At 39.7% G+C, this 143,195-nt stretch overlaps 9 protein-coding genes and 1 long non-coding RNA gene across 13 annotated transcripts in view; 5 read left to right on the top strand and 5 right to left on the bottom strand.

The window, feature by feature from the left end:
* gnaz (guanine nucleotide binding protein (G protein), alpha z polypeptide) overlaps positions 1-25,860 on the top strand; it is a 27,704-nt gene extending 1,844 nt beyond the window's left edge. The window contains exons 1-3 of one of the 2 annotated variants that reach the window (XM_051072882.1): positions 11,971-12,079; positions 12,398-13,739; positions 23,509-25,860. In XM_051072882.1, the coding sequence (XP_050928839.1) occupies positions 13,017-13,739; positions 23,509-23,853 (1,068 nt within the window). In that variant the 5' untranslated portion in view covers positions 11,971-12,079; positions 12,398-13,016 and the 3' untranslated portion in view covers positions 23,854-25,860. Of the gene's footprint in view, positions 1-11,970; positions 12,080-12,397; positions 13,740-23,508 lie in introns of those variants that run through there. The other variant, XM_018670513.2, reaches the window with a different exon arrangement.
* The window catches only part of LOC108879283 (uncharacterized), a 39,459-nt gene extending 5,548 nt beyond the window's left edge, over positions 1-33,911 (bottom strand). The window contains exons 1-2 of the long non-coding RNA XR_001960318.2: positions 33,728-33,911; positions 21,348-21,454 (exon numbers count right to left, since the gene is read on the bottom strand). This is a non-coding gene — a long non-coding RNA (uncharacterized LOC108879283). The remainder of the gene's footprint in view (positions 1-21,347; positions 21,455-33,727) is intronic.
* Positions 33,912-40,231: 6,320 nt separating this feature from the next.
* On the top strand, positions 40,232-47,817 carry slc5a1 (solute carrier family 5 member 1). Its single transcript, XM_018670532.2, has 15 exons — positions 40,232-40,431; positions 41,056-41,127; positions 41,503-41,607; positions 41,881-41,940; positions 42,115-42,219; positions 42,333-42,438; positions 42,886-42,966; positions 43,058-43,266; positions 43,851-43,986; positions 44,133-44,240; positions 44,327-44,477; positions 44,578-44,746; positions 45,882-46,097; positions 46,198-46,303; positions 46,409-47,817. Exons 1-15 carry the CDS (start codon positions 40,297-40,299, stop codon positions 46,621-46,623), a joined length of 1,974 nt encoding a protein of 657 aa, XP_018526048.1. The 5' UTR covers positions 40,232-40,296; the 3' UTR covers positions 46,624-47,817.
* A 1,978-nt stretch (positions 47,818-49,795) lies between these two features.
* rnf208 (ring finger protein 208) lies at positions 49,796-60,005 on the top strand. Its single transcript, XM_018670509.2, is given in 4 exon segments — positions 49,796-49,943; positions 51,205-52,408; positions 58,024-59,748; positions 59,750-60,005. Coding segments are annotated over 2 exon segments (777 nt in total). The 5' UTR covers positions 49,796-49,943; positions 51,205-52,408; positions 58,024-59,091; the 3' UTR covers positions 59,870-60,005.
* Positions 60,006-60,987: 982 nt separating this feature from the next.
* Positions 60,988-65,493, bottom strand: si:dkey-106l3.7 (uncharacterized). 2 transcript variants are annotated; one of them, XM_018670508.2, is made up of 6 exons: positions 64,595-65,493; positions 62,677-62,829; positions 62,289-62,475; positions 62,049-62,131; positions 61,781-61,875; positions 60,988-61,467 (listed from the first exon to the last, which is right to left on the bottom strand). In XM_018670508.2, exons 1-6 carry the CDS (start codon positions 65,225-65,227, stop codon positions 61,380-61,382), a joined length of 1,239 nt encoding a protein of 412 aa, XP_018526024.1. In that variant the 5' UTR covers positions 65,228-65,493; the 3' UTR covers positions 60,988-61,379. The 2 variants fall into 2 exon arrangements, with proteins under 2 accessions (XP_018526024.1, XP_018526023.1); XM_018670507.2 differs by having other exon boundaries at positions 62,668-62,829; positions 64,595-65,492.
* A 1,488-nt stretch (positions 65,494-66,981) lies between these two features.
* On the top strand, positions 66,982-70,301 carry fam166b (family with sequence similarity 166 member B). Its single transcript, XM_018670535.2, has 6 exons — positions 66,982-67,144; positions 67,651-67,865; positions 68,583-68,737; positions 69,258-69,384; positions 69,813-70,025; positions 70,162-70,301. The coding sequence occupies exons 1-6, from the start codon at positions 67,080-67,082 to the stop codon at positions 70,254-70,256; spliced, it is 870 nt and encodes a 289-aa protein (XP_018526051.1). The 5' UTR covers positions 66,982-67,079; the 3' UTR covers positions 70,257-70,301.
* An 81-nt stretch (positions 70,302-70,382) lies between these two features.
* On the bottom strand, positions 70,383-82,077 carry LOC108879295 (AP-4 complex accessory subunit RUSC2). The gene is made up of 10 exons (XM_018670534.2): positions 81,670-82,077; positions 76,823-78,221; positions 76,037-76,331; positions 74,869-75,900; positions 73,855-73,931; positions 73,534-73,708; positions 73,294-73,399; positions 73,167-73,213; positions 72,239-72,923; positions 70,383-72,112 (listed from the first exon to the last, which is right to left on the bottom strand). The coding sequence occupies exons 2-10, from the start codon at positions 78,164-78,166 to the stop codon at positions 72,001-72,003; spliced, it is 3,873 nt and encodes a 1,290-aa protein (XP_018526050.1). The 5' UTR covers positions 78,167-78,221; positions 81,670-82,077; the 3' UTR covers positions 70,383-72,000.
* Positions 82,078-82,911: 834 nt separating this feature from the next.
* LOC108879202 (liver-expressed antimicrobial peptide 2) lies at positions 82,912-84,417 on the bottom strand. The gene is made up of 3 exons (XM_018670396.2): positions 84,165-84,417; positions 83,861-84,000; positions 82,912-83,489 (listed from the first exon to the last, which is right to left on the bottom strand). Exons 1-3 carry the CDS (start codon positions 84,228-84,230, stop codon positions 83,456-83,458), a joined length of 240 nt encoding a protein of 79 aa, XP_018525912.1. The 5' UTR covers positions 84,231-84,417; the 3' UTR covers positions 82,912-83,455.
* A 721-nt stretch (positions 84,418-85,138) lies between these two features.
* scarb2c (scavenger receptor class B, member 2c) lies at positions 85,139-94,931 on the bottom strand. The gene is made up of 12 exons (XM_018670531.2): positions 94,667-94,931; positions 93,611-93,768; positions 92,196-92,340; positions 91,787-91,978; positions 91,551-91,642; positions 90,674-90,793; positions 89,845-90,023; positions 89,524-89,642; positions 87,757-87,830; positions 87,239-87,290; positions 86,642-86,794; positions 85,139-86,516 (listed from the first exon to the last, which is right to left on the bottom strand). Exons 1-12 carry the CDS (start codon positions 94,787-94,789, stop codon positions 86,478-86,480), a joined length of 1,446 nt encoding a protein of 481 aa, XP_018526047.1. The 5' UTR covers positions 94,790-94,931; the 3' UTR covers positions 85,139-86,477.
* Positions 94,932-97,703: 2,772 nt separating this feature from the next.
* Positions 97,704-134,326, top strand: rai14 (retinoic acid induced 14). Of its 2 annotated transcripts, XM_018670505.2 has the most exons (21): positions 97,704-97,991; positions 99,380-99,461; positions 117,355-117,485; positions 119,167-119,255; positions 119,558-119,622; positions 120,513-120,570; positions 121,084-121,154; positions 124,790-124,896; positions 125,035-125,219; positions 125,629-125,654; positions 126,065-126,151; positions 126,561-126,650; positions 127,176-127,310; positions 127,864-127,965; positions 128,863-129,594; positions 129,837-130,324; positions 130,926-131,094; positions 131,224-131,391; positions 131,481-131,639; positions 131,734-131,799; positions 132,275-134,326. In XM_018670505.2, the coding sequence occupies exons 2-21, from the start codon at positions 99,426-99,428 to the stop codon at positions 132,359-132,361; spliced, it is 3,051 nt and encodes a 1,016-aa protein (XP_018526021.1). In that variant the 5' UTR covers positions 97,704-97,991; positions 99,380-99,425; the 3' UTR covers positions 132,362-134,326. The 2 variants fall into 2 exon arrangements, with proteins under 2 accessions (XP_018526021.1, XP_018526022.1); XM_018670506.2 differs by lacking the exon at positions 126,065-126,151.
* The last annotated feature ends 8,869 nt before the right edge of the window (positions 134,327-143,195 follow it).

Here is a 143,195-nt window from a genome sequence, read left to right as displayed (position 1 = left end):
TCTTATTCAAGAAATGTATTTACATCTTGGAAGCATGTAAATATTAGCAAAGATACATCCATATATATCATGTTTAATTTCTTTCTGATCACTTTCATATCCTAAATGACCACTGTCAAAAAGAAAAAAACTAATTAATTAATATCAATGTATTTTTCAAGAAGCAGATGACTGAAAATCCATAAATCTAACGTTACATATTAAATGTAACGTTAGTTAATGAAATATTGGTTTAATCATAACTTGTGTTGTTATTTGAGGCGGTAACCAAAATCTTCATGGTGCCATCTCAAGAGAAGATGCATGCCATGCTGCTGCCATGTCAGTTACTGGAAGAAAAAAACAACTGTGGCCTATAATAAATTCAAATAACATTTTGCAGATGAGACTGTCTGCATTTTGCACCCACAGTGTGGTGCATCTTTGTTGATTTTGGTCCAGACGTGATCTTAATCTCCTCTCAGTATTACTACTACAGTCTCAGTCACTGGTTAGTAACCATAAGAAGACAAACCAAGGACACATGCACTGTGACAAAAAGCTCTAATCATCCCTGCAAGCTGCACTAACATCTGATTCGTCTTTTCATTGAAGCTGTAACAATTTTCAGTTCTCTCTGCAACGTGTCAGAAAATGTCAGAGGTCACTGATGACCTTGGCTTTAAAATGATGGATGATGAGGTCCGGTGTGAAATATAAAGGTTAATCACATGCTTACATAATGGGCCTTCACCAAGTTTCACACACAAACATCTACATGTGCACACACTGAAAAATGTCATCATACTCTCATACAGACCATTCGAGAATACAAATGAGATTGCTTTGATTTTGATTAAGTGGTTTTGTTAAGCCAAAATACACAAACCCTAACCTTACATCAGTCGAACAGGCATCACACAAAGCCTCTTCCAGCATCAACAGATAATGCTATGTTCTCTTTTCGCTGAAATAGTAGCATGTGGTATGCTCCCACTCAGATAACTTTTATGTGTATAAAAATGAGAGCAATAGTGTGACAAAACCTATGCTGAGTTGACCTCCTTCTACCTCTTTTGTTACTTGCTACATCCAATCTACTGGCTGACATAATGGCAGGGGACAGCAGGGACAGACTTGGTTTTAAAGTGACAGCAGCTATTGAGGTAGCAGCTCATGCACTGAGGAGGCCAATGTCAACGTCCGGTGCACTTTTAGCTATCTTTAACCTTGTAGGTGAGCACACCACTGACTTGGACAATTAAACTCAGCTCTATTACAGTTAAGTACCAAGGGGGCCAAGAGTAGTTCCCTCAGCAGCCTACTTAATAAAATTATTAATCTAAGATGTCATTTATTTCCTGGAAAAGGAGTAGCAGAGCTATCACATAATTCTTATACATTTGCTTAAGTGGATGTGAAAATTCACATGAAAACTGATCTTTAATGCCATGCAGAGACAATGACATATCCTGTTAAACCATAGAGGAAGTATGTATCTTTTAAGTCCACGTCTGTCAGTTGCTTTGTCACTGTATGTCAAGGCAGGGCAGGGCATTGCTCTGATTCAGCTGGCTCAGCATTTGTGTTTGTTTTGGGTCTTTAATCCTCGCCAGGTACTGGGACAAAGTGTCATCTTGACACAAATGGCCGGAAGACAGTTTTTGGCAGCCATTTCTTTTAGGCAGGCGCTGATGTAGAGAGGACTAATAAATTACTTAACAAAAGTTAACACAGTGCATCAGTAAGGAGGGCTGTCAGTTGAATTGAACAAAATCTTAGGGCGGGGTTCTGTGAATGAGTAAGGATTAAGTTATCTTTTGGTGTTACATAAAACAACATCAGCTCAATTCATCCCTCTCTTTCTCTTTGCCCTCCTTTCTCATCTTTGCTGGTCGTCGCGTACAGGGGCCTGTCTGTTTTCCCGAGGCCGGTGAGTGAGAGGGTCTTACTTGCAGCACTCAAATCTGAGAGGGCAGAGTAGAGGGGACTAACAGAGCAACTTTGTGTTCCACTGCACACACATAACAGCGGTCATATGACAACAAGGAGGTGGGGGGGGCATGATGAGGGAGTGCTAGGGCCTACTACCCACTGGTAAGGGATGTTGGTCTGTACTGAAAGAAAAGAGTGTCTGTGTGTTTGTGTTTGTGTGTGTGCGTCTATGCATGGATGCACGTATATGCCTGCATGGCCTATGTATTGCATTCTGTGTCAATACAGGCTTTGTGAAATACTGCCAAAATAAAGTATATAGCAGAGCAGTTAGCTTGTTTTGATGAAGGCATGCAGGGCTGCTTTTCCATGGAAATACCTAAGAGTAGAGTGAAGCTGCTGGTGTACGTCAGTGACCTCTACAGTCCACTGGCACCCCTCCTTTCTACATTTACAATAACTTTTTTGCAATAAATAACAGAATATGGTAGTGTCTGTGCTAGTGTGCTCTTGTAGAGTTGTCACTTTTGAGTTTAACATGCACTATAATTGCCTTTCCCTGTTTGAGCAGGTGACATTTTCTCATATCTCATCTTTCTCATATCTCTCCCCTCCCCACGCAATACACACAGTAAAACAGTGCTACAATTGTCATCTGTTTGGGTGTTGGCAATACAGCAAGGTTATATATATTTAATTCTAGAGGTAGATTTAGTCTTTTCATTCATCATTCATCATTTGCTGTAAATCTTGTTAAGTCCCTAATGCAATGTCAGATATTTTTAACTTTAGTATTATCATTATTATTATTATTATTATTATGTTTCACTGATCATTGTTCTCACAGCATGTATTGGTGGATTAATGGCTGTCATATTGTTGCATCTGTTGCAATACGAGATATTTTTCTTTTCCTGTTCCAGTTATCAAACGAATAAGCCACTGCTGATAATGTCTATGGGTTGTAGAAGCCTGAAAGTGTCCGTTACCCACAATTTCCTTCAGTTGCATAAAGCATTTATTTTATCTGCCATAACCCAAGTGAATATTGAGAGTGTTTTTGAATGTAGATTAGAATGCCTACAGCACAAACCTGAATTGTTTTGATCTACATAATATACACTATAGTGAGGGAAATTCTTTCTCTAAAAGCCTAAAAAAAAAAAAAAACATCTACATGCATCAGCAGCAAATGTGCAAGAGATAGATATCCAACAGGTCACACGTGTACTCACATTTGCGTGTATACCATTACACACACACACACACACACACACACACATATACACACACACGAGACTCCAGTGTCCACCTTGTGCCATCTTATCCCTTCACATCAGACAGCCTACCCATAGCTCAGCCTGTGCACAAACATGCCATTGTCATCGCTGGCTGGCCTTGTGACTCAGTGTGACCCGCTGGATTGGAGAAGGGGGAACACAGCCATCGAGATCAGGAACGTTAAACAGAGCATTATCACGAAAAAGCATCTAGCATACAGAGGCTTCACCGCCCTCAACCCCCTCCCACCCCATCTCCACCCTCTAAACAGCCCACTGTTTTGGGTGAGTATAAAGGAGAACACTGCCCATCATTGTTTTCCATAATGAATGAGTACTGTCCTCACATGTGTACAGTATACAGGCGTCTTTCTCTGAAGTCCACATTCAGGGCAGCACGTCAGGAAGCGATAACACAAAATGTTGACCAAACAATTGTGAGAGCTAAATGAGGAGTTTACGATAACTAGGTTTGAACATAACATTACATATAGAAATTACTGCTAAGGGGACAGACAATTCAGTATTAGTAGCTTAAACCAGATTTAGTTTAAACTCCCAGATGGTTTGTACATTCATAATGAATAGACGGATTCATACAGCTGGAAAAAGCAAATGTGACATGCTATAATGCATGTGTCCTGAGCTGGGAACACTTAAGTCAAAGTGCTTTTTTTTTTTTTTTAGATATGATTTTTTTTTCTCTTTTAAGGAGCACAAAAATGATTGCTATACACTGGTGTATAAAATTGTTACTGATAACGAGTTGTTTACTCTGGGTCTTTATTTGAGGTGTTTGACTTTCTTCACCAATAAGTCATTAACATTGTCCATCTACCATGTTACTGTTTGGCTTCTCTTCTTCTTTCTTAAAAGGCTGTCTATGGGTGCAGTTGAGACTCAACCATACAGTAAATGTGGAAGCTGCAGAACCAAAACAATTCACTAAAAGAGGCAAAAATATAGAGCTGAAGAGAAGGGTGAGAATTCTACATGATTTCAACAGTGAAAGAGATCATTTTTACATTACAGAGAATTATTCGTATCAAAAGTATTGATTGATACAGGTTTAGGTATTTTGCATTAACATTCATATTAGTGGTTTTAGGAGGTTTGAGTCTAGCCCCTCATTTCTGAGCACAAAAAACCCTCTGATTGTCTCAGCCCATAATGACAAACTGTGGCAAGAATTCTGGGTAATCCATTAGATGCAATGTCAGCTGACACATAATTTCGAAGCGAAGGTACTATCTGACATTAGAGCCTCTCAGACACCTCCCCCCAGGAGTCTTCTTGTAGAAATATCCCAGACAGACGGTTGCTGACAGGATCATACTTGAGAGTCTCTGACAGCCCATTTAAATGTGTCTTCACTGCATAAATGTGGTTAACTAGCTTTCCTTTACCGGCCTGAACGTCAAGGCCCGCTGCTTGTTCAATTTTCGCTCTATGGTCAAATCTACTCTCAGGAACAAATGATATACAAGGAGGCAGAATTGTGTTGGAATATAGGCTGGATTATTAAAGGAAACTGAAGGCTTGTTCTGCATTTTTACACAGCTCTTTTAAGATCAAATGGTAAATCTTGCACAAAGTGTACAAACTGTTGAATAGTGCTGATGATCACTGCCTGCGACCTATATCTCATATGATTCTGACGCAGGATCGGGCGACCACAAAGCTCTGACTCATCACACAGAAGCAGGCCTTCTCGGTTGGAATATTTCATTTATTTTGTTCCACTGAGATATGCACAGCAAAGCCTGCATTTTGGTTTACGTGCAACAAGACACACAGTATATTTTTAGAGGCATCATATGATAGTGTTATCTACAGGATCTGTGTTAGTAACTGTCATTGGGGTGACATTGATCTATCATTCTGCTGCTAGAAGCATGAAATTGACTGTCTGCTTTTTGTCCCAGATTTCACAAAATTTTTGTTGCAGCACGTCCACTGTATGAACTGCACACAAAAACCACTCAGTACAGTGCCCCGCAGATCACCCACCTATAATTTAAAGCTTCTTTTTGTGCTTTGGTAAATCAGAAATGTCTCTGTAAACATGATCTGATTTGTGGAGCTGGATCTCTGCCTTGAATGTACTACATACAACTCAACACTGATTACAGTAAAGAGTCAATTGTCAATTCAAGTCAATTTCAGTTTGGAACAAAACATCCACCCTATTTGCTACAGTTACTTAATCAGTTCAAAATGCTATTACCCATTTGTTCTCAGTGAGCATTTATTTATACAGTTAATATGGTGTGGAAAAAAAAATATTGGGGATATTGGGCAGAGTGAAATCACAACAGCCCTAAAATGTAAAATGTTCTGGATTTTCATAGATTAAGTTTATAATCTCTGAAGTAGCCAGTTCCATCTTATCAAAAACTCCCATCATGTACAGTATAAGCTGCCAGATGTAAGAATTCCTGGAAACCTTACAAGACTGGTAACATCTCCGGCAATACTTTCCAGTAGCTCTAGCAGAACTGATTTAAGATTCCTCTCGGCTCTACTCTAAGGCAGTGGGCCTAAACAGAATGCAGTTGGGATAAATGAGAGCACACAAATAAGGGAGTATGATTAAATAGCATACTCTCTTATTAGATTGGGTTATATAACTGCTTGCATTGCTCCTAGCTAATGTGTTAGTGGAGCTGTCTGTAAAATATTTACTTTTACTCTTTCACAAGGCCCATTTCAATATCTTTTTATTATTTTAGACTCAAATATCCCACCTTAAGCTTGAATGTAAATGTTTTACAGCAAAGCAGTTATGCTATTTTTTAAATCTTTTTTTTTTTTTTTTTTGAGTTATAAGAAAACCTTGGTTATTCTGAATCACAGCTGAAGCTATTTACAAAGTTCTTACAGTCAGGTTATGTGCAGATGTATGTGTCAAGTTTAGCTGTATAGCTGAGCGATGTTGATTCAACTATTTGGTCAATTTTGAGGCAACTATTTGTTGTGTTGCTGAACATCAGAAACCATAAATATGGCATTACTGTGAATAAAACACCTTTACATATGGCATAAATGCAAGTAACTTATTATGGATATGCTTTTTATACAGTGTATATTCCATACTCCATACATATAGTAGGCCTATGGTAATATAAAAGCATATATCAAGACAATATGAAATCTCTAAGCATAAACACAAATGCCCACATACAAACTACATGCATTGTATATATCACAGGATATAATATTTTTCCAACCCTTTACTTTCATGGGCATCTACCTCACTCAAATAAAGTCTCAGCATCTGAAGCCAGTGGAGCTAAAAGTGAGTGAGCTTTAAAGACTTGATTTGAGTCATATGTAGCCCATCAACCACAAAGATGTTGTGGTCCATGGTGTTTAGCATAGCACTGCAAAGATTGAAACCTCATGTCTTCAATCCAAAATTGAATTTTTCTTTAAAATAAAGGTAAAATCCAATATTTCTTCCTAATTTTTGTTGTTTTGGTTTGTCCTTTTACATTAATCCTTGTAAGGTTGTAATCTTTTTGCTTTTCTGACCATCTGTGCCCCTTTTATGATTCTCTTGGAAGAATTGAATTACTGTAATTTTTACTCTTGCTTGTGTTGGCAGTTTATTCATTTGGTAACATAAAATTATTTCAGTTCAGGCAACCAGTAAAACTGTTTTCAAGTGAAGCTAATATTAGCTCTATTTGTTGATTCAGTATTCAGTCACAAAGAAATATTTTTGTGGGGTGTGATGTCTTTTAAAATGTGCAAATTGAAAACTGGAAGTCGTGGGAATATTTACCCTTACAGTGCTCTATTGAAAAGGAAGTAGCTGCTAGAACATGTCTGCTCCTGATTAAATATTTAAAAACCTCCAGTGATTACAGCCTCAAGACTATGATTGCTTTGTCAATGACCAACCAAGCACTGCTAACATATATATCAATATGTAATATTTATATAATACATATTTATAGCACTGTAACTGCTCTGCTATAAATACTTTTTTCACCTTTTGTAGTAGGTGGCACAGTGCTGTGAAACTTAAGTGTACCCTTTCTGAAGGAGTGCTGTTTACATTTTCTGCAGTGGCAGGTGATATTCTGATAGTGCATGTTTCAACTATCAACAGTATCATTACCACAGTTTAAATTTCTCATACATGTCAAAGAAATGCTAACATCCATGGAAATTTCACTAAACCATCAGCAGGTGTGCAGTGTTGATGCTCCGCCGTAGCCCGATAACATCAACACAGCTCTGAATGATCTACACACACCTGTGAATGTTACCCTCACCTCCCCCTGTGGGGCCAACAGCCTCATTCAAATGCACAGATCAACTTCAGTGCCTTTTTATCATGTTATTTTATTTGATTATGATGTAAATCAACAGTCGTTATTCTTCCCTGTAAGTCTTCGGCCTGTTCCTCCCTGGCACATTTCAAATCACAGTCCTGTGTAGAAAAAAATGCCAACAATCATGTCTATGTGAAAGAGGATTAGTCTGCCCGAACATCCGTTTACCAGATTTTCTGTTATATATGCCTTCATTTGGGAATTAAAGCTTTCCATGTATTCCTTTTTTTTCTCCTTTCAACTAAATCATCAACTGTCCCTCAAATGCCTTTTCTGATTTCTGTCTACATCTGCAACCTTGTGGTGGCAGTAAAAGCTGCTGAAGACAACAGTAGCTGAGGAAAGCATGCCTTGATCACCTCAGATTTTCTCGCTAATGCATTGCTTATTCACAGCCTCTGTGGCAGCACATAAATTAATAACGTCTCTCCAGCAGTCTCACTTAGAGGCCTTCTCTGCTCGACCGGGCTACTCTCTGTCCCAGGAATCTCACCAGGCTGTGGGTTTTCTTCTTTTTTCCTTTTTTACCAGTTGATTTTCATACACCTCTTAGTTTATCACAGCACAGTTTGTATTTCATCCAAAGATTCAACACTTCTACACAATTTTGAAAACAACCACTATGAATACAGAACTGAAGTAATTACATATGGCTGGTCTTGACAGGCGCCACAAAGCTCATAAATATCCGATATGGCCCAGAGGTTTGATCACAGTTTCACTCTAACTACTTAATCTTGACACAATAGTAGGATTTAGTACAGATCTAGGGATTAGCTACTGTTTCACTCCTGGGGTTTTGGATATTATTGTAAAAATCACTCTGCTAGATTCCAGTAAGACTCTGACACTGTATATGGACACTGACCAGACAAGTCTTTCAGTAACCTGTTTGTCAGGCAGCCAGTGGAAAGCTAGTCAGAAGCAGGAAGCAACCTTTCAGCCACAGAAACAGCTGCCTTTGGATGAGAAAGCATGAGCGCTGTGCAGCTGATCATAAGGCATGTGAGCTGTTTTATTTTCTGTGTGCATGTACTGTATGTTAGTTTTGCTGGAGGGACTCTAGCCACTGGAATGCTTCTTTATGCAATGCCAACATCCACCAGTAAGACAGAGATAACATAGTGCTTTCTGTTAGTATCTATATTATAATATAAATCACATAGTGCGAGGCCAGGTGCAACCACTTCTATGCTGTATAAAAAAATCTGTCATCCAGTATGAGAAATCAGGTACCATGTAGGCAGGTCTCCGTCCCTGCATCCTCTTCTCAAGCCCTGCTGCATGAATGATGGTAACAGACAGAGTTCAGTGGGCCTGTTAACCCATGGGTCATATGGATATGAATTACAGTACAGTCATCACAGAGTCACATTTCCCTAACACCATACTGTTCTGAATAGTCACGGTTAAATCGGCCAAACGTGTGTTTCCTAAAGAATACTGGATGTAACTGCAGCAGTGTTTTTCACTCACTTTCCCAACACAGGTGTCAGTCCCCAGGTTGCTGCTCATTAGTCCTTGGCCTGCTTAGCTGTGATGAACGAGCTATTTTCTTGCTTTAGTTAGTTTTGATGTAAATGGGTACTGGTTAAGTGCTTTATAAATGAGAAATATGATTGCTTGCTGGTCCCCTGTTGAAGACAGTTATCTATGACTGGCAGATGTTGTGAGGTGCAGTGTTCTTGCTGCCGTTTCCACAGCAGGTTTATTCTCACTGGAGCACCTCATCCGATATCTCTTGAAATGCAAGCCTGCTGACCACAGCGCTGACACACAAACCTGCACACCTCATTCATAAACCATTACAAGATGACTAAAAGCACACCTGTGCCTTTCACCCTTCTTCTAACAGCACACACTTTTGCTTTTCATTCATAAAAATTACACAGTTTCTGCATTTGTTCTTCCTCATTTCTGACACACCTGAGCACAAGTAGGACTTTCCTACATCTGCTTATCTCATCATTACAAGCACACACATATATAACACACACACTGTGCCAGAGCATCATCTGTTTTCTCCACTCCTCTGGCATCAATTGGTTTGATTTAATTTGATTTAAATCACATGTTTTCAGCAGCTCAACAAGATTGATTTCACACCAACACACAGATTTCTCATGCTTGTATAGCTCCTTAAATTAGCTCCTATAAGGTACTACTGAATGTATGCTTATGCTTTAAAATGACTGCATTGACCTGAAACACTAAGTTTGTTGTTACCTGCTGATGCGTTCACTCAGTCTGTGTTTCTGCAAATATACCAGCCAACTGAGCTTTCATTTCCTCTTTTTAAAAGTTATGTTTTTGATGGCTGTTTGCATATGATCATTTTGACACTTGGTCACTGACTTCATGAACATTTCAACATTTTTTAATCAGGTGGTAAGTGGCTAGAAATTCAGAAAAAAAAATCCACATTCTTTAAACACATAGGCCATTAACCCTAACCCTAGCCTCTAACCATAACATTCAGCCTCTGATGTATTAGAATTACCACTCAATCTAATGTGACTGACCCTAATTTTAATAGCATTTTCATGGATGCAATAACCACAATGGGGGAAGTTAAAGAACGTTACACAACAGAAACACAGTGACTACATGTACTCATCTCTAATAAAGGCCATGCTTGTAATTATTTGCAGCAAGGTAAATTAATAATAGGTGGTAAGCACCTGGGAGAGTGATGGAGTGAGAGCCAATGGGCCGTGTGCAGCTGAAGCTGTGAAGCAAAGACAGGAGAGTGACCAGGCTCAGTCTCATCTTGGCTATCACATTACCTCAGCCCTCATGATACATCAAAATGCTGGCCTCTCTCCGTGGCCCCCCTGGCTTTGGCTCCACTCATTTACTCTTAAAGTGGCACGCATCTTTTTTGTGCCAGAGCCAACTGTGTGATAGCACAGGTGTCCACTTTTTCTGGAAGACGGTTTGACATATATGAGGATATATAAAAGTTAGGCCAGAAGAGGTAAGCCTGAAAATATATCCTTATAGAGTAAAGATGATGACACTGGCGACATCATGTTAAGTCCTGCCATACTGATGGTATTTTGTTACTTCCATAGTCTACTGTTTGTCATAGATTGCATTCAGGGCTATTGCAACTTTAAATGACAGAATAAGCATGTTTTCATGCTGCAGGCAGTTTCTTAATTAATTTTGTTTATTTCTTGTATTTCAAAGTTTCAGGCATTTTATCCTGCTGACTTATACTCTAGTTATAAGGGTGTAGGTAAGCAATAGATCATGTTTTCCTCTATAATGTATAGCACAGGGAATATAATTAATACAAATTTAATGTCATAATAATATATACTGCTGCTATATTTGTACTGCTGGTACACAGCCTCCTTAGCAATTATCCAAAGTGCTATAACTTCAAACGGTGTGGAAATGCAAGTGATGCATTACTTCTGAAATAGCAAATTGAAGAGACTTCACACGCAGCTTTAATGTGTTTCACAGGCTCTCAAAATCAGTGATGTGAATTAACCGGTTTGGCTGGCTATGCCATTTTGAGAGGGTAGTCAGGTGCCTGAAGCCAGGAAACAATGCTCTCCACTCTGTTTGTGTTGTGATGCTTTGTTATGGCTTTGTTTTGCTCTGTTTGTCCTCTCTTTTGAAGAGTGGATGTCGCTCATCGTGCTCTGAGAAATGCTCTCTCTCCTCTCTCTTTCTCTATCTATCTATCTATCTATCTATCTATCTGACAGGTCTGCAGAGTATAGCTTCACCAACAAAACTAGGCCACAGTATGATTTCACATTTGTTACTCAGCCAATAGCATGCACCCTGTTTCAATGTGCATCTATTTATCACAGAATCCCACAGGCATTCACTGCTCCAAATTTGTTTTAAATGCATCACATACTATAAGACAGTATTTTATTAGAATTCATGTCCCCAAACTTATTAGCATTCAGTATTTGTTTCATCAAAGTAAAAGTGCTGCCTCCTGAAAAGCTAATATATCAAAACAGGAGCGGAATGAAACCAAATATTCTCAGAAATATTTTTCTTCTTTTTCTGATCACAGTGTAGAATCTGAAGGATAACATCACAGATGTTTGGAAAAGGAGAAGGGGCTTTACAGCAGTATGAAAGCATGAGAGGCACCTGCTGGTTTGAGCCTGTTATTTTCCACAGTGATAGTAAATAAGCATTTCACCTGATGTCGACCAAGAAAGAGGACAGTCAGAGGCAGTGGGGCTGCAGTGAGAATAGCAGAAGATGCTACTGGTCACAAGGAAACATACTGATCATGTTCCCTTTCAAATAGTGGAGTTTTCAACTGTTCCTATGTGTTTGACCTTGATTGTGTGTATAATGGGACTGTGTGTGTGCATGTGGGTGTTTGGCAGTGTTAAATGGATAGGCGTGGTCAGCTGAGATCTACTTTGGCTCAGAGTCTATGGTAACACTGGACTGCAGATGGAGCAAGGTAGGGTGTGTGACTACTAGGAGCAGAGATCTGAAGAGGTAGTGTACACAGAAAAAGGGTAGCATGGCAGTGGATGAATGGGAAGTGTACAGGTTAGTACGGATGTGAGTATATATTCTTTCATTGCCAAACAGTTCACTTCTATGTGTTGAGGAGATGTAAAGTATTTAATTAAGTAGTTTTGTTTCTGCAGTTTATATTAAACTAATAGTTCAATAATAGAAATTAGTTTTTTCCCAAGAGTAGGATAAGAAGATTGATATCACTTTCATGTCTGTGTGTTCGGTGTGGAGCAAAAAAATGTAACTATTCCTTTAAAGTGTGTGTTGATGACGGGACAAAAAGTGAAACTGGTCTTATTTGTTTTAAACCTGTTATTCATGTTGCCTCTCTGTCTTATGTGTTGGCAGAACCAGAGGCCTTCAGTTCTCGGGGAGATATCACACCGCAGAAGAAGCAGAAAAGATTTTATCAGGAAGCTCAAGCGAAACAGGCCAAATATTGAACTGAAGTGGATGGTTGCAGAAGCCAAACAAGGGCAACTCACCACAAGAGCCATGTGGGAGGAGAGTGAGGGGGTTTTGCTATTCACATGCATCAAGTCCAAACACTTTCTCTACTGACATACGCTGAGCATTCCCCAGCCCTCCTCCAGAGCTTTTCCTCAGGGGAAGCCCCTGCTATGAACCCCAGCTCCCTTGGCTTCAGCAGGCAGTCCAACTTCAGTGCCAGGCGCTGTGTGGGCATCCCACAAGTCTGGGTTCTGCCCACACAGGACTCACAGACTGCCCCTGAACAAAAAGAATGAAATACTCCTGAGTCACTCCTCTGTGTGGTGGCTCTTCTGTCTAGTGTTAAATTGGCCTGTTGTAAAGTTTTGTCTGCCTCCACCCTAGCAAGCTCCTACCTTCAGTGAAAACCCTTTCCAGCTCCTCCACCAACTCCTTTACAGTCACCGCTTCGTTATAATTTGCTTTCACACCAAGCAGCAGCACGAGTTCCTTTGTGCTCACCACGTGGTGGAGGACCATGGGATGCCGTCAGAGCTCGGAGGAGAAGGAAGCGGCGCGGCGCTCACGGCGAATTGACCGCCACTTGCGCTCAGAGAGTCAACGGCAGCGGCGTGAGATCAAGCTACTGTTGTTGGGCACCAGCAACTCAGGCAAGAGCACCATCGTCAAACAGATGAAGATCATCCACAGTGGAGGCTTCAACCTGGAGGCATGCAAGGAGTACAAGCCCCTCATTCTGTACAACGCCATCGACTCTCTCACCCGCATTATCCGGGCCCTCACCACCCTCAAGATCGACTTTCACAATCCTGATCGCGCCTACGATGCCGTTCAGCTCTTTGCCCTCACAGGGCCGGCTGAGAGCAAGGGGGAGATCACTCCAGAGTTACTGGGGGTCATGAAACGTCTGTGGGCTGACTCAGGGGTCCAGGAGTGCTTTCAGCGATCCAATGAGTACCACTTAGAGGATAACACTGCCTACTACCTGAATGACCTGGACCGCATCTCTGCTCCTGAGTACATCCCTACTGTTGAGGACATCCTACGGTCCCGTGACATGACTACCGGCATTGTGGAGAATAAGTTCACCTTCAAGGAGCTCACCTTCAAGATGGTAGATGTGGGTGGACAGCGTTCAGAGAGAAAGAAGTGGATCCACTGTTTCGAGGGCGTGACTGCAATCATTTTCTGTGTCGAGCTAAGTGGCTATGACCTCAAACTCTACGAGGACAACCAGACGGTAAGAAAAATCTGTTTTAAAAGGGCCCACATTTTCACTCACAGTCGGTATATGCATATTAATTTGTGTATGCATAAAAAACGCTTGCATGCAGCAGCCACTCACTCTAATTCAGTAATTTGAAGAGAGACAACGCCCTCACAGCCCAATTAGCACAAATTATACAAATATTCTCGTGTTAGTTTTTACACCATTTGTGAGAAGAGATGGAACATTTATTTCTAACCACAGGCTTACATAATTTAAGTGGCAAGAATATATCTATTATGTGTGACAAATAATTCTTATCAGATTTACTGAAATGATTTTCAATACCAGTGCCACACAAGTCATATTTTGTATCAAATGCTTTAACAGTTCTGAGAAGCAAAGAGAACACAAGTCTGTTCTGCTGTGTCACTTCCTCTCTGTACATCCCCGTCTACAATACATCCACCATGCTGTGGTTTCACAGATTGTGTTTTTCCTCCTATCTTTTCTTTGCAACAGTTTTTAAAATAGGGACTGTCCAAAACTGATAAGTGGTAGTTTCAAAATCATTTTTTGGAAACTGTTGCTTGATACTGATACAAAATAAGGCAATACCTGCCCATTTTTAACAAAGAGGAGTTTTGACATTGAATGTCATTGCAACAATTGTATTGCAAAACAATTATTCCCTGCATTTTATTTCAGTCAATCGAGTACATCATGTCTGCCATGTTTACTTTAGTCTCTTTCCTTTCAAACCTTATCAAATAAACATAGCATTGTGCTCAACACACTGACGCCCAACTGTCTAATGGAGACAACTTGATGGGAACAAACACACAGCTCATTAGCTCATTGAAAGATTCTTATACCATCACACTGAACAGCTTATCATTTTAAGTAGGAAAACAGACAGGCCTAACCAAATATGTATGAGCGTTAAAGTTCACCTTCCTAAGTAGAGTGTTAAGTCGACTTTGAATTTAACAGGTCTCCGGTGTAGGATGCAACAATGTAACGCTTTAATTCCTATGCAGAAATAAATTCTTTAATCAGATTTAGGGGTCAGAAGTTGCATTATTGATCTTAGATCTATAGAGAGATAGTCATTATGGCATAAATAGACTCTTGACTGGATTCATGAGCAGCTACCCTTTTTAAGACATAATTGCAGATGGTAGTTTTCCTGATAACCTCACAGGACCACTCAATTCAATCTTTAATCCTTTTATTCTGATCCTAAATGATTATTTGCAGTTCATTCAGTTTTGACTGATGAATAATTTGAAAAAAAAAAATTTATGGTCCTTATCCAAAGATCTTTGGCTGGGGGCATGAGTGAACCGATTTTGTAGAAATGGGTGAAATGCATTCACTCTGCCTTAATGTAGCAACAATCAAAGCCACTTTAAATCTGCCTGAATGAAGAGAGTGGCCAGTGTGTTATCTCCTTTTTCATGGCTATGGAATTTGAACAATTTCCTATCCATAGCATATCCATCCTCTTATCTGACTGTTTTGGAATAGCTGGGTAGTTATGGCTTTTTTGATAAAGGAAGGACAACAGTAGATACTATTTTACCTTTTTCTGACTAGGACAGCTATGAGGGGTCAGCTATGTTCTCTTTCTTCACAGGCACAATTACATATTTTTCCCTGAAGAGGTTTCAGTATCCAGGTTCACCTTGATGTCTTTATACAGTCTTGACTAGAAATAGCTTGAGAACAGAGGGAACTTTGTCATCCCTGTAACTGAACTGGCTTGATAATTCATGGGTTACCCGGATAAAACAGGGTGTACACTGTGCCAGGTTGGAACATGAAATCAATTAGTTTTATAGGTTAAAAATAAAGTCTGAGGAGAAAAATGCTGTAAGGTGTTAATTGAGTTCACAGAATGAAGTGTGAGGCTGTACCTGTGAGAATTAGCAGATTGTGAAGGCACTGTGTAGCAATGGGAGTTCACAGGTACTAGAAAAAAACAACTTTTATTATTCCATGATAGGAGAGGAAGAAGAAAGCAGGGGATCAAAAGTGTCAGAAAGACAGACACAGAAAGTGTCTGCCATAAATCAAAAAGCATGAGCTACACATTTCAGTGTGTTTCTGCTAATTTATTTGCATTCATTTTTATAGCTGTTGAATCAATGACTGTCTTTACAGTTTTGTGTGATTTAACACATGAAGCTGAGCTAAAGATTTATATGAACACTCCAACAGGGTTTCTTCAGTTGTTTGATGGTGAGGGTTTTTTTGTTTGTTTGTTTTAATTAGAAGTATCAACATTAATGTTAGGGGTGATTTTCAGTTCCCTGACTGTAACATGCTGCCATATCTGATTCAAGTGAAACCCTTTCACGAATAGCCCAGCTTTGTCTTCCCACTAACTGCATCAAGACTCAGCTCATTACATTTTGTACATTTTACATGTATTTTGAGGCATTTTAGATATGCCATCATTGTCTGTATGTTGTTGCTATGGTGGAGTGTCTGTGATGAGTACACATGCATAGTGTTATCCCTCATTACAAGATTGAGGCTATTCACATGTAGTCACACGCTTTTCTTGTGTGAGGGTAAAAAAAAAAATCCTTAAACAATTATCTATGTATTTTAGAAAGCACTTCATGAATTCAGGGTGAGAGGTTAGGGCTTACCCCAGCATGTAACTAGTTATGGGTGGGGTACATCAGGAAAAAGTTGTCAGTCTACCATCCTAAGTCTTGCTGTGAGGCAACAGTACTAACCAATGGACCACATCAAATAGTTGTTCTTGTCAAAATTACTGATGAGAGCATGTGCATGAATGAATCCACTGATGGTCCGGCATTTCTAAATGGTTTTATTGTATGGGTGTGGCTAGGATGTTAGACATATTCGGTGCAAGCCACTTGTATTGCGACCACACTGTGAGACCAAACACAGGAGGTGCAGAGGCCCAGCATGAGGGACAACAAACATATAGCAGCATACAGTTAGTGTTATAACCCTGTGTATGTTGCCACTGGCAAACTAGAGGCTCATTGTCAAAGCTGTGTACCAACTGTGTCCTACAGCAACTCTTCCATGGTCATCTACATGTCCCTTTCCACAACATATTATTCCAAATGTTCCACATCTGTTAGAAATGTGGGCATTAACTTTCACAGCATGATTGATCAATATTAGTTATTGTATTGTATTATCAGCAATGAGCTCATATCTTCTGGCTTAAAGAAATTGGTTTAAAAATGCCAAACGTGAGATATTAATACAAGAAATAAACAAGTAGATTCAATTGATGGCAATAGCACAAACTATTCATGATTTTCAAGGTATCAAAACAAACACGTAGGTGGTTAAATGATTATAAAATCCAGTGTGTAGGAGATTTTGTAGGGCATAGGGCTAAACTGTAATTAGCAGGCTTTAACTTCATTGTACAGTAGGTGTCTCATAATAGAGAGAATACAGTTTATATCCTTAATTATCTAGTTCATATTTTACTACTAGTAGAATTATATCTACATACAATATTCAAGGGATTAACAGAATACACATATGGCAGATATGTGCATAAGTGTATTAGGACACTGGGCTTATCAAATGACCTACAGAGATGATTTACTCACACATATTTTAAACTGAATATCACACAATGAATGGGTCATGTATTTAGTATGCCAACTAAATTTGTAAAGTTGAACCTGTACTTGTACAATAACACAGAAACTCTGAACTAACTCGTGGCAGTTACACAATCATGCAGTAATTTCTGACATAATATATGCTGCACATTTATACAAAAGCCCAATGCAGATTCATGAAAGGAATGATGACCAACATGCAGATGAAGGTCATACAGGAAATCAGCCACACCCTTATAAATCTACAGGATCAGCGTATTGCAGCAGTAAATCTATACATCATATTCGCTTTACACCTAATCTAAATGTTACTAGATTGTGTGTTGCTGTTGTTAAGTGAATTCCTGCTTCTTGGAACCACCCGCTTCCATAACCACTGTCAGCTGACACAACGCTGCTGAACAACCATTATCTAACACACAGTCTAGCCTCTACATGCTCAATACATCTACAATGTGAGAAAGAGAAGTTTGTACCTCTGTACAACTTAATGGGTAATACAAGTGCAGTAAAACCCAATTTGGTTTCTATTAAACTGGATTAAGCATCAGTTGTGATTAAGGTTAGGACCTCCTTGACTGAAGGTCAGCACAAGGGGAGGGTAAAGGATTGGGTCATTAGTCTGATCCTGATTCAGATGCAAAAAGAAAATTATACTGACAAGCTACTGTAGTACAGAAAATAGAAGAAAATACTACAGATTAAAAAACATGGAGGACAGATTTTATCCATTTAGAATAAACAAAGCAATATACAACACCTCCAAATAAAATACTCAAAGAATATTAACAGGTGACAGTCACAAAAATGCTGAATCCATCTGTACACTAGGCAGAAAACATGCTTCTAACACACTATTAGTTTTGCCAATAGCAAACATGTCTGATAGCATGTCCCATGCAAAGACAAGGTAACAAGTGAATGTATTTCTCAGAAATCAGATAATCAGATAACTAGGCCAAAAAAGTCAGCAACATTAAACAGACTCTGATCTCACAGAAAATATTTAGATATTTCTAATATTTCCATCTGATCTACTCAGCCTTTAGGAACAAGAAATGAACAAGAAACAACTGTAGGACTAGATTTTTCACATTAAAACATACAACCTCATCCTGCCGTTTAGGCTTTACAATTATGTAAAAGTAACGCACATGTTAGTTTAAACCTCCTATGATATAACATCTCAGTAATGTTGCAGTAAATTTGTTATAGAAGATACATATATTATATGCAGTTATTATGATTACAGTTCATATGTTGTTAAGGACAGCTGTAAATGTAATTAGTTTTAACTGCCTCAGCGGGTGGTAATTTCCCTCCAGCATCAGTTACTCTTTGACTCAATGAAAGCACTGACATCTGGTCAAGACAGCTTCCTGACTTCATGTGAGCATAATATGAACTTGCCAGCAAACATGTCTATAACCTTCTTTATGTTAGCACAACCACAACTAACTCAATAAGCACAATGTATTGTTTATAATTACCATATATATGCATGAAAAACTCTTGATGTGAAACATAATTTGCAATGAAACAATCCTTTAACAATCTTGCAACAAAGACACTGATTCAACTTTCCAGACCACAGGTGACTCATCAATTTCAGTTCAAGTGCAACTCTGACTCATCTTTTTCTTAGTCTAAGTTGCAAGTACTGCAAATCTGTGAACCCAAGTAACATCATTGGTGATGAGCATGTTCGAATAGAAGCTCCATGTCTTATCTGATGGAAAACAACACAACCTGACTGATTATGGAAGTTGAATGGGATAGCCAAAGGTGGCAAAACTTGGCATTTGTTGAAAAATTCAGTCTTACGACTGTCATTAGGAATTTAGAGACATTCATCAGTTTTTCTGTGCATGCACACGTATGATGGTCACTGATCAGTGGCTGAAAACAGTCTGCATACAAAACTGTTTCAGTTGCTCTGAAGGTCCTCATCAGAGGAAAAGGCGTTGCTTTGGTAATGATAGCTTGTTGTGTCCATTGATCATCTTCATCATCTTAACATTCAAAGCTTTATACAATGTCACATAAGCAGAGAACAAACTTCATCCGACCCAACTGATGCCGCTTCAGTTTCAATGCACCAGCTCACACAAGACAGAAAATACACCATAATAATTACAGTACAACATTTACCCATCAACCCATTCCCTGATGCATTTTCCCTGTCCCATCCCTGTCTTCATAATGAATCGTTGCTGTGGTTACTGTTGCTTAGCAACAGGCCAGTCAAATGCTCCTAATCCTGCGCTGTTGACAGTGAGCTGTGACTAGGGAGGGGAGGATGAGAAGGGGAGAGGAGGTGAGGAGAGAGGAGGGGAGGGGAAGCGGGGGGTTGTACAACAAACAGCAGTGCTGGAGAGAATAGATATGAGGTGTATATGTACATGCATCTATTGTGTGCCTGTGTGTGTGTTTGTGGGTGCGTCATTATGAATGTGTAGTGCAGGTTTATATGCAATAGCTGTGTCTGAGCAACCGCAATGAATTCTGTGTGTATGCGTGGAGAAAATGAAAAGCCTAGATGTGAGGCTCGTGGCTGTTTAAGCTTGTGTTAGCCAAACATCAAGGCAGACACTGACTGCAGTGTCAGCTCTATTTCTATTGTTGCAATTATTATTTTTTATTTATCTCTTAAACATAAATTAATTACCTGTCACACAAAGACAGGTATTTTATTAATGGTGTTAAGTAGACGCCATATGAACTGCTCGAGTGTAAAACGACAGTTTCCCTGATCAATGACTCTAAATCACACCGACTGTTATTCAGAAATGCACAGACAGGTGTCAGACCTGTGTTTCAAAATGTATTCAGGAATATTCTCCCTCACTCAGCCACAGCATCTTAACCGGCTAATGGGTTATCAAAGGCATTACTACCATGTAATTGAATTGCTCCATATGACATAATGGTGTTTTGAAAAAGAGCTTTCCAGGAAATGGAACGGGACTGCTCAAAGACACACAAATGAAATGTCATGCTTTTTTGCCAATATTTTCCTAATCAAAATGTACATGCTCACATAGGTTTCAACAGATCCCCTTTACTATCTCACTACCGCATTTCTAAATGGTAAAAGCAGTCTAAAAATGTAATGTTTATTCAATTCAGACCTACTTTATGAAAGTTTAGTGCTTAACACACAACTACTACAACTATCCAGGTTACATGTAGAATTAAGTCAGCTCAACCACACTAGTCTCCTTTAATCCCTAATAGTGTAACATAGCTATAATTGTGTGTTTGGCTTATAATGGAAATAGAATCTGATATTGTATTATTCTACATCATACTCAGATTCTTGAGCATTACAACTACAAACAAATAAAGATACAACAAATGTGAGCTTCAAAAGGCCATGTACAGCTGGACGCTGCCCACAACATAAACATCATAAAATTAGCTGATAATCAAAAAAAAAAAAAAAAGATTTACATGAGAATCGAGCAGAACAATAATATTATGTACAACTGTAATGTGTTTATGTGTGTTTGTTTCTCGTCCAAACCCAGCAGTGTTGCTGCCCACAGTAAGAGACATTAGTAATTAAACAGGGATGGAGAACAGAGAAGGAGCAGCCTGAATAATGTAATTCTCAGGTACAGCAGAAACAATATGGTGACAGAAAAAAAATCATCTTGGTAGATCAGTGCAAAGCACCCCTTCTTGGGAGGCAGTGACATTTAAAATGAACCTTAATGAATTAGGAAGGAGTGGCTGCACACTTAGGTGATTTGTATTTATAGGAAACAAAGCAATGACACTGGGATGAACTTCCTCATTAATACTTAAGCTTAATTAAGGCCTGTGCCTCTGGAGTACTCTGACAGGAGGAGGTGAGGGGGAAAGCAGTGTGTGTGGGTGTATGTGTGTGTGCATGTTTTCGCATCTGTGTATCAGTGGGTGTTTGAAGCAAAGGAAGGGGGTCTGCATGCTTTAGTGCTCCTGGGTGCCATTCTCCCCCTCCTCCCACTCCCCATTAAGAAACTCTTACTGTACGAGCGCTCTAGTGGCCAGGTGAAGAGACTAGAGACTCAGGCTGGGCTCAGCTGGCTGTCTTCTGCCATACTCTCTTAGCAGCTGGGCTCTTGTTTTGACACCCTGAGAAGAGGAGGAGCGAGGTCAAACAGCCTGACATGACTTTTTGCAGTGTACAACATTTAGGGACCAGCCTCAGTCCCCGGGGACATATACTTTTACAGAAAGGAAAGCTTATGTTTGAATCACATCGGGTAACAACATGTGAGAGAAGGGGAGTGATAAAGACATTTTAACCCTTCTTTACAGAACTGGGGTCTAGCAAATTCTGCAAACACACTCTTACGCAATTTGTGTTGAACAAGACCTCAATTTATTTCCTTCTTCCATGTGGTGTCTCATTTTAGTTGTTTAAACAATGAGCTAATTTTTTTTAATAAGACAAAAAGTCTTTTTAGAGAAAATGTATGCAGTCTCCACTGCCTTGTTTTCAGTAGCTGTAGTTCAACAAGCCTCAATTTATGTTTTTGCATAACCTCTGCTCCTTCAACAGCTTTCTTTCAGAGATGCATTTATAATGGACTACTCTGCCAAATTTGTCAATTAAGAGGGCTCAACATACTGAAAGAACAAATTACTTGTTTATTTGTTAAGACGCTAATTTTAAGAGAAAACATTTACATTTTTTAGTAATTACTTATTAGACAGAGGCAGTTTTTTATGGAAATAAATAGTCCAACATGGTAATGTAATCTTTTAAACCTATATTAGCTGCTGTTAAAACCATGTTGGAAGCTGTATCTAGGAGTTGCATTCAGCTTTGGTTTCTCATAACTGTAGCCTTTTCATCATTATCCAGAAATAGTGCACTTACACCACTGAATAATCTGGGTTTATTGAATCTGCACTATGATTGTCTAATCCTTCGCTATTCGCCGCAGTATCTTTTTTTCATGCTGTGCAGATCTTGTGATTTGCTCAGAGCATCATGTTGTTTCTGAAACCTTTTAAACAGCAGTCTTCCATCTGACAACCTCCCAGTCACAAGCTACTGGCCAGTCGCCACATGCCAGCAGCTGCCATGAACAGATCAACTTTCTTTTTCATTCTTTTCTCTTATACATTCAACATTGCAAAAGTGTTGAGGAGGTACACAGATGCATTCATGCGCACACATCCACTCACACACACACACAAACACACACACACACACACACACACACACACACACACACACACACACACATTTTTCTGTTGCACCACATCCATATTTTACCACAATACAACTCAAATGAGAAAATTATTTTCAAACACTATTCTAACATCTCTGTTTGAAAGAATTTATTCTTTGGAATCAAGTGAAAGCTCAGACATCTATTTATAAAGTTAAAGGCTGACGAAGATACCACAGAGCCAGAGAAGTAATGGTGCACTAGAAAAAACTACGTTTTTAGTAGATTTTAAGCATTTAAATGAACCCTTATAGTAAGGGAGACGGTAAAAGGGAGAAGTCAGTGTTGTTCTTATTATCCTTCTGTAAGCTTTTACAAGTCCCAGTGGCTGAGTGATTCTGTTGTGACAAACTGTATAAGGTCAGACCAGTCTGTCCACAGTGTAAACAGCCTGTCTGTCGACAGCCTCTGTCCCTGTCTCCACATGATCCATTCACATTTTCACATAAAACAACCACTGCATATTATACAGATCGTGAGATGTTTTCTGTAATGAATAGAAAGACTGCCTTACTGTAACCGATCAATTCACAGTTTTGGACATGGGGAAAATAAGCAGTGATAAGAGACGTAATCTGCTGTTTCACAGGAGAATGTGAGAGTTCAAACTCAGGTCTTCATCTGTCTGAGTCTCAAGTCTCTGTTGACATAACAGAGAAGCCGTACCTTTGGCTAGTCAAGTGGATATCTGTGACGTGCTAGATGACTAGACCTCTTATCTTGTCTTCATTTTCATCCTGAAATCATGCCATGACCTTACATGGTCTATTTTTCTCTCTTTAGTTTTGCCAAATCATATGATTCTGGTTGTGTGAACGAGGTCTGCTAGTGTAATAATTTGGGCTTATTCGGGTTATTGTCTCAAAGTAAATGTTACATTTCTCTTAGCGTTTCTTTTTTTTCCCCTCATGGTCTGATTTTCTTTTTACTTTCTTCTTCTTACAGAGCCGTATGGCTGAGAGCTTGCGCCTGTTCGACTCCATCTGCAACAACAACTGGTTCACAAACACGTCGCTCATCCTTTTCCTCAACAAGAAGGACCTGTTGGCAGAGAAGATCAAACGCATTCCTCTGACAGTGTGCTTCCCTGACTACAAAGGTCAGAACACCTATGAGGAGGCAGCTGTCTATGTGCAACGGCAGTTTGAGGACCTCAACCGCAACAAGGAGACCAAGGAGATCTATTCGCACTTCACCTGTGCCACTGACACCAGCAACATCCAGTTTGTGTTCGACGCTGTCACGGACGTGATCATCCAGAACAATCTCAAGTACATTGGGCTGTGCTAGGACCTGACGCAGGGTGTGGGGGGAGGGGGTTTGGGGGGTGGGTAAAGCGGGCTGCTTGGCAGCAGTTGGCCCGCCATCAGGTTGGATAAACAAAGGCATGTCAGTATGCCTGACAGTTTATCTCTTTGAAGAGGTGCATCAGAGAACTGCAAAGGAAATGAGGTGGTAAGATGGTCAGGGATAGACAATTCTGTAGATTAAACTGTTTCATTTGAAACAACAGAGCTGATGGGCCCTGGTCAAGATGGGATTTTTATCCAATGTGTTTGCACTGAATATGAGTATGCAGAGACACCCAAACATACACACCAACACACAACCTTATGTTTGCTCACACACGAGATCAACAGTCAAGCACTTGTTTGACAAGGCAACACTGGAAATTTTAGACAGCTACCCCTACCTGCCTGCCAAACCTGAGACTGAGTAGTAGGCCTGTGCTGGTGGTTTTTGGTTACTTTTGTCTCCTTTATTTGCCTGAGTCAATTAATGCTGCTTTACAAGATGAATTTCGACAGAATCAATGTTCTCTTTTGGATTTTCACCCTAACAATGGTAACCAGTAAGCGCACCTGATGAAATGTAGAGACAGCCTGTATTTCTGGGGGAAAAAAAAAAATGTCAGTAGACATGATGTCACAGGGTTTCTGCCTAAAAGAGGAAACTGCCACAGCCTAAAGCTGAAGTGACATACGTTTTCTACACACTATTTCTGTTTTCCCCCCTGCTCGCCTCTCTAATGTTGTTCTGTTCTCCACTTTCTTTTCTCTTTTTTGTGCTTTATTAAAAAAAAAAGAATATGTCTCTCAAACCTGCCTTTTATAGGAGGTTACTGACTTATATTACCAGGAGTGTTAACGCTTGGTAGAGTCAAAAGTATTCTTTATGATCATTCCAGTTTCCAGCAAGAGACAACAAAAACAGTGCCAAGATCAGTTTGTAAATAAATCAGATACCATCCATTACGTTAATTTTTTGTTTTGTTTTGTTTTTATGGACAAATACATTAAAACATGCATGATTTTGTTACTTTGGGATACTAATATATTTTCTTTGGGTTATGTTCCTTTTTTCTTAGGTTTAAATAATATATTCCCAAAAATATATATAAAAGTCAAACACTGTGTACGATTGTACAGTTGTCAGAGAGGAATCTATTGAAAAGAGTTATATCAATATAATAACAGTGATTATGATGTTATGATGATGATGATGATGATGATGATGAAAAAGATGATGATAGTGGTGATGATGACAAGGAAAACCTCACTACAAAGTTAGCATGAGAGGAGACAGTGGATCAAAGGAGAACAAGACTGTAGAAAAATATGAAAATGAAGAAGCAAAACCTTCAATCTTCCTTGCATTACTTAAGTGGAAATTGTTAAACAGTCAGTCAGTATGATATGTAAATATACTGTAAGGTACACTCTTTGTTCAAACAAATGAAAATAAAGGTTGAGTTGGGATACTGTGAGAGAGAGAAAGAGAGAGCGAGAGAAAGAGAAGGAGGAAAACCCCACTCCACTCCTCCTCTTACCCTTTCTTTTAAGTTCAGAGGGTGATGTGCAAACAACTCAGCTAAGGGCTTCAGGCTTGACTTGGGATGTCCACTTCAACAAAAGACAAAACAATTAAAAAAAAAGAAATATTTAAAAAAAGGACAACAACTATGAATAAAACAACTTATGCAAATTTCCATGGTGTAGTAAATGTGTTTTTGGGTGTTTTGGTCAAAAGGTGTTTTCAGTGTGTTTGGGATGGGAATGTTCACAGATGATAGACTGCCACTGGCCCTCCACACCACTAATTTTTGTCATTCTTTTATAATTATGCTGCATCCAATAATTTGCAACCTGGAATAGAACATACTGTCCACAGTCCTTGCCTCCATCCTCTGTGTCTGAAATCATGACATAAAAAGTGTTTGTCCTCACCATACAATGTAGCCACTGGGGCAAGAATAATGCAGACATAAAGTATGCAATTAAATTACTCCTGAATGAACTTGGCCTATGTGTGATGGGGTGACAGCAAACAGTGCCACACAGATTCACCTCTAATTAGTGTATAAAACCCCAGCTAACCCCATGTCTGCTGGCGGGGTTGTCAGAGTCCCCAAATACAGTATGTATATGTTATGTTTTGCCATTTTTAGTCTTTAAAGAGTTAAGTCTCACACAAATTTGATTTTATTAACTGTAATGCAAATGTTTATGCGGTGAAGTTTTGGAAAACCTAAACCACTGCATAGAACCTGTTATTTAGAATGCTTCACATGCTCTAAATAAAGGTTTTATAAGTGTCTTCACAAAGACATTCAGACATGAAATGATACATGAAACATTACATTTCTGTGTGGCTGATGATTTAAATGATTTTTGTTCATGTAATATTTTATCAATTTAAGCTTAATTTACATCTCTGTGTGAAAAATGTCCTCAGGTCATGGGGACGTTCTTTTGTGGATTGATTTAAGCAACAGTGGGAATTTGTTTGAGAGATGAACATAAATAAAATCCACTGCTGAGGAGGGAGAGTTCTGCTAAAATCATGCCTTGTGACTGTCATGTGGTAGGAGTTGGTGCCAACAATAAAAAATGACACAGAATGAGAAAATGAGTTACAGAATGGGAGCTAAAAAAAAAAAAAAAAAAAAAAGTCAAAGGAGGTATAGAAATGTTTTCTGTTTGTTCATTAAAATCAATCAGGAAGTAACGTTAAGTGAAATGTTAAGTACAAATGGTAAACTAGTGGGTCCTGGGGTTCTCTAAGGTCAGGCTGTCACAAGCTTGTGCTAAGCAGCTGATGCTGGAGTAATGGACTGATTTACTACCTGGGAAAAATTATCATGGGGTAACTTTATGACAGTCTGGTTGCTCTGGGTGAAACTGCTGAGAATTAACACAAATAGCAACGGTAAATACAAAATATATACTTTTTGGCTGATGCTGCATCTCCCAGAAGGTTAAATTCCTAACTTAAGCTTGGCAAAATTAAAACTCAACATCTGTGAGAAAGATGAACTAAATAAAAGTAAACATCCTCTGTCACAGATCATAGTAATATAATCTATTTCAAATACCTCAGAGTCATAGTTTTCACCGCAGAGAGTGCATTAGACAAACCTCTGGCCTTAATGAGCAAAGACAAATTGGTTTTGCAGAGACTATTTTCACATATAATAAAAGTTAAAACAAATATTAATATAACACATGTAGCAACAGGTCAACAGAACAAATAAAAGATACAGTAAAAGGGAGGTAAGACTTGGGATGAAGACAGGACTAAGGAGGAGTATGAGGAAAGTTCTTTTCTACCACTTTGCTTCAAAAAGTTTGATAATGAGTGCCAATTTTTAAAACAAACAAACAAACAATTTCCTGTGCAGAAATGACACAATCTCTCAACATTTTGTGATATTTATAGCAGCACTCTAACATGATGCCAAATGCAGGTCACATACCTTAGTGTTGTACAAGAAGGTCAGCAAAGTAAATCTGCCAATTAATTGTTGTACAAGATCAAACAGACAACCAACAAATGAAATGTGATTAGATACAGTATGGAAAAACTGGGTGAAATGGGGATAAGACACAAGATTAAGATATCGTGTCATTTTGTCCTGCGGCATGTTGCACAGTGATGCATCCTGCTATGAAATCCAGGTGCCAGGATTGTGCCATGTGCCACTTATACTTAAATGGTAAGTATAAGTGAATCAGGAGCAGCTTTGAAAATATGTATTCAAGAAGTTTAGCAATCTTTACCCACATTCACTTACAGCACTAGCTCTAACAGGTTGCTATAATGTTTGGGAACCCTAATCAGAAGTAGTTCTGTCTTTACTTTTAGATTTTGGAAACGTCAAAAGAGTTTTGTCCATAGATGTAAGATTTAAGCTGGGGCCGGGCCAAACTCAGATTTGTCATCAGTATTGAGACATCCGATATCTAATAAGGACAAGGGACTGAGGGCATTTCTAAAAATGTAAGTAGTTCACAAACAACCATGGGCACAAATAGAAATTCTTGGCCCTATGATGACAGTTTTGAAACAATAAATATCTATAATCCCTGGCAAGTTTCACTGCTCTGTCTATTTCCAGGACTCCTGAATCATTCAGACATTTTTCAAAAAGAAAAAAGAGAAAATAAGAAGAAGGCCCTTGCCACTAACCTCTCTTGACCCTTTGCGTGTTGTTGACTAGCACTTGTATCCCTCTCCACTCACTTCTTTGAGAACCCTTCTGATCTGGTTTTCCTCACACCATTAACACCATATCTGGTGATTTCCCTGCATTCTCCTGTCCTCAGCTCCCCTCTCTTTACTCCCTTCAGTTCACTGCTTCTTGTGTCTTCTCCTCCACATTTATACCTGCCCTGTTATCCCCATATGGACCTTCTCCCCTTTCCTCTAGGCTTGTCTGTTTGCTCCCACCTGCTCCTTGGCGATAAACCGCCTGGTGAATCAAATGGATGAGCCTACAGGCAGCTGTTAGAAAATTCCACAAATCTGGCTCTCTTGGAAGAGTTTTACTATCTCATCTCTTCCTGTCTTCACCTCTATCTGTTGGCAAATCTGCCATTTGCCACTTTAAATCCAGTCCTCTGCTTCTGACCGACAGAGGCTCTATCCTCTCATCTCAGCACTGCTCCTCTGTTCACTCCGCAAAGAGAGTGATGACAGCCGAGGATCATCCTCCAGGCTACCCTCTGGTCACTGTCTCCTCCACTGACCCTTCTAACATGAGCTTAATGTCTCCCTCAACCCATCCTAAATGAAGTCCTAAAAAAAATTCCCATGAGCTGACTTAACTTCTGCCCTCTTTAACCCACTCCCATCTCTCCCTCCCGGACCATTGCTGCTGATCTGCTCTACTTCCTGACTGATATCATCAACCCCTCCCTGACATCTGGCTGTGAACCATCTGTCTTTGACTCACTTAGAGCCACTGTTCCTCACAAATCCGTCTCCTGACCCATCTGACACCTATTATAGATGGCGGCTACACCTTTCTTCCTCTCTCCTAGTTTTTGCTACATGTAGTTTTATCCATGCAGAAACTGGACTTACATCTAATGCAGGCATTGCTGTAGTCCCACAAATGATTTTGAAATAAAATACTGCAGAATACTGCACTGCTTAAATTTAAATCATGATAATTTCTCAATGTGCTAAAAATGCAACTGAACAGAGCCATTGGTCAGTGAGCAGCCAGTAAACAGAATTACCATTAAGTCTTTGAAGTGTAGCTAATATATCAGTGATTTATGCACAATATCCAATTTCAGAAACACTGTTAACAGTTTTTTTTGTTGTTCAAATGAAGTTTAAGAACTGACAATTTAAAATCTTATATTTTATAGCTACATTTTATTTCTCAGAAAAAGCTAAGCGTATACAGCCTTGCAGGTGGCTCTGTGACGTTGTACTTACACACAGCAGCACTTTGAGCTAAATGCTAATGGCAATGACAATGTTAATATGCTGATACTAAGCAGGTATGTTTATCGTATTTAAATCTTAGTTTGTTGCATGAACATGCATACATTTACTAAATAGCACTAAATACAAAGTACAGCTGAGGCTGATAGGAATGTCATTTGTTTTGCAGGTATTAGTCATAAACCAAAACACTGAACACCACAAATGTGAAACTTATGGTGGCACAAGGATCACAAAACTCATCATCTGGGTCCAAAATCAATGGCACTTCATTCAGTAGCTTTTGAGACATTTCAGTCATGACCAAAGTGATGGACAGATGAACAAGCTGATCACCTGACAGACTGACACTGCCATCCCTAAAGCCATAACACTTACATGAAAAAAAGATATCCAACATTCCACAGCAAAGCATCTTCTTGTAGTCATTTTCTGAGGATCAATACCTAATATCAACAGCCATGCAGATTTTAGGGTTACTGTTGCCTGTTGATTTATACCTACATGAGTGCTACAATCCCTGAAATATGAGCATCCCAGTAATATCTGTTGTGCTGAAATCATTTTGTTTTTATCCACAGCCAATTTGAAACCATCTCTGTGGGCTCTGTTGTCGTTTTGCTAGCCCTCCTCTTGTGCCAGGCGGATATGCCAGAAGACTGCAGGCCCTGCAGACAGTCTGGCCAGTGATCTACAGCCTTCCTCTGTGGGTATATATATAGTCAACCTAACTCCAGTCTTTGGCATTGCTCTATCAAGCCTCATCACACATGGCTTTTGTTCTCTTATGGGCCTCCTCTGAATCCAATGCTCCCAGGGAACAGTCAGCTCAAGACTGAACCTCTCTCTTGACATCATAAATAGCAGAATAATGTCTAGCCTAACAAGTTAACTGTAGTTGTTGTGCTACTATGAGGAGCAGCACTCTCTGCTGAAACCTGGATGTGCTGAAAACTGTGGCCAAGCTTACCAGACCTTTGGTACAGATAATGCTATGTCACTGTGCAGTAGTTACATTACTAGATAATGGAGGCTTGCAGTTTTGGTGGTTTGCTTTGTGCGACAGTATGACTTGTGGTTGGCAGCTGGTTTATGATGTGGGGCGTGTTGTCTTGTCTGTTTTCTTTCATTCTACAATTGAAAAGCACCCAACTTCCACAGGGTATATCATGTCTCCTCAGCCTCACTATCCCTCTGCTTTTAGTTCCATCTATTCTTTTGTCAAGCAAAGGGCGTAAAAAGCCCTGTCTTGGCACAGTGATTTTATGAACAGCTTGCTCTATATTGAACTGCAATATTTATCCAGCTCTTAGAATTGTGGAGGGACAATGTGTTATCTGTTCACATTTCCTAAATGCCAACTTCCCCTAATTGCCATAATTTGTGGCTTGTCTGTAGCAATTGCTGTATCTCCTAACACTTTGAGGTGTTTAGATGTTGGCAGAATAGCCTGCGGGTATTATTAGGGTGACTAAAAATATATTGACTTATGAAACTCCATGTGTCATTTGCTGTACTGCCTAATGTACACAAACATACACTGTATATCCCTTATTGACTGACTGCCAGGCACTGCACATCTGCTGTTCCAGGAGTGAACTGGTGTGTCACTTTTCCATGAGCGTGACCTTGATCGACAACGGTCCTCGAGTGAATCATTTTCATGACCGACTGACTGACTGACATATCGATGTGCGTGTGCATAAAATCAAATCACTGGCCTGCTCTTGTTATACTAATGCAGCTCAGGATAGAGTTCAGGCTGTGAAGCAGAAGTAGCTCTGTATCAATAACAGGTTTCCCAGTCAAAATGATGACACTTAGGTGTTGCCTTATTAGAAACTGTGCTGGTCATTGAGATGACCTGGCCAGGTTGAGGAACTTCTGACTCACCTCAGTACTCGCACACAGTACACATCCTCAGTACACATCCTCATTCTTCTGGATCCAACTCTACTACTGCTTTTTGTTTGGTTCATTTGGAAACAACTGAGTGGATGCACCACTCCGACCAAGTGACAGGATAATGCATTTAACCCATTAGAGCATATTTGAATTTTTTTTTTTTTCCATGCACTCATTGCAAACCACCTAATCTCTTTTGTTATATTAACAAAAAAGAAACACAGAATACTGATTCTTTCTCATTTTTTGAATGCTTTACTAAATATAACTATAATAGCACTGTATGAGAACTTGTATGAGCCAGTTTCACTATGACAGTGTTTCTTTAGAAGTCACAATATCACAGCCAGCAGCCATTTTAAAAGATAAGGCTATTGTTATTCTATTTTTTTCAACAATTCATGAAAAGACCAACACGAGCAATGTGTTAATTTCTCAAGAAAATTTCTGACATCCTCATTCTGTCTGTGACACTCAGATTCAAGCTCACTTCCTTCAGTTCCCACTGAAAATGTAAATGGTTCACAAATATGTAGTGTCACTTTTAAGATTGTTCAGTAAGTTTCGTAAAACAGCTGGAAACTGTAGTTTTTAGCTACTCAAACAGGAGGACCAGAGTAAAAATCCAGGTAAATACAATGATATTGTGACTCACTTCCTGATGAATGACTACCTCTTAATTTGATTAAATCCTAATTTTCATCCACGTCAAGACCACAGCTGCAACTATTTCCCAATTTATCTTCTATTTATCTCCATTTCCATGGTGACCCAAAATTTCATGACCCTACTTAAAGACATGATATTTTTCCAGCCTCTGTAAATCCTTTCGTTGTCATATGTTCCATTACTTCACAAAGATCACAAAGATACAATTTCAGAAGAGCAATCCACCTATAATTAATAGGCTTACTGGCTTCCAAATTCTGGGCAGTCTGCCCTTCTGCCATACTTTATTACACTCGTCTAAAAATGCCTCTAATGCTTTATCACTAACATGAACTAACCTAACCTTTTTGATCATTTTAGCCGTGATTTATCCTCTTCTAATAATAATAAAATATGCATTTATTACTGACTCCCACTCAAAACATTCTAAACTTTTTGCCCTTGGTACTTCCCATTCATTTCTTCTTTCATTTGACATGTTTGCAGGAGTATGGTAGGGCTTAAAAGAAAAAGAAAGAATAAAACTAATCTGATGCAGACATAACTTTCAATTTTAAACTCTCAGTTATGTAGTTTATATATACCCAAAAACCTTTAACATTTTGCTTCTTTCTCTCATTCATTTTAGTATATGGTAAGGTGGAGATTGAAAATACAATATTCTTTATCAAAAACCCCAATTTAGACTTCCATTGGAGATCTGCTGTGGTAAAATCTGAAAGGAGCTGACCACAAATTGAGTCTAAAAAAAATTGTTGGCAACTTTATTACACTACCAACTGTTTTTTCTTCATCAGTATTTATCTAACTGCAGGTCTGAGGTACCTAAATTGTGTATTTCCATTTTGTGGAACTGTAGTTACACCCATCCACTCTCTAAACTGTTTTTCCTGTTCAGAGTTGTGAGGAGCTGGAGTCTTTCCCAGCGCACATTAGGGAAAAGGCGGGGCACACCCTTGACTTAGTCACCACTTTCCTCTGCTGACCTCCTCTCTGAGTTACAGTCCCTTCTGTTAAGCACCTTAATTACCTTCACCTTCAGCAATTTTCACCTGTCCTCTCCCAACCACAGTCAAATTATCTGTATACTGATTTGCAGCTATCCCACCCACATCTCCACCACTCCCTACAGGTCAGAGATAGGTTCATGCTCAAAATTATACAATCCAGTTCAGCTCAGTTCAGTTCAGTTTTACAGTATTTAACTTTTGGGCATGCAGCTGAGTATATTTTTACTCAAATGCTACTTTTCAAGGTCATTAAGTCACCTGTAAATGGCTGACAGTCAATCTAGTTGACGCCTGTACTTTTCCTGCTATGACTGATGGCTGATAAAAACTAACAGCTGATAGCTAAGAGTATAAACACATAACAAGACCACAGTGCATATACTTTCAATTCTCAGTTTATCATCTAGCTCTGGTGTAATTTTGTGCTCAAATGGTGCATGTTCCTAAATAGTGTTGTGTTTAATCAAAATGCCACACATTAATTGATATATGGCAAACTTGTGGGTTAGGCAGGGGTACTGATTACAGCTGCTGACTGGATTCTTGGGTTCTGGCAATTTTTGAATTAAGCTGCCATAGAAAGTTTGCTGTTTCCACTGAAGGGCACTTGATGGTGACCAAAAAGCTTAATGTAGCCTCCAGTGAAGACTGCAAAAGGACATTGAGTAGTATAAAGCAGGACGTGTGTCTGCAATGGAATACGTCTTAATTGCGGTGGTACTATTAGCCCCGTAAAAAAGTCTTTCTTCCACCACAAGAAGATACATTTGTCAAAGTAGTTGCTAAGTTTGTGTGCGTGTCTAATGAGAATACTTCCAACGACGTTAAACTGTAAAGCTCACCTTTCTGTAGCTATGTCCAGATAGGCTAACAGCAGGTAACACACCTGGTTTCACTCCTTCCTTCGTGGCTCAGGCTGCTGGAAGCTGGAAAACAGACAGGTTTTCTCTAGCATTAGCATCCTCTAACATGACATTTCTTGACGCCATGTTTTGTTCACCTTTTAGCAGTGTTGACTTCTTCATACTCGCTTGAAATAGATTTTTTTAGCACTTAAACGGGAGCAAGAAGAAAAAAATCCCAGAACTTTTAACTGGACTTACTAGACACTTTGGGTACTAATTAGCTGATTAATTACAGCTGTGCATGTACAAACTCGTTAGCCTAGCCTAGCAACATCAGAGCTACACTCTCTTAAAGTACCAGTCTCATCCGCTCCACCTGTTTTGAAAAGGAGCGTGTTGTCAAATAAATACGCCATTTATTAAAGGCAGAATGGAAATGTTATTTAATTTTAAGGCCCAAAATATATGATTGTATCACTGTATTTGTACAAATAGGTTACCTACATATTAAATGTTTAACACCCACCATTAAATAGAAATGTGACACAAGGTGTCCTGCAGTAAAAAGTATTTATGTTATTGGGGTGTGGTATAGGCTTTATTCAGTGGTTAGTGATTTAATTTTTCTGATACTGAGTTGTTGCCAAATAGTACATAAGGTGAAAATCAGCCTTACCATTTAATAATGTTTTGCATTTCATGAAATTAAGCAATATTAAATAGAAATACAGACTCCATCTAAGAGTGTTTTTTTTTTTTTTTGTAAAAACTCTCAATTTATTCTCCCTCACGTCACAGTGATGCATCATTTTTGCAGAGCTGTACTACTGTGCCACCTTGTGGCTAACATAGCCACAAACGTCTCTCGTATAGTTAAAGTAAAACAGAAATAGTGAGTGTAAGGCCACAGTAAGTTACACTAAGTATTTTATTTTTTGATGCAATGCCATGTATGATCTTCTCCAGATTTTTGTCAGACCTCACTGTTAAGACTTGTGGACTACAATACTCAATACCTTCATACCTTCAGTTGTGCAATGGAGTCCTACAAGTTAAACTGCTGTGATTTTGCACACTTAAGACACAAGGCTCTTAATATACAATTAATTTACTTTGTTCCCAAAGCAGTCAGATTCATACCTGTTTTCACAGCAGACAGTTTTACATGGCACTGCAGGGAAAACACAGGTGGAACCAACAATATAATAATTAACAATGTTACTGGTTACACCTGTGTTCAGTGTCAATTTACATTTTTCTCACTAATCATGTGACCCTGCAATGGGCCCCGCCTCCACCTCCTTTTCTGTTACCCTAACTGTTGAAGAAGAGTAGCTATTAGTTGATGAGGGATCTGAGGCTCAGAAGATGCTACTGGGAGTTTTGGGGGTCTTACATAGTGGAGAGCTTCACCTCCAATCACTGCTGCGGGCCTGTGTGCAAGTTCCAGCTGATCGCCCTAAAGCGCTTCCTTCACCCGGGTCTACTACCCTATATGACATCAACCACTCCCTGGGTGAAAACCTCTGTCTTTGTCATAACTTGTGGTTACAATGCTCCTCTGTTACAGAATATGGAACCATGCCCAGAGATGGTGTTGTGAATACAACTTGAACTTCTGCTCATTAATTATTCTGGCCTACAAGTGAATTTTGCCGCATCCTTCTCTACTGTTCATTGACTGCACAATAGTTAGCCTAAGTCCAATAATTTAGTCAATCTATTGATAACTATCTGCCACTGTGAAAGTGAGTTTTCTTAGTTAAGCACGTGAACTACAAGATTTATAGGTAGTTACTTCTTCAGCCTCACTCTTTAGTATCATTATATGATTAACTATATTAATCCATTGTGTATGAGTTAAAAAGCAGTCAGATCAACACTAAATCAAAAACTAAATGACAGAGTGTTACAAGAAAGTTTTTTATGAACATACAGAAATAAAAATTTGAGATTATTTATGTATTTTGGATTGAAGAAGCACAGCTGAACAAAAAATATTAAATGTCCATGTTGCCCTCCATAGAAGAAATGCACTCAAAGTAGAGACAGTTAATGGATATATTAGGTTTTGCTGTCATTTTTGTAGCTATATAACAATGATTGATTGAAATTTAGTACTGTAATATCGTATTTGTGACTAGTGTATGTGGATTTCAAACGCCATAACAATGACGGCTTATCACCAGAGGTGTCACTAATATCAAGAGGAACATAAATTTTAAATATTTTCACTCTCCTTGAAATAACCATTTAATGTTCTGCTGCACTTTCAGGCTGAGTCCTGCTCCTTTGTGTTTTTCCATTGATTGACGTTGGCATATTTCTATTAACTTTCCAAAATAAAAAATCACAATCAATCAATCAATCACAAGCTACCGATGTTACTGGAAAATTAAATAAACTCAGATGGTGCAAAAACAATAATGTGGCAGCTTTATGTCCTTTTATGTTATTTTTTTAAACTAAAACACAGACAAAGCACAATGTGAAGCACTAACTTGTGGTCCCTAAGTCACAAGATAAATATTGTCTATAAGTCTGTCTTCTGAGGGCTGGCCAGTGGATTTGTTTCCCTGGTTCAGTTCATGGGCCCCTCTGCCAGAGTGCCCTGAATCCTACATATTTGTAGATAGAGAAAGAAGCTGAAGATACAACTGTGTCTGTGTTGACCACAGGACACTCAATAGCTGCTCTGTTTGCCAAGACAACGACAGTATTTTCCCACACTTTTATATAGACTACTATGTATGGGATGAATGGACTCCTACAGGAGATCAATTTCTTGCACTAATCAGCAGTGTTTGTTTGTGGTCTCGCTGCCCTGGGATGTGATTGGCCCTGTGGCATTTTAAACACCAGCAGACACCATAGGAGAAAACAGGAGTAGACTGGACCACATGAGGTCGAACATGTTTGAGAAAATGTTGACCTGTCTGGAGCTACAGAGTTAAAGAAGGCCAAAGTCTCCTCTTGGGTTTAATATCAGGACTGAAATCAGTGGGTGTGACCGAGCCTTAATCCCCACAGAGTGCTGGCCTCATTCCAGTGATTGATTCTCATTCAAGTGAATATTGATTGTCCCCATTTAGACATTTCAAGCAGCCATTTGTAACAGTACCAGTCTGGTAACTCCCTCATCTCACTCCCTTACATGTCTACCACCATCCAAGCTGTTCCGTTTCTGTAGAGTGCCAGGGTGGTAGTAGTCATTGCAGTGGTTTAGTGATTGTTCTGGCTCCCTTTTCCATCTCCATAGATTATGTTCTTGCAGTTAAATTTGGAAAAGCATATTTACTGTGTTTAATTAGATGGCTCTCCTCTGGTTTGACAAGAACTATTAAACATCTTAATTCCTTTTTTCTTTTTTCTTTTCTTTCTTTTTTTTTTTTTGGATTCCCATATCCCCATATATTTGACTGGAATCTGAACTGCTACTATATGAATATGCAATCATAAATCATTCATCAATTTATGGCTGTTAGAATCTCTGATAATTACAATGATTTAAAAATTGCATATAAATACAACCCATGATATTTTAATCCAATCATAACTCTTCATGTTTATAAGAAAATATGATTTCATCTTTCTGCCATATCATAAATCATATTACCAATAATTCCCTTCTGCTTTGTTGCCTAGCTCCTCGTTTGCTCTTTCCCCACTGCTTCAGCAGTGACAGAGTGTTATAACCTTGGACATGGATGTCAGCATTGCAACAGTAGATAAAGCTGCAAGCAGCAGTTCACTGGGTCGGCGCAAACACTGGGGGCATAGGTGGTGAGAAATGACGCAACTGTTGGTGGCAGGTACTTTGGTTTGTGAAATCTGGTGGCTGGAATAGCAGGTTTACACCTAGACCTGCTATTAATTAACAGGCAAGAACACATACTGTACACTGAGTTGTTATCACTGTAGGTACACCTAATTCAATTCAGTACAACAGCCTTCAATAAACCAATCACTACTTATTGAGTTCAAATTAGACAGTAGTGTTTTTTGGCCTTGGTTGCCCAAGGCCATTTAATACCAAGATTCAATTACATAATTACTGTCTTAATTACTGTAGGTTATAATTAGGGTGTCTGATCTTATTAAAAAGGCACTTAACACTTACGGACATTTTTGCTTTGCCTATGTATAATCAGCTACTATGGGTGTTTAATCTTAAATGACTCTAATCTGTGATTATGTGTTTTATTACAGGAGATGTGTGTCTCATGTGGCCCCACAGTGAACGTTTGCCATGTCTATCATTATATTAACTAATATACAACCTACATAAACTCCATATGCACAAGTAGAAACTAAAATATTGATAATCACTCTCAAATCACAGAAAGTGGTGCTGCACTTTCACAGTTTTATTCTTACTTTCTCTCTGCTCATCCTCATGCTAACTAAAAGATGCATCTGGCCAGCCACACCTATAGTCACGTACACTGTTTCACTGGTGTTTTCTTGCACAGATATTACTTAAGGCCCTGCACACGCACACTGATGTTTTTAATGTCTCTGTTTAAACCTCTAGTCAGGTTGGATTTGGGAATTAAGTGGGAGAGAGAGAGGGGAAAGTGAGGGAGCTGTCAATCAGGCACAATCTGTCTATGCAGTCTTTAGAAGAGGCCTAATCATGCAGTATAAGTGAAAACACCTGTGTATGTGTGTGTGTGTGTGTGTGGACTATGTAAGGGCTTTAACATTATTGTATGGTTTGTCTTTCAGAGGTGATGTAAAAATGTTTGTAAAGTAAATGTGAGGGATAAAACATACACCCTTAAATATCCATACTTCATCTGTATGAGCCCATAGTCGCTTGGCTCATCAATTTGTTTCACTGTCATATAGAGACACCTAGTGGCTGCTGGTAGTACTTTCTTTTCACTTGCACAGACTGTAATGTTCAATCAATCAATCAATCGATCTATCGATCAATCAATCAATACGTTTAAGTGAAGGGGAAATAACATGATTGTAGAAACTGAGGATGACCATTTAAAGTTATACATACAAGTTTCTATTATTCAAAACTATTCTTATCTAGCTCAAGGTCTCAACTTCATTACAGATGCAGAACTAGAGAAGGAACTCTGTTACATTTATTCTGGAATTGTCCAGTGCTAGATTTATTTTGGTGACATATTTTCAATCTGTTTTCCACTGTATCTAAACCAACTATCCCTCCCTACAGGTTATTTCTGGATGCTCAGAGGAAACTCTATCACTTCTCTCTCATATACAGTCTGCACTGATGATGGGAACACAGCCAGCCAAAAAACAGATTTGAAAAAACTGGAGGACAGCAAGTTCACCTTGTGTCCAAAGATGGGTACCAGAGCTTATTTTCTTTATATGTTTGGAAAAAGTTGGTTTAAACAACTCAAAATGTCTGTCCACGTGAGAAAGATCTTGCACAGCTCTTCTGCGGTAACTGTGACTAAATAATTAGATGAGTTATGTTTATTTCTGTTAAAAATATTTTGATTTTACATTTGTATTGAATGTGCCCCTGTGTTTCAATGTTTGCTGGTGAGGCTCATATATAAGCTATTTTTTAAAAACCAGATAGTCATCTGCTATTTCTCAGTCAGTGTTACAGCCCACCCCCAAACTCCAGCCTTTTGACTAATAATTAACACTTAAGTGTATTAAGGATGTTTAGTGTTCACTGTGGGTGGGGTTAAGGGCTCTTTATTTGTCATAGACTTACAGTAAATGTTGAAATATTTCCTTGTTGGTAGGATTTACTTGTAGATCAAAACTGAAGGCCTCACTTTGACTCAAAGTTAGATATTTTCATATAATTAATAATCAGATTTTTTTAACATAAATTACCAAAACTGTTCTCGGACACTAATAAGATATCTTATCATCAACTGTTCTTATCAGTTAGTCCTGTTTTACTCAGTGACAGAGGTGTCAAAGTCAGTGTGAGGGGCCAATAACAGGGCAAATGAGGACTTGTGAGAAGAGTTTTTATAGGTTAACAAATAGTAACCTAGTCTTACTTCTATCAGCTATACAGGGGTTGATGAGCAGTATTTAAAAAGTATCTTAACTGTTACTTGTAAAAGAAATGTTTGATAGACCATTTCCTTTTTCTAATTTACTGTTTTAGTTGCATTATTTCTGTGTTATATCTGTCATCATATGCATTTGAATTGAATTGAATTAAACTGCACTATTGATGGAGTTTACTTGTGGGTTCTTTGTTTTAAAGGAACACTTGTTTCTTTACTTGAGGCATTTCCTTGTGGGTTGATGATTAACAATGTTATTTATTAAAAGGTTACACATTTTTACACATTTAATTTTCACATCCACAGTCATGTATCTGGCAAGTTTTACCTGCACATCCAGATAACCAAACACAATATCTGGTCATTTATTAGGTAAATACATTCTCTCCCTCCACCCCATCTTTCCCACACCCACTCACCCACTCACTCACTCACACACACACACACACACTACCCACATATATAAGTCTGTGCAGGTGGTTCAGTCAAAGAGGAACGACTCCAGCAAACACACTCCTGTTCTCTGGTCACCCTCTCAGCAAAATGCCTCAAGAATATTATGGATTCTCCTTTAGGAACAATGCAAGAAGCAACAATGCCACTGTGGCCCTTAACAATGCAGCTGATATCTCTGTTATTGTGATTTACTTTGTGGTTGTTTTAGCTGTCGGAGTATGGGTGAGTCATCCAGTATTTTATATGACCATTCTTCAAATCCTTTCTTCCCTGTGAATAGTTAACTCCTCACCAGTTTTACAGTTTTGGAGAGTTGTAGCTTATTTTATCAGTCTACAAAATTAAAAGACATTCTGTATGTACTGGGCTACAGTGGAAAATGTTATACTAATTTTAAATGTTGGAGAAGACAAAAAAATATTATTATTCATAGGATGATGAAATGAAAATGCATCTCACTTTTAGCAACAAAGGTATAGTTATTAACACCTTTACAGCAGTGCCTTGGAGTAAGTGAGACATATGGGGATTGGACTGATGTTGTGCAATCACAGCATCTTACCTAACAACATTGTTCACAATTGTTGTATTGCAGATCAGGGGATTTTTACTCCTCTGAATGCACATATTTAGTTAGATTTGATTCACTTTTTAGCAGTGATGCAATTTTTTTTTCCTGTTGTGCTCTTTCACTCTTGTGATCGCTGTAACAGCAGCAGCATTTTAAATAAAATGTAATCATTAACAAATATGCAGTGAGTGTTGAAACAGAGTGCAACTGTCTGCTGCTGTTTTCCCACCAGTGCATTTATTGATTCTTGAAAATGTCCCCTTCTCCTGTTGCAGGCTATGGTTCGCACCAACCGATCCACTGTTGGTGGTTTTTTCCTTGCAGGAAGGAGTATGGTGTGGTGGCCGGTGGGTAATTTCATTTGCAGAACAAGAGAAAGAATCACTTCCATGATTGCTGAGATTAAGCTCAGAAAAGTTCCTGTCTACATTAATCAGCCACTTATAATGGCTGCAGAGACACATATTGACTGTGCTAGTTGGTAGTATAAAATATTATTCAGCATTATTATGAAAGCACATTGTAACATCAGGTTTTAGAGTAATTAGGTGTGTAAATCATCTACTGCTTTTTATTACCCTGCTATGTGGCATAAAAGTGTTTTTTTTTTTCTAATGCACACTTTCTATTCTATTATTGTTTGTTATCAAATGCACTCCAAAAACCTGTCAAAATTTGGAAATTTTGCACATGCATCACTGACAGATTTGTGCACTCCACAGATCGGAGCATCACTCTTTGCCAGCAACATTGGCAGTGGCCACTTTGTAGGAATTGCTGGTACTGCCGCGGCTGCAGGGATAGCCATTGGTGGATTTGAATGGAATGTGAGTAATTGTGTCTGGTCTGCCAATTACACCGTTATCACTTCTTACACAAATTTATTTCTAACCCTTGACACAGATGTTATCAGTTATTTCTGTCAGGTGAGATGATAAGTCTGGAGATTTTCATCAGTTTCACCCCATGAGGATTAAAGGAATCAGAACTACAACAAAAGTCAAGTTTATCTTTATAGGAGCATTTTGAGCTAATGGTGGCCTTGATTATTTATTGTTTGTGTCCTTGTGTGTGTGTGTGTGTGTGTGTGTGTTTTCTAGGCTCTTATTGTGGTCGTCATTCTGGGATGGGTCTTCGTGCCTATCTACATCAAAGCTGGGGTAAACAGAGAACCTATACTCTTTACACTTATACATATTTATTTCCCCAATCCTAATGTCTATTCATAACTATTGGCAACTTATCTTAATTTGTAATTTTGGCTGTGAAAAAAGAGGAGTTGGAAGTTATAAAAACAACAACATCAAGTAAAAATGATTTGTGGGTGTGTTTAGGTGGTCACCATGCCCGAGTACCTGAAGAAGAGGTTTGGAGGACAGCGTATTCGCATCTATCTCTCCGTGCTGTCCCTCTTCTTGTATGTGTTCACCAAGATCTCGGTAAGTCACCGTAACACCACATTGTAACCACAAGTCAAGTCCCTATCATCTCTCACATGCTATATTTTTAATATTATATTATCAATGTGTTTTCTCCTCTTCGCTCCACTCAGGCAGACATGTTCTCTGGTGCCATATTTATCAACCAGGCTCTTGGATTGAATATCTATCTCGCTGTTATCATGCTACTACTGATTACCGCGTTGTACACCGTCACAGGTTTGTCCACTTAGGATGCATCTATTTCCTTGTTTCCACTGAACTCACAGATTGACATTTTAACTCATAAACTGAAGACGATGGAAGCTCTTATCTACTTAATGAATGGGATCGTGGATGGGGGTAAAGGTTAAGGGCATATACAGGGATGTAGACACACATGTACAATCTGTCCTCTTAGCTAGTTTATCTGTGGTGTCTTATAGTGGTTAACTATCCATGGACAGTGATAAGCAGGAACTGTCCCTCTGTTGCTGTTCTGTAATAATGCATCCACACTTGAACTTTAGCTTTACATAATAAGGGAGTTACATAACACCACTTAACCCTGAATGTCTAATTTGGTGAAATGAATTGGATCATCTACAAAAATTCTCTCTAATATGTTCAATGATACATAATAGATGTAGCAATAAAATGTTGATAACCTCACATATTGTATCTCAGGTGGACTGGCTGCAGTGATCTACACAGACACCTTACAGACCATCATCATGATTGTGGGATCATTCATCCTCATGGGCTTTGGTAATATGGTATTTTCCTCTTTTTTGCTCTTTTTATCAGTTATTATGACAGAACAAATCCTGTCTGTGAGAGTAAAAATATGTGTTTTCAGCTTTCAATGAGGTGGGAGGCTATGAAAGCTTCCAGGAGCGCTACATGGAGGCCATCCCTTCCATCACAGCTGGCATCAGTCCAAGCTGCTACGAGCCCCGGGCTGACTCCTTCCATATTTTTAGGGATGCAATTACAGGAGACCTGCCGTGGCCTGGCCTGGTGTTTGGGCTCACCATTCAGGCCACATGGTACTGGTGCACTGATCAGGTGAGCCAAGAAAATGGGTGGTGCTTTGATAGTGAGCGAACTATACTTGTGCTGACTCAGTGGCACTCATGACTAAACACTAGCAACAATTCACAGTCATAAACATGCACGCACAGAGACTCATTCAATTGATTCCGGCACATTTGCACACACATTTATGCACCTTTTATCTCACCTGTTGTTGCCAGACAGCATCAAGCAGCCTCAGTTTACTTGCTTTTAGTTAGGCCTTAATGCACTCCCAGAAACTGAGATAAGATTTACAGACAGACTAACACTGGACCTCAGTGAAGAAGTAGATGCCAAATCAAATGTTGACATCCAGCACACACATGAACACATTATGGTCAGCTTCCCTTTATCCCTGCTCCGTTAGCAGAATGGAATACTTATCAGCAAGCATGTCGGATTGGTTTCTTTGGCTTAAGTGTTGTATTTACTCTGCAAATATTTTGAGTTGAAACTGAAAGGGAGAGAAGAGTTTGGAGTCCATTTCAACCATGTTTCTGTCCATTTACCCATTCCATTTACTAGTGATCGTATCACAGCTCTACTGATCTTTTCCCACTGTTGATGTACTGTAGGTGATTGTGCAGCGTTGCCTCTCAGCCAAGAGTTTATCTCACGTTAAGGCAGGCTGTATCTTATGCGGCTACCTAAAGCTGCTGCCTATGTTCCTGATGGTTTTCCCTGGGATGATCAGCAGGATCCTCTACCCTGGTGAGTGTGTTGTGGTTTTTTGAAGCTCATTATTTAAGATCACTGGACTGAAAGTACTACTGCAGCTCATGTATATCTTACTACATAGATAATGGGGAATTGAAACATTTCTGACTAACCTGATGATTTTATTCATTTTGTTATAGATGTGGTAGCGTGTGTGGACCCGGAAGAATGTCAAAAATACTGTGAGGCTAGCGTGGGCTGCAGCAACATTGCTTATCCCAAACTAGTGGTGGATCTCATGCCCAATGGTAGGTGGCTGGAGACATTTGTCTGATGAGCTTCGAGTGCAAGCTGCTACCTTTTTCTTCATATTATCCTCTGTAATCCATTTCAGGTCTACGAGGTCTTATGCTGTCTGTGATGTTGGCCTCTCTGATGAGCTCACTCACCTCCATCTTCAACAGTGCCAGTACTCTCTTTACAATGGATATCTACACTAAGATTCGCCGCTCCGCCAGTGAAAAGGAACTCATGATTGCGGGCAGGTAAGTCATGTTTGGTGTTGTGTTCAGTTTTAAATTCCAATTCCAGTTAAAATTCCTAAACCGCTACTATTTCCACATGTGTGTGTTTGACTGTGTATAGAGTGTTTATCGTGGTTCTGATTGGTGTGAGCATAGCATGGATCCCTGTGGTGCAGTCAGCCCAGAGTGGTCAGCTCTTTGACTACATCCAGTCCATCACCAGCTACCTTGCACCACCCGTTGCAGCAGTCTTCATGCTCGCCATCTTCTGCAAACGTGTCAATGAGACAGTGAGTTTCCACTTGTCATCTCTTTATCCACACATTTCAGCTTGAAGTGAAATCTGCTTTCTGTTCAGTATTTGTATGAGTCCACAGCCAAGCTGGTGAAATCAAACTGGTTTCAGCCTGTCTCCTAAGCATTACATCTTTCCTGTAGTCTGACGTTAGCTGGCAGACAATAAGTTTCTATGTAGACAATAAATACCTAAACTCTATGAAATTAGCTACTCTCTTCCATGTGTTAGCAAGAAATGATACATAACAGTATCAGAAAAAGTTAATTACACAAAGAGATATTCTGCAAGAATTGGACACACAAAGGACACACAGTATTTGGGTATTTTCATACATGAAAATGACACAGGATTGGTGAGAAATGTGAAAGTTCCACCACAGAGGTATAAACCAGAGTATTGGACAAATTGAAAAATCCATCCAGTAGTTGTCAGCATCAAGGTGGCGCAAGAACAAAAAGCAGAGGCATCACCAAAGTAAGTAGGATACATCGTCTGGGACACACTAATGTTTAAATCAAAATTCACAGCAAGCCAAAATCATGGAATGACCAACACACACTGACACTCCTAGAACGATGGTGCTAGCACTAAAAACAAAGAAGCAAACTTTTATGTGTGATCCAATGTAGTCTGTTATGAAAAGCGTAATTACTGGTTAAGGGTCATCGGTAACAGCTTTCCTTTTATTGCTTCCTCTGACCTCTTGTCTTCTGGTATCTTGTGACAATAAAGCAGTTGAATAATATAGGTATATGTTACATGGTCTGAAAACAACAGGCTAGGGTCAAAAGACTTTTAAAATGAGGTGTGAACGTGTCGTAATCTGACAAACTCATTCATGCTGTAGCCATTACTGCTTCAGCTAATTTCTAGTGCTCTGGAGCCAGCAGCTGGTTAGCTTAGCATGGAAGACTGTACATACACAGGGGAAAACAGGTAGTTGACTGTGTCCACAAGTAACAAAATCTTCCCCTTTATCAATTCTCTCATCTAACTCTTGGAAAGAAAGCAAATACACATATTTCAAACCTGTCCTTTAAATACCAGACTATAGTCATGTTTTATACACTGGATAGAGTCATTGTCTTAAAGCAAGTGTTTGTGTCCACACCTCTTTCTTTCCTCAGGGTGCATTTTATGGCCTCATCATTGGCCTGTTTATCGGCCTGTCCAGGATGATAGCTGAGTTCGCTTACGGGACGGGCAGCTGTGTTAAGCCCAGCAACTGTCCCACCATCATATGTGGGGTCCACTACCTCTACTTCTCCATGATCCTGTTTGCTGTATCCAGCATCATCATCATGGGAGTCTCTCTCATGACCAAACCCATCGATGACAAGCATGTACGTGACTGCTGTGAGATAAGCATAGATTAATAATTAATTTCATGACAAACATTATAAAAATTTAGCTTCAATCCGTGTTATTGTGTTGTCTGTCTAGTTGTATCGGCTTTGCTGGAGCCTGAGGAACCGTACGGAGGAGAGGGTGGACCTTGAACAGGATGACTGGGTTGATAACAATGAATCAGAAAATATGGACATAGAAGGTAATCAGCAGACCAGTCCAGTATAAACACAGATAGATGCATTAAAGTCTATTGCACACACATGCAAGCAGATTTTCCTCATTGTTTTTGTCTCTTCCATCACAGAACCCGAGGAGGAGGCTGGCTTATGCAAGAAGGCGGTGATGTGCTTCTGTGGCCTGGAGCAGAAAAAAGCCCCCAAGCTGAGTCCAGAGGAGCAGGCAGAGCTGCAGAAAAAGCTCACAGACACCTCGGAGGTGCCACTATGGAGGAACATTGTCAACGTCAATGCCATCATACTCCTGTGTGTGGCTGTTTTCTGCCACGGTTTTTTCGGTTAAAGAAACTCGACTGACTCCAGTTGCTCAGGGATGCTGTAATTTATATTTAAGTGACAGGATTTTACATAAATGTAATTAATGACCCAACAAACTGTAGCCACAACCCTCATATAATAATGCACTTGCAGACCTTTTTATACTCTATCATAATTACTTTATATATGTTGTATATGGCTGCTGAACACTGCCCAAACATAAAATATATTTTTGCTAACTATGCACGTGTGTAAAACTCTGAAAGCAACCCAGGAAATCATACTATAATACAGTATATTAACATGTTTTGCAATTAAACACATGTTAAAATTATGCATAAATATTCATGCATTAGAACTCCACACATGGATCTGACACACTGCACAACTATAGATCTTGTAGTTTTAACTATAAGTATTCTGCCTTGTGTGCCTTGTCTGTACTGCTGTTTAAGTGAGTGTAAGCACAATAAGAGGAAGCAAGGGTGGCTATTTAAAACAGCTCATGAATGAAGCTGCCTTCACCTAAAAAGACTGCAGCAGCACTGTTTGAAGTAATGAAAATTATTGTTTAATTTGTGGTAACAGCCACAAGTCCTCAATGAAATGATTAAAAAGGTTTTAGCATTAGCAGTAATTAATGTAAAATTTGATTATGATGAGAAAATATATATTGTCTTATAGACTTTCTAGTTTACATGTACGTGACGTGAAAGTGATATGACCCAGGCTCATTTTTGCTGCCTTAAATAATGAAAAAGAAGAAATCATGTGATAAACAAAATGCTAGTAACTTACCTGCAACACATAATAAACGTTTCTGTGTACAAGGTAGAAGATTTTTAAATTTCCGATAATTACTGTATTTGCTACCTCATTCTACCTAAGCCTTGTTTTTCTCTTTATGTGTGTTCAAGGTCCATGAGGGCTGTCACTTCTTAAATCTATGCACCTTACTGTTTGTTGTTTTAGGTGTTAATGAATAAAAAACATGTCAGGGAAGAAGTGTTCTGAATTCCTCAGTCACTGTCAGTCACACTCTCTTTACTTCCCTCTGGTGGTTCACTGTTGTCCCTGCTAAAAATGTGAAACACTGGTTTGCTGTTTATTTTGCTCCATGTTAAGTTAGTGGTAAAATCTGCTCATACTGAGGTAGATTATACCATCTTTTATGTACTTGGTAAATAAATGCAGGAAGACAAACACACATGATCACCTTTTAATTTACCACAAGACTTGTGAGGCATTCCCATTAAGATACATTTATTATCTCTTATCACCAACTCTGTGGTTAATGTGCACTGAGTGAATAGCACTAAGTCTTGAATACGTGCACCACTGTTTAATGATTTATGATTTCTGCCTTGGACTAAAAGGCTTTGTTCTTTAAAGTTTGTCTCTTTTATTCCCAACTTATTCTCCACCGGCTGCATATCATCTTATATATCTGAGTCATACGTCTGGCAATGATCTTGCTGACCAGCGTTGTGACTAAGTGTAACAAGCCACAGTCAAAAGTCAACATGAGGCTTGTCTCGCTTTTGACAGTCAGAGGACACATTTTTGTTTTTAGTGCTGCATCCCATCTGTCAGCCACATTTACCTAGGATGATGAGTAATGAGGAGACCAGACATGTTTTGAATTTCTTGAAAATTGCAAACAAAGGCTGAATAGTCTGTGACAGACTAGTGAATTAAAGTTTGAAGAAGAAAGGTTTTAAGTATTCACAACCTATAAATAATGACAAAGTCATTTAATGTTTTGTTTTGAATATGCCTTTTAATGTCTTTTTCCCATGCACTGTATATTGTCTGTAAGGTTTTTGACCTGGCGGGCTGATAGCAAAGAGGTCTGTCTACTTGATCCAGTTTGTGAAGGAGGTTATGTATTGCTCCACAGTAGCTGTTTGAGGTGATATATTCTGAAGTATGGTCTCCAAAATAAAGTGGCACGGTGTTGCAGCGATTAGCACTGTGGCTTCACAGTGAGGGGGCATTCTGTGTGGAGTTTGCATGTTCACCCCGTTAAATACAGGCAAGGACTCAGAGCAAGGTAAGATGGCCTCCTACTGGCACAAGAGTCTCATTACAAAGGACAAGATACAACATTAACATGCAGACCTCTGCACAAGACAATTTGACCCCTCTTACAGTAAAAACTACTTGGGCCACATTTGGTCGGTTTGTACCTAACCTGAATCATTGTATTATTATAGACCGAGCTACCTAGGAGAACATAAAGTTGTTAAAGTTAAAGTAATGTGAACATTAATGCATCAATAATCATAATAAAACAATGTATTATAATACATTAGTCTGAAATAGTTAATTGTACATAACAAGCTTTTACTTTTGTTATTTACAGCATATATTGATGCTAATTCTTGTGTACTTTTACTTAAGTGACATTTTAACTGCAGGACATAAATGCAGAGTATTTCTACACTGCAGCTAACATAGAAATCAGGCCTTGTTGAGGGAAGTATGCCTCAGGGCACGCTGGGCCCTCTCCGCATGTGACAGGTCTCATTGTCCCAGCAATTATATAATTATATAGGTCTTCAGTTCCTTATGGCTTCCACTGAACTGCGCTTCACCCCTTCAGACAGCACAGACAAAAATTCTTAAAGGAGAAGACAGCTAAGTCAGTGCAAGGACTGAGAATTTGCTACTCTTTCCTTAGTTGTACACCTGTATTTTCAATAAGTTACTCAGATCCACAGTTTTGTTGTACTTAACTGTACAGTGACAATAAAGCCTATTCTATTCTATGTCTACAGGATCACTATGATCCAGTTTTATTCTTCCTCTTCTTCGTTTTTTTTTCCTGCCAAAGTTCAACCAATTTTGGTTATTTCACTTAAGAGATCTGTTTTCCTTGCTCTTATCTCACTGGTATGTGGACTCTGCTGGAAAAGGTGATGTCACAAATTCTTGTGCACCAAATCATAATCTTACTAAATTTGAATCAGTCTGATGACAGTTGTGGGGCTGTTTGCCAAACCAGGACACCTTCAATCAAACCTGATAAACCTGTGGAGACAGAAAGAAACTCTGGTTTAACAAGACAAACATTACAATTAGAGGTTTACACTGGCCATTGACAGCTAGCATCGCACCGGCTCTGGCTTTCCAGAAGTCCTGAACTTATCATGAAGCTACGGGGTTTACACATCCTCTGACCATGAACTAACGCAGGTGATTCATGGCGCGTCATTAAAATAGCTTTGAATTTAAGTAGAGGTCGTTTCCTCTATTCCCCACATTTTTAGGACAATGTATCCTGGACCAGGCTAAGCCCGTAGAGACCAAACTGATATGATACAACCCTCCGTCAAACTCCGGGTAAGTTTGCAAAACTGAACATAACCTCAAAATGTCCATGTAATGCGCGAGCACAGCGAATAATAGCGCAACTGTAATTTAGCGGATAACAACTCGTATTCCCAGTAACACGTTAGCTCCCCCAGTTAGCATTTATACAAAGTATAAAACAGTTATTATCCTAAATGATTTTAAATCAGTGGTTTTAAAACATGTTCAAATGTAGTTGTGTGCATATTAGGTATATGTAAGGAAAGTATGACTTCTCCCGTGAAGACATATTTAACATGATCACACCTGTTTTACTATATTGTCATTAAATATCTGGTCATACAGGAGGAGTTATGGTAAAAATAAAATTGAATGTACTGCTTATATGCTAAACAGTGTTGCTGTAATCTTGTAATTTACGTTATTGTAACACGTTACTAAGTAATCAGTCCTTTCCCAACACTCATGAATATTAAATGTTCTAGAGAAATATGATTTTTGTGGTATTCTTCGGAACATGACATGCACATCCATTTACCTGAAAAAAGGATGCTGGGTAAAGATACCACAACAGAAAACAGATCAACAAAAAGCCACAGTTTGAGGAACTTACATTGCATCAGTGATGTTTTGAGCACATACTGTGGTTCTGTCACAAACTTCTGACTTCTGAGAAGTCTTAAGATCTAGAGAAGAGTAAGTTCATTGAACTGACTCAGTACTTGCTGCTAAAACTTATTTAACCTACAGCTATTTGATGTTCAGCTTTTCTGTTATAACCTGCGACGTATTGCTCCATTGGTTCTCATTGTGTTATGCATTTGATGCTCACATTATGTAAGCGTAACCCTCTTACACTGACTGAAAAATCACATCGTGTTTTTTCCCCGCTTTGATCTCAGGATTATTTATTGGTCAGCATGAGGGCTTCAGCAGATACAAAACTTATTAAAAGCCTCGTTATGCAACATCACTGCGTGTGCAGATCTACTGGGAGCTTAGGATGCTGCCTTCAAGTCACTGAGTGAATTTATAGAAACTCAGCGGTGTCAAGTCAAGGAGGAATGAATAAAAATGACACCTCCCTCAAATATTGTTAACATTTTTCCTCTGAAGCTCTGCTCAAAGGCATCCATTTCTGCACTCAACAGACATGATAGAGATACATAATCAGTGCTGAATATGATGGATCTGTTTTTGCTCCAGCTGCCAGTCAGCATCCTGATAGAAAATTAATTTGTGAGTGAATTTATGCTTTGTTTTCCTTTCTCTGATGTGCTGCACTGTGTAGATTAGATCTGTTTGCTCCAGCTTCCTGTATTTCCTGTGTGTGTCAGGCTGATGTACTGAAGTGCATGTGTGTGTTTGTGTATTAATATTGCATGCAGTGTATACAAGTGTGATTCATTGCTCTCTGTGCAAAGCTTTCATATCACAGAAGGCTGTGTGCATGTGTGTGCACAAATGTGTATTTATGTGTGTATGCATATGTGTGTTTAGACGGGGGGGGCATTGTTAATGCTCCTCATTGGCTGAAATATTTTCTCTGGCAACTAGAAAACGTGATACTGCCTGCAGAGGCACTGCAGTGTGTGCTGCGGCGAGAGAGAGTGGATGAGAGAGAAACAGAGGGAGTGTGTGTGAGTGAGTGAGAGAGAGAGAGAGAGGGAGGGAGGAGGGGAGAGGGCAGGCAAAATAAACCACATGCATAAGGAGGGAGCCAGAAGCACAGAGACAGAGAGGGAGAGTGCGTGCGTGGGTGTGTGCATGTATGTGTGAAAATACTGCGCATGTGTGACTGCGAGGTGCACAGGCTGAAGCAGACAGAGGAGGAGAAAGAGGAGTAATGAACGGCAGCTTAGAGGAGAGGTAACAGCAGAGGAGAGGGAAAGAAGGAGAAGAGAGGTTCACCTGAAGACCAGAGGAAAGAGACGGACAGAAAGAAAGAAAGAAAGAAAGAAAGGAAGGAAGGGTTAGAAGGGAAAGGAAGGGGACGCGCATGCAGAAAAACACAGCACAGATACTCAGGTCACTGCACAAAATAAGCTGAATAATTTGAGAGGCTTAGGGAGAGAGAGAAATAGAGGGATGGAGAAAGAGATACCAGAGGGAGACGCTCAGCCTCAGCTCGCCAGGGAAAAAGCAAGGGTGGGAGAGTGAAGGACAAAAGGTACCAGAGGAGGAGAGGAGAAGAGGAACGAGGGATGCAGAGCTCGATGAAAGCAGCCTGAGACATGACGCATCCACCTTGCAACAGCTTCCTCCATCTTACATCCCCTCCATCTTTCCCCCCCTTCGCTGCTTCTTGTCGTTCATCCTGTTAGAGGCGAATGGACGAGAGAGAGCATCTTCTCTCCGGTGAGATGTCCCCCTGAACAAAACAAAGAGACTGGTTTGTCTTCACAGAGGAGCATCAACAGTGTTGACAGCAGAAAGGGGAACAGGAGTAAGGAGGCGAAAAAGGATTGGAACAAGACAAGTGCGTAAGCAGACAGGTGAGGGTGAGAGAAGGCTATGCATCTGTTTCATAATGAAGATACTGACATTTTTCTGTGTGTTATCTTTATACTCTGTATCTGTGTGATCTGTATGTTCCAGATGTGTGAGATTGAGCTTGTCTTTGTGGGTTTCATACCAGTGTCCTCTTCTTTTTAGCTCTCTTTGTACAAGAATAATAGTCAGGGGTGGTCTTTGCCTTTTGCTTTGTTAAGTTGAGCTTGGATTTACATGGTTGTTGCATCATGGCCGTCCATTTTGCAGACACACACACACATGGGTGCATGAATGGAAACATATACGTCTGCACACCTGCACACCTATTAACCAGCACAGGCCACAAAAACACAGTTAGAATGTATGAATAGACCATGATGATGTTTGAGTTTGGGCATAGATGGTATCTTGTGGGTGTCATGTCTCCAGACTTCTGCATAGACAAGACAGTGGGGGCAGGAAGAGGGAGGGTGGGGGTTATAGGGACAGGGCAAGAACGGCCTGTTCTGTAGTTGTCAGCAGCACTAAGGCATCTCTATATTGGCCATGCATTGGCGCTGCAGTGAGAGTGCTGGGTACACCATGCTGCGATTGCATAACTGCTGCTCCTGAACGCACCCCTCCCACTTGTGAAGCAGCGAGCCAAAGCTCCGCTCCATGTCACACTGTCCAAGTCATTTTGGCCACCTCACCTCTGCCTCCCTGACGAGTCCCCCCTTGAGCTCACGCGACATCAACAGTGCCGTCCACCTTAAACCCCCCCCTGCTGAGACAGCCCTCCTTAAGAGAAAAAATCAATCACCTTAATCAATCACGCCGCTGTTGTTATTGAAGAGCCAGGCTATTTGCTGAACCTTTCTCTCATAAATCTTCTATGAGGTCTGTGTCAGGCGGTGCAATGCTGGTTATTGCTTTTATTTTTCTGCCTGTGTGCAGCTCTGCCATGTTGCTGTGGGAGCTACATAGACGAGAACAAAGAGCACTTGGGCTGTAATGAATTGCGAGGCAAAATGGCCGATGTCTGCCATGAATGAACGCAGGCAGAACTATTAAAAACACTTGCTGCCCATGCAAAAAATACAAACATTGGACTGCAGTTACACAGTAGCACATGTTGCATGTAATAGCAGCATGATGGATTAACTACATCATCCCTTATAGCTAAACATCATATCTGGATCTGAATTCTGCATTGTATATGTGCATGAAATGCATTCCTTTATATTCAGATGGTATGCATATATACCATATATACCATATACCATTATGGTATATGATGGTATGCTAAACTCCATTCAGAAAAGCATGACATTTAAAAATGAATCTTTTATGTCTGTAACATACAAATTTGAAACACCAAACATAATAACAAACAAGATATTGGGATATATCGGTCATCTGCATTTATACAACCTGCAGTAATCCTGCAGTAAAATGATTTAAATATTTCACTGAATCCCTGTGAGCGTTATGATTCCCAGAGAGGAACTGCAGCCAGTGAACATACAATAAATCTGGGGATTTGTCCTCAGACCATGCTAAGGTCATAACATGTTACATAATCAAAACACAACATAATATCCCACACAGGTCCGAGTAGATGTGTGGAGATGCTTTTTACCAGTCGAGGCATGAATGTGGATACACATCTCAACATAGCTGGCATACCTGACATACTGTTGGTATGTGGTGTAGGGGCACAAAAACCAGGACCCTCTGCTCTGTCCAGGCCAAAAGACTGCTCGCACAGATAGATAGATAGATAGATAGATAGATAGATAGATAGATAGATATTGAGCGACAGACAGATTTTCATTGAGAGAAAAGAGAGAGAGACGGGCAGGCAGGCCGGGAGACAGTGATGTGCAGGGTCTGTATGACTCATTCAGAACATTGTGCCCTTCTCCTGCTCTCCGATCTGCACAGGTGGAATCTATCCAGCACAATCATAAGGACCTGGTGTGTGTGTGTGTGTTTGTGAAAGAGATGAAGGAACACGGTGGGAGTGTGAGAAGATAGGAATGTTCTAGGCATGTGGTGCTTTGTGTGTTTTTCTCTCTCTTTTCAGGTCAGGTGTGTGTTAGTGTCAGTTTAGACCTAGACTGATAGGGTTCACATTTAAAAATATTCCTTTTAGTGGCTCCTATCTGCTTGTTATCTGTTTGTTTGTGTGTCCAGTGGAATGTAAAGGGTGTTGCCGTCTACGTGATGGGGAGATGAGGGTGAGAATGTTCTAGGATGTGTGTGTGTGTATGTGTGTGTTTAATGGTATGAGGAATTTGCTGCTGAGACAGACTCCTCTGACATCTCTGTGGTCAGCTCTCCTCTTTCTCCTCTTGCTTGCGATGACGAGGTCAAATGCCTGCCATGATTTCATTAGTGTGATAATTCCTCTGCAGGGAGAGGATCCAGAGATATGTACACACACACACATTCAATGTCAAGACTGTGGGAGAGCTGCAGCAGTTTACACTGTGTTAATATGGTGGCAGGGTCGGAGATTAGCTCCTTACATAACTGGAGAGGGCTCTGTCGACTAGGAGGAGGCTGCGCCAAAGCAGGCCCATCAGCAGGCAGCCTGCATCAGTTATCAGCCCTTTTCATAGCACTGTCACCAAATTAAAGGGTAATTTTAGCTGCTTCATCTCCCCCAGGCTCAAAGGCTCCTCATGCCGTCTGGTTGCTTTATCAACTCGACCTTTGCCACCATCAGACAGAAGTACTTTCACAGGCTGTTTATAACCACAAAATGCATCTGGACATATAATATCTGGGAGGAGAGATTAGCCCACCTGACACTTTTATTTTTTTGGTATCGCTGCATAGCCAACATTAGCATTAACAGCTGTTTACTCACCAATTCAGAAGATACATTGTGGGTTCAGCATCTAACTTTGTTCCTTTACTCATCAAGAGCTGTCTAAAGCAGTAGAAAGCAATGACAGTGTTCCTTCCAGTTATATCACTTTTTGTCGTCTACTGAATTTAGCATGCTAACCAGCTAGCCCTGGTCAGATTGGCCCGTCCCGTCACTTTCCGATAGTAGCTCACTGTAGCATCCAGACTGCACTGAAGAAGTAGCACTACTCAGAGGGCGTATCTAACCTCTTATATTGTCAACGCAATGATGACTGAAGCTCCTGGCAAACAACCATCAATGGCAAGACACCACATTTGGCAGCAGAGAAAATGTACAAATAACCCCTTAGATCCTCTGTTTGTACTCTGCTCTTTCAAAATTACCTCAAACATATCTTTGGCATGAACGATTTTTTGTTATTAATTGGCCCGCACACTGATACCAGTATATCTGCAATAAGATAATATCAGTATCATCCCAACAAATATATCAGGCTAGCTCTAGGCTGTCATTTGGTATAGTTTGAATTCAATTCAAAATTCACATACTCTTCACTGATGTGAAATAGTTAAAAAAAAAAAAAGAAGAAGAAGAAGAAGAAGAAGCCAGAACACTGAAATGCTGTGTTGTAATGTAAGCATTTTCCCCCTGAAATATTTTAACGTTTGAAGTGATCATATATCAATCATGATAGTGGTTTCTCAAAAATGTCTTGCATAAATATCCTCCGAAACCACTAAGAATAGCACCCAAAATATATCGCTATCAAGGTATTTTTGTTATGAAAGTGACAAGATATTTTATTTTTGTTGTTAACTCCATGCCTAAACAAATATGTATGAATTCATACTGTGTGTGAAGGAGGGTGAGAAAGACACAGAGGCTATTTTGGGCCAAATGTTGCAGCACTGCAGTGCTGGAGAGACACATTTGGTGAAATTGTGAGTGATTCTAGCTAACAGCTCTGTGTGTTTAAGTGCAAAGTGTGCAAATATGTCAACAGATTCAAGGAGAAAGAATAAAGGGGGAGAAACAAATGTCTGCCTGCGCACCCAGTATGGCTCACTGCATCACGTGAATGTAATGGCCTAAACCACTTCCGTCTGTTAGGTACATCTCTCTCATTCGGTGTGAATCTTCAGCAGAGGGTTGGGGGCAGGAAACCACTGAGAGGTGCATAGATAAACAAACCATAAATAGAAACCAGGACCAGCGCTGTGCTCCCTCTCCTCTCTTTCTCTTCTCTCTCTCTCTCTCTTCCCCGCCATGTAGGTCACCTCCTCTGCTCAGTATTTTTTTTTCCCTCTAATGAATCATCACTGTCAACAGCCGCACAGAGAATGAGAGATGTGTCATCCTCCCTCCTCTGTTGTTTGGCAGCTATTGTTTTGGTCATGCTAAAAAAAAATGAATCCGTACACTTGCTCTTTTTCAAAAACCCACACACAGTATGACACAAACGCTCAGTGCAGATTGTAACCCGTTCCCACTCATGTTAGAGTCTAACTGACGCAACTCACAAGATGACTGAGTGTTGACAGGAAGCAGGAACCATGACAAGAGCAGGACTGCAACATGTGTCACAATCACCTGTTCTGAAAAGACAGTGTTACAGGCTTCAGTTCCTAATTGTTTGTCAGTTAGACTTACCCCTTAACACAGTTTTTTACTTAAATCTTGGCTATTTTTATTCACAACCTGTGCTTGTGCGTAGAACAGCACATAAAACAGCACTAATAATTTTCACCACACTGAACGAGACAAATCTGTTTGATTTTAACTGAGAGGATGCTAGTATCTACAGAATGATATAAACTCATTCTTTATAAAGAAAGATCATAAAAATATTGTATATTCACTTAGTGGCCATTTTGTTAGGTATACCATCTAATCCACAGCATCTTTGCAATGTTCATGAAGTTAAGTTTTTGGTGACATTGTTGGAAATGTCCTATTTCAATTATAGGTTTATTAGTTAAGTCATAGGTGGTGTTGTGGATTGGATTATACTGAGAGGCGTCTCTCAAACTATGACCTCAGTGGAAAAACATATAACTGGACTGTGCCTTCAACTGAAAGTTGTAGGCATCAGTAGTAAGCAAACTTAATGGCAAAGCTATATTGGATTGCCTTAGATAATACAGATGTACCTTATAAGAACAACTACTGACATAGTTACTTCACTGAACAAGGGACAGAAAATTGACAGCGATTTTAATAGCCAAAATAAAGATGTACTCTTTGTGCTATGCCCAAGAGCAAGAAGCAACGTGATTACTATCTCAAGAATACACCTGCAAAGAAATACACCTGGGCCAAAGCCAAGATGCAAAAGGAAATGGGACAAAATATTTTTCATCTGAATTAGCCATCATGGCGTCCTCTATCATCAGACAAACAAAAAGAAACTGATCCTCATACAGATATAGTTGGGTGAATAAAAAAAAATCTAAAATCATACACAGAAATGTAACATTTCAAAGGGGTATGTTAACTTCAAATATTTCTTGTTATATAAAACTAATGTCTCACACAGCCAGTCTCTCTTGTAAAGCACAATGAAAACGGCATACACCTACTGTGCATACCTTTCTAAAAATAAAAATCCAGCTCCAGTAGCTGACCCAGCCCTCCACATTTGTGTATCATTCATTCCATGTTAGATGTTGCTAAACTTCACTAAAACACAAAACAATGTGTTTATCAGAACAGAAATTCGTGTTTTTATGTTTAAATCCTTTTCTTCTGTCTCCACAGGTAGATTGACCAAAGGAATCAAGTTACGAGCCTGACTCACTGAAAAAGGGAGAAAAGCACAGAGGCATCCTTCAGACTGTTATCACTTCTGCTGCTCATTTGGGAGGACTGTTTAAAAAAAAAAAACTTCACTCCCACCTTTGAGGAATTCAGGAGCCTTGGAGCTTGAAGGAGTCATTCCAACAGCTTTCTGGAGCATTATAGGATACCTCCCAAAAAAAAAGACCTCTTCCTCCCTCCTTCTTATCAACAAGCCACTGAGAGGTCACACAGGGTCACCTGACAAAACTGGACCGAGACAAGAGAGAAAGACATTTTTCTTTCTTTCTTTCTCACGCATTTGAGTCGACACAACTGCAGCCAAAAACAGGAAGTTAAGCGGGCGTTTAAGCGAGACACGCGTAAAGGCTAGTATGAGAAAGCAAGAGTTTCCCTTGGCAGGCCACAGGACATAGTTTAAGACAATACCTCTTGGACCTTTCTGAACTGCCTGTACTTAACTCCCCTACCCCCTAGCACCACTCTGTGAATGCAGAAATCCACTAACCTGTACTGTATGTATATATGTGAGCATCTGTGTGCATATGAGATTATTTATTGATGTTCACTGAATGAGAACATATCTCTGTGCTAAAGTACTAACTGTCCTTGTGAGTGAATATACATTTCTGTAAACCGCCATCAGAGACAGCACAGGAATATCAGCATAAGTGATTTAAAACAACAGAAAAACTACCTTTAAGTAGTCAACACTGGTCAAATACTGTAAGCTGGACTGTTAAATCATCTGTACATATCAGCTGTGACAGAATAAGAGCTTCAGATTGCGGTGCTCTGGCTGAGCTCCTCTATCTGTCTTCCCCTTACAAAGACTCAGGCTGACAGTAGCGCACACCAGGGGAGATCTCTGAGGGAAACATGGAGGCAACCATCCGTCCCCATGTCCCCTCGAATGGCTGACTTTGGAGAAGGAGCCCAATCTTTTTCCCCTTGCACAGAACCAGGCAGGGGCATCCAGCGCTGATAAGAGCCACAGCCCCTCTCTCTTCCACCTCCCAAAACGTGCGAATGTCCTGCCTCAGGCGTCAGCCCGTCACCATCCCCATGGACACCGTCAAGATCATCCAGTCAGAGAAGTTCCCCAGAGAGTGCCCCGTGCCCGTCACCCAGCCACGCTATGCCCCACCCCCCAGAGTGGCGTGGGACGGTGGAGGAGAAGGTGAAATAATCGTCAACCAGGCCTGCAGCGACCTGACCCTGGACATCACAGGGTCTCCCCGGCCGATGTTGTCCCCCCCGGCCCCCGTGACGCGCAGGGAGCAGAGCTTCCTGGCGCAGCGCAAAACCAGTGCCAACGAAATCTGCTACCACCAGTTCCACTACAAGATGGAAGACGTCATAGTAAACCAGTACGTGCTGCGCTCCTCCTCCACCTCCTCCTCCACTTCGTCCTCCTCCTCCTCGGGACCCGTCATGCCCTGCGAGCCCCTGGACTGCCCCACCTGCGGTCACACCTACAACTTTGCCGGCAAGCGCCCACGCATCCTCTCCTGCCTGCATTCGGTGTGTGAGGAGTGCCTGCAGATCCTCTACGAGTCCTGTCCCAAGTACAAGTTCATCTCCTGCCCCACATGTCGGCGCGAGACAGTGCTATTCACTGACTATGGCCTGGCTGCTCTGGCCATCAACACCAGCATCCTGAGCCGCTTGCCCTCTGACCCCAATGGGCCCTGTTCAGTGGGGTGGGGACGCCGACCGCAGCTGCTACCAGACTGTGCGCCAATACTGCCAGTCAGCCTGCACCTGCCAGATCGCCAACCCCTTGTCCTCCTGTGGCATCATGTAGACAAGGGGGGACACTGCAGGCATGACTCGAAGTTGTCCCCCACCACCACCACTCTTTTCGTCTATAAGCTCTCTCCTTTCTGCCAGCCCCCCTCACCCCAACACACACACACTCATACAGTAAATAAATCCCTCCACAGATGTTATCTCTATATATTTAATAGCACAGATGAGTGCTGTGTGGGACTAATGGATGCTGGTGGTTCGATAAATAGTAAATAAATGTATTTTATGTATGAACTGGAATCCTATTCACCCTCTCTCGTTTGGTTGGACGTGTTTGTCATTGACATCTCTTTACATGGGAATGCCAGGGGAGGTCTATCCCCCCAACCTAGGTGAATAAAGATTAAATAATGCTAAAAATGTGTGGCCTGCACTGTTATCTGTCAGCTACAGATTGATTATGGTTGCAGAATACTGCTTTATTTGTTTATTTATTATTAGTATGAAACAGTTTTTTTTTTTAACCTTAAATGTTTATTTAGATTTTATAGGGATAGTTAAAGGTGCTATTTGTAAGCTTTGCTATTGCTGCGTAGCCAATGTTAGCATTAACAGTTGTTAACTTACCAGTCTAGAAGAAACTAGAAACTTTATTCCTTTACTCACCATGAGCTGTCTTCTGTGATGGAAAACAGCAATGTTTTCCTTCTACCTCTATCATTTCTTCTTATTAAGTTAGCATGCTAACTAGCTAGCCCCTGCCTGGCAAGCCCATCTCACCACTTTCTGATAATGACTCATTGTAGCATCCAGACTGCCCTAAAGAAGTAGTGCTGCTCAGAGGGCGTATCTAACCCATATTACAAACACAACAATGACTGAGGCTCACCACCACTTACTTCTAGCAAGAAATCACATTCAGTTCAAGAAAAAACGTACAAATGGCCCCTTTAATTATTTAAATGATAAATTACAGTTTATCAGTACGTTCATTAGTTGCAACAGTTCAGACAAATCACTCGTCAGGGATAAAATATAATCTTCACATTTAGCAGGAGAGCCAACACATGCAGGATATTCAAATGTTTGTGATGTGCAGTCATATCTTTCCTTCATATGTAAACACATTGTTACAGAAGTATGCCAAGACTAAAAAAAAATCCAGAGAGAGAGTTATATCTACATTATTTTATTTGATATTTATACTGTAGTGCAGAGTGCATACTAGCGTGTACACATTCTAGCTTTGACAGGGGAGAAAATAAAAGGTTTTCTTATGAAGCTTTGTACTGCTTTGGATTATGAATTACATGACAGAGAAACAAACCATACATGTACTTTGTTCCACATAACAGTGTAAATGAAAATGACACCATTTATCAGTATAAATAATGAAGGCAAGTGTACATTAGGCAATAAATATACATGGTAGATTGCTACATAACATGGGCTGAATAGGTCAATTTGAAAGCAGTGATAGTCTCTCTGACCATTTAGGAAAAGTTTCTTCCCCTACAGAACTGAAACCAAAATCGCCAAACATCATGACAGACACTGTGGTTCATTTATATAGGCAGAGTCTTCCTTCTCTTCCTGAACAGCTGGCTCAGCCGTCGTCGGGTCGAGTTTTTCTCAGATGACTGCGTCTGTTGGCTGTACAGATAAAAAATTCATCAGTCATAGCTGAAACAAGACTTTGTGGAGAGCTGGGGGGCAGTGTGTAAGCTAAGTTTCACAGAAAAAAAAAGGAAAGGACAAAATGTTCGAGAGGAGCAGATGCACAGACCGAAAATGAGCTCCCACCAACGCCTCTGCATCTACTGTGCTTTAGCTGTGGACCACTGCATCAGTGTGGCTGGCTGCCATGTTGGAGTGGCACACATTTCCTCAGAGCATCATATATCATATGAGATTAATAATGCTACTCCCTTAGAGATTTCACCTTTATAAATGCAATATATCTTACCCCTTTGTATCTCTCAGAGACTCAAGTCCTCTCAAAGATGAAATTTTTAACTTCCAGGTCTTGTAAGATTTACTGCTCTCCTCCTTCTTAGGCTTCTGAAAAGACACATTGAAACATTTGGGAACCAAATTTGACAGAAGACTATGAGAATAGGTAAAATAAAAATGACATATTTCCTATAAGACTCAGTACTTAGTGTCTATATTCTTTAGTAGTTTGATCGTGTTTATGCCCTAGATACAAATTATGTTTGCAGAAAGCATTATACCTCTTTTTCATGCTCTTCCTCTATCTTCTCCAGCAGGTCATCTGTACTCAGATGCTGCCCTCTGCAGTCTGAACTCATCTTTCCTGTACCAAACACACACACAATAATATGAACACATAGAAGTATTCTTCTCTTCTTTTAAGACTGGTGGTTCATTTCCAAGAACATCTTCATTTTACAAAGCATATCACAAAAAAAGGTAATGTGAAACTACAAAGGAACAGGTGGCAGATGACTCACTCAAATGCAGTGCTGCAATAGTTGTGTCTGAAGCCGACCTCTGCCGAAAATGTCCATAAGGTTTATTTTTCTGCTGCTTGGGTTCACTGATATTGTATTCTGAATTGTCTGTATTTTCAAGCCTCTCAAGACAAGAAGAGAGATTCTCCTCAGCAGCTTTAGAGTCACTCTGACAAGTGTCGGCAGCCTGAAAGAGAGTCAAGTGATGAGAAGGACAACGTCGTCACAGTTTAATTCATAAGAACCCTCAGGCGGCAAGAAGGCATCTTGTCATCGCCAGCTTGACAAGTGCATGTCATGTTTATAAACCCAGCGCAGTGTGAAAACTGTGACAGCCTCTTAATTGCCTTACAAAGATGCGATACATGATTATCTTCACCTGTTTCACCTGCGTGTCTGGATGTTCCCGCAGGGCATCCATCTCCGCCTGTAACGCTCGGTTGTGCATCTTTTGTTTGGCAATATCTTCCAACATTTGACACACCTCCTGCAGGTAGCTCAGCCCAGGACTCAGTTCTTTCTGCTCCTCCTCACCAAGTCCCTACGCAGATCATTAAGCAACAGAAGTGTTACTTGAGAAATTGTTTGAGAAATTCTGCAATATGTACTACAGTATAAAAGGTACAACCTATAGTGTGTATGTATAGATCTCCTGTAGGAATTTTAATAATGTATCAATTAGTGTTGTGTGTGAAGGATTACCATGAAAGTCATTCATGGTTCTCTGAGGATGGACTGCTAATGACTATAATGATACATGAGGCATTTGTGGTTTTGAGTGAAATGTCACACATTTAAAATAACTTCAGTGTTTCTGTAATCTCTCATACAATTCCATCACCATGTCAGCTTTTCAGTCTATCCAACTCCTGCAAAACTAATGGCATTCCCATTAGCCTCAGTTGTACTTTGTGCTCTGTGCCAATTAGCAAATGTTGGAATGCCAACTTGCTAGACTAAGATGGTGAACCTTAAACCTGCAATACATCAACATGCTAACAGTGTCATTGTGAGCATGTTAGCATTGCAATGTTAGCATTAAGCTCAAAGTGCTGCTGTATCTAAAACAAACTAACAGAGCTGCTAACATGGCTTGCATGCTAGCATGCAACTAATGATTAATTTTCATTGTCAGTCAATCTATTATTTATTTTTTTTAACTTATTGTTCTGTCTACAAAATATTGAAAATAGTGAGAAAACATCACATCAAGAGTCCAAGGTGCTGTCTTCATGTTGTCTGTTTTGATTGACCAACAGTGTAAAACACTGAGATATTATATGGGCATTGGGCATAATTTTAGGCTGGCTTACAGTAGAGAATGATTACATAATGTTACTTTTTGAATTTATTGTGTTATTCTTTCGCATGAACTTTGAAAAGAACAATGAAACTCTCAACCTGTTCAGTCAGACTATCCAGACATTGACTGACTGGTTGTTTCTCATTTTCTATTAATGCTTGTATATATTGACCTGAATAATAGAAGTGTCATTAACTATAATTTCATAAATATATAATGGATAATTATCTCTGCTTGTTTTCTTAGTAATGCATTCCTCAGGGCCTTTTAACCCTGGCCTTCATACAAGGAAATAAAAAGTATGCACACACACCCAAGGACTAAAGAAACACTGAGGACTCAATTACATGAAAATGGTACAATTAATCCAGTTGTTTCAACGCCTATGTGTGCTGTCAGCATGAGGTGATTTTCACCCTCCGATGACATATGTGAGGAGGAATGTCATCAGTGTTCTTACACTTGCTGGTCAAAAAGATTCCAAACCCAGACATTTTTTTCCAGCATCTGGTTAACAACACATCTGTCATATTTGTCAAAGAAACCCACAGACTGCTCAACTTCCCCCACGTCTCCATCCATTCCTCACGTGCCTATGGGCGGAAAGTCACCTGGGCAGACTGGTTTATGATCCCTCGCACCACAGACAGACTCATGGCAGGTTACAAGCATGAAAGAGATCTTGCATGAGTAATGACATGTCTGTCCTACTTAAAACTGGAAGGCAACTTGGTGAATGGGTGTTGCAACCCTTTAACTACAGTAGAAGTAGAGGCCTTGTTACACTTGTGGGACTTTCTTTCAGGTTTCCCATTAACTTGTACAAGCAAATGCTGTGCAAGACCAAACATGTTAGGGTGATACTGGAAGAAACCGAAAGAGCATAGAAGAGCAACTTTTTTTGTCTTTTCTGTAACAGGAATAAGACACAATATATAATGTTTGGATCACTAAATCTAAATTCTTAGAGATTTTACTACAATTTGGTTTGACAGTATCTCACCTCTGATCTCTGCTTGTCGTAACTCAGAGATATTGGCCGTCTGCACATGTCTGACATCTGCCTGAGAGGCACTGGGTTGGCTGTTCTCCTTGGACCAAAACTGCCTGACCTTTGACCTCTCACTAATTCTGATGTGTGCCGTTTGGGCAGAGGAGATGCTCGGGGCCGTCGCCTGAGCACCTCCTCCACTGTGAGGGGCCCTGGGTTGTCCTTTTGAAGTTTAGAGTCAGTCCTCTGAAGCGCCTGCTCCACTTTTAGGCGCAAGGCAGGGGAGCCCTCTTGAGCTCTGCTGGAACAGAGGTGCGGGGACGAAGAGGAGGAAGAGGAAAGCACAGGAGAGGACAGGACAGGAGACTGTGATGTCGAGGCTGGAGTGAGTCCATCATCTTCTCTTTCTGGTGTAAATGCATCTATATCTGCTGAGGCAAAGCAGGATGTAGCAGCAAAAGAAGTATCAGAGCTGGCTGTCTCCACTCCAGAGTCCACCGATTCTGAGCGCAGGTTTGTCCCCATGTCAGATGAAGGTGTAGTAGAGCCTTCATCATTATTTCCAAGCGACTCTGAGTCAGAGTACAAGCTTCCGTCATTCATCCAAGCCTCCATAAGGTTCCCAAAGCTCCTGTAGAGATTCATCTCCAACGGTTTCTGTCCCTCACACCTGAGTTACTGAACTGCAACAGTAACAACCCACACAGTCATTAGCTGAGGTGAGTCGGTGAGGTAGCATTCAAAACATCTCCTGTGACCCGCCTCTATTCCATCACCACGCCTCTCCCTCTCATGTGTCCATGTCGCAGCGCGAAGCTGCGTGTTCATACCTGCTCCTTCCTGTCACTAAATGCTGGGAAAAGAGTGACTCATCTGCAGCTCCATTTGACATCTTTGATTTGTCCTCACACCTGTAAGAAATCCAAGAACAAGAGCAAGCCATGACACGAACACTCTGTGTATATACAGACAGTACTCAGAAGGAAATAACACATAACAAAGTTCAGTTATATGGTGTTTTTCAGACACAGAGGTGCTGTAAAGGAAGTAAAAACAAAAAGAATGATGATAAATGAAACAAGTGAACTGACATTTAAATGTTACCCACTTGCTGACATGGAGACAAAACTCACTTCTGTGACTTCTGTGAGCTGCAACAGCAAACACAGTTTCGTCATTTCAGCAAACTGAGATTTATCTGAGACTGCAGGAATGTGTGTGTGTGTGTGTGTGTGTGTGTGTGTGGAATGGACACTCCTGTCTGATGATATGATCTACATTCCCCCAGGTGAGCACTGACTGCACAGGTCATCTGATCCAACACACTGGCTCATTCACAGTCCTGTAAAAACAAAAGTCAGTGCACAGTCTGCACACACTTAAATGTGTTGTCGTCCTAATGAATGTTAACAGTCATTTATCTATTCCTCTATTTTATGGTATATATTTCTTTACTTATAAGTAATGACTGGAAAAATACCGTCGCTTTTCATACACTCATACACACATTTGTCAGCCATACTAGTACAACACAAGTATTCACTACTTCTACCAGTGATACAGGACTAATCAACAACCGTTTTAATCCTGTTTCCTGTTTTATGCTCAACGTAACTATGATCACAATAAAGTGTGCACATTATGACTTGCTGTGTGGGGTTGTTTTTTAACTGATGAATAAATACATTGAACACGTGAATATATTGTTGTATTATATATAGCATATTGTATCAGAGCTGTACCACTCAGCAAATAAAGTTACAATCTACAGTTAAAATAGATAAATAAAACACGGTTGTTGTTATTTTTAGACTTGATATATTCAAAATCTTCTACTGCCAAGCCAAACATGTATTTCTGGCAGTATGGAGAGGGCATTCAAACTGTATTTATACGACTAGATAAAATGTACAGAAAATATAATAAATAAGAACGTCGCTAGTGGTCGTTGTTTAGCATCTATCTATCTATCTATCTATCTATCTATCTATCTATCTATCTGTTTGGTGTGTAATTAATCATCCTCTTCATTTTCTTCGTTTATAAATTTAGAACTTTTAATTTGAAAACACGATGCATTTCAATATAGATCTACTGAGCTGTTAAGGAACTTTCTCAGCGGTGGCTGAAGTGAAGTGTTGCTCTGTCGGTTTGTTTGTCGCACAACAAGCTGAGAACAGCAAAGATCTTTGGATAACTGAGTCTTTCGAGGAAGAAATGTTCTGAGAGACTGCAAATCAACAAAAGTGTGAGTCCGAGGTGAGTGTGAGGACAATAATAACATGTCGCTGCACCGTAAATGAATTCTACTACCACACACTGTAAAGCACAATTACTGTACAGACAATATTTGCTATTGTCCTCATAGAAAAAAGTTTGGGTGGACACGTCAGTTTAATGACAGTGTGCTGCTCCATTGGTGTGTTTGTGTTTGACTCTGTGGCAACCGGCAAACACCGCGGGAAGGAGACCTGCTTCAGCCTGCAGCAGGTTCAATATGGAGAAATACGCCCCTAAATTCAGCAAAGTTCTACTGACACCTGATCCACATTATATACCGGGGTAAGTACATATATACAGAGAGGAGATCTGGTTACAAATACTGTAAAAATATTGTTATAATATAATATAATATTTCAGATGTAGCTACTAATTGCACTGGGTTTAATATCATCTGGGTTCATTATTACTGTTATAATTCATAGGAGGAGATGCAATATAAATATGACATATAATGTAATTCAGTGTCACAGCCCTCAGATTATAATAATGACATTGTATTATTAATTCAAAGTTGTGTCAGAGTGGTGTTACATGTACATAGTCATGTTAAAGGCCTTATTTGCTGTTAACTTTTTTCTGCATTATATAGTAAGGTGTTCCTGTATCTTGTCTACAAAATTAAACATTCACTGCAGCTATAATGTTCTACAATATATTACAAGAGTTAGCCTACTGTTGAAGAACACAATGTGAAATCTTTTAAAATGATGTATGCTTATATCATTTCTCATTGTTTCAAATTTAAAAGCTGCAACCAAGATACAACAGATCCTTGTTTTTTCCAGGTATGCAGGGTATTGTCCACAGCTCAAGTTCAACGTGGGGAAGTCCTACGGCCAGCTGACGGCCGAGCTGCTGACCAGTGCTGATGTGAAACACTCCAGTCGCCTGGTCCTCCACACAGGTCACGTCCCCTTCACTGACACAGTTGACACAGCTGCTCTGACACTGAGAGGCGTCCATGACGGTAACTTGAAGAAGATGATACCAGGATACACAGGTAGGATTCATGCACTGACACAGGGGGTCAGCAAAGTAACCGAACACCTCATGGAAAATTATTTCATATTGGGGAGTAACTCAGCAGAGTTCGGTAACATTGATTTCAGAAGCTGCTAATTACTTAGTTATGATGTGAAACAACTCAATGCCAGTTCCAGTGTGTGTCAATTAAAAATTATATCTGGCAACATACCTTTAAAAATGTGAGTTTCCACAGCAACATGAGATCTAATAATCTCTGTCCAACTCCTAAATTATTAAGAAACCAGGTGAGAAGAACGGTGTTGAAAATCAAGATCTGCCATACCACTTCAAATGGAGGTGAATAGTTGAGTTTCATCAGTACATCAACAGCTAAAAAACAAAGTCTCAGTTACTCTGGATAACAGACAGACTTTACTGTGACCTTCCTTCATAGGAAATACTTTGTAAGAAATAGTTCCTTTGAAAATTGTTCACATTGTGTAATGTGGGCTATCCAGAGTAACAGGAACTGTCTTTCTGGAAAGATATCTTGTTGTTATTCCTTTTTTTTCCTTTTTTTTTAAGTGGTACAGAGAAAGACCTGTTCACCTGTTGTACTGGGATGGGGGACATACATCTCAGAGTCTATATATGAAAACCAGAGCAAACAAAAATTAAACTATCTTCATGGCTAGACACCACTAGAATTTCAGATTAAACAACCCTTTAATGTTGCTTATTGCTGTTTTAGGCTTCATTCCAAGAAGTCAGAACTACTTTTCCTGCAGCTACTCTGAAACATGTCGCAAAGCGCTCACTGAGTTTCACCTGGAAGGGCGTGCAAAGACCCAACGGCACTTATCAGCCCTGCCAGCTGTTGTCAACAACACCAATCAACAGTTTGAAGTAACCTCTCTTTCTCTCATTCTGTCTTTCACATCTCACACATGCCATGGCTGTATCTCCATCTCTCTTTCTCTCTCGCTCTGTTGCCCACATACGTACATGTTGACATGGCACCTCAGAGTAGGTTGAGTCTTGTTTAATTATCCATGGTGAAGCTCCATTGTCAGTTCACTGTAATGTAATCCAACTCAAAGACTGAAAGACAGAACTGGACAGCTCTCTACTACAACTAACAAACCCAGATTCACAAATTACGTCTCTGAGATTCACATTGCTGGACCTTTTTTAGATGACTTGAAGGAAATTTTAGCAGCATAACCCAGTTTCATATGGTACAATTTTCCATTTATCTCCACTAAGTTGCTAATGTTACTCTTAGGTTTACATGAAACCTCTTATACAATTTCTGTTAAGGTTTGTAAACAGGTTTGTCATATGATCATTTTTGCAGAGATTATAGAGATCATATGATCTCTGAGTCATGCATGTTTTAATGATTCTCTGTCATCTCCTGGCCCAGAGACCAAGACCCCCCCAGACAGCTATCTCCAACAAAGTAATCTCCTACAAGCCCTTGAAATCCTTCATGCCCACCGGAACACCATATCTCATGGAGGATGATGACCCACACAAGTACTTTATCTCAGGTACAAGACAGGGGAGTTTTACAGTTGGTACTTGTAGCATGAGATATGCAGTAGGATTACTGCATGGTACAGCTGTAAGACACTGTAGACCAACACTGACAGATTAGGACAGTTTAAATGGCATGGCAAACTTGTTCAGGGTGTTTATTTATACTTCCATATGGAGTACCATTAGCGTTCATTTGGAGTCATGTTTCTGGCCACCAGACAATTGTAAGGAGAAAAATATCCATGTCTTAAGTTGCAACATGTTTGACTTTTCTCAGAAAATATCCAGTGAAAGCATCTCTGATTCAGTTGTTCAGGTGGTAAAACCATAACAATGAGCTAAAGTGGCTAAAACACTGTAGAGCTGTGAGTTAGGCAACATTCTCTGGATGTACGACGTAGAGCAATCCCTTTCACATTACTTATATGGTCTTTTTCAGGATTTACAGGTCATGTGCCAAAATCACGTTTCCTAATCGGTAAAGGTTACCCCATCACCACCAACCAGGCCCTGATCCAGTTTGGAAAGCAGCAGCGGAATGACCACACATCCCAAGACTTCCCAAGGAGGAGGGATAGTACAACACCTCCCATGCCCACTATCTATCCATCAAAGAGGGGTATGGTGCCATCATTCACAGGACACATCCCAGGTCTGTGTCGGAGCTAACACACATTTCATACCATAAGGCCTTGTGATCAGAAAAACTGATAAAAGTTACTTATCTGAAATTGATCACTCTGTCAGGGGAAAACATCAAGCATGTCTAACTCTACACCATCCCACAGGATACCAGTTCATGTATGGACATACCTTTGGTCAACTTTCCCAGAATGCACTGGAAAAGAGCAGCATAACCCGGATCCTTCGAGAAAAGTCATAGAGCCATCATAAACCCCAATAAAATGGTTATCACTGGCACGACGAGTCAAATCTAATAACTTAAAATAAAACTATTTGGCATATGAATAAACATTTGTACTCTGTTAGCATACAAAAAGAAGACAGGTCAATATGTTAGGTCTTTATTGACGTCTTTACTGACAGTTTGATTGTCACTGGGCATTAGAGGAAGCATTCAGAGGCCGAGGAGAAAATAATGCTGGGTGGCATAATTTCACAAACTTCACATTATTGCAGTACATTAAAAATTCTCTATTCAACAAATGCAGAGAACACATTTTCTATTCTTCCCTCCTCATCTAACCACCGGTCTATCAAAATATACCTCACACATATTTAAATACCTGAAACAGCCACAAGATGGCTTATATTTGTGCAACTGAACAAACTCCACTGGAAGACATCCTATTGAAAATACCAAACAATTCCACACATTTAAAATTCCAGAGCCAGAAAATTTCCAGAAGCTTATTCTACAGCTATAAAAACATTAACAGGAAGTTAAGAGATATATTAAAGACTAGAGCACCTATAGAACAGTACTGAATGTTTTTTCACTCATGCACCTACAGTAAATCCATGCGAGGAATTTGCTCAAAAAAGCAAGTAACTGGATAAAAACATCACTGACAATGCACTACAAGAGGCTGGTGTGTGGCCTATTTGGCTCTAGTAACAGTGTATTGCTCAATTCTTCTTTTTTTCCCCCAACTATCAATGAGATGAAGGATAGAGCTATGAAGAGACTGACAGTGACTTATGAGAAATGGATAGTTTTGCACCACTTGAATGTCCAACAGTCTACAGCAAGTCAATATTGACATTGTATGATTGATATTCGCCTACAAGAAATACAAAGGAGAGTAACGGAAACCCTTACTTACAGTTATTCGGGAGTGCAATTGCAAAAAGGGGCATTGGCCCTCTTTCATCAAGCTGTTTCCTGGAAAATGGCTCATAATCCTGCTGTGGAAATAATCCAGCTTCTTCTGATTGTTTTCATTAAGCTTCATCTCACAACTAAAATGAGCACAGATGACAAAAGTACAAAGGTAAAACAACAGCCAAGAGACATTTTAAGACCAGGAGCTGGTTGCACCAGCCGTTCAAAAGTTCAAAGTAAGCCCAGTTATACCGTAGAATAAGTGTTAACTAAGTGGAGATTTACATGTTACTTAATTAATGTCAAATTAAATGACAAGCTAAACAGTCTTTGTTAGATTAGCTTGAAACACATAGTGTATTTCTCCTTGTATGAGGATCTAAAAAAAGAGAGTAATACTATTATTTACAGAGGATTAGCATTTAAGTTTAATATATACTTTGGCTTTATGCTGCAGCTTCTGGTGCTGCAGTGACTCTGGTGGCTGAATGCTTTTGACAGTGCTACAGATGTTTCCTTATGCATTATTAAAGTTTTTTACTATAGTTTATTATAGTAATTTCTTACATTTTAATTGTACAACCTCATTAGTTATGTAGTTTAGATACTAGCTGATAGTTACTTAGAACTTGAGGATCCTCAAACTGGATTTATGAATAGCTGGTGCAACGTAGAGCTTGATGAATCTGGGCCATTGCCAAGCTGTTAATCTTGTATTTTATGTGCTTTCTGATCAGTTCAGCAGTGTGATCGGGTGCTGTGTATTATCATGCAGTTAAGACTTTTTGTTATTACAGTAAATAGGCTCTACTCTGTCCTCCACCCACAGAGGGTGTAGTTTTCAGTAGTCCTTGTTTTTGTCATTCTGTGCTCCTACTAGCTTCATTGACCTGATGGATTGAGCCAACAGTCCAAGCTGCGATCTGTCCAAATGAAGCCACTGTGATGGTCGCCTGAAAGCAATCATAAAGAGATAGAGTGCAGTTTTCGTCAATCTAGATCACATTCTCACAGTGTAAAAAATAAATAAGTAAATAAAAGTCTGTATCTTGTTCTCATTGCACCCAGCTGGTTCTTACCTCCTGGTTTGTGCTCCGATGTGACTCTGAGAAACTGTCTCTGCTCTGGTGGAAGTATCAGCTGCTCCAAACAGTTTGGCCCAGCGCAGCCCACCCTGACAGGGGCTCTCCGCCTGAACACAAGTTGACACATTTGGGTTCCCATTGTCTTTCTCCCTCCTCCTCTCTTCTTGCCTGCTGTCCATACTTATTTGAGACCAAGTATCTACACAATTCTGGCTACAGTCCTCCCCTTCAACCACACCATCAATAAGATCAGGCTCTTTCGGCCACCACTCTGGAATAGGAGCTAACCGTGGACTCCTGTTAGCCAGCATCCCTCCTCCACACTGCTGTTTGATGCAACTTGAATTCAGAGGACTGAGTGACTCTTGGTAATACGGACCTATCTGGTGTGAGATCTTAGTTTGCTGACTGCTGCGACTGCAGTCCACCTTTCTGTCGGCTTGCAGCAGCGGCCAGCTGGTCACTAGGAGGCCTGAGCTCGGCGGAGGTGGAGAGACACCCTGCTCCTCGGGACACAGCTGCCTGTTTTGTAAAAGTCTGGGCTCCAGGAGCAAGTTGAGGTCAAAGGGCAACACGGAGAGCGGCTGCAGAAGAAGCAGCAGCTCCTGAAACAAGGGCTGACACCGGCCTAGTGACATTGACAGGAACCCCCAAGAATGGTAGTATGTTGTCACCACATCTGTTGAGACAGTCATGAGTGTGAACACACAAAGATCCAGACTTGTGCAGTAGATATGTAACAAAATTTAACAAGTATTTAGCAAAATAATGTTTTCTAATTAGCAGTAAACACAACATATTCAATGGTTGCTAAGAGATTTCAGTGTGGATTAAACTAACCAACCAACTGACCAACTAACATTACATTGCTAGAGCCATGCCACTAGCATGGTAAATAAATAAATAAACTTGGTGTACTCACCTTTTTGACTCTGAAGGTGACTGAGCCAGAATTCCAAAGCTCTCAAGCTGGAAAAGATTTATGTATGGTAATTTCATCAGCAGTCTTTAGCATTATTAATATCATCAAAGGTAATTCTGGTACTTACTTAAGCAGGCCCATTATGAAGGCTCTCAGCCTCATGCAGTGGCTAGAGAGCTGGGGACACTGTCTAATTTTTGAGACCAGGCTATGGAGGACCTTGGTGGATGGACCTGCAGCAGAGTTGGACAGAAACCACAGAGAGTTCATCAAAGACAGAAACAATGCCGCTCCACCTGTACATCAAGCCAAGGCCATCTGGCAAACTGCATCACCATCACTCAATTATCCTATAGCAGCATTATACCGATCCTAGTAGAGACTTCCACCACAGTCCAGGAGTGGTTCCGGCGCTGCCCAATGATGAGATCCAGTTTGTGATCCCTGAGCCCATCCTCTAAAATATTCTGGATCGTAGGACACAAATGCTCCAGGACCAGACCGGCAATTGTGGGACTCCAGGAGCTGTTACCCAGACGCATCTGTGCCAAGGGGAAATAAATATAACACAGTGTATTTCCTGCTGACACAAGTTATTTGACTCCAGGCCCTAGATGTAAGTAATATCAGTTTGGCATTTTTCCATTGTGATGCATTGCTCAAGATGCTCAGCTCTGCCAGTTCATACCTTTTCTTCAGGATCTCTGCTGCTGCCAAAATGAGCCATGATCAAATCTACCGCCCTGCTCACAGACCTGAGCAAACCTAAAACAACAAACAAAACATTGGACAACAAATAAGTTTTGAGAAGCTGGAGTAATAATTGATGCTTCGTGCATTCATTTGGCTTTTTTCATTTTTTCCATCCAAAAATCCCCCATCTTATATAATTTCTGTCAAAAGTCTTATTTTGCAGACTTCATATAAATAAAATTCTCTTGTTCGGACTTTACTCACTAACTGGGTCAATGCATAGACATATGAGAAACTGCCTTCAGGATTCATTACCATATTGTGGGAATGCAAATGTGAATGAGAACTGAAGATGAAAGAGTCAGTTTCCCTGTCTCAGCTGCGACCCTCACTGAATTGCCTCTCTCCCTGCCTTCCTTTCTTCATCTCACACTGGCTGTAGCCTCTGCAAATGTCATGGTAAATTCTTTATGCATGTTGATGCTGCCTGCAGTGCTGCACCACACTGACTCTTCACCGCTGCTGCGATTACCTCCACCAATGATTAACCACCACAAAAGTTTCCCATTTCTATAATTGCATTGGCACTGAGTGGGCTATATAGTAGCACTAAAACAAAATGGTTAGGTGTGTTATAAATCATTAGCACTGTTCCTTCTGCATCATTCTCTCTCTCATTCTCTCCTGGAGCTAGCAGGCACTCTCACATAGGCTACAGAGCAGAAGGCTCAGCCAATCCTGTGCAGGGAGAGTTAAAAATAGGTCATGTTTGAAAAGAAGCCCCTTCAGGGTATTGAAGGCACTGCTGCACCACAGTGAGATTTTATTGCTGCTCTCAGCGGCTCATCACTGAATAGACTAACCAATCAAGGAGGAATCCTTGAGTCCTAACTGCTACTGAGTCACTTTTCACCCCATTCAGACTCGTGTGTGTCATATACTGTGTTTCACATCATGAGTTACACAAACTGCGTAAAGTACAGTGTATCAGTCATTAGTTGACCCTCACCTCTCCTCTGAAGATGGCTGATAGACAGTGACTCATAAGATGTGTCGGGCGAGAGGCAGAACTCTGTGGGCGGCTTGTCACTCAGGATCAGAGATTCGCTGTGTTGACTCTGACTCTGCTTCCCACTGAGCCCAGCAGAGTCCTGGATTTGCTGTGGGTGCAGCCCAGAAGCAGCCAAGGAGAGCAGAGAACTCAGAGAGGAGAGAGGAGCTACAGAGGAGAGGGCAGCTGTGAAGCTGCCATGAAAAAAGCCTGAGTTGGCTGCAGGTGTGGCTCTGTGCTGCGGGAATTTCTTTTCAGGTTGAGAGAACGCAGGTGGAGATAAGGAGACTTGCAGGTTTGGGTGATGTGCATCAGTGGTTAATGTTAAAGTGGGCGGTGTATGAGAGAATATTGAATTGTAGGAGGTGTGGTTTTGGGGCTGACGGGGACTTTGAGGCTGAGGGTTTACGTGGCTCTGCTCAGGCATCAGGTTGATCAGGTCCTGGTAGGTGGGAATTTTAACAAGGTTCGATTGATTTGGGGCTTGGACCAGATTTAAAAAACTACCAGTCTGAGTTTTGCCTGAGTATGGGCTTGTTTTATCTTGTACCTGAACCAGTCTGGGCTTCAGGCTGTGTGCGTGAGATAGGTCCAGGCTGCTTTTTGATGTACATGGACTGGGACGTCCATGGCTTCTGCTGGACTGGCTCCACGTGTCTCTGCGGCTGAAGCACTCTGGGCTCGGTGTGCAGGTGGAGCAGGTGTCGGAGCTTGAAGGAGCTTCCAGGAAGATGGGGTAGCAGCTCCCCATGGGTGATGGCTGAAGATTAGAAAAGCTTTGACTGCTTTTTCCTTTGCCTTTGGGGGCTGGCTGGGAGCTACCAGACTTGCTGCTCTTTTGATTTATGTACTGTTCAAGAAGACAGCCCAGATGCTGGGCCTGGGACTGAGGTTTGTCTGAGGGAATAAGAACGAAGGGTTGAATTGGCAGCGAGGTTGGCCTCTGGGCCTTACTGTAGCGCACCACTGGATGTTCCAATGAGCATGCACCTAGAAGAAGGAGATGGTAAGAAGAAGGACAGATGTTAGATTTACTGAAAGAAAACTGTCTCATTTTTTCTAATACTGCATCCTACTTATGAAACCTAGCAACAAAGGAACAAAGATCTCTTCACCACTGTCTTACCCTCCTCAGTAGCATCAGTATTACAGTGCTCCTGGTCCAGGATCACAGATGGCTGTGTGGACACAGCGCTTGCGTCTTGGCATTTACTGCTATGTGGGCTACACTGGCTGGGGCACAGTGAACAGGGAGTGTGGGAGAGGTTCTGGATGCTGTCTGTATGTTTCTTCCTGCAGAGGGTTTTGTCAGTGGAGGTGGTGGCAACCTGGTAATCATAGGTCTGAAACAGAGAGCAGTCAAACCCGGTGCTGCAGTGTGCTGAGGAGAGCCTCCTTTCCTTTTGTTGATCCTCTTTCTCCTGAAAGATAGAAAACAAAAGATGGACTTGCTTAGGTTTACACAGCAAAATCATCAGTCCATTTTTACACAAGCCACTGGTACCATTTTTGACAAGGGAACCTTTTTTACAGGTTTATATTGTAATGTTCTAAGCTTCCAAGAATGGTGATTTTCATACTTCAAAAGACATAAAAATGCCTCTCTTAGAGAATGTTGTTCACTTGTGTCATTTTCTCTTTCTTCTACTTGAAAATAGTCACAGTCAAACCCATGTATCTACGAAACACATATTTTGCATGAGCAAAGAAAAACAGACCCATTTTCAGCTTTGTGACGATGCATTTTTCAGATAATCAAATAGGTTTTTAAATGGTTTATTTAGCTTAGTAAGTAAATCATCAAGATACGTGGTTTCTACTGGACAGCAGTCGTATTTTTAAAAATATATATTTCCTATAAAAATGTTACTTTTACAGTACTATGAGAAGGGCTATTTTATTCAAAAATTACCTTCTTAAATTCTTTGTGTTGTCCTTCTTTCTTATGATCGATAAAGAGGGGCTCAGAGGGAGGAAAGGGGCTGATTCTGCTCTGACCCTCGGGGCAGCTGGTGAGACAGGACCAGGCTGGGCTGGGTGACTGGGAGGGGAGGTCACATGTCACCAGCTTGTAGTACTTCTGGTTGGTCCCCATGGCCAGCGTGCCCTGGCTTTGGAGGCAAGCGGTCAGGTCCGACACCTCCAGAGAAGAGAGGCCCGGGGGTAGCGGCTCCAGGGAGTAAAGGTTGCAGTTAGAGTCGAGGCCCTGAGGAGACCAGCAAGAGGCGGAGGGCATTGTGTCAGCCTCCTCTTTCGGGAGAGAGCTGACTGTCACGTCATCTTGTTGGAGGTCGTTGGTCGGTGTCTGGGGAACAGGCTGGAGGTTGAGGAACACGGATCCCTCGCATGATGGAGAGGAGTGAACTGCGGGACTGCTGAGGTCATGAGGCGTGGCGGGGTTGTTGCTCCTGTTGTAGATGGTGCAGAAGTTAACCAAGACGCCATCAGAACTGTTACAGGAAGAGTCGCTGACATACTCTGTGTGACTGTTGGACAACTCTGGGGAACATTTGTGTTGGCTGTGGATGCAGCAGGACATGTTATCCTTCAGTCTGTCTGAGTCCTGCTCTCCACAAGACATCAGCGTGATGCCAGATCTGCTCACATGAAAGCACTGGCACTCAGTCTGCAATGAGACCAGCTGGTTAGGCTGGTTAGAGAGCCACTCTTGGTCACTCTCGGTGCCCAGCACGGTCCCTTCATTTCCCCACTCACTGTCCACGTCTCCATGGGGCATCGTATAATTTCTGGCATCATTACTTAGTGGCCAATTGGAATTTCCATGCAACACAAAAGACGAGTCCTCATGATATCTGTGCAGATTATCTCCATCGCTATCTTCATCTTCTTCATCCTCCTCTAGTTCTGTACTGGGGAGGAACGAGTTGTGCGACCGTGGACCACCTCTTGCCCCGGACCTTTCCTTCCTTAGATGGGAACTCGTCTCCTCTGGTGACGAGGTGGAGTCGTACCTCCCGCTGCTGTCGCTGGCTCCCTCCTCCTCCGTCCGGTCCTCGTTGAGGCTGCTGTAGCTGCTGGAAAAATGCCTCCGTCCGCCGGCAAAGGTGTGCTCTCGGTTTAGCGAGTCCTGCTCCGGGAGGGACACGGCACGAGTCAGGCCCATGGAGCACAGACGGCTGGGCCTCTTGGCCGAGCTGCACAAGGCCTGGACGGGAAGCTGCCATGTGGGGAGTTGAACCACGGGGAAGTGGCACGCTATCAGGGTGTCCCCTGAGAGACTGGATGCTCCAATCATACTACTAGATGAGGCTGGACCATGGAAACTGTCTCCATGTTCCTAAAATTTAATCCTGAAAGAATAGAATAGAATCACCTTTATGCATGAGAAATCTTCTTTGAATGTTGTGTCAGTGGTGCACAAACATGTTCACAACCATAGAAGGAGGTGAACACAGAGTAAATAGAGTACATGGGACTGTGTTTGGGACGTCAGACTGAACACAGTTATGATGTTTAAAATTGTATTAATTTGTTCCATGAGAATACACTCATGAGAATTTAAAATGTGGTAAATCAGTCAAAAGGAACACATTTCCTGAGGTCCATCAGAGACTATCAGCAGTGTAAAATTGTTCCTGTAATAATAAAGTTGAACTGAGAAGTATTAGACTCTGTAGGTGAAGTTTAAGTCAAGATTTAAGACTTCTGTGTGAAGCCTTTAGAGAGGATTATGTCCTATTTGATAAATCTGAATTCTGTGCAGACAATGGAGACATATTTTAATGCTGCATGTAAATGTGATCTGTATAAATGAGACCTTTGTTTTTGGTGCCTATATATGAAGCATTTATGTTGAGCTCCCTGTGAGCCTGCTCCTGTCTTTTTTCTCAGTTGTTGGTCCTCAGTGCTCTTTGTAATTCAGATCTCATCACAAACAAAGATTAAGGAGTAAACATTGCCCGTGTAGGTGTCAAAATTATCCAGTGGCTTTTCTAGCTGTAGAGCTAAAACACTTATTGCCTTGGGGACCCAATTACAGATTTTAGGGGTTAGTTAAAAAAGAAAAAAAGCATCTTTAATTCTGGAGTAAGAGTTTGCCAAAGGAACAGAAAAAAAAAACATGAAGCACAACTGCAGGCTGATGCTGTCAGAGCACCACTGGCCCTCCAGTCAAAGTCCTACTGTGTTGTCTGCATCTGGCCCTCAGCACAGCCAACCTCCACAGTTCAGTCAACCATTAACAAACTCCTCCTCTCCCCGTCTGGGCCAACCACAGTCCCTTACAGTTATTCAGCTGCTCTGTAACTAGGGCAGCTGCACTGCAGAGATGCTCCGCTGGCACTGCTCAGAGTAAGTACATTTTCACATCAGTTTAGTTAATTCAAAGTGTCGCCATATTCGCATGAATTGCTCCTGAAGGTATACATATCAAGTCTGAAACAAAAAACGATACACAGGCAGCATAATAACGATCAACATCCCTTCACGAAATACAACTACAAAGACTATTACCAAGTGAAAAAGTAATTACAAAGCATCTGGAAACTCTTCACATTAAATATTTAAACAGTGGAGAGCTTTGATGAGGGGAGAAAAAACCAAAGTGAATACAGATGAAATCATCCACTGAAATTATCAGTTATAATAAATGTTGCTAGGATACAACCACCATTTACTGATATCTGCCTTCAACAGTACTGGCCCTGGACTGGTGCTGTGTTGTGAATTTCAAGTGAGACTCAAAATCATGTTCAGAAAATTAAATATTTTAGATACAAAAAACTTTGTGTGTCACACAGGCATCAGTTCATGGCTGTCAGACTGATAGTGCTGCTGTCTGGACATAATGTGTAAACAATCTAAACAACATCTGCTGCAGATGACCATGAAGATTTAATCCTCTTTATCATCTCTACAATAACAACATCAATAACATGCTCACAGGCTTTCTGTCTTTGGGAATGTTATTGATGTGTTTACACTTTACAGTAGCTTCTGATCATAAACACCATCCCTAATAAAACGGGCTAATCAATGTTTATGGTACCTTGTTAATACAAAAACAGCAAAACCAAGAGGCAAAGTAGAATTTTACTAATGTAGGCAAATTAATTTTAGCTAAATGTTTTATTTAAAGATGGCAGAGTACGCTCTTCTTCTTGCCTGTTAAAGCTGGTAGAATGATTTTCATATCTATTGAACAAGCTGCAACAATCTCCTTCAACCTGGCAGTGGAGATTATTAATTTGTTGGTTAAGATGTTTTGGGCTGGGGGCAATTTCAGTCAATCGCTGCCTCTGTTCATCGGATCGGAATAAAAAGTGGATGCGGCCAGACATGAGTAGGCAAACCTTCTTTAGAAACCTATTTTAAACAACAAAAAGTTAAAAATAAAATTTCATTTCAGCAGACAGCCTGTTTATTTTTAGTCCTTTGGATATGACCTAATTGGATGGGATTATTTTTTATTTAAATGTGAGTAGCCACTGAGCTATAAAAAAACAAAAAACACTACTGTTTGGCACAACATTGCATAACCCCACAGCAAAGCATTTTTTTTTTTTTTTTTTACAGCTGTGGCTCAGGAGGTAGAGCATGTAGGCTCTTAATCATAGGGTTGGTGTCTTGTGCCTTAAGCAAGACACCGAATCCCAAACTGCACCCTGTGTGTGTGTAGGTGTGATGGGAAAATATAAGGAAATTCTTTCTGGGAAAAAAAGGTTTCATTTGTGATTAAATAATTTTAAATCAACATGTGATTATTAAGATTATTGTCTCCTCTGATACTGTAACATGATGATAACATGATTCACTTTGTACTTATTTGTGATTTATCCAATTCTTGCTTATTTTCAACAGTTCAATAGTTCAGTACCACAGGAAAGTAGGCCAGTGTGACTGACTGGTTGTCTGCAGAAGACTAACAATTTCACTGCAAAGCAGATACAACTCTGGAAGTCCCCTCAACTTGAAGCACACACACACACACACACACACACACACACACACACACAAATGTATGGCAAACAACTCTGTGGCTCTGTGTACTGGAGCACACGGAGATGGTTGTGATTAACTGAACTATTTCACTGGAAATGTCTGTCAGGTCAAGTCAGCCATCTCACATGAAGGATGAGACTGTGGTTCTGAGAGTGAGAGAGAGAGAGAGAGAGAGAGAGAGAGAGAGAGAGAAGTCCACTGTGGTTTTTGTTGTTGTGCTCGGAGACAGACTCAGATCATGATGCTGCTTGTTATCAGTGATGTCTCTTTGTAATAAGACAGCATCATTACAGCTCATATTGGCCTATTATTTAGATTAGGAAAAGTTTCAGTAAGAACTCAGTGATGGTTGAACACCATCAGATGTGAGGTTGAACCTAAATCCTGAGTCAAAGACGCACACGTACACAGAGACGAAGAAGGTCATAGATGTAAACTGATGTGGATGGTGAAATGGCTTTATATGTTTGTGTATGTGTGTGTGTGTGTGTGTGTGTGTTTTGGTTTTCATAATGAAAATGAAATACTCAAAGTGGCTTAAGTAGGACAACATGATAGACAACAAGAGATTTAAGTATGCACACATGCCAGAGGAGCCACCCATGCCAAAAGTAGAATCCCCCCCTCTCTCCCAAGCACACACACACACACACACACACACAAAGAGAATCAAGATACAGCTGAATAACTGACTTCAAGGCAAAGTAGCTACTGCACATTAAAAAAAACAAGCGCTCATCCATCTGCTGCATCAGCGGCTAATTCCCTCAATATTTATCCTTTAATTTTAACACCTACTTGAAAACAGTCGTCAGTCAAAGGTGATATCCATCCGCCTCTTCCAGGTGACTTTGATTTGCAGGTGCGGTTAGGTCCAAAATCATGCAACCAAACATTAAAAGGAAAAAAAAAGAATCACGCGAGTGCCCGACGCACCTTTGACGTCAAATGTGCATCAGAGAGCGAACATGATATCTGCGATTCAAAGTGATGTGTTCTCCCTGCAGTCCATAACTGCAATTCAGGGTAATATGAAACCGGTCCGACGTTGATGTCCGGACAGAAGCAGCGATCTCCACGCCGCCGGTTCAGCACCGCTCAGGCTGGCGGAGATATTACGTCACAGCGGCATTAGCCAATGAACAGAGAGAACAGAGAGAAGTCCATGCCAATCAAAGTATCCAAGCTACCTGGTAGGAAAAGAGTTTCAGCCTGTAAACACACTCATATATATTTTTTTAGAGAATGATAAAAAATTAAAAAAAAACAAACAAACAAAAAAAAACAAACAATTAAACATATAACTTATTTGGTTATAGCACAGTGCCTGAAATAATGACTTAGTATTGTTTAATGATGACTTAATGAATCATAAGTAGTTAAAAATGCTAACAAAAAATATGTAGTAATAATAATAAGAATATAAAAAATAATGAATCATAACACATGAGATTCTGATCATATTACAATTCATGATCTTATATTATTATTATTATTATTTTTATTTAAAATGAGCATGATGTAATATTCCCCCTTTAAAATTTAGATTTTTTTAAACAGTATACACTATTGATGCAAAGATTAGTTTATAAAAACGCTGGAGTTGAAATGGTACAAAGCACAGGGTTGGTCACATCACAGCTCTGCAGGTGCCATGTTCAGTTCACTGAACCTGGCTCAGTTCGCCCTCCAGTGGTGAAAATGAGCAGTCAGCTGCTGCTGCATCCATTTTCTAGGACTATTGTACAAATCAGGATGTGTCATGTGAATACCCCCATTTTAGGTAAATGTCACTCCTAAAGCAACAATAAACACAAAAGTAATGCTGTTCTGTGATGTGGGTCTCAGTGGGGAATCCTCACTCACCAAGGCACAGGGTTTGACTTCCTGTCCCAGTTTTTTAAGGCCTTTCTAACTATAATAACTTTAGATAAATAAATACAGAAATATTTAATTGTACCTGAGAAATACATTTAATACAGTCTGCAACAGCAACTTTTTTTTCAACTTATTCCATTGCACTAAAAGAGTAGAAGGAACTGTGAGGGATATTTTAATTTGTTTTGAATTTGTTTTACAGTTAAAGACAAACAGAATTTGGGCAAAACAACCTCTTATAAAAAAATGTAAAGTATATTTGAATATTTACATGGCTTACAATATGTACAAATAAATATATAATAATAACATGAACCAATAAACTCAGAGCACCTCGTAAACTTTGCGTGAATATTTGTATTTTCTTATCAAAAAGATGTTCAGATGTATACATCCTGTCTGATGTTCTGCCAGATTTTTAAAGAAATCAAATGTTAAAAATCAGTATCACTGTAGATGGAGCCATTTTACTGTTTATGTGAATCCAGCTTTTACAGCTTTGTTTTGTAGCAGTGCAGTGCCATATCAAGATACTTTTAACTGATAAGCATCCGACATGTCGCCAACTCAATCCAGAATATCAGAGCAATCACTTCATACAGGCTTAAATTTTGAGACAAGTCGCTTCTGTTCCATAAGGTCCGTAGATGTTTGTTTTGTAGACAGTCACCATGATGGATTTTTCCTGTTTTTGTATTTGTCTTTTTTAGGTGGATATCCAGAAGGAACAGATATTTTTCCTGTGAAGATAAGGAGCAACTTTATTGCCATGTTATTACTTTTTGACTTTGGCCAGACCATGCAAAGTGCACGTGGACACAATATCATACACAACATAGATATGTGTAGAAATATCATTGAACACAAGAAATTCAAGAAAAGGGATATGTCATCTTATTGTGATATTGTCTAGAGTCATTTGAAGGAACTGATTTCATATAAACAACAATACATTTAAGAGATAGAGATTTATTCATGAAAGCCCTTGGAGTAAAGTAGTAGTAGCAAAGAAATACAATCTTTTAACTGCTGTCTGTGAAATTTGAGTTTCCTCAATGTGCCAAATGTGTTATTATTTAGGCTACAACATTCTTGGAAAGCTCTGCTGTACCTGCAGTATTTTGTGCCGCACTCCAAGTGATCTCTGCAGCTGGCACCAACAGGCTTCATGCTGTTCCAACGCCACAGTAGTGATCTTTTGGTCCGCTGGATCAAACCATTCCAGTCTTCAGGCAGAGGCAGTGAATTGACCTGTAAGAGTCAAATATAAATCCTTGATGAGCTCAAGATGACCTTCATGATATACCACATGGTAATAAAATCAAAAACTGTTTACTCATCAAAATTTTAAAGCCATGATAATCACTATTAGCACAGAAGAGGTCAAGCAAACTCAACAATCATTATTAACTTACCTGAATGGCACAGATCAAAGTCAGAAGAATCGAAAGAATGAGGATTTTTTCCTGAAGAGTCCCCATGCTGGTTGCAGCAAATTCAAGAGAGATGTTGTTCTGCAGTGAGGCTGGTGTGTGGTCTCATGCCACTTGTATTAAAGGCTTTAATTGGGTTGGGGAGGAGTTAGCCTCTGACAGATAATAAAGATTAATTTGCCAGTTTGCTACCTTAAAGACTAAGGCTGAGATTTGGCAGAGTACCTGACCTCGAGTCAGAGCCAGCAATGCTAGTCTTTGCATAGTGGTACTTATCAGTTTTATAATGACAGCTGAAGTCAAAGTTTATCTGCAGGGAGGCAAAGTACACTTTAACCCAGTAATTGAGGACAATTCCACGTCAGAGGTGTCTAACTGACAACCTAACATGTGTCATGGACTGTATTTCATATGGGGTCTCAAATTCATCTGAGCTTCATAGTTTGGACTATGGGAGAAAACTGGAGGGAAACCATGAAAAACAGGGAGCGCACCACAAAGAATGAACCAGGTCCAAGAGCAACACAACTTAAGCACAGTGATTAATGTATATGTAAAACAAGTTGCTTCACAGGAACTATTTTTACAGATACAATGTGTTGATTAGGGAGCACATTTTATTTTCCATAAGAAAATTACAAATACAACCTCCCTTAAATTTTTGTTACCTAAAAATTAGCTATTAGTTTTGCCAGATAATGACTCATCAGTTCAAATCAACAGGGGTATGTGTGCATATGTGTATTATGCAGCTTTAATTAGAGAAGTTTCAACACCAATTTCCGACATCTGCAAATAATAAATTAGTCAGATTGGCCGGTGAGGTTAGTCATAAGGCAATTTATGCTTTATGGTGACCTTTATACAAAAAGGAAAAAGGAACATAAGTATTGACACAGCATGTCATTAAGTCATTTTGCAACATTTGACGGAAGGAAAGGAAATGCAATCACAACTGCGGGGAACATGAAGCACGACAAGTTTATTGAACTTGTAGCAAATGACCAGACAATGTGCAAACTGTTAGATATGTGACCTATTAAGAGTATGTAAACAGTGATTACATATTGACTTTACTATGTTGGAGTTGTAGTGTGTGAACAATATAATTTTTCACATATAAAATAAAGTCCACAACAAAAGACAGCTTGTCAGTGATGTGTGTGAAAGAGTGGTTAATCAAACTGCAAAAAATTAAAATCCACTATATTTTAAAAATGAGCGATCCAGCCAGCTTTAGCCCAAAACATTTTTTCTGCAAACTTTAAATAAAATCACAAACAATCTGATAAAATCCTGTTGTGCCGAATTTAGCCATAAAATCATAGACCAGCCCTAGTAGTTAAAAAGAAAAACATGATTTTATATTTGGCAAAAAATGTATTAATAGTGTCTCCAACATGAAGCTGTTCATACACTGATTTTAGCATACTATCAGTAGAAATTAAAAATCACACATTCATGCCAACATTTTAGGGGAAAAGAACAATTGCATCATGAGACAAGACATCCACACCTGGCAAAAAACCCCCTTCCCTTTTACTGACACTGCTGAAGTAATACTGATACTACTTAGAGCACATGATATTAAAAAGAAGCTGAATATATATTTATATTCAGAGCTCAATACACCTTAAGAGACTGAGTTGTAAGTTAAAATAAAAAACATCAAATGAAGTCTAGTCATCCAACTCCTTAGATATCAAAATGAGGTGAGAACCATTTTCTGAGAGCGATACGTTTTAGGCTACAGAAATAATACACATCACATTCAGAGTAAAACATTCTGCCAGCAGTCATTTCCCACAGCTTGACTTTGTTGTTCACTTTGCTTATGCCTAGACAATACCAAAATCTGAAAGAGAAAAGACATCTCTCTTGCATCTCTTATGACTGCGGCCTAAACATTCTCACCAGACCACTGTAAATCCTGATTACTGGCCACTTCCTAAAAAGTATGATCTGGATCAAATTATGACATTTTAACTACTTTTTTGCTTCAATCTTTGGATTAGCTCCGAGATAAATCAGATTTTGCAGGATTGTTAAATTATTCTGTTCAGGTTCAATGTTTGCTTTAGAAATTAGAAGGAAAAATATACTCTCTTTAGACATTAGTCCCAACCCTGTAACAAACACAAAGACTTCACTCTTAGTTAACTCTCATTAATTCTAGTTAACAATGGGAACTGTGACAATGGGTTAATGGTAAAAATTGCAGATCCACTGAAACCTTGAAATGTTGAATTATACTGCAAACATGGCAACTGTCTTCCTTTCACATCCTGCTTGGTGCTATGATGAGAGCAGGGGCTGACGCTCAGCAGCAGTGCTCTGAAAAAAATGAAACCAGGAACAAAACATGTTAACATCGATAAAAATCAGACTGTTTCATTACTGTACGGCTATATAGTTAATTGTAACAATTAAACTTGTTAATGTCCATCTCAAACACTCACCTCAGGCGTCTTCTGTCGGCACATTAGGAACATGAAGACTCCTCCCAGAATGATGCCAAGACCAATCAGAATAAACGGAATGTTCACCACAACGTTCTGCTCAGTGACAATCACCCGCAGCTTCTTGACTGACATGTCGTCAATGATGACGCTCTGAGAAGATGGTGAGAGAAAAGATAACATGTAAAACACATTATCCATTAGAGATCATGACATTTAACCACTACTGAACACTGGTAGTCCCCTGGAAGAACAGAAATCCACTCACTGTCTGAGCCAATTAGCAGTCCTTACCACTACCTTGTTTATAACATAAATACAATAATTTAAATGTGGGCCTACGAGTATAAGATGCAGCATTTCCCTAACATCTGTCAAAATCACATTAGTTGTGTCTACAATAATTCATAAGGCGCACAATAATACATCTGTGGCAGACAGATGATTTGACTCTTTGCCCTTTTAATATGGCATAAATTGGGATTGCTGATAGTGGGTTTATTTTCTGAAAGACCATCCAGAGTTCAGTATATTACTGAGACAACCTTGACAAAATGTTATGTGTATATGTGTGTGTGTGTGTGTGTGTGTTTGTACCTCATTTAGGTAAACCACAGGAAAGACCACTGTCCTCACGTTTCCTGTTTGACTGAAAAAGTAAAATAAAATAGTTCACAATGTTTTACCAACAATCGTAATTATTTCTAATGTTTTTATGAGCATTTTTAAACATCTGCCTATGAGTTCATAAACAATTGGCAGAGATATTCAGATATCCTCAAACAACAAAATGTTCCAGTGCATGCTATTCAGTGTTTACATATACACTACAGCGTACATTTAGTTTTTCTAAGTATTATTTGATAACATGTACATCTGTTAGGTCCGAACTGAAGATTATGTCGCTGTTTGTTTCTTCAGATGCCAAGTAAATATGCAACAAGTGAGCCAGGACTGTCCAAAAGTCCATTAGTAATGATGATGGTGGCATAACTGCTTTACAGTTATCTTACTGGCAGCCCAACACAGACTCAGGTAGTCATACAGCAAATTACAATAAATAAAGGAGGAGCAGTATCTAAATTAGATACTGATGAAGCCCATGAACTGATTACCTGAAGGTGGGAATTTTCTCCACATACGCGTTGACCTGGAGCCGCTTTGCTGCTTGGAGAATGATCCCTGTAAGCTGCAAAACAAAAGTAAAACTTTGCCAGGAATGCATGGTTCAAGAGGAACTTAACAGTGCTGAGCAGTGTGCAGAACTATACTCAGGCTTGTCACCCCTGATGCACACACAGTTATGCATCATTAGAGCATATTCAGTGCAAATGATACCAAAACACTATCCAAATGCTGCAAATGTTTTTCAGAAAATATATTTTTTGACGCCATCCTACACATATCTTTGTGACTGCTTAACAGGGATATATCTGCATGTGTCTTTATTGTAGGTGACCTGGGTGAAAATCTGAACCCTGACATTGGCAGTCAAGGTGGTTTGTTCTGCCCGTGAAGATGTTCAGGGCATCACAACCCAGTATTTATCACAGGCGTCAAAGAACTTTGATCAGTCTCTATGATCTCACTGAGAGGCACAGTGAAAACAGTTTACAGTGTAAGAGGGAGGATAAACAGACAAAACAGTAGCTTGTTTACTGGGTTCAAAGACTCCTTTTGAACTTATGATGCTACCACCTTACACGCTGGCACAATGAGGTGAACGTGGATTTATATGAAATGAAAATGAATGTGCACAGTTGCATGCTGGGTTTGGCTGCACATTTTTAAAAAATATTTTACAATATACATCTCCCGAAATATTTCACCAGCTTTGATGTTCCAGCACCGCACCTTTTTTTCATTTTGCTTGACTAAATTAAGCTTTGGTTTACTAAATAAAACATTCCAAATTCTACCATTGCACACCTCTAAAAATATGCGGCAACATGAAATTAAGGAATTTAATTAAATCTTCATACAAAGCAAGCACTGCATGGCTGCCAACAATCTGGAGAAAGACAAACAGGAGTCTGTCATATGATAAGATCTCAACTTATTTATGATTGCATAAACATTTATGTATTTATAGTCCGTCTGCTTTCTTCATCAAAGTGGTGTCGTACTCAGAACTGCAGAAAATTGTTGCACAAGGGTCACACAGTATGAGCAATTAATTAGCTCCCATTTTTAGAACTATTAAGAGACAACCTTTTACGGCAGAACAATTTCAGAAAAATTCACATTACGCATTTCCTTGTTATCAACTTGGGAGTATATCTGTCAAATATAATTGTTTGCAATTTCGATTTTAATGCTTTTGAATGTTGACAGGTGGTGCCACTACCCTTAACACTGCAAAACAAAAATGAATATAGATCTTGCGTTAAATTTACTACATTTCATTAGAAAGTTTATATTTGCACAGTTGCTTTTCAAATAGTGATGTATTCACAGGATTAAAATTCTTACATCTAGCCACACGTTGTTCTCCTGGAAATGTTTTTTTCATTCTGATTTTCTTTATCTCAGGCTCAACTAAGTTATTATTACACATGATAAGAGCTGTTAGAGCTTATCTTTGGTGACAGCTCCGTACCAAGACACCCGCTTTAATTTTTAACCACTGTTAAAATAAGTAGACAACCATTAGCTTGCACTTACAAAAATGAGATAGTTCGCCATCTAGTGGGTAACATGAATGTCAGTGTGCCATGTTTTATAACACTGATTTTAAAATCAGGTTTATACATTGCAACTAATTTTTGTGCAGTAACAAATTAAAAACATTCAAAACATTAGTGTATGAAGTGAAGAAAGGCTTCAAACACCATGTACACATATTAGTTATTTAAGTATGTACAGTAGGTTGTCATTCCTACCGGGTTGATATCAATGGTTGTCTCGTGCTGCTCCTTCTTAGGCTTCATGCCAAACACATCCTGAACAAATTTCTCATCTGCCTGGTAGAAGTGTGGTGAGGACATAATGATTGGGGCCCCTAAACACACAAAAAATTCAGTCAGCATTATGAAAAGACATTAAGCAAAGCAGATTCAGAAAACCAATGGTCTCACTGAAAACCAAAGAATACATTTCACTCATGATGAAACAACTTCCTATGGAACATTTGCCTGTGTGACACAATGAAAAGCTGTTTTGTTTTTTTTCCATGTACAGCAGCAGTTTAATGCACTTCCCACCTTGTTTACATGCACTGACATTCAGCACACCAGAACCTAGGCAATTTCCAGCAGGGACGCAGAAGCCCGCGTTCGCTGGGTTCACGGTCAGATTGGCGAACACCTCACTGGGGGGAACGAAGCGATACCCAGGGATCCCCTTCACCGTCACATCCTCCTCATACAAAGCGTACAGAGACCTTGGAAATAGAATCAGGTGCTGGTTAACCTTTTGCAGGTACAAATCAATTCCATAAGGCTGAACATGCTACAAAAGAGGGAGTGCCTGAAACCCTGCATGGCACAAACAGGTTTTTCTTTTTTAGTGCAGATGTGCATGAGCTGCAGTCCCAGTTCTGATGTATAAATGGTTAAAGAGAGCTGATATTAGTTGCTTCATACAGCACTAAATAGGTATCAACAGCAACAATGACCTCATTCAGTAGGCTAACAATGACCAGCCATGCGAGCATCCAGGCTAAATTGGTATCCTTAATCCAATATCCAGGCCTGAATAACACAGGGAGAAAGGCTTAGGAAGACATTCTTAGGTTGATTGAGGGGAAGCCCTGCTGGTCAACTCCAGCAAGGTGGATATGTAAACCAGAAAAATAGTGATCTGCAAAAGCGAAAGCAAAAAAAAAAAAAAAAAACCAAAACACCCACACCTAACTGAAATCACTTTCATGTTACCCACTGTAAAGCAGTCAACATAGGAGCATTTAATGCTTAGCTGTGTTCAACAGACAGAAAAATGCCACAACCAATGCCACAGTTCAACATAATGCCCAAAACTGTTAACAGTTTTGATAAATATGTACAATGATTTGGTGCTTTGCTGTCCACTCACCGGCACAGGTCTGAAGAGAACATGTAGAGCGTTTCATTCTTGGTGATGACTGGATGGAAAGATGCTCCGTTGGTTCCATTGATCATATTGCACTCATCAGATGTCCACCAGTTCACTGAGCTGTATGCATGCACAAAAATTACAATGTTAATTTTTTTTGTTTACATCAGTGTGTCATTTATATACCTAAAAATCTAGGCATTTCAGGCACTTAGACTAGCCAGTGTATAAGCATTTCATGACTTTTCCTTTGTCAACTTGACTGAAGGACTGCTGACCAATTTGTCAGGCAAGAAATGTTTTAAATGCTTTAAATAGTGTGGGCTTGCAGTAGATCAAGACTGAAATTGTTTTTAGGTCAGGAGAAGCTTGGCTAAAGCTGCTGCTGAGTTTGCTGAACAGCAAGAGCCTTTGTGTGTTAAAGGAATAGTTCCACATTGTGGTTTTTAGAGAGACACAGATGAAACAAAAATGCACAAAGGCAAAAAAGAGGATTAACACTGGTGTGGCTTTTTGAGATTAAAAAAAGAGAGACACAGAGCCTGTGAATGACTTTGCTTGTTTTCTGTTGCACAAATATCTGAGTTATTTGCTTTAACTAACCACTGAACCTAAATAATCATTTCATTAACCATTATAAACACAGGCCAAGAAACAGTGTTACATCAATACATGATATGACTATGTCATGGAAACTCACTTTGTGCTTCCTTAATCTTATCAAACAGAATGAAAGAAGCCTTGATCATCCTGTCTAATACAATCACTTGTTATCCATCCATTTAAATTCAGTGTAATCAATCATTCTGTCTGATTGGATTTACTGAGTGACGGATAATTCTATTATTTTGTGCCGGAGGTGGAAGGAGACTATTACCTTTCCCCATTCCATGTATCCACTCTAGCAAAGTCCTTGTAGTTTTTCTGGCCAGTGAAGAATACATATTGGCCATCGTTGGAAGCATTGCTCTTTAAGAGAAGAACAACAGAATAATTTCAACAAACAGCTCAAACACAAGAAGGCCAAAACAAGGCAATAGCTGGTCCACTTTATGAATATGAATGCTCCAGTCTGAACTAAATATTTCATGTATTGAAGTTCTTAAATGACACCTTATAAAAGAGTCCAAAAACATCATCCAGATCAGGTTTCAAAGTGGAGAGAGCTTTGAGCAGGCTATCTTCATATCCCCACAGCAGCTCTCCCACTGTGCGGGTGGTGAACAGGCCTTCGTCAGTGGCCTTCATGTAGGAGGAGATCAGATTGGCCTCAATATAGCTGTCCTTGAATTTCTCCATCACGGTCTACCAGGATGGAGGGAGAAAAGGAGTCTAGTTAAAGAGAACCTGTTGTGTAAAGCCCTAAGCTGTGGAAAGTTCCATAAAAAATACCAGGCAATATAATGAATCATTTACCTGAAATTTCATACATCCACTAGGAATAAAAACACTAGAAAATAATACTACTATGACTCAGTAATGTGTTCTCAAACAACACTGATTGTTGATTTCTTTGGCTCACCAAGGCAGGGATGTTGACTGTCCTGATGAGATCACTCTCCGGACCTCGGGACATGTTGGGCTGGAATATGTAGGTTTTAGTGTTGACAGCTGCTACTTTAGTGCCATTATCCTGGAAGTCCACTTGCTCCATAGGCCTGTACTCCCTGTGTAGAAAAATATAAACAGTCAACTGGGTTATGGTGGAAAAACATTACCAGTTGATAGTCAGACAACCTCTTTATTTGTCCAGAATGATTTCATGTCTCTATGTTTCTACATATAGTATCAATTTGCATCCAAATACTTTAATTAGGATAGTAATATTTTGATTCAACTTCCAGTATGACTGACGTTCAGGGACAAAAAACATTAGCCAAAAAAAAAACAACCCTAAACTAACTAACTATGGTAAGCTATATGGGTTTGCAGGACAATGTGGACTTCTGCAAGTATGGACTAGGTGAGGAGTTAATAGGCCACAGGATTATTGTAAGCCAAGCCACAGTGATGCTGAATTTGCACAATAAAATACTAATTTAGCAGAAAATAAGGAAGGAAAAATAGAAATATCTCAGTGATGCAATTCTTATTTCAAACAAAGATACTGTGTCTGCCAGCACTGTGTGCAGAGGCAAACAGCTAGAGACAGGACTGCACTATTATCTCTCTGGATCTGCCTCTGCAAACTGTCACTGTCATTTCTACAAAGACATTAAGTAAGGGCAGTGTTTTTAAAATTCTTATATTTTGTCACATATTTACAGTAGGTAGTAGCAGTTATCATAAAATGCAACAAATGCTTGAAATATCTAATAAAGTGAAAGCCTTTTCAAACATTTTTGGACTACAAACAAAGCTGAGTGTGGTAGCTTTGGTGCTTTTATCAGTGTGGAGGTTTTCCATACAAGATGCACTGTGATCACACAATTCATGTAAACCTAAATTTGCTATGGTAACCTTTGTGGCTGTGATTCTGAACTTAACACCTTAACAGGATGGCCATCATTCTTTCAATTCAAGAATACAATTCAGTAAAATCAATTTTAAGAATTTTTACATTGAAATTTTGTATTGAAGAGTATAATTTACTATTTAGTCATGTTCTGCTTTCATGTGCTTTTTTTGGCACTATTCTTTCTTAAGGGATGACATACTTTTCCATTGTGTGAGCTGTAAATACAACTGGCAAGTAGACAGCCAAAAGCTTTGTACCCCACAAAATTGGTGCTTGACTGTATGGAAGTGACTTTTCATTTCAAGTGATTTTTTTTCTTTACTAATTTTTGTTCATGTTTAGGAGGAGCCATCTTAGGTACAACAGTTTTTGCTTCCCCTCCTCTAGGACTAAGTTGCTTGTCAACTGTGACATTTCTGTTTTATTCAATAGACAAATAGAGAACCAAAATTGAAGTCTTTCTCCTATTCCACTTTCACCTGTACGTATATGGTCCAATCTCCACCACAGCCGGCCTGTCCCCATCCAGCACCTCGAGGGGATTGGTCAGATTAAAAAAGTAAAACTGCATGTAGATAGGTGCTGGTGGATTCTCCCAAGCATCAAACGCCTCTGTGCCATTCTTCAAAACTACTTCCTGTAGAATGACAAAGGTTAGTGGTTACTTGTCTTGCACAGTTGAGAAAAATGTGTGACTTCAGATAGATTACCTTCTGCTGACTAAGATGTGCCCACATCACATGACAAAAAACCCAACGCTGCAAAATCTGCTTGTGACATCTTATGGGTCATAATATGCAAAGTGTTTATGATATATCATGATCATGTGAATGCTAGTGACATACAAAATTTAAAAACACTTGACTTTAACTCAGCTTTTTCAGCATTTATAAGCACTACAAAAGCTTACATAAATGATTTATAACAGACTATAGTTTTAAGTGGATAAAACTGTTCAGCAATGTATTTGTCAGTCACTGTAAGTGAAGTGGAAGCTGGCCTACATACATAAATAGTGAAACTGCATCAACTAGACTGGTGTGTCATAGAATAATTATTAGCTAGATTAATGTTGCTGGTATGTGGTAAACAGGGAGAGTTAAAGTATTTCCCAAATTTTCATCTAGTATTTCACGTTAAGGTTCGCATACATAACAATATCCATCTAACAGCTGAAAACGTAGTCCGTTAAACTGACTACACACATGTTGCCTATGACAGTATTACCAAGCATCTGCCATAACATGTCTAAATCATTGAATCGTCTGAAATTATATTTCTAAATGTGAGACATTTGTAAAACATTCAGCTTCCCAAGTAAGCTGAAGGGCTTCAAAGCTTTTCAGCTACATCCTCCACAATGAAACTCAAGTGGAGAAATCGAAACACAGTGTCTGAAACAGTGGCTGTGCTGATTTGTCAAGCTAAGTATGCTAACATTAGCTGTCACCAAAATGTCTAATGTTAGCTTACTGAGCGATTATTTTAAGTTAACGCCTGTTATAAAACGTTAGCCTGAAAACAAATAGGCTTACCTTTTTAACCATGGACTGCACAAAATGTGGAAAAACGTCAGACAGGACCAAAGAAATGCCTAGAATTAACAATAGAATAGAAAACACTCCGACGCTGTAAATACAACAAGATTTCAGTAGCATGATGAGACAGCAGGCTGATCACTGACAGATAGACCTTTCAGTAAGCTTTCACTGACATTAGCTAGTGTGTGTGTGTTGTGTTTGTTTTGATATCCCTAGAACTTGCTCAGCGGTACAAAGACACGCATCCGGAACGAAATTTTCACTACCACCACTTCCGCTTTCTTCGAGAGTCGATGGCTCCTTGGAGCATGAAGCCGTGAAGATTACATTACAGCGATGTATTGAAAATAGCACATGTAATTTATCTAATATTGAAATGTGATAGTAGTCTAAAAAGCATTTGGTAGTGGATAAAACAAGGTTTTTCTACATTAGCTAATTGTTAACGCCAAACTCTAAGGCGATATCTATCTTGCAGATGAACGCTCTTTGTTTTTAATCACATGACAGTGACATCATTCATTAAACCTCAGTCCTAACCTTTTTGTGGACCATTTTGTTTCAAACACGGCCCACGAACTAAAGATATACACATTATATTGTAGTATGCTGTCGTGTGCGATGAACAGCTGGCTTATAGTTTCTTTGTTGTTGGAGAATACACAAACACTTGCTAGTTTTCCATGAAACCGGGAAATGGTCAATTTTGAAACAATGCTGCAGTATGGCGGCATCTGTTTGAGTGCTCCTTAATCTGAGACAACAAAAAGAGAGTAAGGTAAATATGAATATCACAAAAATGTTGTTAAATCTCTTACATGTGACACACAAGCGAACAGTTTGAATGTTTTTATGACCATTTAAAAACTCAGGTGATGCTTTGGTTGACTAAGCCATTTAAAAGAGAGGGGAAAAGGGCTGATTTAATTGTGCCATTCTGTCCGTCTCCTGTCTATAGAGATGAAAGAGAGCAGATGTTGCATTTGCATTTTTGTGTAAGGTCAAGGCTGGATTCCCTAACCAGCAAAGTGGCTCCTCAGGGTCCCAAAAGGGTATTTAACTGAACTACTACAGGCCTACCCTAATTTTCCTCTCCCTAGTTCATTCATCCTCTCTATAGTTACAGTTCATTCCTGCATTTATAGTGTTGAAGTAACACTGAGCATTGCTGTTAATTGCTTTGAATCATTTATTGGCCAAACAAACTTTTTTCCTGCCACCCATCAGTCAGGTCAATTCAGTGTTTGATGCATTCTGACCTGAAGGGAGCAGACAGGTTCTAAAAGAAAAGATAGAGCTTTCTTTTTTGTTAAGAGTTCCTAATAACACAGACGCAATGCAAATTGAATGAGATTTTTTGTCCTGTCACATATGTTATAATAAGTGTTGAAGTGTGTGTGTGTGTGTGTGTGTGTGTGTGTGTGTGTGTGTGTGTGTACAATGCATGCATTCAGGACACATTTTTAGCAATATTTCAGCAACTGTGTGAATATCTACAGACAAGAACCAGTCCAGTATTTTCTAAATTTTGTAAATAGCCTATTATTTTATTGTTTCCAGAGAAGAACATTTTATTACTTATTCATTTTACAAAACAAGAATGTAGTAAATACATTCTCCACTAGATGTCACCATCTCAACATATACTGAGACTGTGCCAGTGCCCACATTCTTTACTGCCCTATAAATTAGAGTCATAGTACATGTTGAGTCAAAATTTCATATAAAAGGCGTCACACCTTGCCTATCCTGACTAACCTATTAGCAGTCATCTGTGTATCTGTGTCACACAATCTTTTTTTCCCTTCCCTGATTGTTCACACAGAAATCCCAAAATTACTTAATTTGGAAGCCACAGCTGCTCATACTCATTTTAAGATCTGCAAGGTTCATGTTTGTAACAGACCACAATAAAGTGTATATGAATGATACATTATGAATGGAGTGAAAAGTTAATTTATTCAACAGACATAGGCTGATAATATTTGCTTTGAATGAATAGTTTCAGTTTATGACACACAGACAGTGAGGTAGCCTAGGTTACATTATCTCCACTTAGCAAATGGCATCAGCTTTACAACCTCACAGCTCAGACACGTTCTTACCTGCATTAATAAGTTTCGTTGTAGAGGTGTTGCGACATAGGCCCATAACATCAACATGACTTGCCTGACTGGCAGAGTGTCTTGGCTTTACAGATGATATGCACTGATACCCACTGATTTTACACATGAAGACCAGGTATCACATTACTAGAAGGACTAGACAGCCTGTTGAAGCAGGTAATTAATGTCTTCTGTGCGTCTGGAGGAGTTTTGTCAAGTCTGAGATGCATTGTGGGAAATGTAGGATCTGGCTTTTTGGAAGCTTGATCCATTTTAAGGACTAAGTCAGGATATCTCAACCTCTGCTGCAATGATTTTGTCCACTCCTTTTAAATTATGTCTCTTGGAAGTCCATCAACATTGTGGGAGCACAAAACTAAATTTATGGTCCCCTTTAAGCAAATATACACTCTTGCCACTTTATGAGGTAAGCCTATACAGTCTAATGCAATGCAACATAACATACCACTAGAATTTATCGCTGAGCTGTTGTATTGGATTGCATTAGATTTTACAGGTATACCAAATAAAGTGGTCACTGAGTGTATATGGACTGATTTATTATTTCAAATAAAAGATACATTAAATCAGGCACAGGAGAAGTGACTGGACACTTCTTGGAAAATGAATCAAAGGACCACAAAGAGACTCCAAGTAATGACAAAGAAATGTAAAATGTGTGTGTGTGGGGTGGGGGATATTTGAGTTCAGGGATTCTCATTTAAACAACTCTGGTGAATTAACAAAAAGTAATATCTGTAACAGTGAGAAAGTTTATTTTCTACTGCCCTGCTCTGGATGTGTGAATGTGGTTTTGTGGGAAATACCCCTTTAACCAGAACATGAATGGGTCACAATGGAGAACACAAGAGGGCTCGGTCGCCGCGGTCACGAGAGCACTGGGAGAGTGACGTCACTTTCCTAAACCGGGCAACAGCCGTTGAGTTGAGTTGAGTTGAGTTGAGTCCCGAGCGAGAGGCAGGCGAGAGTCCGTGAACAGCTCAACTTTTAATGTATGCGAGTCGAGTCGGGACAGTGTGTAGCTCCGGGCGCACTGTTTTCTTCTCCTTTATGCACCTTCCTGCTCGACTAAGCTCAACAACGGCTCGCTGTTTTCTCACCGGTTCGGTAGCTAGTCTGTTTGGCACAAAAAGCGGTTGTGTGTCAGTCTCTTTTATGTGTCCAGCCCTCCTGCGACTCCAACACATAACAGGGTAAGAGTGTCCACTAATTTCATTTAATGTAAGATGTCGTTGGTCGAAATGATGACCAGTCTTTTTTTTTTTTTTTTTTTACAGAAGCCTATTAACTAAGTGTTTGTAAGTCCCGGTGGTAAATTAAACAAGTAACCTCTGTGCAGTCCCGCGGCGCAGTTACAAAGCGTTCAATCTGATATTCAAGTGTTTTGTGTACAACGATGCACGTCGCGCGCGTTTGATACTTTTTTGTGCTAAACGAGTTGCAGCTTCTCCCTGGTTTATTCACGTTTTCGTACACAACTCTTATTGTTTGACCGCTCAATCATGATTTTAGGAGCCGTATGAAAATATGCTCAGGTAACTAGTTGGTCAACTGTGATCTGAATTGTTTGTTGGTAACAGCATGTGGCCATTACATTGAACTCAGTTTGTCCTTTGATAGAAAGTTTGACAGTGGATTCAGTGGTTAAATTTGCTGTGATACAGTTGAATTTGAGGCTGCACATTTGTATGATGTGTCTTAGTTAGCTTCTGTTATCTTTAGATGTTCTCAATACGAGCACTTCTTGATTGTGGTTTTGATCTTGCATGCAAAGTTTTGTCATTGATTGATTGCTGATATGTCACAGTAAATGTCACCAGTCCTCAGAAAAGGTATGTGTTTTATGAATGTGGTTGGCAGATGTGTTAATCTGAATGGCTTGAATGTTGCCAGAGGAGCCCAGACATGGCTGTCCTTGGTGCACCCACTTACTGCACAAAACACCTCCTTGAATGCATTAGAACCTTTATGAATTGAAACATTTTAAAATATGACCCCTTTCGGACCTAACTACCAGTGCTCATTGCAAAGAGTCTTAAATTTCTTACATAGTGCAGCGCGCAACATAATATTTTGGCTTGAATGCCCGTCGGGCATATTTTGGGGTCAAATAATCGACAAGGTCATTTCAGGCATGAAAAAGGGGAAATTTCTTGAGGTAGTTAAGGCGCAAAAATACAGCCACAAGACATCCCTGTGGGAAACAGTACAACGCCGGATACCATTTCCAGCAACAGGTTTAAATTAGAATTGCATGTGTTATGTTAAGTCCATTCCCAAAACTACCTAGTACTCAAAAGTTTCTCATTTTGTGATCAAACTAATTATGAAAACTTATTGGACATTTAATTAACAGCATATTTCAGTCTTTGTCAGGAAAATGTTAATTTATTAAGGTTGTGGTCTACTGCCACAATAAATTTCTGATGCTGCTCTGTGCATTTACACCTGTGGTTAGTGTCACATAAAACTCCATAAGTCAGGTAGTTTAGTCTTTTCAGAAACGCTAAATCATATTTGAAAAGAGCAAACATCACAGAAGCAGAGTTTAAACATCTGTGTGTTTTTTTTCCCCCCACAGCCTTGACTGAGTGATTGACTAAGTGACTGCATGGACCAGACTGAACATGAAGAGCCTTAAAGCCAAGTTTAGAAAAACTGATGTAAGTACTGTAACACATGTTCATGGCTTTGTAAAGTTTGTGCACATGCAACCATATGTGCTTGTGTATGTCTGCACGGCTGAGTCATTGTCTGTGTATGTTGTTGGCTTGAGTAGTTGCAGATGATTTATGACCAAGTTTCTCAACCTTGGGGTCAGCAGCACCCAGTGACTTGTTGATATTTTGCTATTTGTTTAAGAGAAAAATAGTTTTGAAAAATAAAATAAATAGATTTCAGCAATAATATCTACATAATCCATTTAGAGCTCCCGCTAAGCTCTTATAAACAGACAAAGCATACCATGCTCAGTTTCACATGACAACGTGTCAACTGAAAAACCATGATTTGTGTTGTTAGCGATGTGACACAGACTTTTATACAGATAGACAACACAAAAACCACACACTTTTCATGTTGAGTCACTTTGGCTGGTTGTTTCATTTATTAATCCTACAAAGACCACAAATATATTCAGATGCTCTGACTCTGCACTGCTCCAAAAGAGGATTTGATCCTGCTGACTATGAATCAGTCTTCAGGGAGGAATTTCTCCATATTGGTTCAGTCATTCATTCGGTAAGATACTCTACACTCACAGGAAGTGAGGCGTCTCCACAGCATCTGACTCATCTGTTGTCACGGTGACTGTAATGACACAGAGTCAAATGCCAGACAGGAAAAGTCTGGAGGGTTGCTGAATGAATGGGATAAGTTGAAGGGGATAGAGGGAGTGTCACAAGTAGAGATGTTGGGAAATGGAGTGAAGAGTGTTAACTAAATGAGACACTTGGTTTATGTAGACAGTTTCCATGAGATTAGGAGTGTGTGGCGGGGCAGGATGGTGAGGTCTGGTTTAATGGCATGCTCTGTTGAGAGAGAGACTGTCCCACAGAGGAAGAATTAGGTGGAGTACCTCCCTGCTTTAACTTAGTTATAGACACAGCATACTGCAAGGCATAACTAGCACATGGATTATTGGGTAGAGAGCAAGAGTTCTGCTGGTGGATAGCAAATCAAATCAGAGACTTGAAGAACACTGTACAGTTACCATTAAGAAGGAGTATAGAAGCATCTATATTAATAGAAAAGCGGCTTCCCCCCCATTGTCTGATTTAATATTTAACGGCCTGCAATTTTGCATGGGCCTACATCCTAATATTAGTAAATGATTGCAAATTCAGCCAGCTACGTTGGGGAGTACAATAGTGTCCATTGTTCTAGGAAATTGGGATTGGGCTGCAAGGTCACAATAATTCCTCCTCAGTGAGTGAAATGGATGGTTGCTGTCTCACCTTTACAAGGTGTTTTCCAGTCAAAGCCTGCGTCTTTACAGTAAGAGTTGTAAATAGGAGTGAAATGCTTGTCCTCACTAAAATAGCCAGTCGTAGGCGGCTTGAGAGAAGAAAGGGAAGAGCAGAGGATGTGAATGTTGCTTGGAAACACGACTGAAGCCATTTGCAGTTATGCATGCCTTTGCAGACTCCACACCCACATACATTGTCACAGTTTGAATCGCTTGGACATCTCATAATTTTTCGGTTTGCCTTTTAATTGTAAGAAAACCCTGTTTTCATGTGTGTGCATTGATATAGTACTGTTTGGAAAAGGAAGCTGTTTTGTTGTGCAGTATGTACATATGTTTCATGCAAAACCCTGCCCATCATCCAAGTCAATATTATACCCTCTGTGTATGTATGTAATGCTGTGTGTATTGTTTACGCACTATAATCAGAAAACAGTGTATTTCTGTCGTACTGCATCCTGGAAAAGCATGTCTGGCCAACTATATTTGAGATTACAGATAAAATGATTTTCTCTTGAGCGATTTTGTGAAACACTGTACCATTATACCTTCTTTCAACAACACATTCATTTTGTTAGCAGAAGAAACCTGGGTAAAACAGTACAGCTATTATATTGCACACTTAGTAATTAAAATTAATGGTCATGATTAAGATAGGAAAAAAAGTTTCGCAAGCCAGGATGTTTATCCTCTGAGCCAATAGCCATTCCATTGCTTTTTATAGAAACCCTGAACAACCGTAACAGAAAGAAAATATCTTTTTGGTTCTATTTTAGGCTGTGTGTGTCAGTGACAGATTACTCAGGAATGTTCCCCCCAAAACCAGCCCTTCATTTTTTAACAAAATAACAGAAACTTAATGCTCTCGTAAATAGCTTTTTTATGAAGTCAAGACATTTCCAGATGATGTGTAATGGAATATATATTTCATTGTCAGATCTTTACTTGCCTCACTTTGAGGATTGTCCTGCAGTGCAGTGAACTGAATACATCACGCAGCCAAGGCCTTTATTCAAGCACCTCTACAGCATGAGACCTATATAAGGTAGAAGTGTAAAAAAATGGTAATGGAGGAGAGAATGGAATTGTGTGTTTACTATAATATGAAACAGGCTGTAAATGGGCTAAATGTAGAGCTGACTGATAAGGCCTAAAAATAAAACCTTGACTGTATATTTTTCAAATTTATGGATGGTTCATGATTTAAATATACACATGAGAAAGACCACAACATAATTCAAGCATACTTCAACAATGCACTTTGCATTCTTTATTGAAAAGATGTTCCATGCTATAACAGACATTTTAACATACATCAGGAAAAACAGGTGCAACTAATAACATTAACAATGGCTCAGTTCTGTTTAAATGTCCCAGTTAAGCCACACCAATGATTTATTAATACCAGGGCCCTGGAACTGAGAAAACTAGATAAAATGCAGCCATCATTAATGTTATTAATTCCACCTATGCTTTTCCTGCTCTGACACGTCTGAAGTGTCTATTATTAAAAAAAACCTTTCCTGTCACTGTAGCAATAAATCGCAATTATATTGTTCAGATATTCACACCCCATGCAACACATAACACATAATTCCTCTAGCTAATTTCACTCGTCATATGCCACCTGACTTGCACAGCGGTCAGTACATCAAAACATGGTGCAGACCCACAGAGCTTCATTTTTTCATATCATGAATTTTCCAAATATGAGGAATATTTCATGCAGCAAGAATTGCGTAACCATTTATGCACAGGACATCTTCCATATGATGCAGTAGTGAAGCTATAAATAATATATATTGGGGTTTAAATATTAAACTCAATACATAGTAAGGATGATAGTTGGTAACAGGGAGATAAAGAATATATATAACAGCTGATTAGACTCTTTAGTTTGTCTGAATCATAACCCTTGTTTGTGTGTGCCTTTCATACTTTGGGAAGTTTAATGCTCAGCTGCAAACCAATCTCCTCTGGAATGATACATTTTTATAGTTTATGCTGTATATGTGACGTCATGATCCAGGGATAGGTGCTGTTTTATTGATTAGGCTGCTGTACCTGGTTGTGTCAGCTATAGAACTAAAAGTGTTTATTACTGATAGGAAAGATGTGAAGGTCAGGTTGTGTCAAGATAATCTGAGACTATACATACTCACACAGAAAAAGAATTATGAATCGCACACCACCCAGTGCACCCATTTGCCACTGCACTGTGTTGGTTCATGTAATTCTTGTACTGTAAGGGATTATATAGGCAGCAGGCTATTAGTATGTATTGAAATAAAACAAAAATATGTCAGTGCTTGAATGACCTATCACATCCAATGCTAACTAAGTCAGTGTTTTCTCCACCCTCCAATTTGATGTCTTCTGCTCAATCAAGCATGACAAAAAACACATCATGTTTGCAGAATGCTTTTATTTTCAGTGTGTTTAATTGTTGGAAAATATGTTTGGCCATGGATACAACATGCCAACTATCTAAATTCTACAGTCAGGCAGACTCAGCAGAATATGTCACCACGTTAAGTAGATCGGCTTTCTCAAACGCTGTACTGTGAATGCACTGGAAGACTAAGGAGTGTGAAAACACCGCCTACACTAAAGGTGCTTATGCATTTCCAACCTCAATATTATACAGTGTAAATGCTGCACAAAAGATTAACTGAGAACATACATGAATGTGTGATTTTTCTCTGCACTAGGATCATGGCTGTGTTGTGGTCTGACTTTTTCCACATTAAATATGTCCACCAAAATTCCATGCACACTACTTAAAAGGGAGAAACACCAGAGTTGCTTTGAAACTCTGAGAGCAGGTGTTTAGTTATGCAAGGTCAAAGTGAATCAGAGGAATTCTTCTAAGTGTTGTGTGTGTCCAAGTATGTGTGTTTTCTGAAATATTTGCAGGTCTGTCTGCTAGACTCTGTGTCTGCGTTTGTGTTGTTTCTGTTTGTCTATATCTGCCTGAATATGTCTTTGGAATACATCACTGACATTTTGGGATTCATTTATGGATCATTTCGGCTAAGCCTATTTGGCCAAACAGTCAGTATAATGAGGGAGTTTCTCTGTGTGTGTGCAGTGTTTAAGACAAGCAGACGGTGTAATCTGGTTTCTGGGAATGGGTTTGGCAAACAGCCACAGAAAGACTTACAGGCATTTTTGCTCCAGCCTTGTCTGAACAGTCAGCTGTCAGAAATGGTTTTGCTGTCCTGCACAGACAATATTGAGAGGTATATAAGAGTGGTTCAGTTTGTCATGTTCAAATTAGACCTCATTGATTTAATTTAAAGTAAATTCAATCAATTTGACCTTATTATAAAGAACAGAGGTGGGCACAAAACCATTGTAAAATAAGGTGATGTAACGATGTAAATGATGCTGTATTCTGTCTGTTGGTTGATCAATAACTGGTTCTGTGTCTGTAATTAAACTAACATACTTTTAATTAATTGAAATCTTAGTTCAGTCGTAGAAGATTGATCTTCAAATATGTGGGCCCAACAGCACAATCCGTATTAATGTGAATGCTTTTATTAGTTTTAGTTGGAATAGATCCAAGATTTAATTTGGTTCAGTGCCACTATGGTTGGGTATTGTTTGGATACATGTTTCAATACTATATTTTAGTTTTAGTACTAAGTGGTATGTGAAATATTTTATATCCGTATAAGAGCAGTCTAAAATTGAGAAAACTTTGATTGTGAATACAATTTTGAATAATAATCTTAAAACACATTCAGTTCCAGCTTTCAGTACTTGATCATTTTCAAGACTTTTGATTTAAAACAAAATAAAAATCCTGAGTTTTGCTAATCTGCCCCAAAAAGCATACTGCAATAATTTAATTTACACACAGTAAAACAATGCAAACACCATTCTGTAATGTAGAAAAACATGACAGTTTTTCTTGAGGGTTTCTGAAAAAACAGTCATGGGTAATTAGAGGAGTCTTAATTAAGTCTTGTAGTGTGTGTCGACCCTTTGAGACCACATTAACAACCCAGTCCCTGCTGTTTGAGCAGAGCTGCTCTAAATTAGTTAATTTGCTTAGACTATTATCTTACTCTCAGTCCTTTACTACCATCCCCCAAGCACATTACTCACTGACTGTGCTGTTGTGTGCACACATGCACACATACTTACACATACCCACACATATCCAGTCTTTGTTAGTATTCTGTTGTTGAGACAGTGGTTCTGGTATTAAACCCTCTCCCAGCCCTTCATACTGCCACACTACTTAAATCTGCTCCCCCAGCTGCTAGACTAAGCGGGATTACTCAAGGCTTTGACACACAAAAACACACACACACACACACACACACACACGCTTTCACATCCATGTGCATAGACCAGTATCCAGCATATGTGCAAACACACACACTCCCCTTATCATCCACTCTCTTTTCTGTCTAATTGATGTGTGGATTAAGCGGTCTGCTCTCACTCTACACAGCTGCTTCATGGCTTCTGTTCATCCAAGCTACATGATATTGGAGACTAAAATGTACATTAACAGTTTGCTGTGTTTATGATGCTTATGGAGTCTGAATTTAGCTATGTAAATATTGGAAGAACAGTGTGCTCCTTATCAAGAGTTAGGAAATGTGTCTGGAGCAGAACTGCAAAGAAAAATCACATGCTAGTCATCTGAAAACATTTCTTAACTATGCCTTGTGCACTGTTGAGTTGACACAAAGCCATAATATTCCATTTGCTGCTTAGTACATAAATACATTTATAGCCATTAGAAAAAAATGTTACCACCCAATTTTTTCCATAGAAGTTGAAACATAGTGCAGCCACTATATAAAAATCATTATATAGCAACCGAATAATGTTGAAGTCCTTCAATTATAGGTTTCTCTTTAACTGAAGCACAGCCTGAAGTATCTCCAATTGGCTCTGTTTGATTTGGCCCAGACTGACTTGGTTTGGCATGGAATGGTTTGTTCTGGCTGGGTGTAGTGAAAGGGTATTAGTACTGGGAGTGACAGTAAAACCTCAGGGACAGCCTGGCATTAATCTGGTAGAGATGAGGTGGAGGAAGGGTGTGTGTCTGTCTATGTGTTGTCAGTAGGAGATAGGTCAGGAGTCCAAGGGACAACTATGACCCTATTCACACTCACTATGTTAGATTTAATTCAGACTGTATATAGATCCAGCTGAGAGTAAACACAGTTCACTGTCGACATCAATGTAAAAACATGTATATGGACAATGTAGAGAAGAAAAAATAAAGGTGATAGGGATTCACAACACTTATCAGTTTGAATCAATCATGATTGTCAGGATGAGTGACCCACCAACCAATCACATGCAAGTCAAGCACTGGATAAGGTTTCCCCTCACTTAGTCACCCCATGGCCAACTGAAATGGAACAGAAAAACATTGTTTTGCTCCAGCCTCTCAAATGTGAAGATTTGTTGTTTTTCTTTGTTTTACAACATTTTGAACTGAATAAAGGTATTTTTCACAATTTTCTGATGTTTTATGGGTGAAGCCTATTAGTGATTTCTCTGCTGCATCATGTGGCACCTTCTAAGGTATTAGAGCAGTTGTTCTCATGAACACAATATATCTGTGAATCTATGTCTATTTGACCCAAGGCGAATCAGTTAAGGATTAAGTAAATGTCATTTCTCTTTGGTGAAACCAACTTAGTATTAGTAATGAGGAGTCATTTCTCTGTGTTTGTACTAGTCTCCTTGCTTGCAGTATCCTATGTAGTGTGCAGATGTCCAGTCCACCTATGCTGCTTAATTATTTGTTACAGTTAGTTAGCTGTTGATTGCATCACTGTGCTCATAATCCTTAAGGTTTCACCCTTGATTTTGACCACATGCCCTTACAGGATGTTAAAATATACAGACTTGAAATAGTTTTAAATTAGTCCAAGTCAGGGCACCGGAAAATGGCTTAGGGCCTGTTTAAACATGGATCCAATTAAAGCAAGAACTGCCCATGGGATCTCTATAGTTCTTATCGCCTGTGTACATGAACTACAGACATACAGCCAGGAAACCTGCTTGTCAGCAAATACACAAAGCACAGGAGCATGGTAAAGGGAGGCGGGTGCGATCCTTGTGACCGTGCATGTGTTTGCATGCTCATCTATGTGTGGGTGTGTTTGTGCATGGGCTTGTTTGTTGTCTTCTGTGGGTGTGAGGACACTGGTGATGATGCAAGGTGCTTGTCTGCTGCTTTGTGTGTGCGTTTATGTATTTGTGTTTATGAGAATTTATTTGCAGAGGTGCATTCATCTGTGTGAATTAAAAGTTCCCATGCGGCATGACTCACTAGACTGACACGTCTGTTGACATGGTTCAGAGCTACATTTTGATGAAGTAATGGTGTAATATGCAACTAATCACTGATAATGATGGCAGCACCAGAAAAATAGACAGAAGCAGATAAGGCAGATGAGGGGAGTGCAGCTGAAAGGTTAGGGAAAAGGGGGAGGAGTTGTAAAGAATAATGAAAAAAAGGGATGAAGATGAAGAAGTAATGAGGAACAAGAAATGGACGAGATGATTAAAGGACTAAGATAAAGGACGAGAGATTGGGGTTGATGGGGAAGAAAGCAAGCCAGAGAGGAACCCTATTTGATTAAAAAGTTCAGTCAGGCTCCCCGCCCCAGTTAGGTTCAGACCGGTTGTGTAGTTTGGCCTGCTCTGAACAACTGGAACAACATTCATGCTTGGAGATGGATGGATGGAGGAAGGGTTAGACTCAGTTCACCTGAAAAAAACTATGAGAACTTTCCTTCATGAAAGACTTTTGGCATTGCACTGCTTGATTTGCTGCCTACTTCCGAGAACTGTTTTCACTTGCAAACGTTTGTTAGACGTGTTTTTAGTTCTGTTTAATGATTTAAGTGATGGAACTGACAGACAGTTTTGTGGCCACCACTTTAAAGTTGAGTTACTAGAAGAACACAGTTTTCTTTTTCAAGTTTGCTGCACTACATTGTGTCCTTGGAACTCAACACAGTTGTCAATGAGGCTGTGTAACTTCAATTTTTACTTTACTTTGATTCTTTGTACACTGACTCCCCTTTTCTGACTGAAGTGAGTGATTCAGTATATTTTTGCCCTACTCCACTGACTTTATGAGCAGCCCTCGAGCGTAATGAGGCTGGTTGCTTTCCAAGCTCAACAGTGTTTATTTATAGGGCAGGAAAGGCTATTTGTGTCAGGAGGAAGTGTTGCACGAGGGCTATTTTTTACTGGAGGTCTTCTTGCACCCATAAATGTCCCATGCAGGACATCTGCATCAGTATTTCATCTTAAGAATGGAGTAGTTCCAGCAGTACTCTGAACTTACTTTTACAAATTGAGCTGATGCTTGTATTCTCAGCATCTATGAATGAGAACATAAATGGCTTTCTCTTCCTAGAGTCACGATGACCTCATAGTATTCTTCTGCCTTCACAAGTTGTTTATCAGAGGAGCACAAGAAAAGCATTGACATAAGAGGTAATTGGAGGGGTCAGAGGGAAATGTTTTGAATAGAGGTCAAATAATGTGAGTTTTTCAAGGGCCCAAACTGAAGTGAAGTGAAGAGAGGATAAGGAAGGCTAATGGATGATGTGATGACATTTTTTTTTCTCTCTTAAATCTTAGTGCTGATGTCCTGTCAACAGTGGAAAGGCTGAGAGAGAAAGACCTTTAAAGCAATAATGAGATCACATCATACCTTCAGTTTGTCAGTTAAAAAATAAATATAATAGTATTTCACTTAATACTGAATGACACTCAGTATACATAAACACAAATAGAGAAAGACTTAAAATAACTGAAATAAGGTCTTTAAGGCACTATGCAAGGTGCCCATCTGATCTAAGATAAATTTACTTGATAACTGCAACTTGGTTCGTATGAAAATCATTTCTCATCAGTGCATCTAGGGCACTGACACCCTCCTTGCCTGTCTTGGATGTTGGCAAGGTTAATGCAAAGAAGCTGCCTTGGCAGATATTTGGCATTAATAGGGTTGCCATTTAGCTTGGTTTTCATTGGCGCCTGTAAAGGGTAATACTGCTTATTTTATACATAAAAGTCTTGGGGAGTGTGATAAATTGCCCAAAGTGATTTCTTACATCTGGAGACTACACCTTTGAGAATTTAAAAAAATCTGTGTAATTAGAAAGTGAGCTTATCAGACCTCTGTAGCCAGCTCCTGATATCTGCTTGAGGCTAGAGGCTCAAGGCTGCATTAGCTGCTGCTAGCATAACACACCTGATTTGCTAACCAAACTGTTGGCGGTTGAGTTGCACTGTGGGTAATGTAGGCACCTGGTTTTGACAAGGAAGAAGAATGTGTGGAATAAATAAGACTGAATAAATATTGATATAGAATTTTTTTTGCCCCAAACCTTCCCTTGTGAGTCCAACAGTGTTATAGGAGTGCAATTTTAGAATATTCTTTTAACTACATCATTGGCTGATGTACGCACTGTATATGGATAATATATTGACTGCACCGATGTTCGCTGATTTTTGGAGAAAATTCCATTTAGCAAGGCAATAGTGGTGTTAGTAAAATTGCAGTTTATCTAAAACGAAGTGGCCAAATGAGAAAAATTGTTTAAATGTGTTACATTGTCTAAACGTGCGCTCCAGATTGGGCAGTATTGTGAAATACATGGAAACATCTTTCATTATGAGAGCAACCATCTGGTCTTTGTTTAACATTTCTGTCTACAAACTCTCTTATTCTGGGTTTTAGTTTCAGACAGAGTCTAGTAAACTATTGTGGTGTGTGTATGCGTATGAGTACGTGCTCGTTTTGATGTGTGTTTGTGCCACAGAGGGCAGTAAGAGGTTTCAGCTGTGGTCCCAGAGAAAGGATGTATTGTTTGAGGACATCTGAGCATCTGCTTTGTTGCAGATAAGGGGTTTGAAGTTAGCAGCCATCGCTGATCAAAGGGCATTGATATTGTAGATGTGTAAAACTCTGTCTTTCTTTCAGTTTCTTTTCCTTTTTGTCCTGTACATTGTTCACTGCTCCTCTCCCCTGCTTCCTCTCTGTGCTGCCCTCCTGTGTTCTCCAAACCACACTCTCAAACAAAGAATATTCTTGTAACCTGTGTTCTCTGAGGTTGTTCCACTCTGGAGTTAAATCTGTGTTGTTCTTTGTCTCAATCCCATCTAACCTACCTTTCTTTATGCATTTATTTAGCTTTATCTCTCATCTCTGCATGTAATCCCATAGACAACAAAATTCTCATTTACCCAAAAGACAAATCTGTCTTAGCGTGTGAATTGGAAGAGTGAATGGTGTTGTGTTTTCATGTTATGTTTGGTCAGTTCCCCCTTCTGAGAACCTGTGAGGGCGAAGAGACTTTAACAGGGTCTATCTGTATTTTCATTTTAATAATCTCATACTGCTTGTCTTTTTCCTTTCCTGCTTGACATAACTTGACATGGTCTGTTTTATTTCATTTCCATCCGTTCAGTTTGTCAGTCTCTCTGTGTGTTATCTTTAGACATAATACTTCCTCACTCAGTCCACTCTGTCTCTTCCCATTTCCCTTTTGTTCTCTTCTTCATGGCAAAGTTTTTTGTTTTTCTTCCCCACTTAACAGCAGGGCATAGTTATGGCTGGTCTGTCAGTCCAACGCTTCAGTCTAGAGCAAGATTTCCTGACAGTTGCTGGATAGATCACCATGAAATTTGTTGGGGATATTTTTCATTCCCAGATTATGATTACCAGGGATTTCGGTTCCATAGTCAGGTCAGATTTCCCTTAAACAAGACTTTAGTCCATGACAAGTCATCTGGAAAAGTCAATCTCAGATTTCCATGAAATTTGCCATGGATATGCATTATAATTGATTCTAATCTCTAGACTTCCTGGGAAAGGATTTGCTTAACATGTGGTCACCTGAGTTCACAAAGTGCGTAGATCTGACAAACAGTAGAGCCACTCAGGCCTCCTGGTTTCTTTTCTTAACAGGTCAAGCTTAACTTAGTTAGAGACCATCAACCACCTTTTTATCTGTAGAGCAACAAAAATGTTATTTTGTCTTTTTTGGAGGAGAATACTTAAGCTTTTCTAAAGTAAATGTTTCTCTTTAACTCTGTCTGCTCTTAGTGGCTGAACTCTACAAACATACAGACTGTAATGTAGGAATTACTGTTTCCCAATCTTGGTTTGTTTTTCCTTCAGAGAACGGAGAAACTTCAGAGAAACAGAAAAAAAACACTGAGCAGAAATGTTTATGCAAAAACCATTAGATTAACAGACACACACACACACACACACACACACACACACTTGAAGCACATCTGTTTTCCTTGCAATTAAGTCTAACACTGTAGTAATGACTGGATGTTTGAAGTTGTGATTCCATAATTTGTTTTCAGGACTTCACAAATAGAGAGAAATTAACACCTAAGGAGAGGAGGGGGATGAAGGAAAGGGGGAGGTAAGGAAGAAGGAGTCTTTAAAATATAATTTTAAAACAATGCACAGGATATAAGTAGGAAAATTCATACTAATCTAATGTCTCTTTGTCTCTCAGCATGTGGCATTGCTCTTTGCTCTCTTGTCCTTGTCTTTGTAGCCAGCCTCAGGCCTGGACAAACAGGAAACACTTAGTGTTATCAGCAGACTCTTTGTGTGTCTTAATGAGTGTCAGGCTAAAGACAGAGAGGGAACAAACACTGCTGTCCACACCCTGATCCCACTGTAAACACACTTATTGCAGCACAAGAAACAGAAGGAGAGGGAGAACCTGAAGCAGAGGCAGGGAGAATGGAGGCAGTTGAGGAAACAACTAGACAAGAGAAAATGTGATCTATTTCACTTCCTGGTGTAACACATAGAAGGACAGTGGTCTTTATTGGTTTATAATCTCAGGATTAGTGACATTATGACTTTAAGTTGGCGCAGACCAATGTGGGCTAAGTCTACAATACTCAGTACAAGCAGGTATTGTCCAAAGTCATTTAGAGGTCATCTGTTGTGGGCTGGTTTAACTGTTGAGTATGTGTGGTGTTTGTACAGTCTTCAGCATGCTCTTTCCTCTGTTGTGTTCAGACTATATATGATGAGGAGTAGGGCTCCAACTAATGATTATATTACAAATTATCAGCCAGTTCCTCTTTAATTAATTATTTGGTTGATAAAAGTGTCAGAAGAGGAAAAAAGCCTATTAAAATTTCATTTACCCACCCAACAGTCGAAAACCCATAGATATTTAATTTACTGTCACATAACACAAAGAAAAGTAGCAAGTCCTCACAACTCAGAACTAGGTCATGTTTGGCTTTTCTTCTTGAAGAAATACTTAAATGATTAATAGATTATCAGAATAGTTGCTGATTAATTTTCTGCCGACTAATCATTTCAGCTCTAATGAGGGGTTGAGGGGTACTTAAGATGACAGCAGCAAGGGCTGGCCTGATATGATGATTTTTTGGGGATGTGTTTGACACTGACATGACGATATTAAAAATGAATCAAAGGCATCCCCAGAATGTAACTTTTTCCCAGCATGGAACTGCTTCTCTAAATCTAACCATGTCAGCTTTTTGTCTCCACACTTGCACTCCCATCCAGCATAGCCACCACATATGCAGTTGTTTTACACTGAATGGACGCAGGAATGTTTTTAAACCATGACAGAAACATTTGTTAAATCATATTTCCAAAAAAGCAAAAAGAAGTTAAATCTCTAATAATTGTTATTACTTTAAGGATATGAAGATATTTTCCTTATTGATGTGCCACTACAATATGGTGCTGTTGTCTCTCTCTCTCCCTTTCTCAGTACAGGCTACAGTTTCCTGTTTTATTTTGTTTTTTGTGTAGAAAACTCTCCAACACACTTTGTTCCATCACTTTTTGTTAGAACCAACCCAGTACATGATTATTTCATCAACCTCCCTGCGTTGACACTAGTTATGTGTGTGGCTGAAACTGGAGCAGTGCTTTCCGCTCCACTTAAACCTGTCCATTACAATGTAGTCTAATACTATCGGTGTCATGCTGCTCTGTGGTGACGGCCTGTCATTTTTTTGTCCAGCCTATTAAAATCACAGAGGCCATTAGGCACGATCATGCTATACAATACATCAGTGTTTCCGCTGTAATTTTTTCTATTAGTGCTGGTAGGGGGCATTTGTGTTGGTAGGGGTTCAAAGTCCATTTCAGTTTTTCTCCCACTTGCAGGTCTAATTAATGAGACCATTATAGGAGCATTCACTGCAAATGTCAACTGTATACTTGTCGGTTTTTGGTTAGAGATGTCTCTTTTATGTTGCCATTTAAAAACCAAATCATCCACTAGCCCAAATGCTTATATTTTCGCATATATCCCAGACAATTATTTATTTATTTACTTCTTTTCAGCTTTTGATTCTCACTGCGGTCAAAAGTCCTGCTTGATATGAGGCGAGTGAAAGTAATCATGAACTCTGGAGAATGTGCACTTCTGAGACACAGATGTGCAGATGTTATAAGACTGGTTTCTCTGTCATAAAGCCCCCTTTGTGTAATAATAAATGACATGATAATAAACAGGAACAGCACATATTTCTGTCTGATAGAGAAAGGGAGTGTGGACTGTGTTCTGCAGACATGGTGGAGGTTCAGATGAGGTAAAGGCTTTTGCAGAGTTGTGTATTTTTAGAGTGAAACTTTTGCCAACAAGGCAGTTGTAGGGAGACACAGGGTAGTGGGCCCTCCTACTCTTTTCTTTGTCCTAACTGTTCTGAAGTTTCTTTACAAAGGAACTGACAACCAGCAACAGCATGAACAAATATCTACTGAAGCGAATATTAGTACAGAAAAATGGCTGTCTGGTGTTATTTGGAAATGATTTTAATGACAGTGCAAAGCTCTGAATCAAGAATTACATTACCCAGATCCCTTGGCCCCTCTTCACTTTAAAACCACATGCTAACTTGTTAATTTCCAGGTTACTTCTCTTACTGCCGTGTTAGGTCAGACAGGTTTGTGTGTTTGACCACCTTTAATGGCAACTGTCTCCTCTTGGTTGTTCTGTAAATCTTAGGTGGCTACATTTGAAGGATAAACTTGGGTAGTACTTTCATTTTATGGTACATTTAAAAGCCTGTATCTTCCCTATATGAGATATTTTCCTAGCGTACTTCTGTAGCTAGACTGAGTACAATTGCACCAGTATTTTTGCCTTTTTGATATCATTCTGTGTCATCTGTGACTTGCTCCTCCAAACTGAACAACTCTCAAACTTGTCTCATAGCGGGAGTTTTAATATTTGTTGCTTGAATGAAAACCAGGAACTGAAATGGCCAGTATCATAAGGGAACATCTTATTTATGTCCTGCTGCATGCTAGTGTGGAAAACTTAGTAAAGCTTATTCAGTACTTGCAACAGACATTAAAAAAATAATAAATTAATTTGGGGTTTCAATGTGGAATTGGCATGGATGCAGGATTGAATTTTCCTGGTTGGATCAGAGCAGCCTCAGGGAAACTGGAGCCAATCCCAGCATGCAATGAACAGAAATAAACCTGATAAGTTGTTAGTCAAGCACAGGGTTTCATGTGAATAGGCAGTGTAGAGTTTTCTTTGGGGTTAGACACTGGAAATGAGAAGATTCAACCATTAATTTCTCCTTTTTCCTAGTAAGAAATCAGATGTAACATCAAACAAGTTTCTTTTTTTCCTTTTTGAGATCTAATCAGTTACTTGATTATTCAGGTGCACACTATACAGGCTTAAATTTAACTGTAATAGCCTGGTTGAAGTCATATTAAATGTCACTTCACTATTTACAATATCCGACTGCTGCTGTTATTTGATATGTCATGTAGAGGCAAGTTTGTTTTGCTGCTGTTTCCAGATCACAAAGGCACTCAATTACAGCAGTAAGTTCCACCCTTCCTGATGTCCACATAACATGATAAGGAGAGTAGTGCGTACTGTTTAACAAACACTGCATCTGTTTCAATTAAATGTGTTAAATATAGTACTTCATGAGGCATAGGGTGTATTCACATGCATATCCTTTTCTATTTTCTTCCTTTACGGCTTAATCTATTAATCTTTTCTTCTCAGTTCTTCCATTGTCTCATAGGTGTACCTATTTTTACTATCTGATTACCTCAGTGCCCTTCATGCTGGTTGAACAACACATGACTTTATGAAAATCATGAGACTTTTCATACCAGCACACTGGGAGGCAAATTCAGCCTAGCTCTGTGAAACAAGGACTCCCATTCACTACACCATATGGGATATGTCCTTTATAGCTCCAGCTATCTCCTATTGTGTCATGTTTCACTGCACACCTAATCATAGTGACAGTCAGATGCACGTTCTCTGACTTCTCTGTTACACTTTCACTCATGCTCCAACCCCTCTGTAATTTTGAGAATGTTTTGCCCCAGACTATATGGAAAATGTTTAAACAATGCATATTGTCTAATAAGAATTAATTCAGTTGATAATACAAACAATAGCCACACATACTCAAATATGGCATTTGTTGTGTGAAATAGCCCTCAACTCAACTCTGGAAAAACAACAAAATTTCCTATATAATGAACCTTAAATATCTGTTGTTGTTGTTAGGCATGCATGTATGCAGTTTACTATACTGCATCTTAAGAAAACATGAGCAAATAGACAAAACGTGAGCAAATGAAGAGTCACAGATCAAACAGACAGACAACATTCACAAATTTGTCAATACACTGCACAATGCACTGTGAAACAGAAACACTGATACATCAAAGCATCTGGATATGGTGATAACATGCTAGTAATAAGTAAAGGCAATGTAGTATGTTTGAATTCAAAAACTCACAACATTAGCTGATCTTTCCACGTCACAAATTGCTGACTTAAGCAAAACTCATCAACTCTGTTGGGTGTGCCGATCACTGCCCTTCATAGACTTGGTAGGACACCTGGTAGCTTCAAATATCTTATACACATGTTTCTGTCAGTGCTTAGCTGCTTTATATCCAGTCTATTATTTCCAATCTGTCTGAGAGCATTCTCATCTTACACCACCTCGTAAATAGTATCTCACCTCTGGCTTTAATGCTTTGTAGCCTGGATCATGAGGTGTCTTGGATATCGTGTGTGGGGGCATTCGTTTACAACTGGATGAGAAACAGTTTTCCAGAACTCCTTGCAAGGAAGCAAGAATATTTCTCCACTTTCCATCTTCTTTGACTTTGTTTCGTTTGCAAAACACCAACAATTATGTATTTTTCATTTCCTCAGTGGTCCACATTAATGACTCTGTGGCTCAGGCTGCAGAGCTCAGTGGTCATCCTAGCTGTTTCAGTGACAGAAGGGATTTTTATAGCCCTGCATTTTTCCACCAGCTGTGCAAAATGTATTGCAGTGATTGCATTTGGGTGTTTGCCACAGAAGCTATTTACACCGTGTATAGCTATGTTGGCTTATTGCTCTCCTAAAATAGGGTACAGTTTGCCACCACAGTATTTATGAAGTCTGAGAATTCAGCGCCTTATCACGTGTAGGTCAGTAGGCTATCAGGTCAAATCTGATACTGTACTGCATCCTAATATGCACAGGTGGTTGCAGGGAGAGCTGACTAGTGAACTTGAGCTGCCAACATGTTTGGGGTCCATGGGTTCAGTCCCGTTCCCCCGCCCTGCACCACTTATCATGTTGCTAAGTTTGGTTTGTTATGGTTTGAGTCCATAGTCCTCTTTATATGGTTATTGTAGATGTATTTTTTGTAATGTTTTTTAGAGTTATGTTTTTGGTCAGAGGTAAATGCAGTGGTAGACAGCTCTTAAAACTCACTGTGCTGTATCTTGTGCCATCAGACTGCTCTGTTGCAAGATAGTCTCTGTGTGAGATCATGCTTGAAGCTTTCCAATAGCTGACTTCTCTCTATCTGAACAGCCTGTCAGCGATACAAATGTGAGGCCATTTGGTTTGTGTGTGTTGGTGTGTATGTCCACATTGGATGTTGCTAATGTGTACTCTGTGTGTGTGTGCTTGTGTGTGTGCTCACATATGGATGCAAATGCTTTGTGTGGGCCACAGAAGAGCCAAGAAAACATTCTGTCCCTCTGAGAAACATTACTCAGGGCATCTCAGCCATTTTGGCTGCAGAGTAAGATTTGCTAATGTGTCTGTTAATGTCTGACTACAGCTTTTTATTGTTAGGAATGTATCCATTATTATTAGGGAGAAGGGTAAGTGATTGATGCCACATACTTTCTTAAAATTAAAAACCTTGTACACATGTATACATACATACATCATAGTGATAAGAAATATCCAATATATCCTAATAACTGTTAGAACAACTGTAAGATGTCTTTGTTTACATCCTGTGGAGTTAGTCTGCTAATGATGCTGATGATGATTATGATGATTTTGTTTAGCTTAATGCGAAATGCTTAATTTGAAATACATAAACAGCTATTTGTATTGTGCTGTCTTCCACTCCCTGGTTCCCCATTCCCCATTGATTACTTTTGATATCAGCTTTTCGTCTCACCTCATCTCTCTTGTGTTCTTTTTTCCACCTCCCCCCATTCTTCCTCTCTCTCTGTCTTTATCTCCTTTTTTCCAAATCATCCCCTATAGGTCAACGAGTGGAACAAAAATGACGAGCGCCTGCTTGCTGCAGTGGAGCATGGCGAGGTGGAGAAGGTGGCGTCACTTCTCGCCAAGAAAGGTGCCAGCGCTGTAAAGCTGGATAGCGAAGGCAAATCAGCGTAAGCTTTCTTGCTATTGTCTTGCAAAAGAATAAATGAAAAATGACTGGTACATATTTAGCAATCAAGAAGTTTAATGTTTTGGCACATGTTTGTCTTTTATAAGTTTCTATAATCAGTGCATGAATCTGAGTGGATCCAGTTTCCCAATAGGCACAATAAAGTGCATCAGAATCATAACATGTCTGCTGCAAAAAAATATTCCTGCTGAGCAATTAATTGACAGAGACAGGAGACAATAGATTGCAGTGGCTTCTTCTGATTTAGCATGAGATAGGTCAAGCAGCTCTAATCAAAAAAGAAAGTAACTTGGATTGAGATCTCCTACTCTGAGAAAGATAAACCAAAAAAAATAAAAAAATTAGAGTAAAATAAAATGTTCAAATCATAAATTGCTGCCGGGTTTAGTGATATCTCATAAGTAAATACAAGTGCAGCCATTTAGATACTGTCTAGGGCTTTGCTCATTCTGACAGTAGTAAAATAAAAGTTAACATACTAGCTCTCAGGGAAATGTCTAAAGGGTTCCACAAACCTCTAACAGCATACACTCAGGTTCTTACATTTTGGGCTTATGAAACTACTTTCACGTGCCACAGCACAATGTTAAAAATGAATGGCCAATCTAAAAATATAGCTGTTTTTTCAGTTCCTGAAAGGTTCCCAGACAGTCAGTGTTTTGAGAGCCAGTTCATTTCTGCCGAGGCAGTGCAGCTCGTTGCCTCACCGGTCGAGATTGCTGATAACACAGAGGCTCAGTGTTAATATTTGACCCCCTTCTTTTTCTGAAACACAACACCCACTGACCTCAATGTGTTGAGCAGCTCCCGCAGTCTGGAACATCAAAACACAGGGACAAATGCAGAGAGGAGTGAATGTGCAGATTTTCACATGCTGAAACAAACACACAGCCTTTTTTATTCCACCAGTAGTTCACATCCTTGACATTTTCTCTGTGTGTGACAAGAACACAAACACACATACAGATGCTTACTCACAGCCTTTGTAAATCATGATGAATGTGGTGGTTTGGGATCGCAGCACTCCAATCTTTTCACAACACACAAAGGAGGAGTCTACAGTATCTCTATGGTGATAAAACCTGATTGAAAGGCATGTGGGCATGTGCGCGTGTGTAAGAGTGTGCGTGTGTGTGTGTATCCTGCACACTCACCAAGGGAAAGCTAGGCATGTGTAGTGTTTTTTTCAATCTGCTCACTGAGCTGGAAAGGGGTTGTATTGATTGCCTGCTGCACACATATGCACGCACATTTCAGAGGGGTCTTTGCAGAAGGTTTTTTTGCATAAAGGGTGATATTGACTTATGACGTTCCTGCACATGAGGCAGTGCTTTACTTTGCATACACAGGGCCCTCAAAAAGTTTAAATTCTGAAAAGTATAAAATGGTCAGGGTACTGTTTGTATTTGGTCAGGGGAACATACAACAACTCACAATTTTGTCATAACATCATGAAGAGTTCTCATTACTTTCTTAAAGAAACAGTTATGAAGTATTTTGGGAAATGCGCTCATTAGCTGTCTTGCTGAGAGTTAAATGAGAACATTGACTGAAAGTAGCAGTTTTTCAGGTGCTCCGAAAACTAGCAAGGAAAGATAGTTGACAGTTGATGTATGATGAATTTGTTCTAATTTTCTTCTTTGCTTTGGGTTTATGCACAGTCTTCATGTAGCAGCTGCACGCGGTCAGACAGACTGCCTCTCTGTCATCCTTGCCCACGGAGCAGACTTGTCAGTCACTGATGCTGCTGGTATGTAACTGTTGTTGGTAATACAGTGGTGCTAGATGCAATGTGACATCTTCTGTATTTCTGTATGAATATCATTTTTATCAGTAGATAAAACACTAAATTGGGTTATTGGTTTATTGTGTCATTGCTATTTGGTTTTAGGACTTGATAAAAGTCATATTAGGTCAAATTTGGGATTCACATATTTTCTAGTACCATTTTACCTTCTCGTGGTAATTTTCTTTTGCGTTTTATTCAGTTTATCATTAAAATCTTTGGCTAAATGAAATTTTTAACCAAGGTCTATTTTGCTTAATGTTTAGGTTTTAATCCGTTACACCTGGCCGCCAAGAACAATCACATTGAGTGCTGCAAAAAGCTCATTCAGGTAAGGGCAAAGGTGGATAAACTGTTACTTTTGTTGTTACTTTTAAAAGTAACAATTGTGCTATGTGAGTCTAAAATTGCTTTTAAATACCTGGACTACCAGTCATACTTAAATCACTGGGATGACCAAATAATACAACAATTTGCTAGAGTCTGCCAAGCCATGTATTTATATTCACTGCCAGTAAGACACAATGTGGTCCCACAGTATTGTGATTAAATATCCCACAGTCTTTGATTTAATATAATGGTTGTACAGTATTTCAGGTTTAGTGAACTATTTTCAAGATGTGTTAGACAACAAAAAGTGCAAGAAATATGAAACAAAGAATGTTTTAATGGCGGAGCGTCTAGTCACCCAGCAGGACTTCTTCTTGGACACATTACTTGGTGCAGCAAATAAGGAATGTGTGAAAGCAGTAGCATGAACCGTGTGAAACCTATAGTCTAAATAGTCTCACTATTCTGTTAAGATGTTTGAAACCAGACGGTGCTTAATTTCTTCATTCTGCTGATTGTGTGTGTCTGTGTGCGTGCAGATCAGCAAATCTTAACAGGAGGACACATACACACACACACACACACACACACACCTCCCTGGTCAGACACCCATGCAAATCATTGGTATACACAGCAAAATGTATAAAGTTCTGCACACCTTTTTGCCTTTCCTCCCAACTCTGTTGCACACAACAAATGTGTCTGTACTGGACATAAAAGTTGTGCCAAATAATGCTGTTTGTTGCCAGGATTTTGTGGTTACAAACTATTAGCAGGTTGTTTATCACTAGAGACAAATAAATATTAATTATTTGTTTATTTTTCATAATAATTCATAATTCATGTGTAACATTCATTTGCATGTGTAATACATTTCTGTTTACCCTCCAGAGTAAATGTCCTATTGATGCTGTAGACAGCGCAGGAAAGACTGCCCTGCATCACGCTGGTAAGTGTGTCAGTATCCTGAGAGTTTACTAAACAAAAGTGCTACTATTGAAGGATAGCCTGTGTAGAGAATGACTTGGGAAAATATCTTGTGAGATTAAGTTGAAGCTCTAATTTTATTTGGATGAAATCATCAACTGTATTTGGAATTAAGTGATAAAATGTGATTTCAGCCTAGTTAGGTTCAATCAAAAGTTCCTTTAATACTTAAACCAGACACTACACTGTGATGAGAAGATTCTCACAGACTTCATAATTGGTTATTTTTCTTCACAAGGCTTCTTCTCAAATTTGTCTTACAGTGCTGATGTTAGTTGACAGGGCTATTGAAACAAAGGCTTACTAGTTTCATGTATTATTATCAGCTACCGTAACCCTGTCTGTGTTTTAGTTTTAGTGTTTTAGACAGTCCAATCATGTTTGACTTTCTTATTGCTAACTGGACCAAGCTGCAATCTCTAGACACCTGTGTGCTTTCTTTCATTGTCTGACTGTTGTTTTGTTCTATCCTCAGCTGCCAGTGGGAACATCCACTCCGTCCAACTGCTGTGTGAACTCAAAAGTCCTGTCAACCTGAAAGATGCAGTATGTACTTTCATTATTACTTCCACTCTTTCTTCCCCAGACTTATTTTTCCTGGCAGGATAGTAACAGGCTCTGAAACAGAATAAAGACCACAGAAATGCTCCATTTAGTCTCATTCATATCACTTTCTGCTGTGTTATTTCTAGAAGAATTTGTTCAAGGAAGGTAAATCACTCTTTATACACCAATTTTCTTTAGGATTTATCTGTCTGGATTCATCTTCTGTCAAATCACTTGTTTCAAAAAAGTACACATTAAGAAAGTGGACATTGTTGTTTAAATTCAGTTAGCTGCAGTTGTCTCTCACAGCTGTAAGTCTACACATCTATGAAGGATCCTCATTAATAACATTTCGTCCTGTTCTCCTCTGTTTTAAGATTGATAAATATTGTTCCATGTGTGTGTGTCTGTGCGTGTATTTGTGTGAGGTAGAGGGTCAGTGTACTGTGGGAACTCTGTTCTCAAGCCGCAGACATGTGGTCTCCATTGCAGTGACGCTCCATGCCTGTGGTTTTTACCCAACTGGGGTGTGTTAGCATGATATTTTGTGTGAGTGTGCGTGTCTAAAAGGAAAAAGAGAGCAAGTGAGAGAAAAGAAATAGAGAAGAGAATGTGTTGCCCATTTATTTCCCTTTTTATTATCACACCACAGCTGGGCTGTTGGAGATAAACACAGATACACTCATACTCACTCACAGTGGTCTCTCAGCCTACATATAAAGATGTTATGTTATTTCTTATTAAAATGTATCACAGCCTCAAGCTTGTTTAAGCCTGTGACAAGTTGTATGTTGTGGCTTTTGAAACTAGTTCACTCTCCCACTTTGCCACTGGCTGGGAGGATTTTAAAGGATTTTTTTTACTAAAAAAATGAGGGTTTTTGAAATCCTGGCACAATTGGAGCAGACCCCATGAGACCTATTTGTTCTTACTTTCTAATCAATCCAGCAATTGTTAAACAAAAAGGTTATGTCTTAATGCGTTTAAGAACCTGTAAGCAGCATGACCAAATTACACATTTCACTCAAAATGTGTCAACAACATTTTGATTTATGTCTGCTATACCACAAAAGAGTTTGCTCTAGCACTGTCTTTGTTTGATGTAAAGACAATATGAGTCTTCTCAAACAGCATTAACTTTTCCAGCCATGGACATGTAGACAGTGGCCGTATAGACTGAGAACCTCAGAGTTGTCTGGAACATATTGCTGAGCAGAGCATGCCAGCTTGTTAGCCTCAAGCATATATCATGGCTGTAGCATACAGTATATCTGATCTATATTTGACTTCAGTAAACACACTGATGTATATTGAAAGAAACAGAGGGACATTTGCCAGGTCTTACATATATGGGACAAAGAATGTTTATAGAATATTAAGTGAATGTAAACTCAAAGTCTACTCAGAGACATTGGCACTATGCAGTATAAAAGCTTCCTTATGTTGGATAAAAATATATTTCTCAGTTACTTGAAAGAAGCTCAGCCTTGATATAATTCACAGACAGGGCCTGGTAATTTTAACAACCTCTGTTGAGTTGGGTGAAAACTCATGGAGAACTACAAGGGGGGAGTGGTGGAATGTAGCTAAGTACATTTACTCAAGTCTTGTGCTGTACTAATGTACAAATTTGAGGTACTTGTACTTAATGTGTTTACATTTTATCCCACTTTATGCTTGTTCTCCACTACAGTTCAGACTACTCAGTACATTATGCATCTCAGTATTTCACATTCAAAATGTATGGAATGATTAACTTAAAATTTGGTGCATAATTATACATAGCAGTATGTAAAGTAGTTTAAATTAGCACCAACTGGACCAGTTACAACAATAAAATATTGTTTAAGTATATTTTACTAAGGGGTGACTGGTTTTATTGTTTTGGTTTTATTTGGCCCATTGGTGTATCTGAACTCAAACAGATGCACCTACATAACTTATCCTGTGTGACATCAGGACGTGAGCCTAGACATGGAGTATGTTAAGTGTCTGTGTGGTGAGAGAAGTCTTAGATCCATGTGAAAAATGAGTGAATGTCTCCTACTGTAAATGAATTTCTCAGCTAATAAACAGAGAAGCCAAAGTTGTTCCACTTTGCAGAGTGGCGTATGTTTGAGGATGAGAGAAATATGAACAAGGGAAAATCCCCAAAATTATATATTTACCGTTTTAAATGAATAGGTTCAGATGACTTTATTGCCCTGAGCTGGGCAACTGGGGCAGTATTTCATGCAACGTAGACATCCTGCATTTCTCACCAAGATTGAGAGGTCCCAACCCCAGGCATGACCCTTAACCTAACCATAACCTTCTATTGCCTGAGTTCAACCTAAACATTTGATTGGCTGGCGTTGATGAGGGTGGTGTACAGCCTGGGAGGAGCTGCTGTCTGGAAGGCTCAGTTCAGGGCAGGAACGTTGACGTAGCCAAGATTAAGTTAGGAAATAATTTCCACACAGTAAGTTAACACAAGTCAAACAAAAACAGATAAGGAACTCAAACTGTATGAATATACATTTCCTCAGGTCATTCATACTGTTAACAGTGAAACATGAAGTTAAAAAAAATCTGAAGTTCAGTCCAACTGGAAAAAATAAAAGAATGTCAAGAGACAGTAAAGTGTGTCAGCATAGCTTTGTGTTTTATATTACAAGGCTGCTGCTTCCATACACCACAGAGAACAAAACTATGTTGTGGGTTCCTCTGAGCTCTGCTAAAGACTTTAACAGCCGTGTGTCTGCTCTGCCCAGTCTGTGTTTCTACTAAACTGTTTCTTCTCTGGAATCTAAATGACAGAAACCATTTTTCTTCGCAGGGTTATGTGCCTGTGTGGATGTGTGTGGGTGTACAGGTGTATTAATACTAGTTTGTGTATTTGTATTGCCTCCTGTAAATTGCCTCCTGAACATACTGAGTTGAATTGGCGTTAAGCTGTAATATGACAGGAAAAAAAGACTAGCTTTGTATTTCAAGAAGGTTTGAGTGGGCTATGGATCCAGCATTTCATGAACAACTGAATCATGGTCAAACTGTTGCAGAGATGACAGCATCTCATGTGATGCTAGTGATGTTGTTTGACCTTGTTGTTGTGCGATGAAAATGTCATCCACTGAGCATGAATTCTTAAAGTGAATATTTAATTTACTGATTTTAAGTGTATTGCAATGAATAACGGTTATAACCTGACAAACTTTATCAACATTTCTCAGTAAGTCTCAGCTCTCGTCTTGCTGTGTACAGTACATGCATGTCTATGCATGTCAGACAGCCTTGTGGATGAATATTTAATAAGTACAACATATGACAGACTTTCTCTTACCACCTCTCACAGTAGAAATGATTGAAGTTCATTGTGCCCAAACAAGTGTGCTAACTCTTTATCACTGTGTAGTATATGCTGCATTTGAAGGAGTGGGGGTAGGGTATAGTAGCCAATAGTTCCCAGCCTTTTATAGCTTGTGGACTAAAAAAAGAAGAAATGTCTGTAAATGCCCCATATCACATATTTCATGTGTCCAGTTAGTAAAACCACTAAGTGGTTTTAATGTGGCTGATCGGTGTAAATCTGTGTCATGTGGGTCTGTGATTCAATCATATCTAATATTTGTAATGTCTGTCTGTTTGTCTCAAAGGATGGACTCACCTCCTTGCTGTTGTCAGCCAAACATGCTCATGCTGAAGTATGCAGCACTTTGCTGGACTGTGGTGCCGAAATCAACAATTCTGACAACAGTGGCAGGTACGAACTAAGTCAAGACGGATGCTTTGACTCAGACAATCCAGGAATGACGTGCAAGCATAGTGACGACCGAATAAAGACACTTGGATGTTGGATAGGTGTTGCACGGATAATCAATATTGTGCTTTTGTTTTATAGGACAGCATTGATGCTGGCTAGCGAGTCCAACGCAGTTTCTGTTGTTGATGTCTTGGTTCACCGAGGAGCAGATCTGTCAGCTGTAGATTCACAAGGCCATGATATCATACACTACGCCAAGCTGTCAGGAAACTCAGACATCAAAACTGCTCTCACAGCTGCCCTTAACAAACAGCAGATTTCAGGTGAGAGTCACTCAAGGACATTGTATTGATTCACAGTCATTCCCTAGAGACCATGACATCAACATGCCTAAACCATAAACCAGACAGTCTTAACCTCCAGAGAGGAGTTGAGTCCCCATGATGTGAATAGAATTGAATAGATCTTTGCCTCCACATCATAATATTACCTATTCACACACTCATAAATATATTGCCTCTTTGTGCTAGAGATTCATACTGCTCTGGTTTTAATGCACGGTCAACACTGCCATCTGGAGGAATTCTCATGTCATCATCACTTTTTTGTTTGTTTTTTTACATGTACCGTTTGCCATTCTTTGTGAGTAAAGTAACTATTGTAAAAACATATAAACTCATTTTTTTATTCATATACTCCATTTTTCATGTTCTTCCTTTTCTCCTTTGACAGATGCAAAGTCTCCTAAAAGTCCTCAGGTAAGACATTTTCAATACTTTTCTTTTGAAATCCTCATTAACAGGCAATCAGTTACAAAAACATCTGAGCTAACAAAACCAATCATTAACAACAATTTGACTCTAAATGTGTTTTAGTGCTTCAGTGTTATTCATGAGGAACCCAAGCCTAATTTGTCTGTAATTTACATTGTGTAGCTTCACTTCATGGATAGTAGTTGAGTATTGGCTTTTATAATGTGACAATATTAAGTTTCTCAGTTTGTTTAGGAAAAAACCCCCCAAAAACATTTAGTTCCAAATTTTGTGAAAACAAACTTACTATAGCACTTGTTGATTGACAATCCTTTTACTAACCAGCACTGAATCCTACCTTTCTTTTTCTCACTTTTCGTTGCCTTTCTTCTCTATCTCCTTTGCTGGCTCCTCAGCATGATCAAGTAGCTAAGCTAAGTGATGAACGGATCACAACTCCCAAAAAACGAAAAGCACCTCCACCTCCTATTAGCCCACTGCAGGTAAATGCATGCCTCTCTGTTCATCTGTCTGCTTGTATCAGTATGCCACTCTTTATATTAATAACTGTCTGCAGTATATTCATAAAAGACTGTCTGTTGACATATTACCTGTGAGATTATTATTCTCAATCTCTTATCAGAAATCAGTTTATGGTTTGTCCAAGGATAACAAAGCATTTCATTCATGTACTATGTTATTACATTTCTAAACTAATCTGTTAGACTGTCTGTGTACCAACAGATTATAAACACAATGCACTCATTTGTTTTTAATATTGCTAACAAACTGTTTTTATAAAGCAGCTCAAGAATAAATCTGTAGCTAGTCTGGTTTTTTTTTAAACCAAAACATGTCAAGGGTTTATGAGTAAAGTAAATCCAAAAACTAATCAATTTCATCCTTCTTCAGAGCTCTGGACCCTCCTCTCCTTCTCTCATTACCTCCACTGGGACTCCTGCATCTGACAAAAGTGACACTCCCAAGAGATTCAACTACAAGGTAATGTAAACAGCAGTCAACATACAAAAAATGTAATAACTTGAATAAGAAGCAGGGGGATTTAAAAATGACAGATATGCAGCAAACTTTTTTCTGTAAGACTCTTATTTATTGTTCTTGGGACATGCAGGTTTAAAACAAAATATCAAAGGACAGTAAACAAGTTGAATAAATATACAGTTACTTTATATATTAAACAAAGTAAACCCCAAACTTAAAATGCCTTCAGCCCTGTATCAGTGGTATTACTATAGGAATAAGGACAGTAACAGAATCCATAGAAAAAAAAAATCAGCATATTATATGATAACTGTATATACTGTCAACAAGAGCAATGACAATGTGTAAATACACAATAAAGTGTGGTACATTTCTAATCAGGTCAGTGTATATCTAACTATTTTCTTCTCCTTTTCTCTTTTTTACTTTCTCTTCCTTCTCTTTGTCCATTTTGTGCTTTTCTCTTCCCTCCGCCCCTTCCTTTTATCTGTCATCCCTCTCTCCTCCCCTTTCTTGTTTCAAAAGGATGAGGTTAGGGGAACAGTGCTGAGAGAGGAGGTTGAGAAGCTCCATGAGGAGAGAAACATGTTGCTGGAAACAATCGAAGACCTGAAGCAGACAGTGGAGCAGACGGTGACTGGTCCTGAGCTGGATACAAAGGTGATTAATGACTAAAAAATGCTACAGTCACATGCTTAGATTACGTATCAGCAGATTTTAAAACAGATGTGATGACAAGAACAGCAGACTTGGAAGTTAGTGACGTCAGACTTTTAGTTTGAAAAGTTGAGAACATACAGTGAATACATTTATTGGTGTAAAAACATGTAAATGGATCATCTATCCAGTCTGGCAAAGACGTTTTTCCCAACTCGATGAAAAGTATTTAAAAACTGTTGAGTTGAATATAGCTGGAAAATTCATATGGAGACTATTTGGACTTTTAATTTACCTTTTGTATGTGTCATATGTTTACAAAAAGTCTCTCCTGTGGTTAAAATCTTGAGTCAACTTTTTGTTAAGTTTAATACTATACTCTGACTAGAGACAACTGCTGAACTTTTTCACCTTAGCATTCTTGAAGGAGGTCTAACCTGAGCTTTCTACGTGTCACAACTCGTTTTGTTTTTCAGCAGGTAGCTAGTGGTCCTTAACATTGCTTGGAGGCCTCTCTGTACTGCATGTAATGTATGTGTGTTGTATGTGTTGACAGGACGAGCACAGTTTTACTGCATCTGCAGCTCTGGTTTCTGCTCTGCAAGCCAAGATTACTGCTCTTACTTCGGAGAACCAGCAACTTGCAAGCAAACTTAAGGTATGTACCCCTCTTCATTTATGTTTTAGTTAATCCATAAATGAATGAACACTGTATGCTATACAAAAAAGCAAACCAATTGCTGCAACAAAAGATACATTTACAATATCCATTTATTGAAATTCTGTTTTTATTTGGATATAACAAGGAAATATAATGTAGTCATTAAATTGTAATAATAAATTAAAAGCTAAATCTTATGTAGAAAAGGCAAAAATTACAAGCACAAAAATTGAAAACAGTCCATATGCACATACACTGTCTTGATGGATATTGTCCCTGCAATAACATTGCAACTGTGCAAGATGCAGTCATGAAACTTTGCAGGTGTGTAGTTGAGATCAAAATAAAGGCCAAGTTCAAAGATGGATGCAGTCCAACCCATGAATACTGAGTACTCCTGTAACTGGAGCCAATCTTGCAGTGGGATCACAATAGCTGTGACACCTACCAACAGGGTGATGTTCTGACTCATGAGTACCCAATAGTTATTACAACATAATTACTTGACTACATAGCATTTATGGGTTGAACCGTGTCCATCTTCAAACTTGCATTTATTATGATTTTAACTACACACCTGCAAAAGTTTGAGACTGTATCTCACAGCTGTGACACTATTGCAATTACAATCTGACGACTGATGCACTCACATACATATGTATCAACATAACCAGCCTGGAAAATAATGTAGTAATGACTGCTGTGTACTCATGGGTCACAATATCAACATGTCGATGGACGTTTCTGGTGTAATCCCACAGCAAGATAATCTCTAGTCCACATTTGAATCAGAAGCCTCTGTAAAATGCTTAGCAAATTACTTCTTTTATAAATTATTTTTCTATCCCTTGACATAAATTGTAACTCTTCTTACCCTGCACCACAACCTCGCAGAAACATCCGTCCCTCCAAGGAAATGAGGACCTGACGGAGACCAGTCGTCCAAACAGCATGGCCTCCAACTCCTCCTTCCACTCCACCCAGGATGAGTTTGATACACTGCCACCAGTCCCCTCCACGACCCAAGTGGAAAGGGAAGACGGCTCAGTAGGTGTTTCTGTCAGACAGGAGGAAGAGGAGAGCGAGAGAGGGAGAGGAGGAAGCAAAGAGGAGATCAGACTGTTGAGACAGGCTCTAGAGAGTGTTCAGATGAAACTGCTCGAAACAAGGAAGGAAAACCGCTCACTTCAGGCTCAGCTGAGGGAGAGAGGGAGCGAAAGAGGGGACGATGAGGGAGTGAGGGAGAAAGGAAGAGAGGAAGAGTTGATGGAGAGTCTAGCAGAGCTTCAGGCAAAGCTGACAGACACTCAGGAGAGATACCACCAAGCTGTGGAGGAGGTGGAGGAGCTGAGGGTGCAGGTGGGAAGAGAAGGAGGCGAGTTGATGGAAAAAGAGGAGGTCCAGAGACGTATGTCATCCACACTTGAGCATGAAGTAAAACAGCTGAAAGCCCAGCTCGTCCAGTCAGGATCTGAGCAAGAGAAAGCAGTTCAACAAATCAGACAGCTGGAGGAAGCGCTGAGGAGGACAGAGGAGGAAAGACTGAGCGTGAAGGAGAAAGAACAGAGGACTGCTCGGATTGAGGAGCTGTACAAGGAGGCACAGGAGGAGATTAGGATGCTCCAGGTAGATATGGGCCTCTTCTTCTCTCTGAATTTCTGTATAACTGAATGTAGAGAAAAACACAGATGAAATCGCTATAACATTTTTACCTATTCATTCAACATTTTGTCCAATCAGTCATTCTTTAACTCTTTAAATCTGATTAGGCCACCTATCTCTTCAATTAAATTACTTTTATGGTAATTTATCATCTTTCCTTAAATTTTATGAATTAATATTCTAATTTGTTCCTTCCTGTTGTTTAGGAGGCTCTTAGGGGCACAGTGCCTGTTGAAGCTGCAGCCAAAGACTTTGAAGACATGAAGGCTGAGCTAAACGAGGTAATTGCTGGTCTGCAGCGCCGCCTGCTGGAACTCTCACACTCCTTCAGTGAAACCAAGAGTCAGCTAAGTGCTGCTCAGAAACAGCTGGCTGATGCCCAAGCCGAGAGCAGTGCACCGTCATCTCCCTCTTTGGAACAACAGCAGCAGCAGGTCCAGGTGCTGAACAGCAGGGTGGAGGAGCTGCTGGTTCTGCTAACCGACACGGAGAAGAAGTATTCGGCTGCTCAGGAGGAGATTTCAGTGCTGAGGCAGGAGGCAGAAGCTCAGGCACAGAGCTCTGTGGCCCTCGCCGATCACACTCAGGTGATGTCATCTCTGGGAAATGCCATCAAAGAGTTGGAAAGCCAGTCAGAAGTCCTGAAAGAGCAGCTACACCAGAAGACCATGCAGGTGGAGGCTCTTCAGAACAGGTGAGGAGGAATAAAAAAAAACACAATTTCACATGTGGTGGACAGATGCTACTTTTCCTGCTATAAACTGTACCAATGCAAAATGCAGTGGAAGAATGTATCTAAGTACATTACTTTACATGATTTCAAATTTATGCTATATATATACACCCACCACATTTATTGACATATGTCATTGTTACGAGCAGATTCAAGCTGAATATAAAAATGCAAAAACTTCTTTCTATCTAAATCTAAAATTGTTATAGATGTAACTTATCCAAAGTAGCTATAATTACTTCCACCTTGACCAGCTACAGCAATATAATGTTATTTACACATTAATACATCAGTGTAAATAATCCAAAAATATTAAATATGGTAATCTAACACTCACATGGGGCCATTTTTCTCAATAATGAGCACTTTTACTTTTAAGACCGATTTAGAATGAATTTTTTTAACTTTTAAATTAGCATTTTGCTACCTTTACTTGAGTAAAGCAGCTAGAATGGTGAATTTTGAGCTGAAAATGAAGTATGTAGGAAAAAGACAAGATGCGCTCCAATACTAGTTGTTGGCGTGCGTCACCATTTTGTTGTGGTACCGATTTCATCACTAGACTGACCGCAGAAAAAGATGTCACCCCAGATGATTCTGTGTCCCGTCTTGAGCATGACACCATGCGAGAGCAACTGGAGGGCGAGGTGAACCACCTGACGCAGCTCCTCCAGGGGGCCCTCAGGAAGCAGGATGAGATGGCTCTGGAGGCTGCTGATGCATGGCAGAAGGTGAGAAGAAAGGAGTCTGGGGAGTAATTCAAGGCGGGAGCAAATTAGAATATTAATAATCCCTCTTTATATCAGTAAATCAACGCATTTGCCAATATTTACCTAAACACTCTCTTATCCATCCATCAGGCACGGGAGAATCGTGCAGAGCGTGAAGCCCTGCAGGAGCTGGTGATGTCGAGGGAGAAGGAGAACCAGACGCTGTCCTCCAGGCTGGCTGAGTCCCAGGATGCTGTGTGTCAGCTAAAACAGCTGGTGGAGAACCATGTTGCCTCTGAGAGAGAAAAGAACAAGAGGGTCAGTGATGATCTGATAGTATTAGAAACTGTCTGAAATGAATGTCTTTAAACTTCATTAACCATATGTTTTATGTCTTCCCCCTTCAGATAGATGACCTGTCACGGGAGGTGGGGAAGCTGAAAGATGCCTTAAACAGCCTGTCACAGCTCTCTTACAGCTCTGGTTCACCCTCCAAGAGACAGCAGCAAAACCAGCAGCTGGAGACGATGCAGCAACAAATCAAACAACTGCAGTATCAACTAGCTGTATGACTCATTCAATCTATTGTAAAGTAGAATGAAATCTACCATTAGTTTACTTTGGCAAAAAACTTGTATTTACCTCATGTTTTCTTTGTAGGAGTCAAAGAAGCAGCACAATGAGATAGTGTCAGTCTACAGGATGCACCTCCTCTATGCTGTCCAGGTAAATTCATCCTTTAGGTTTCCTATGGCTTACATGTCACATTTTCAGTAGTTCACACAAATTATTAAATTCCACAATTCCATTAACTTCCACCATTTTGGGATGGAGGTGAATGGAATTGTGTCTGAGGCACTCACAAGACTGGGATGGGATCATTTCTGTGGTAAAAAAATTGTTCCACTGAAACCTGTTTACAGTGAGGGCTGTTGTATTTGGGTGATCTGGCCCTTTAAGTCACATCACTGGAACTGTTGGGTCTCTCTCTGTAAATATCTATTTTAAAGAGTATGGTCTAGACCTGCTCTATATGAAAAGTGCCTTGAGATGACTTTTGTTGTGATTTGGTGCTATATAAATTGAATTGAATCGAATCGAATCACATTGGGTTTTACCTCACTGGAAACTAAAATAAGGTGACGTATGTATTTTATTTTTACTTAGTTAAGCTAACTGACTCTGTGCTGTGTGCCCTCAGGGTCAGATGGACGAGGATGTCCAGAAAGCCTTGAAACAGATCCTGATGATGTGCAAGATGCCAAGCCAAGCCAAGGAGGCCTGCTAAGACACTTAGGGCCTGGTTTCCCAATAGCATGTTGTGACTGAGGTGAAGTGAATTGCAGCTGCATCCGTCACCACATGTCCTCCTGTCCGAATTCATGCATCTCTTGTGCCAATTACAAGCAAGGCCAACACATCGTGCCTCTGGATAAACCTCAAGTTTTTGTAAATGAGGAATAGGTTTACAGTCATATGTTCATTGCTATAGCTTTTGCCATTTTGGCCCATTAAAATCTAATGGTCATCAGTCTTAGGATGGAAAATGTTTTTGGGAAACACCAGCCCAGCATACAGATACTGTACATCAGCCAACTGACCATTCAAATGAATGGAGGAGCCAGGTGGTTATTTTCTGTTTACCAGCCAGAGATATTGTATGTGCACATACACACTACACTGAAAATGTGCAGTAACCTTAAATCACATGCAGTTGCACAAGTGTGATAACGCATATGTGCGTGTAGTCAAACATAAACATGCATGTATGTGTGCACTAATCAGCCCGAGTTTGACGTGGTTTGTTTCTGTTACGTTCGCTTAAAGAGAGAAATGACTCAGATGGTGCAGCTGTTACTAGTATCGATTTTATGATACAACAGTGTTAGTTTTTATTTTACTTGTCTAAATGTTTCATGGTTGTCCACAATTCCCTGATACCATCTAAATTATTTGTTTCCTGATAACAATGCATGTGACTTTGCTCAGCGCCTGCCCAAATCACATAGAAATGTTTTTTGGCTGCACTTCTATGAAGAAAAGCATGATACAGTTTATATTAATATTTTCCTATTAGCACAAAAAAAATTGCTAAAAATGTATTTTACTTGTATTACTTTGTTGTGTTTTCTAAGTTACTGTACGTAAATGAAGAGGTTTGATAGCTGTATTTTTGATGGCCTTATTTTCTGTGTGTTTTGTGTGAATGAGAAGCTTTTTCCTCCTAATATAACAACACGCTATTTGATCTAGTGACACCTGATTTAGTTTACTTTCCTGTTAGTATTCATATTTTACAGGTAGGGGGGCAGACTATAATTGTTTACTGTAATCACAAAACAAAACATTTCATTTATAACAAATACCCAACAGTAGGGGCTCGGTATTTTTATCTTTATGACTCAGGATAGAGTGAAGGCAAGATTTTGTAGTTCTTACATTTCCTCTCCTCTTGTCTACTCTCATTTTGCTCTAATGTCTTTTGGTCTTCTCTTACTTGAAAACCATGCAAAATGTGTTGGCTGAAAGCAAAAATGAGTTTTGCATTAAATATTTGCTCTGTCTTGTGTCATGTACCTGCACTTAATAATCAGACGGTGTTTTTGCAGCTCTGCAGTACTTACAGTTACAGTTAATTACCATCAATATCAATAATTCTGTTGTTACAGATGCTAATTTCATTTTTCTCATCCGATTATTATTTTAGTCTTTTTTGGTTGTAATTGCTTTCAGTGTTACCTTGTAGGTATGGATGTACAATGTACAGTCTTGGAGAATACACTTCTTTGAGCATATCTTCGAGAGGTTTCTGTGTTTCCACATCACACTCCTTTGCCTTAGTACTGTACTTAGAGCCATACACTCTTTTTACTGAACAACTTTTGAGACTATTCAAAATACACTCAACACTAACGCTGTTTAACTGGAGTGAGATAAAATGAATTTGGATCTGACTGACTGAAGCTCCCACCCTCATTTCTCACTCAGGAACTTTTTTTTACTGAACATGATTTACACCAAACTGAGATTTGTTAGACCCTTGAGTGGAGCCTTTGCATGTCTTTATTTCGTAGCCTCTAAGATATTATACAACTTCCTCTCTCTTGACTGAAATGTTTTGAACAAAGAAAGGGAAAAGAGAGAAACAACTTTTCTGTTGTTTCTTCACTAATGGTTTTGTAGTGACATGAAAAAAATGCTTTTGCCAACTGCTTTTTTGCCCACATTAATAAATTTTCAAGATTCTGCACTATCATGTGTCTATGTTTTGTGTTTTTCATCTCATGTATCAATGCATGTGAAAACTGCCTGATTATTATAGGAAAGTTAATTAATTTTAAACCTTAAAAGTATTTTTTGCCGTAGTTACAACATGAAGGTGTACCTGGATGTAGAATCAGTAAGGATGGCTCCTTTCCAGTGTGACATCATCTCCATCGTTGATGAGGCAGAATCCCTTGCTTCTGACACTCCGGCACAGAGCAACCTCATCTTTCTTTCTTTCTTGCAGTGTGGGCACTAAAATTCACAGAGAAAAGAACATGTAAACAATACACTGAAGAGGATCATTTTGTCTGACTTTAATTATTACCAATCTTAATAATTTAACTCACTGTTTCTATTTAAAACATGGGCGTTTTTTTACCTGACATGTTTCGACTGCCAGTCTGTCTGCAGCCTTGATCAGAGGTGTTGATGAAGCTGTTACCACATAAATCAGATGACATGGAGCTTCAGCAACACCTCTGGTGAAGACTGCAGGCTTGACAACTATTAAGGAGAAAACATAGCTACAAGTGAGCACAAAAAGTTGCACCCTGCAGAACCCTTTAGTTAACAAAGACATAAGCTGTTCCTCTCTCAACCAACAATCCGCCACAAGCTCTCCTTTTTCATTTAACAGTCACTGTAAATCTTTGGAGAAATATTTGGTATAGTCCAATGATAAGGACAGAATAAGACAGAACAGACAATAAATGACCACTAGATGGCAACCTTTACCAAAACTGAATCTCATCTCTCTCCCATAAGGCCATCCTTGCTCACAAAATTAACAGATAGATGACAAATTAAAGGAAAAGGCAGAATAAATGACTGGTGAAACATGAGAAACCACATAGTTTGATTATAATTAAAATTATCTGAATCATTTGCTGGTGTTGAGTGGAATGGTGTTCATCCCTTCAGTAGAATTACAGAGAGATTTCTGTTGAGTTTTCTTAAATTTGTCACCCATCTATACATATATATATATATTATAAAGTCATATATAATGTTCTGTTTCTGTTCTTAGTCTCGACACACATTAATTCACTGTAACAGCCTCCAGAATCTGAGTAAAACATACACTTCAGAGTTTGAAATACTGGGCAAATTAAAAAATATCAGATGCATTGTTTATTTTCCTGTTGGGTTAGGCACACCTCCCTCCATGTCAACACTCTGTCCTCCCTCAGTGTCCACTCAGCTTTGTCTCTCAGAAGTCCTGCCAGCCCGACTCTGAGTAATTTATCTGCCGTTCTGTTTCCTCTAACCGGTGGCACAACCACTTCGTTTCCTGACCTGGCCCTGTGTTCTGCCCGCTGGGCAAACACACACATACCCATATGCACGCAAGAAAGCACACACGCATACACACACACACCTCTGCCTTTACACGACAACTTCCTGTCAATCTTGCTTTCCCACACGTTCTGCCCTCAGGCCTCGAGGGTTAGTGGAGAGAGATCTAGTGCTGTGATCCTAATCCAGCTAAGGCCGTATTTGTCAAGCATCCCGGGCTGCAGTAAAATCTCAAAGTCTGGAGTCTGTGAGTGGCAGGATGAACTCTACTCGGCTAAACTGAAATGTTCAATTCGAAGTTATGTGATGAAGATGTTCAAACATGGGCCTTTTTTGTTGCTATTTTTGTATTTCAGTTTGTTTATTTGACTAAGATTTTATTGATATTTTAGTGTTTTCCCACAAATTCTAACTTCTTTGATCAGCTTTAAAATGAGATATAACTGTTCTTCCTCACTATGGCACATACAGTATACTGTATGCTCTGACTCTGAGGTAGAACTGAAACAATTAGTCATTGTCAGAAAACTAATCATCAGTAATTTTAATAATGCATTATCAGTTAAAACAGTTTTTCCGGCAAAAATACAACAACATTTAAATATGAAGATTTGCTGCTTTTCTCCATCAATATTAAATTGAATAGTTTGGTTTCAGACTATTAGAGTCAGACAATTTTAAGATGCCACCTTTGGCTCTGAGAAACTGTAGAGGGGACTTTTTCTGACATTTTATGGACAGAAAGAATTGTTAGCTTCTTGTGAAAATAATCACTTCATTAATAGATGAAAATAATTGTTAGTTGCAGCCAATACTGTCCACTTTTAAACATTCAAAACCAGCTGTAATTTTTGGGCTATTTCTATTCTGGACTGGAATTTAAAATAGTATCTTTGTAATGTTGACTCACCATTGAGTCCATGACGTTTAAGAAGACAATGGTTTTAGCCCATAAAATGCCAAAAGACAGTAAACGAAGAGGGGACCTAGAACAGAGCCCAGAGGAACCCCCAGGGCACAGATAAGGAGTCTCTATTCCTGAAAAGGACAAAGAAAGACATGAACTGATTTTTTCTTTTGAAGTATACAGATATCCAAGGATAATCAATAATTCTGTATGGAGAAAAAAAGATAAAAAATGAAGAGTAGAGACAGAGTAAAGACGATGTGAAGAAGTCATAACAGAGGGGTCAAAGAGGGGAAGACTGTGGCTGAAGGAGCTCATTCGAGGAGGAAATGAGAGGAGGTTGTGGCCAAAAGAAAAAACACAGCAAAGCATGAGTAGCAGATCAGGAGAGTGGGACAAGTGTATATGCTGAATCACTGGAAGGATGACTAATCTGCGACTAAGAGACTCTTCTGAAGTAGCGTACAAACCTGTTTCAGGTGCCAGAAGTATGAGGGGAACAGGCTGAGGATGGAAAGAAGGGAGAGGAGAGGAAGCTGCTGATGAAGAGGTCACTCTTCTGGTTAGTTTTCTTGACAAGCGTAGCTCACTACTGATTAAGCACGGCAGCAATAAAGTGGTGCATTTTCAGCTGCCAACTCACAACTTTTAGAACATTTTTTAAAATTTTCTATCCGTGTCTGCTTACTATTTGTTTATACTGTGTATTTCCTACTAATCAAGGTTTGTGTGCTTAGTAAATATTGTTGAATGATTTCTGACTAATGTGCGTCATAGGCTGTATGCTTGCTCTCAGTGAGCAGGTGTTGCGCTGTGTTATCTGCTTACGAACTAGCACTTGTATCTACCAATAGTGTGAGCAGTATGTGTTGTTGTTGTTGTTTCTCTTGTTGTATCAATGAAGTATTTCAGACTATTTTTAGCTGGTAATAAACACATCTGGACTGGGACTATTTTAGCTAACTGTGGCAACATTTACAGAAATACCCAACCCAAATCTGAAATGTTCAAAGCTGAGAGACTTTTCAGCCTGGTGACAACCTTCAACATATCTGTGCTGCAGCTGAACTCTGCCCTGCAACTGATCAAACTGTGGTAAGTTGTACCCACAATAGAATGTAGTATCAAAAAGACTGTTGAAGAACATCACTGAACTGTGGTTCGCATTTTCCACCCACTAAGGGAAACATAAGAGATTGTCATCTGTACATAAAAATGTGTGCGCACAGCAACACGTGTGTCATGTCTGCGACTTTACAGGCCTTTAACTTTTCTCTGGCGGGAATGTGGATTCATTTGACATTGTGTGTGAATCCACTCCACCCCCAACAGCAACACGCAAAATGTATTTACTGAGGTAAACAGTTTATTTAATAAGCTTTGGTATGCTAGGTAACATGAAATAAATCCATTGTTTTACCATCAAATAACCTCCTTAATTGAAAATAAAAACTACAGAAAATGAGAAAGTGGAGACAGACAGCGTTGCTGTGGATTGTTAGCCCACCAACAGCCAGAGAAGAACAATGAGCCTGTGACAAAGGAACTGCAACCAGCAAAGGAACTGAAATATTTGGTCACAACAGATGCAACCTTCTGTGGACATCGCCTGTGCTCCCTGTCTGTTACTTGGTTGTTGAGATGTGAGCTGTGTAGTTTCTGTTATTCTGCCTGTAAATTTTCACTTGATTTTCAGAGTTTTTCCAAAGTTGAGCGTTGACTGTCTATTTCTGCCTATCCTCTCTGTCAGCACTTGGGTCCAGTCTTGTCAGGGTGCTAAAAATTATTATTATTCTAAAGTTTAAGCATATGATACTTAAAATCTAATTTCAAATATCACGCCTAGCCCCCTTTATTTGTGTATTAACAAAAGCTTCCTTTGCTCCACCAACAAATAATTAAAACTGACTCCAACATATAGAAATCTCTGGTGCCGCCTATGGAGCAAGGCCTTAGTGCTCTTGGGGTAGAACATGAGCAAATCCCTGCAGCCAGGTTCCAGAAGGTTGTGGGGAAGTGGTGGCTGTTATAACAACTTATCAATGTCCATGTTTTTAGACTAAGATATTCACAATCACATATTTAGTGTAATGTTTGAGTGTCCACATACTTTTGGCCATCCAGTGGACTTCTTCAGCATACGTAATAACACTTGCAATTACCTTCTAGGGGCAGTGTGGAGCTATCAACATACTAATTTCCACAACAAAGCCAAACAGAATATACTCAGTCTCCATAAACAATATTTATGTGACTCGACAACTGATTATGTTTATTGATTATCTTTGGGCCCACAGTTGAAAATTCTATTTATTTATTGAAAATTCTATTTATTATTATTATATTGTGACATGTAGCAGTGCTAAGTGCTTCTCAGCAACACTAGGGACAATTGGCTTTTGGCATCCAGGCTCCTATAAACAGGGGAAGGTTTCGGTATGTCAGTAATCTCTGCCACAATAACTACTTGCATGGTTTCAGTCATGTTGTCATCAGGGGGAACTCGAAGGAAGAAAAAGAGAGTGATTCTCACTGAACCGCGGCTCTCCTTGGCAGAACACTGAGACCACAAGGGTGTTTACATATGTATTTTGATGGGAGGTCTGATGGTAATGAAGACTGTAGAGGAATGAAATAAAACATGTTTGACACATTTCCAAATTAAAATCTTATTCTCTCTCCCGTTTTTCAGCATCTGTCATCACATTACAGCTTCCACCTCATCTCTCACTTCACCTATCTGTCTTTGCCTGCTTACTCTCTTTTTCCCTTTCTTCCACCTCCTCCTCTCCCTCTTCCTTTTCATCCATTCCTTCTGTTGCACATCTCTATGGTTTGTCAACATTGTTAACATGCTCATGTTCCATCTAATACAACCACATTTTATTGTCAAGCAATTAACTGATGTGTGCAACATGCTGTTGCTGTGTTCACCCATTTAGCCCCAGCCACCAAGCCGTCAAATGTTCTCAGTTTGTCTAGCGCAGGCTGGCCTTGAAACAAGACCCTGCAGTAGACGAATGGAGGGGCGTAAGAGACGCATGCAGCTTAATTGCTGCAAGATGTAACCTCGCCTGCAGTCTACTGTGGCCCACAAACACACTCACACACATTCATGCACATGAAAGCATGCGCGCACACACATAAAAAAGCATGCAAACACACAATCAAACGTGTAGTATACGCAGTAAAGAAAACATGAACTGTTCTGAGTGTGTTACTAAATTACAGCCTGGTTGGGTTTTTTTTTTCACTGGCCCAAACTTCATAGACACATTTTTTGTTTGTTTTTTGGTGAAAAACAAGGTTTTAATTCCACTACAAGGCTATTCTTTGATGGAGAACATTCAAAAGTTCTTCTCTCTGAAGCAAACCAAATGGAATCAAACCAAATCGAAATGATTCAAAATCTACGGGTTGTGTTTCCTGGAGGCATCTTACCATGGTCTTTGAACCAAAGTCTAATGGATAAAAGATGATATTAATGCAACGATGCTTTTGAGTAATCTATGTTTGGCTCTTGGTAGAAGCCCATGAAGCATTACTGAAGAGAAATGATGAGAAGGATCAGAGAGACAGAAGAGAGGCTCAGGCCTGATTTGACAACATAAATATGAGGATCGTTCCTGTAGCCAGCGAGCTCCTCTGAATTACACCATTACAATATAATATTTCCAGGATTGTTGACTCCATACGTTGCATGTGAACATTTAACGCTGTCCCTCATAATCTAAAACGATAAAGAATCTGTGACCAGCAAGCAGGTCCATAGAGAATCAATTTTAGAAGTTGGAAAAGGTGACTGTAACAGTACGCCGGAACATTTCCTCCGGGAAAATGTGCATTTTATGACTCAAATCTAACATCACCAAAAAGATCATGAAAAATTTCACAAAATTCAGTCTCGTTCTGATTGTCACTCCGGGCGGCACACCAGGATGACATCACAGATTACAGCCTCGGCTCTTGGATTTCTCCCTCTGGGAGAAAAAGCCACTTGGGTCTCTAAAAAAAAGATTTGACGGTGCTACGCCATGATGATGGCAAATGTGATTTCTTAAATTGAGTGGTATTCCCCCTCCTAACCGTTACACCATATCTGGGCACACTGATGCGTTCCCTGACATCACAGCGCTGACTCTGGTGGTAACCCGGGTCACTGAGATATAGTTACACTCATGACTCTGAAAGACCGCAACACAGCAGAACACAGAGAGGTTCAGCAGCAAAGTCCTCCACAGAAACACTGCAAGTGGTGGATCATGAATAGTTCTAAAATATAGAGCTATGGTGATATAAATTCAAATAGCAAGGCAGGTAATGTGTCTGTTTGTGTGTGCTGATTTAGAGAGGATAGAAGCTACATAAGATTTAAGAGAAGTTACATTATCTAAACAGGATTCAGTGCATCTTCAGCTTTAGAGAAAAACTAGGAAAGTCACTAGTTTAATGTGTCTCTATTTAAATCTCTGATTTTTACATGAGTATCGATCATATGCAACCTGTAATCAATAATAAATTATCACGTGCCGCATCACCAGATCAGAAGTGTTGTTTCCCTCTGTATAGATGTGGGATAGCTGGATGAGTTCCCTGATCTGAAAGAGTTTTGGCTACAGATCCGAACCCCAGAGATGTTTATTTCTGCATCTGATTTAGCACAGAATGATTGCAGCAATACTGTCTGGAGGTGGGGTAATAGCAGTGGGTAGAACAAAGCCTTTGATCAGGCTATTTACTTGTTTGTGTTTTACATTATGGCATCTTACAAATATGTTAATAGTGATGTCAACTTACTCGTGTCCCAGGGCCCTTACACTTCACTTTGTAAACCAATCACATAAGACAGGGTAATTATATGATCACTTGTATTATCATGAAAGTTATGTGCATGTAAACATTTGGCAGGAAGCCATGAAACAAAAGAATCTGGAAGGAAAAAATGTTCTGTACACTTTGTTAATTTTAAATCACGTGAAAGAGGTCAGGAAAACAACTCTGTCTGACTATTTATTGTGCAAGCTGGAGATGCAGTTTTTGTAGCTCTATCTCTCCCATGAGCACCTCTCATTCCACACAGACCTTTCATATATCACTGAAGTGTATACCTGTGCGCTGAAATGGTGGAGGCCCTTTGATTTAATTACCCTGCCCTATGCCACTGTTCCCAACTCTAGGCCAGGCTTCCCAGTTCCAGTCCCTCGCGCACTCCGGCCTCCCCACATCAGGTTCTGATGAGCCTAACTGGAAACACGTGCTCCACGCTGGCTCCCCCGACAGATGGGACAATATCATATTATTAATGACAGAAAGGGAGAGACGGAGGGAGGGAGGGAAGGAGGGAGGGAGAGAGAGAGGGATGTGAGGTAGGAAAATCCTCCCTCCTCAAAGGATTGCTGGTCTTAAATAGCTCAACACTGAGCTGCTGTCGCTTCTGAGGAAGTTATTATAGGAAGGCAGCACGTGTGTGTTTGCATATGGAATATCCTCTCAATCTAACTTAATACTCGGCAGGCTTAGCCCTGTGTCACTCCTCTGGACCCTAGTGCACACTTCTGGCTGATGATAAGATGTATACTATATGTCCAAAAGCTTTTTTGTACTTTTGTTTCTAATGCTGTTATTCAGGTTATTTTAGTTCGTATTCAGGAAAATCTTATATTACAGCTTCAAATTATACTTAAGACAACAGTGTGCTTCCAACTTTGTGGCAGCAGTTTGGAGAAATCGCTTTCCTGTTTAAAGACAACTATGCCTCTTGTGCACAAACTGAAGACCTGATAAAATAGTTTGACAACTTGCACAGAACTCAGATCTCAACTTCAGTGACCTTATTGGCAAACATCAGTGCCCAACCTCACTTATGATAATGCTCTTATGGCTGAATGGGAGCAAAGCAAACAACTTTAATCAGAGTTTCTGCAATGTTCACCAAATTCAATTTATGACTCTTGAAGACCTTTTTAACAGCACATAGAATTCAATTAAATGCTTTTTTTTAAACAGTCACACCAGTCAAAGAAAACCAGTAGAGACAAAAAAGCCTACAATGTTTTAGTAGAACCTAAATTCACTGACTTTGAGATCACATTTTTTGTCAGTACTTCCCAGTTCCCAGTCCACTTGACCTGGACCCTGATAAGTTGCAGAAAAATAGATGAATGGATTTACCAATTTAAAAAAAAAAAAAAAAAGTAAAAATTTAGATAAAATCCTGCCCATTAATAGTTGATAAGCATCGTAGCCACTGTTTCCCAACAGTCAAACACTTTTCTTTTGAGAGAACTGAATTCAGTACTTTGGAAGATTTTTTAAGAGCTACAGATAGTCTGTTTGATGCGGCAAAGTTTTTGGACGAATCACCATCTACAGCAGTTTTATCTCCCACTCCTGGGCAAACAGCAGACACAAGAACAAAGACAGAGACAAGATCAAGTGGAGTAGTGGAGCGATTTCATTATTATTTCATTATGTCTGCTATCTGGTGATATTCATCAGCGCTCTTTTCCTGGATTATGAAGAAAACATCCTTGTGCCACAGGTTGAGTCACAAAGGCCAGATTCACCTGTACCAAATTAACCCAGGTGCCCGAGGCTGTGAATCCCGCCAGTGCAGGAAACACTGAGCATTTGCATTTTGTGGCGGTAGGGG

The sequence above is a fragment of the Lates calcarifer genome, linkage group LG9 (genome assembly GCF_001640805.2).
Source record: "Lates calcarifer isolate ASB-BC8 linkage group LG9, TLL_Latcal_v3, whole genome shotgun sequence".
In the NCBI taxonomy this organism is placed as follows: Eukaryota; Metazoa; Chordata; class Actinopteri; family Centropomidae; genus Lates; species Lates calcarifer.
Note: the sequence above shows the minus strand (reverse complement) of the source record. Positions and strands in the feature narration are given on the sequence as shown.

What these genes read in the sequence shown, in the direction of transcription:
- LOC108879295 (XM_018670534.2), bottom strand. Translation starts at nt 78,166, where the DNA reads ATGATTGGAGCATCCAGTCTCTCAGGGGACACCCTGATAGCGTGCCAC. An exon ending in CAGCCATCTTCAGAGGAGAG is followed by an intron (nt 73,932 to 74,868) that starts GTGAGGGTCAAC and finishes TTGTTGTTTTAG; the next exon opens with GTTTGCTCAGGTCTGTGAGC. An exon ending in ATCGGAGCACAAACCAGGAG is followed by an intron (nt 72,113 to 72,238) that starts GTAAGAACCAGC and finishes GATTGCTTTCAG; the next exon opens with GCGACCATCACAGTGGCTTC.
- fam166b (XM_018670535.2), top strand. Translation starts at nt 67,080, where the DNA reads ATGGAGAAATACGCCCCTAAATTCAGCAAAGTTCTACTGACACCTGAT. An exon ending in ACACCAATCAACAGTTTGAA is followed by an intron (nt 68,738 to 69,257) that starts GTAACCTCTCTT and finishes CTCCTGGCCCAG; the next exon opens with AGACCAAGACCCCCCCAGAC. An exon ending in ACACAAGTACTTTATCTCAG is followed by an intron (nt 69,385 to 69,812) that starts GTACAAGACAGG and finishes GGTCTTTTTCAG; the next exon opens with GATTTACAGGTCATGTGCCA.
- slc5a1 (XM_018670532.2), top strand. Translation starts at nt 40,297, where the DNA reads ATGCCTCAAGAATATTATGGATTCTCCTTTAGGAACAATGCAAGAAGC. An exon ending in ATTCATCCTCATGGGCTTTG is followed by an intron (nt 42,967 to 43,057) that starts GTAATATGGTAT and finishes ATGTGTTTTCAG; the next exon opens with CTTTCAATGAGGTGGGAGGC. An exon ending in GGTGGATCTCATGCCCAATG is followed by an intron (nt 44,241 to 44,326) that starts GTAGGTGGCTGG and finishes AATCCATTTCAG; the next exon opens with GTCTACGAGGTCTTATGCTG.
- scarb2c (XM_018670531.2), bottom strand. Translation starts at nt 94,789, where the DNA reads ATGCTACTGAAATCTTGTTGTATTTACAGCGTCGGAGTGTTTTCTATT. An exon ending in TTTTTGGACTCTTTTATAAG is followed by an intron (nt 91,643 to 91,786) that starts GTGTCATTTAAG and finishes CTTCTCTTAAAG; the next exon opens with AGCAATGCTTCCAACGATGG. An exon ending in CTGTGGTTTACCTAAATGAG is followed by an intron (nt 86,795 to 87,238) that starts GTACAAACACAC and finishes CCATCTTCTCAG; the next exon opens with AGCGTCATCATTGACGACAT.
- si:dkey-106l3.7 (XM_018670507.2), bottom strand. Translation starts at nt 65,227, where the DNA reads ATGAATCTCTACAGGAGCTTTGGGAACCTTATGGAGGCTTGGATGAAT. An exon ending in TATTGCAGCACTGCATTTGA is followed by an intron (nt 62,132 to 62,288) that starts GTGAGTCATCTG and finishes TGTTTGGTACAG; the next exon opens with GAAAGATGAGTTCAGACTGC. An exon ending in AGGAAGAGCATGAAAAAGAG is followed by an intron (nt 61,876 to 62,048) that starts GTATAATGCTTT and finishes GTGTCTTTTCAG; the next exon opens with AAGCCTAAGAAGGAGGAGAG.
- LOC108879202 (XM_018670396.2), bottom strand. Translation starts at nt 84,230, where the DNA reads ATGGGGACTCTTCAGGAAAAAATCCTCATTCTTTCGATTCTTCTGACT. An exon ending in CTTTGATCTGTGCCATTCAG is followed by an intron (nt 84,001 to 84,164) that starts GTAAGTTAATAA and finishes TGACTCTTACAG; the next exon opens with GTCAATTCACTGCCTCTGCC. An exon ending in TGCGGCACAAAATACTGCAG is followed by an intron (nt 83,490 to 83,860) that starts GTACAGCAGAGC and finishes TTATCTTCACAG; the next exon opens with GAAAAATATCTGTTCCTTCT.
- rai14 (XM_018670505.2), top strand. Translation starts at nt 99,426, where the DNA reads ATGAAGAGCCTTAAAGCCAAGTTTAGAAAAACTGAT. An exon ending in AGTCTCCTAAAAGTCCTCAG is followed by an intron (nt 125,655 to 126,064) that starts GTAAGACATTTT and finishes CTGGCTCCTCAG; the next exon opens with CATGATCAAGTAGCTAAGCT. An exon ending in CTCCTATTAGCCCACTGCAG is followed by an intron (nt 126,152 to 126,560) that starts GTAAATGCATGC and finishes ATCCTTCTTCAG; the next exon opens with AGCTCTGGACCCTCCTCTCC.